At 37.9% G+C, this 144,179-nt stretch overlaps 1 protein-coding gene across 3 annotated transcripts; it reads left to right on the top strand.

Annotated features, from left to right (window-relative positions):
• Positions 1-33,911: 33,911 nt before the first annotated feature.
• Positions 33,912-133,322, top strand: ATG5 (autophagy related 5; the record flags this gene model as incomplete). 3 transcript variants are annotated; one of them, XM_080700204.1, is made up of 7 exons in its annotated part: positions 33,912-34,019; positions 45,386-45,513; positions 58,298-58,376; positions 70,558-70,720; positions 88,066-88,160; positions 117,965-118,082; positions 133,186-133,322. In XM_080700204.1, the coding sequence occupies 7 exons, from the start codon at positions 33,912-33,914 to the stop codon at positions 133,320-133,322; spliced, it is 828 nt and encodes a 275-aa protein (XP_080556330.1). The 3 variants fall into 3 exon arrangements, with proteins under 3 accessions (XP_080556330.1, XP_080556331.1, XP_080556332.1); XM_080700205.1 differs by lacking the exon at positions 133,186-133,322 and having other exon boundaries at positions 88,070-88,160; positions 117,965-118,037; XM_080700206.1 differs by lacking the exons at positions 45,386-45,513; positions 58,298-58,376; positions 70,558-70,720; positions 133,186-133,322 and having other exon boundaries at positions 117,965-118,037.
• Positions 133,323-144,179: the final 10,857 nt, after the last annotated feature.

Raw genomic sequence — 144,179 nt, 5'->3', positions numbered from 1 at the left:
CAAGTGCTAAGCACTTACAGAATGAATGGATAAAGCGTTTCACTTGGCAAAATTCCTCTATTTCCTCCTGCATCTCAAAGAATTGGGCCTTCAATGGAAGTACAATAGGTCCTTGTTGAGTAAAGGGATGTTCAACACCAGAGCTGGAAGTACACTTTCATTGATCCTTCTGCACTTCCCTTAGACATTTAAAAAGCAGAAGAGGGATATAGAGGAGATATGGAAGGGAGAAGAGTGAGGATCGTTGAAGGAATCACTACCATGGCTTTGTGTACATATGTAAAAATACCCCTGTAAGCCGAGCATGGTGGCTCACACTTGTGATCCCAGCATTCGGGAGGATCGCAGTTTGATCGTGGACAGCCTCAGCTACTTAGCGAGGCCCTTTGCAACTCAGTGAGACCCTGTTTCAAAAATAATAAAAAGGACTAAAAAATAGGGCTGGAGGTGTAGCTCAGAGGTACAGTGCCCCTGGGTTCCATCCCCTTTACCACACAAAGAAAAAAAAATACCCATGTAGTCTCTATGGGGAAGGGGGGATGTGGAGGGAGAGAGGCACCAAGTACTGTGTGAATGTATTTTACTATCAACATTATTTACATTATGATGTGAGACTATAATGCACCAATAAAAACAAAAAAACACTGAATTATATAGCATTTAATTAAATTAGTTTTTTTTGTTTGTTTGTTTTGGGGTTTTTTTGGTGGTACTGGGGTTCCTGGAAACCCTTCTCCCTCCGGGTTACACTCCTAGACCTAGGTTTATATTTTTTTTTAATTTGGAAACAGGGTCTTCTCTTAAGTGAGCGCGGCTGGCTTCGAACCTGCGCAATTCTCCTTTCTCCACCTCCCAAACGCGGGCATTACAAGCGTGCTCCACCACACCCAGCTAACTTAGTTTTTTTTTGTGTGTGTGGTACTGGAGGTGGAACCTAGAGGCTTTCTACCTCCGGGCTATACTCCCAGACACAGCACAAAATGTTGAGGAAATATTCTAGTAGTGCCCAGAAACAATTCAGCAAAGAAGTCTCTCATGCCATTGGCAAGAGAGTAAAGATTGTACATGATCATTGTTTAGCCTTTGCCTTATTCATTTAAATAAAAACATCAACATTCAAATTATAACAACATCCTTTGTCAACTGCTACCGTAGATTGGCTATATATTTAAGATTTCAGCAGTGATCTTTGAGAGCATTTAGTGAGAATCATTTAGCTACATGATATTTACAATAAATTGTACTGTGATGGTTATAAAAATAAAAACCTTTTAGCCGGGCATGGTGGCACATGCTTGTAATCCCCGCGCTTGGGAGGCTGAGACAGGAAGATCACACAGGTTTGAAGCCAGCCTCAGATACTGAGTGAGGCTTTCAGCAACTTAGTGAGACCCTGTTTCCAAATAAAGTATAAAAAAGGTCTGGGAGTATAGCCCGGAGGTAGAAAAGCCCCCGGGTTCCACCCCTAGTACCACCAAAAATAAATAAATAAAATAAAAAATAAAAAATAAATAAAAACCTTTTAAAAATAGAGATATTGAATTTGATCTTCAGTCACCAGAATGTTGTAGTTTAGTAATTATGGAAAGAATTATTACTGTGACCAAAGAAGACTTTATTTTTCTTGCTGGGCATGGTGGTACATGCCTATAATCCCAGTAGTTGGGAGGGCTAAGATGCAGGAGGATCGCAGGATGGAGACCAGTCTCAGCAATTTAGTGAAGCCCTCAGCACCCTAGTGAGACCCTGTTTTAAAATAAAAATAGGCTGAATGCTTATTATTTCCATTACTTGAGAGGCTGAGATCGGAGGATAGCAGGTTTGAGGACAGCCCCAGCAGAGCAGTAAGGCCATCAGCAACTTAGTAAGACCAACCAGGTTTCAAAAAAAAAAAAAAAGGACTGGGTGAGGGGGGTGGCTCAGAGGTAGAACGCCCCTAGGTCCAACCCCAGAACCACAAAACAAACAAACAAATAAACGATAAATAAATACATAGGACTATGGGTATAGCTCGGAAGTAGAATGCCCCTGGATTCAGTTCCTAGTAGTAAGAGAGTAAAAAAATGTGTTTTTCTTAATTTATGTAAAGCCATGTAGAACTATCATTTATTGGGCATTTACTAAGTATCAAGCCTTTTTCTAAACACTTCACATGCATTTTAAACTTTATCATTTTACTTTTATTATTTTTATGTATGTACATGTATGGTGCTAGGGGCTGAACACAGGGCCTCTCATGCTAAGCAATCATCCTGTCACTGAGCTACACCCCAGCCCTAGTTTATTATTTTATATATTCATATTTAAAATATAATATTAATTTAAAATACAGTATTTTATTTTAGATTTATTCTAAGTATTTACTATTATTTGAGTACTAGAGATTAAACCCAGGGGCATTCTACCTCCAAGCCATACCCCCAGCCCTGTTTTTATGTGTGTGTGTGTTATTGGGCACTGAGCCCAGGGACATTCTACCTCTGAGCTACATCCCCAGCCCTGTTTTTTGTTTTGTTTTGGGCTTTTTTAGTGGTATTGGAGGTGGAACCCAGGGGCTTTCCTACCTCCACGCTATACTCCCAGACCTATTTTATACTTTATTTGGAAACAAGGTCTCACTAAGTTACCGAGAGCCTCACTCAGGCTGGCTTTGAACTTGTGCGATCCTCTTTCTCAGCCTCCCAAGCACGGGGATTACAAGTGTGCGCCAACACGGCCAGTGCCCTGTTTTTTTATTCTTTATTTTGAAAGAGGGTCTCACTGAGTTGCAAAGGGCCTCACTGAGTAGCTGAGGCTGTCTGCGAACCAAGATCCTCCTGTCTCAGTCCCAAATGCTGGGATTACAAGTGTGCACCACCACTTCACGCCTTATTAAAAATAAAAACCAAACAGGTTTATTGAAGTATACTTCCCTTTCAGTAAAATTCATACATACTTTTCTTTTTTTGGTACTGGGGATTGAACCTAGAGACATTCTATCCTTGAGTTACACCCCAGCTCCTTTTATTTATTTTTAATTTTTGAAACAGGGTCTTGCTGTGTTGCTGAGGATCACTAAGTTGCTGAGGCTAGCCTCAAATCTGTAATCCCCTTGTCTCGGCCTCCCTAGTACTGAGACTACAGAGGCATGTACCACGATGTGTGGCTAAAACTCATACTTTTACAAATACGCAGTTCTGTGTGTTTTGACAAATGCATGTAGTCATGTCATTACCATCGCTGTCATGATACAGAATGTTTCCATCACCCTCTCCCACCAAATTCCTTCGTATCTCTTTGTGCATATCACTAAATTCTCCTAACTACCTTTTTTTGGCATTCCTATTTATTATTTCAAAAGTCTGAAGAAAAAAGAAAAACTAGGGTTAGGAGTGACTGAATAATTTATTGAGGGTCACATAGTCACTGAATGGCAGCTTGGATAATGAGATTTGCTTGACTGGACTCTATATCCCATGACTTAAGTACTTCATTCACCATGCCATTATTATTTTGTAATATTCCATTTTTTCAACATTGAACTTCCCATTTTGTTACACAGTGAAATGGTTCGGGAATTATTACAACAGGAGAAAATTAAAAATGAGCTTCCAAAAATATTAAGAATAGGGCAAATGAATTATAAGATCAATTATTCATCAATTTAAAGGTGTACACTATTTATTAAAGGGTTAAAGTAAAATTTTAATTCATTAACATGATAATAAAAACCCCAATAATATAACAATAATTCCATAATAATAAATATTCTAGATAATAAATATTTCAATGAATTTTGCCTTTACTTCACAATCAAGTAATTTGTTAGTCACTTGAACCTAGAAATGTCCTACGAAAAACTGGACAATTGATGGCTGCCTAACAGGTCAGAGGATCCCAACCCTCGAGCATCTTACCATTGAGTTATTTGTGTGTGTGTGTGTGTGTGTGTGTGTGTGTGTGTGTGTGTGTGTTACTGGGGATTGAATCCAGAGGCATTCTATCTCCAAGCTACATCTCCAGGATTTTTAAAAATTTTCTGAGCTGGGCGTGGTGGCGCACACTTGTAATCCCAGCATTTGGGAAACTGAGAAAGGAGGATCCTGGTTTGCAGACAGCCTCAGTTACTTACTGAGACCCTTTGCAACTCAATGAGACCCTTTTTCAAAAAAAAAAAAAAGAGTAAAAAATAGGGTTGGGTGTAGCTAGGAGGTAGAATGTAACTGGGTTCTATTCCTAGTACTGAAAAAAAATTGTTTTGAGATGGATTTTTGCTAGGTTGCTGCTGGGAGTCTCATTAAGTTGCTGAGGCTAGACATGAACCTGCAATCCTCTGTCCTCACCCTCCAAAATACTGGGATTATAGGCATAAGCTGCTACACCTGGCTTACCATTGAGTTTTGCAAATAAAATAACAATCTGCATTATATTTGTGTTAGCTTTGCACAACTATAAGAATACCTAAGATAATCAATTAAAGAAAGAAAAGCTTCAGTTAGAGCACATTGTGGGGGGGGGAGCACATGGACATGTCATCTCATGTCAACCTAGAAGCAAAGAAAGAGACTGGATCCCACTATTCCCTTCAAGGGCACACCTCCATTGTAATAGACCTCCTATTATATCCCCATCTCTTAAAAGTTTCACCTTCTAATAGTGCCATATGCTGGGGACCAAGCACTTAACACAAAGGCTGGGGTCTTTGGGGGATGCTTATCCAAACCATAGCAATGGTTTAATTTAGAGTTTTGGCATGATGCTAGCCTTATCTGAACCTGAACCTTTGTTCTGGTCTCCCTGACTTCTAAAAAGTTTTCCACCAACTGTAACAAAATTGAAAAATCAGCATAAGCCTGAGAGTCAAACTTACCTTTAACATAACTAACTTTATCACATATGAAGTCAGCTGCTTGCTTTGCTGATTCAAACAGTAGAAAAGAACTAATTATTCTAGTTAGTGTCTTAAAACTACTGTGTTTTAGAAACATATATTATTGAGGATATATATATATATATATTTTTTTTTTTTTTGGTGGTATTGGGGTTCCTGGAAGCCCTTCTACCTCCAGGCTACACTACACTCCCAGACCTATTTTATACTTTTTTATTTTTGGAAACAGGGTCTCTTAAGCCAGCGGGGCTGGCTTCGAACCTGCGCGATCCTCCTGTCTCCGCCTCCCAAGCGCAGGGATTACATGCGTGCGCCACCACGCATGGCTCAAAGGTAATTTTTATTTATTTATTTATTTATTTATTTATTTATTTATTTTTATTTTGTGTGTGTGTGTGTGTGTGTTACTGGGGGTAGAACCCAGGGGCTTTCTGCCTCCGGGTCACACTCCCAGTCCTATTTTCTATTTTATTTGGAAACAGAGTCTCACTAAGTTGCTGAGAGCCTCACTAAGTAGCTGAGGCTGGCTTCGAACTTGCGCAATCCTCCTGTCTCGGCCTCCCAAGCGTGGGGATTACAAGCATGCGCCACCACGCACGGCTCAAAGGTAATTTTTAAACACAGCCAATAATTATATAAGGCCAAGTGAGCTGAGTAAAGTAGATGATCCAACACATATATTTTTTCAAGAAAGGGGGATAATATTTAGCTGAACTTACCAATATGAATGGTCTCTCTTGCTTCTTCTATTTGGGGTACACTGGAGATTGAACTCAGGGGTGCTCTACCACTGAGTCACATCTCAGCTCTTTTTATTTTACTTTGAGACAGGTCTCACTAAACTGCTGAGGGTGACCTTGAACTTGGAATCCTCCTGCCTCAGCCTCCCCAGTAGCTGGAATAACAGGCATGTGCCACCTCACCCAGAATGTTTAACTGACCTGAAAGGCAATTGCAAGCCAGGCATGGTAGTACACACCTCTAATCCCAGTACTCGGGAGGCTGAGACAGGAGGATCACAGGTTCAGGCCATCCTCTGCAACTTAGTGAGATCCTGATTCAAAGATTAAAAAATACTCAGTGAGACCCTGTTTCCAAGTCAAAAGTAAAATAGGGCTGGGGGTGTCGCTCACAGATAGAATGCTCCTGAGTTAAATCCCCAGAACAATAAATAAATAAATAAATAAATAAATAAATAAATAAATAAATAAATAAATAAATAAAATAAGTAGCTAGCATGGTGGTATATGTCTGTAATCCCAGTACTTGGGAAGCTGAGACAGGAGGATCACAAGTTCAAGGCCAACCTTAGCAACTTAGTGAGGGCCTCATCAACTTAGTGAAACCTGACTCAAAAAATAAAATAGGGCCAAAGTGTAGCTTGTTGGTAGAATGCCCCCCAAATCAGTCCCGTGTCTCTCTCTCTCTCTCTCTCTCTCTCTCTCTCTCTCTCTCTCTCTCTCTCTCTCTCTGTCACACACACACACACACACACACACACACACACTACTACTACTACTAAATAAATAAATAAATAAATAAATAAATAAATAAATAAATTTTCAAAGGGGTGATACTGTAGCCCAGAGGTAGAACACCCCTGGGTTCATTCCTTCGTACCAAAAAAGGCAATTGCAAAGAGTTCTGTTGATGCCTGAGCAATTACATTGTTGTTCAGTAAGTATATAGTCTTCTAGAGTTCCAACTCTAAATAAGTATGACATATGTTATGTTCCATTGTGTTTGCTTGAAAATTAGTCACTTATCCGGGCGTGGTGGTGCACCATTGTAATCCCAGCATTGGGGAAGCTGAGACCCGAAGATCGCAGTTCGTGGACAGCCTCAGCTACTTACCCTCCGTAACTTAGTGAGACCCTGTTTCAAAATAAAGAATAAAAAATAGGGCTGGGGATGTAGCTTGGAGGTTGAATGCCCCTGGGTTCCATCCCCAGACCTGCTAATAATAATAATAATAATAATAATAATAAATAATGTCACCTAACTTTAAGTGATACCATGCAGTTAGTGGTATATCATGTATATATATATATATATATATATATATATATATATATATATATATATATTAGTTGTTGCAAATTCATTAACCATTCCATGAATAGTGTCACTATAAACTTAGTTAGTTCACCGGGCGTGGTGGCGCACGTTTGTAATCCTCAGGCTTGGGAGGCAGAGACAGGAGGATCGCACAGGTTTGAAGCCAGCTGTGCTGGCTTAAGAGACCCTGTTTCCAAATAAAAAGTATAAAAAAGGTCCGGGAGTGTAGCCCAGAGGTAGAAGGGCTTCCAGGAACCCCAGTACCACCAAAAATAAATAAATAAATAAATAAATAAATAAATAAATAAATAAATATAAACTTAGTTCAAGGTCTTAATTCAAGAGATTCATTTTAGCTATAAAGAGAATTTACTGGCTATTAAGGGTTAATGCTAGAATATTTAATGAGCACATCTTTTACTCAGTCAACAAGCACTACTCTGGGCACTGCTAAGTGCTGTATGAGACATAAAACATCTTGTAAGAGTTTAAGATCCAGTTGAACATATAAAACTAGTAGTTACTGTCCAGATATTTGAGGACAAAATAAAAAAGGGCTGCTTTGATGTGAATTTTTATCATTAATCACTAGCTTACTAATCTTTTATTATGTGTGTAGTATTGATGGAACCCAGGATCCCAAGGGTTTTCTACCTCTGGGCTACACTCCCAGCTCTATTTTATTCGGGAACAGGGTCTCACTAAAGTGCTGAGGCTGGCTTCGAACCTGTGTAATCCTTCTGGGATTACAAGTGAGCGCCACCACGCCTGGCTCACTAGCTTACTAATATAATACACAAAAAAGCCTCAGCTACTTAGTGAGGCCCTCTGTAACTTAGTGGGATTCTATTTCAAAATAAAGAATAAAAAATAGGGCAGGGGGTGTAGCTCGGAGGTTGAATGCCCCTGGGTTCCATCCCCAGACCCGAAAAAAAAAACTAATTATAAATTATAATTATAAAATTTATACTCGTTACTTAGTCATACTTTGGTCCACTATTACTTTGCTTTTCTTCCCAGCTTGGCCTAAATAGCTACCCAGAACAACACCCATACCTGATTTGCCAAGACATTCAAATTGCTTGGATGAGGTCCTGTCCTGAAACTAAGATATGATACGTATACATCCCACACAGGTCAAGCATTGCCAACTCATAGTAAATTGAGAGGATTATATAATTCCTTCAGATGGATTGAAGGTTTTGTAAGACAGGACCTAATTATTAAGTGAAGAAATGAAAATAACCTTTCTTCTACTTTGCAATGCTTATTTAGTTGTATAAATTATACATTGCCAGATTATTCATTCAGATTTGACTAGTTCTGAAAAGGACCTGAGGCTGGTGAGTTAAAGATAGATAACACATAAGCAATGGGCCGGAAACATGAAATGTAATTTTATATGCTGTCCCAATGGCAAAATAAAGGTAGCTGAAGTGTTTAGCAGTCAGCTTCAAACACTGCTTAACTTGCTAGTTATAGTAACTTGTATCTATTAGACACTATCACCTGTTTTCAAGTTAATTTATTAGTTATCTTAAGTTTTCCTGAAATATTTCTTATTTACCAGATATCATGTATAATGGCTCGTAACTATTTACTAATTAGGGGTAATTTATCTATAGGATAATCCAGTTCGTTAGTTACTATAGTTAGTATCTAGAGTAATCTCTGTCAATGTGGACTAATTGTTCTGACTAAATGGATAGAAATTCAATTCAAAGCTAGTATAACTTATTTTCTTCTATCATGTACTAGGCATGACTAGTTGTCCACTCCATGTACAGCTGAGATCTTGCCAAAATATAAATGGGTAAGACAGGAATTTGACTTAGCCTAGAATAAATGGACACAAAGGGCGACAAAATAGCATTGTCCAAAGAGGACTAGAGGGAGAAAAGAGCTCAGAAACAACATGCCACTTTCTCAATGAAGTGTCAAATTAAACCAATTTGCGATCACCCAGGGTCCATAGTTTACACTGGGATTCACTCTTGGTGTTGTACAAGACTGTGAGTTTGAACAAATGTGTAACGACATGTATCTACCATTCCAGTATCATACAGAGTGGACTCAGTGCCTTTTAAACTCCTTTCTGCTTATTCCTCCCCTCTCCCAAGTCCTGGAACCACTGATCTTTTTACTGTCTCCATAGTTACGCCTTTACTATAATATCATCTTGTTGCAATCATGTAGTATGTGAGCTTTTCATATTGTCTTCTTTCACCTCGTACTATGTATTTAAGTTTCTTCCATGTCTTTTCATGGCTTGATGATCACCTCTTTTTATTTATTTAATTTATTTAATTTTATTTATTTATTTATGGAATACTGGGGATAGAACCCAGGAGCATTCTACCTCTGAGCTACACCCCCAGCCCTATTTTTTATTCTTTATTTTGAAACAGGGTTTCACTGAGTTGCAAAGGGCCTCACTAAGTAGTAGCTGAGGCTGCCTGCGAACCACGATCCTCCTGTCTCAGTTTCCTGAATGCGGATTACAAGCGTGCGCCACCATGCCCAGCTGATCATCTCTTTTTAGCACTGGATAATATTTTATTATCTGACTGTACCACAGTGTGTGTCTCTACCATTTACTGAAAGATATCTCAGTTGCTTCCAAGTTTTGGCAATTTTTTGAACAAAGCTTCTATAAACATCTATGTGCATACTTTGTAGGGACAAAAGTTTTCAACTCTTTTGGATAAATATCAAGAAGCATGATTGCTGGGTCACATGAGAAGATCATGCTTAATTTTGAAAGAAACTGCCAAACTCTGTTTGCAAGTGGCTGTTGTGTTTTGCATCCCCACCATCAACGAGTGAGAGTTCTTATTCTACATCCTCACCAGCATTTGGTGTTGTCAGTGGGGTTTTGCATGCCGTGGTCCTGTGTTAACCACATGAACCCAGTCTAAACATTTCAGCCTCACCCTTGTGCCCCAAACTCTCTCCCTCAATTCAGTTACTACAGTGCACTGATTGTGCTTCTCAGGCATTTTTTTTTCACCCTTCCTCTCCATCCAGCACCACTACCTTTTTTTTTCCTTTATTTCCCAGTCAACGGTAACAGCTTTTCAGTTGCCCTTTTTGCCTCCAGGGACACTGCTGGTCAAACACAGTGTGGTCTATGGAAACTTCCAAAACTACAGGTATGAGCAAATCATATCCTCAACCAACACCTTCAATGGCTTCCTTGTGGTTACAGCAGCAACTTCATGACCCATAGGAAGAAATAAATTCCACATCATGACTCGGTTTCCACATACTCATTCAGGATATGCTTGTGTATGCATAACATATATAACTGAAGTAAACAAGCTCGCCCTTACTACTTTTGACACACATTGATATTTTCTATTCTATTTTACAAAATTCTATTTTGCACAAGAGATTATGCAAACCACTAAATTGATCTTACAACCCAGTAACAGATGATAACCACCAGTTATCTCGCGACCTCGACTCTTCTCTCACCAACCACACGAACCCCGACTCCTGCTAGGGCTGGACCCCGGCAAGGGCTCACTGTGGGCCTAATAAATATTGTAATTTCTTTTTCTTTTTTTCAGTACTGGGGATGGAACCCAGGGGCATTCTACCTCTGAGCGACACGCCCAACCCTATTTTTTTTTTTTATTCTTTATTTTGAAACAGGGTCTCACTGAGTTGCAAAGGGCCTCACTAAGTAGCAAAGGCCAGCTTCAAACCTGCACAATCCTCCTGTCTCAGCCTCCCAAATGCTGGGATTGCAAGTGTGCGCCAACATGCCCGGCTAAAACTGAGGCATTTTAAGCCATTCTGCTTGCCTCCACAGAGGACTTGGAAAGTTCAGAGAGAACTTTTGGAAACATACTATCTCTGCCAATTCTGATAACAAATACATATGGGCAAAATGTCTTCTACAAACGTCCTCAGCATAATAGGTATTGATAAAAGTCTACTGTATTTTATTATTACATTGGAAAGTCAAATGAGAAATTTCTAAATACTCTGTTTAACATAATTAACTGTGAGTTACCAAGTTACTATTTATTCATTTATTTATTTTCAGTACTGGGGATGGAAACCAGGGGCATTCTACCTCCAAGCTACATTCCAGCCCTATTTTTTTTTCTTTTTTTTTTTTTTGTGATACTGGGGGTGGAACCCAGGGGGCTTCTATCACTGAGCTATACCCTCAACCCTATTTTTTTTATTCTTTATTTTGAAACAGGGTCTCACAAAGTTGTGGAGGGCCTCGCTAAGTAGCTAAGGCTGGCCACAAACCTATGACCCTCCTGTTTTAACATTCCAAGTATGGAGATTACAAGCATGCACCATCATACCTGGCTTTTTTGTGTGTGTGGTACTGGGAATGAAACCCAGAGGCGTTCTACCTCCATGTTACACTCCCAGACCTAATTTATATTTTATTTGGAAACAGGGTCTCATTAAGTTGCTGAGAGCCTCGCTAAGTAGCTGAGGCTGGTGTTGAACCTGTGCAATCCTCCTGTCTCAGCTTCCCAAGTATAGGATTACAAGCGTGCGCCACAATGCCCAGCTTCACCTGGCTCTTTTGAATTACCTTTTAAATATTTAATTTGATACTGGGGATTGAACCCAAGTGTGTACCACCTCTGAGCTATATCCCTAGTCATTCTATAATTTTTTTGAGTCAAGTGTGGTGGTGCACGCTTGTAATCCCAGTACTTGGGAGGCTGAGACAGGAAGGTTACAGATTTGCCACCAACCACAGTAACATGAGGATTTCTGAAACTTAGTGAGACCTTTGTTTCAAAATAAGAAAATAAAATAGGACTGGAGGTGTAGCTCAGAAGTCGAATACCTGTGGGTTCCATCCCAATGCCACATACACACAATATATTTTTTATTTTGAAACAGTGTCTCGCTAAACTGCTAAGGCTAGCCTTAAACCTGTGATCCTTTCCTTTCAGCCTCCCAAGTATAAGGATTATAGGCATGTACCACCACACCTGGCTTATTCTTGTAATCCCAGCATTCGAGAGGCAGAGACCAGAGGATTGTGGTTTGCAGACAGCCTCAGCTACTTAGCAAGGTCCTTTGCAACTCAGTGAGACCTGTTCAAAAAAAAAAAATTAAAAACAACTAAAAAATAGGGCTGGGGGTTTAGCTTGGAGGCGGAATGCCCCTGGGTTCCATCCCCAGTACCACCATAAACACACACACACACACACACACACATTGCTGAGCCAGTTCAGTGGTGTGTCCCTCTCAGATACTTGGGAGACTGAGGTGGGAGGATCGTTTGAGCCCAGAAGATCAAGATCCTGAGTAATATAGCAAGACCCCATCTCAAAAGAACAACAACGACAATAACAACAATAACAACCAAAACAGACAAACAAAAAAACACTTTGCTGCTGGGGCTCTAATTCAGTGAGAGAGGGTTTGCCTGGCACACAAAACTCACCAGTACTGCAAAAACAAAACAACCAAACAAGTAAAAAGAAAAAAACCCACACTGTTCTCTGAGAAGACAGGGAGGAAAGGTAAATGAGCATTACTAAGTGAAAGAAGCCAATCTGACAGGTGACAGCGCACACTTTTAGTAGCCTATGTTCTGTGTAATTCTAGAATGGTCGAAACATGCCATTGTGATATCTCTGAGCCCATATGATGTATAACACCATGAGTGAATCATAATATAAGCTCTGGACACGAGGTGATAATTATGTGTCAACGCAGGTTCACCGAATGTAATTAATGTACCAAAGTGGTGCAGGGTGTTTGGGGTGGAGAAAATAGAGGGGATTTGGAGACTGCACTTTCTACTCAATTTTGCTATGAACATAAAGCCACTCTTAAAATAAGGCCTATTATTTTACATACTGACCTTTCTCAAGTTTAGATATAATAACTTTTTTAAAATTTATTTTTATTGGTGCATTGTAATCATATATCACATTGGAATACAAGACTTGAGAGGACATACAAGCACACTTCATCCAATTAGCTCTCATCCAGTCCCCATCCCATTCCCTCCCCCTTAGATATAATAACTTTAAAGTATGGATTCGCCAGGCATGCTGGTGCAGTCCTGTAATTCCAGTATTTGAGAGGCTGAGACAGGAGGATCGAGGATAGCCTAAGCAATTAAGCGAGGCCCTCCGCAACATAGTGAGTAGTAGTGAGACCCTATTTCAAAATAAAAAGTAAAATAGGGATGGGGTATAGCTTAGAGGTAGAATGCTTCTGGGTTCAATCCTCAGTATCAAAAAAATAATAAAGCCAGATGTGGTGGCGCTTTCTTGTAATCCCCACGCTTGGGAGGCGGAGACAGGAGGATCAGCAGGTTTGAGGCCAGCCGCTCTGGCTTAAGAGACCCTGTTTCCAAATAAACAAACAAACAAACAAACAAAAGTATAAAATAGGTCTGAGAGTGTGGCTCGGAGGTAGAAGGGTTTCCAGGAACCTCAGTAACACCAAAAATAAATAAATAAATAAATAAATAAATAAACATGTAATTTCATATTTTTGTTGTTTTGTTTTTATTGCATTGGGGATTAAACACAGGTGCTATTCTACCTCAGTTATGTTCCCAGCGTATTTTATTTTTTATTTTGAAACAGGGTCTCACTAAGTTGCCTAGAGCCTCACTAAGTAGCTGAGGTAGTCCACAAATTTTTAATCCTCCTGTGCCAGTCTCCCAAGTACTGGGATTACAAGTGTGCACCACAACACCCAGCATATTTTATTTTTGAAAACGAATCCATGAAGCTATGAGTTCCCATACATATGCTATATAGTCTCTCTTTCTCACTATATATAGTAATCACTAACGAACTATGAAGTGTTTTTTATTTTAAAAATATCATTTCAGCCAGGCATGGTGGCGCACGCTTGCAATTCCCGCACTTGGGAGACTGAGACAGGAGGATCGCACAGGTTCGAAGCCAGCCTCAGCTACTTAGTGAGACCCTGTTTACAAATAAAATATAAAAAATAGGTCTGGGTGTATAGCCAAGAAGTAGAAAGCCCCTGGGTTCCATCCCCAGTACCACCAAAAAAAAAAAAAAACCCACATCAATAATAATAATAATAATAATAACAATAATAATTTCAGCCAAGACCTCTTCTTCTTTTAAAGCTTTATGACACCTTTTTCTTTGTGTTTTTGCTAAATCTCATTTCTCAGTCTAGATTATAAGCAACTCAAATGCAGAACTGTGACTTGGATTCCTGCAGATTCCTTGCAGCCATGAAGAGAGGGCATTTCCAGCAGAAGAACAGGGCAGCCCAGAGAGAGACGAGAGTCAGGTGTTGGGGCAGGAGCTAGACCACTGCAATAGAGTTAAGTCAAGAGATCTGTCCTTTTTTTCTGAAGGAGTGAGGATTTGGGTTTTGTAAAAGCAGAACAGAGCCATGGTGAGAGCTGTGCTAAAGAAGATTGTTCTGGCAGCAAGTTTCAAATGCGTTCGTGCAGGAGGAGAGGCATGGAGTCTGATGCAAGGCATAACAACAACAGCTTCCATTCGCTGAGAGCTCACTCTGTGCCAAGCACTGTGATAAATGTTTTACGTGCATCATCCCGCTTAATCTTCCCAAGTCCATGCGGCAGGTGCCATCATTATTCTCATTTTTATCTGGAGGAAAAGAGAAAACTGGAGGCTTGGAGGCGTGTTAACCCAAAATTCCAGAGACCAGGAGATCTCTGAAATAAAAGGGTTACGTGAGCTGTTATAGTCTGTAGCCAGAAAAAGGACTAGGTCCTGGAACAAGTTTCTGCAAACTATCAGTAGGAAAGCTAGGTAGCAGTAGACACTGTCTAAGACACCAGAGTAATTTGGGGAAGGAAGATATAGATGTAGATTTTTTTTCTTTTCTTTTTGGTGCTGAAGATTGAATCCAGGGACATTCTACCTCTGAGTTACTATACCCCCAACCCTTTTTATTATATATATATATATATATATATATATATATATATATAATATATAATCACACACATATATTTATATATATGTGTGTGTGTGTGTGTGTGTGTGTGTGTGTGTGTGTGTGTGTGTGTGGTACTGGGGGTTGGAAACCAAGGCCCTTCTACTTCCAGGATATACCTCCAGTTCTAATTAATTAATTTATTTATTTATTTTTGGTACTGAGGATGGAACCCAGGGGAATTCTACCTCTAAGCTACACCCCCAGCCCTATTTTTATTCTTTATTTTGAAACAGGGTTTCACTGAGTTGCAAAGGGCCTCACTAAATAGCTGAGGCTGGCCATGAACAGCGATCTTCCTGTCTCAGCCTTTCAGATGCTGGGATTACAAGCATGCACTGCCATGCCCAGCTCCTATTTTATTTTTTGTTTGGAAATTGGGTCTCACTAAGATGCTGAGGCCATCCTTGAACCTGAAATCCTCTTGTCTCAGCCTCCCAAATACTGGGGATCATAGGCCAGTGCCACCACGCTCAGCTTATTTTATATTTTGAAATAGGGTCGATCTTTCTAGGTTGCTGAGAGTCCTGCTACATTGCTGAGGCTGTCCTTTTTTTTTTTTTCTTTTCTTTATTTTTTGGTGGTACTGGGGATGGAACCCTTCTACCTCTGGGCTACACTCCCAGACCTATTTTATATTTTTTTAAATTTGGAAACAGGGTCTCTTAAGACAGAAAGGCTGGCTTCGAACCTGCTCAATCCTATCTCCGCTTCCTAAGCGCTGGGATAACAAGCGTGCGCCGCCACCACGCCCGGCTGAGGCTGTCCTTTTTGAACCTGAAATTCTCCAATCTCTGCATCCCAAGGACTGGGATTATAAGCCTGCACCACTATGGCTAGTTAGGAAGGCATCATTTGTTTATATTGAATTTATATGGGTTATAGTTAAGAGGGGTGGGACCACTGTAAGTGGAAAGTTTTGGGAGAAAAGGGAAGTCCATGAGGAGAAGTGCTTGTTGCTTCTGGACTGGTTGGGGTTTACTGTGCAAGTCTGTGTATAAACAGGGCCTGGCGGCCTTGGTGGTGGGACCTGAGCTTCCTACATAAACATCCTTTTTGTTGTTTCACTGGCCACTATTAGCTCAGTGTCTTCCCTACCTCTTTCCCTTTCCATCCTCTGAACCTTTTAATTCATTTTGGGACATCTCAGAATTTTTCTTTGATCAGAAGCTACATAAGAGCCAGCTTCTTGGACACGTGACCTGAGGTTGCCTAGGGCCTGCTGCTTACTTTCAGGCTCTGCTCTTGTCATCTAGAGATTCTTACATTTTATTTTATTTTTAATTTTTTATTGGAAGATTCTTAAATTTTAAACATAGGACCTTCAATTTTGTTTTGCACTGACAACCACAAATTATATTGGCAGATTTCCCCTGTGGTCCCACAAGTAATCCCTGTCCACTCTGCTGTGCTGAGCTAGCAAAAAGCCAGTGAGAGAATATGGAGAGGGAGCAGATTTGAAAGAGTATCAAGCCAGGCATGGTGGTGCACATTGTAATCCCAGAATTTGGGAGGCTGAGACAGGAGGAGGATGGTGGTTCGAGGCCAGCCTCGGCTATTAAGTGAGGCCTTTTGCAACTCAGTGAGACCTTGTTTCAAAATAAAGAATAAAAAATAGGGCTGGTATATAGCTTGGAGGTAGAATGCCCCTGGGTTCCATCCCTAGTACTAAAATGAGAGAGAGAGTATCTGTATTGACATTTCCAAAGGGTTTTTACTTTATCAAATTAAAATAATTTTTGGGAGGATTATTATTCCATTATTTTTTGTGTGTATGCATATGTATTGTGTGTGTGTGTGTGTGTGTGTGTGTGTGTGTGTGTGTGTACTCAGTGCTGGGGGTTGAACACAGGGGCATTCTGTTTCTTAACTATACCCGCAGCCTGATTTTATTTTTTATTTTGAAACAAGGTCTTGCTAAGATGCTGAGACTGGCCTCAAACTTGTGATCAATCTGCCAAATACTGGGATTACAGGTGCCACCATGCCCAGCAGGAGAAATTTTAATACACTTTTACTGGTGCGTTGTAATCACACATCATAATGTAGTCGGGAGAACTTTTTTTAGAATGTCACAGATCTCTTAAAACAATCAGATTTCTTACTGGGAAATATGGTCTATTTTATCGATGATGGGGCTGTTGACTGTCCTTGCTGACTGGGCCGACACTGACACCTGGTGGCAGCAATATGTTACTGCAAGGGTTTCTTTTGCTATTTTAGGAATTAGTTTTTTTAAAGATGTGTTTAAGTTTGATATGTCTCATTACTTTTCTTTCCATCTTCACTAGGAAAAAAAACACTGAAAAACTGTCTGAATAATTTTTTCTATTTTTTTGTATATGGTACTGGGGATTGAACCCAGAGGCATTCTCTATCTCTGAGCTACAGCCCCAGTCTTATTTTTTCTTTTAAAACAGGGTCTCATTAAGTTGCTAAAGAGAGTGTTATATTGCTGACCCTGGATTTGAACTTGCAATACTCCTGTCTCAGCCTCCCAAATATGGAGATTACAGGTGCACCACCACATTTGGCTTTTTAAAAAAATTATTTTTGAGATAGTGTCTCACTAAATAACCCAGGCTGGCCTCAATTTGCATTCCTCCTGCTTCAGCTTCCCAAGGCATACAGAAGTGCAGAACCATGTCTGGCTGCCCTAGCTTTTAGTAAGAGCTTTTGATAGGGGGAAAATATGGTAACAGTCAAATAATCTGATTCAAAGATGATTTTTATTTTTTATTTCACTTTTATATTTTGGTACTGGAGATTGAACCCAGGAACATTCTACCTCCAAGCTACACCCCAACTCTATTTTATTTCTATTTTGAAATGGAGTCTCACTGAATTGCTGAAGCTGCCTCCAACCCGTGATCCTCCTGCAGCCTCCCAAGTACAAGGATTACAAGCGTGTGCCACCATGCCCTGCTTAAAGATGATTTTTAGAGTATTAATTCATAGGGCAAAAATTAGAACATAAAGCCAGGCGTGGTGGCAAACATTTTGTAATCCCAGTACTTGGGAGGCTGAGACAGGAGGATCGCACAGGTTTGAAGCCAGCCTCAGCTACTTAGTAAGGCTTTCAGCAACTTAGTGAGACCCTGTTTCCAAATATAAAATAGGTCTGGGAGTAGCCCAGAGATAGAAGGCCCCTGGGTTCCATCCCCAGTACCACAGCCACAAAAATTTAGAATAGAAACTCCTAATAATGGTGAATGTAGTACACTACCCTCTTCCTGTGGGATACAGTCTAAGAGCCCCAGCGGATGCACAAAACTGTGGATTGCATTAAACACCGTATGTACTCTGTTTTTTTCCTTCACACACATACCTATAATAAAGTATAATTTTAAAGTTAATTGCAGTAAGAAATTAACAATAACAATAAAATAGAACAATTATAAAATATACTATAATATTTATATGAACATTCTCTCTCTCTCTCTCTCTCTCTCTCTCTCTCTCTCTCTCTGTCCCATATGACTTCTTTTTGGTATATCTGAATTGCCAGCATCCCTACTCTTGCATTTTGGAGCCACTATATAAATAAGGGTGACATGCTACAGTCGGCCTGACAGTCCAGACAGGTGGGTAGTGTATACAGTGTGAATGCGCTGGACAAGGGATGATTCATTTGTGTCCTGGACAGTATGGAGCAGGATGGCAGGAAATCTCATCATGCTACTCAGCATGACATGAAACACAAAACTCATGAATTGTTTACTTCTGGAATTTTCCATTTGATATCTTTGAACCATGGTTGCTCACAGCTAGCTGAAACCAAGGAAAGTGAAACCATGAATAAGGGAGGACTACTGTGTATATATTTCAAAGATTACTTGATATATTCCTTTCATTCATTCCTATACAATCCATCTGCATGGAGAAGTAGGTACAAGAGTGCTTAGTAATTAGAGTCATATACTTAGAATATTATAACATGCTATATATATTTTTTGGTGGTACTGGGGTTCCTGGAAACTCTTCTACCTCAGGGCTACACTCCCAGACACCTATTTTTTATATTTTTATTTGGAAACAGGGTCTCTTAAGAGAGAGAGGCTGGCTTCAAACCTGTGCCATCCTCCTGTCTCCATCTCCCAAGAGCGGGGATTACAAGCATGCGCCACCATGCCCGGCATAACATGCTATTTTTAACAAAAATCCACATTTTATCTGTAGCAGTGATAGAATTGCATATGGCACTGTATAGTACACATAGTAGTCATAGGAAAAGTGTTTCAAATAGTGATTTTAAAAAATATATATATATATTCAGTTGGGTGCAGTGGCACACACCTGTAATACCAGTACTTGGGAGATAAGATGGGAGGATTTCAGGTTTGAGGCCAGCTCAAGGTTAGTGAGACTGTTGGGAGGCTGAGACAGGAGGATCCCACAGGTTCAAAGTGAGCCTCGGCTATTTAGCGAGGCTCTCAGAAACTTAGTGAGACCCTGTTTCCAAATAAAGTATAAAATAGGTCTGGGCATATATCCCAGAGGTAGAAATGCCCCCTGGGTTCCACCCCAGTACCCCCACCCCACACAAATAAAAAGGGCTAAGGGTATAGCTCAGAGTTAGAATGCCCCTGGGTTTGATTCCCAGTAACCTCCATATATTCCATATATAATATATACATACATAAATATATATACACATACATATATGTATATATATATACACACATATGTGTGGATATGCATATATATTAATGTATATATTTAAATTTGGAAATCCCTTTGCTGTTGCTTAAGAGCTATTTTCATGTAGTAATGGTAACTCAAGAAATGCTTGAATGACTGAGTCAAGACTTGACATAGAGAATGAACGGCCTGTCAGAAAGCTAAAATAATCTGTCTAGTTCCTGGATTAATTGTGGTACACAGAGGTTGAGACAGGAGGATTGCAGGTTCAAAAACAACCTCAGCAAATAGTGAGACTCTCAATAACCTAGCAAGAACCTGTTTCAAAATTAAACATAAAATAGTGTTGGAAGTGTAGATCAGAGGTAGAATGCCCTTGGGTTCAATCTCCAATGACACACACACCAATTAAATACATGCAAAAGGAATTCCTAAGATTGTTTAGCATTAAAGTCTCAAAATAACATTTGAACTCTCTGAATGTTCTCTCACCTGAAAGGAGAAAGACTACAGACAGGCTTTAATCTGACTTGCAAACACGTGCCCTTAGAATTGTGTGAAAACATCTACTCTCAGTGCTGAGAGTTGAACTCAGGACCACAGGCATGCTAAACCAGTGTTCCACCACTAAGCTATACCCATAGTCCTTAAAGGCAAGATCTTAGAAGCATACATATGATCAGAATTACATAACACATTCTGGACTGGTCATTTTAGCCTTTCATTCACCAACATTAATATCTATAAGCAAAGGATTAGGGAGGCTGTGTTTTAAAAATACCAAGTGCTTAGGCCGGGCGTGGCGGGGCACGCTTGTAATCCCCGCGCTTGGGAGGCGGAGACAGGAGGATTGCGCTGGTTCGGAGCCAGCCTCACTGGCTTAAGAGACCCTGTTTCCAAATAAAAAATATAAAATAGGTTTTGGGAGTGTAGCCTGGAGATATAAGGGCTTCCAGAAAAAAAAAAAAAAAAGAAAAAAAAAAAAAACACCAAGTGCCATAGGAGGTTACTAAGCTCTAATACTTCTAGTGTTTTCTAGTGTTCAGGTGGGACCCAAAATAAGCATGAGGACAATGACAAGCTGGGAGATGCGTGCCCAGCCTGAAAGGAGACAGCTGCCATTCTGCTCCAGCTCGTGTCTGCCATGTGGCAATGTGGGCTCAGTGCTGTCAGATTCTAGGATAAGACAGAAATCCATTTTCTTGTGTGAGTGAAATATGGTATCATTTACATGGGGGGGGGATATTTTAAGGGGCCAAGAGAATATATCTACTACTTTTACAATTTTAACATGTGCGACTCTTAGGTCTTTTTCTATAAATAATCATAGACACCAAAGAACTTGAGGTAAGTGAGGGTTAATTCCCCTTCATCTGGATTTGAGGATATAATGGAGGTAAATTTTAGATCAAATTCTAATTCACATGTAGATATTTATTTATTTATTATTATTATTATTATTATTATTAATTATTATTTTGGTGGTACTGGGGGTGGAACCCAGGGGCCTTCTATCTCCGGGCTATACTCCCAGACCTATTTTATATTTTATTTGGAAACAGGGTCTCACTAAGTTGCTGAGAGCCTCACTAAGTAGCTGAGGCTGGCTTCAAACCTGTGCTATCCTCCTGTCTCAGCCTCCCAAGCAGTGGGATTACAAGCGTGCGCCACCACGCCCAGCCCATGTAGACATTTATTAAACAGACCAGTTCATACAACCTGTTCTGTAAGTCTGATAAAACTCAAGCTGTCTGCCTGTTTGGTGGTCTCATAACCTCCTTGCAGAAAGGTTCACCTAGGCTGTGTGTGTGTGTGTGTGTGTGTGTGTGTGTGTGTTGTGTTGCTGGGAATTGAACCCAGGGGCATTCTACTTCCAAGCTATACACCCAGCCTGATTTTTTATTCTTTATTTTGAAACAGGATCTCACTGAGTTGCAAAGAGCCTCACTAAATAGTTGAAACTGGCCTCAAACCTGTGATCCTCCTGTCTCAGCCTCCCAAGTACTTACATTACAAGTGTGTGCCACCACACTCGGCTCACCCTGTGAAATTTTAATAGAAGACACAAGAACACTTAGGGATCATCCGGGTATGGTGATGCACACCTGCACACCTGTAACCCCAGGACTGGGAAGGAAGGCTGAGACAGGAGCAGGTTCTAACCTAGTTTAGTGATACCTTAGCTAGATCCTATTTCAAAATAAAAAATTAAAGCCGAACACAGTGGCACACACTTGTAATCCCAATTCTTGGGAGGCTGAGACTGGAGGATCGCAGGTTTGTGACCAGCTTCAGCTACTTAGTGAGGCCCTTCACAATTTAGTGAGTCCCTATGTCAAAATAAACAATAAAATGGGGCTGGCACATAGCTCAGAGGTAGGATGCTCCTGGGTTAAATCCCTATGCCATAAATAAATAAATGTTTAAAGATAAGAAATTTAAAAGGGCTGGGGGGGTAGTCATTTGGCAGAGCACATTGTGTTCAATCCCAAGTAGCACCCCCCATGAAATAAAAAAGGAAAAGAAACTTTGGGGACTATTTTTTCTTTTTTGGATTGAACCCAAAGACATTCTACTTCCAAGCTACATCCTCAGATCTATTTTATTTTTTATTTTGAAAGAGTCTCAGCCAGCTGTGGTAGCATATACTTATAATCCAGTGCTTGGGAGGCTGAGATGGGAAGACTTAGTAAGGCCATCCGCAACTTAGTGAGATCCTGTTTCAAAATAAAGAATTTTTTTTAAAAAGGCTGGATGTGGTGGCACACCCTGTAATCCCAGCATTCGGGAGGCTAAGGCAGGAGGATCACGGTTTGCGGACAGCCTCAGCTACTTAGTGAGGCCCTCTGCATCTTAGTGAGATCCTGTTTCAAAATAAAGAATAAAAAGTAGGACGGAGGGTGTAGCTCGGAGGTCAAATGCCCATAGGTTCCATCCCCAGTATTGCTGGAGATGTAGCTCAGAGGTAGAATGCCCCTGGGTTCAATTCCTAACACACACACACACACACACACAAAAAAAAAAAAAAAAAAAAAGAAAAGAAAAGAAAAGAAAAGAAAAAAGAAAAAAGGAAAAAAAAAAGGAAAGAAAGGAAAAGAAAAGAAAAAAGGAAACAGGCTCTCACTAAGTTTCTGAGATTGGCTTTGAACCTGTGATCCTACTCACTCAGCCTCCCAAGTACTGGGATGACAAGCATATGCCACCACACCTGGCTTTTTATCATAGTTTTGAACAAGCCACAAATCAAAACACATCTCTGGCATCCCCTATGCTAATGAGCAAAGCATAAGCTATGGATAAAGTGGTGCTAGCAGACACCTTTATGATGTTGCTTCTGGTGTGTGCTCGCTGATGTGCTGCCTCCTGACCCCCGGAAACATGGATTTCTCAGTTTGGGCAACTTGAATTGAAGCTTAAACTAGCACACACATAATACATGGTACATGCCAAAGTAGATTGAAGTATATTATAATGATCATTTGAGTGGTCCAGTTCCAATGTGTGAAACTCTAGTTTTTAGCCTTTGGTATATCAGAATGTGTGTCTGCTTTCTAGAAGTTTTCCTTCTAGCAGAGGTGAGGCATCCTTTGAATAAGGGCTGAAAAAAAGGATAGAGAAACCAAAGTATGATGGTGTTCTGGAACTATGCCGCAGAGTGTGCTGCCAGATGGAAGAACTGCTGACATCTTCCTCCACACAGATCATAAAACTGGCACCAACTGAGAGAAGATATGGTAGCGGCACAGGCCTGAAAGCGCTAGGTGGTCGCTGGCGTGCGGCTCTGCCCATGGCAGCCCATCTCAATTCCTTGCAGCTTCCTTGGTTGATTTCCCCTTGGAAATCTTTGTAGTACTGGGGATTGAATCCAGGGGCACTGTACCTCTGAACTAGACCCCAACCTTATTTTATTGCTTATTTTGAAGAAGGGTCTCACTAAATTGTGGAGGATCTCATTAAGACTGCAATGCTCCAGTCTCAGCCTCCCAAGTACTGGAATTACAAGAATGCATCACCACACCCAGCTGGTGTCTCTCATTTGAACCCAGGATTTTGGAGAATTTATGTATTTGACTTTTTTGGAAAAAATTTTAAACACAGGTTCACATTATGTCAAATGATTGCCTGAGAGTCACCCAAAGAGCTGAGGCTTGTGGGAAATGGTAAGGCCAACAAAAGAGAGCTCTGTTAAGAGTTATCTTCAGCTAGGCAGGGTAGCACATGCTTAGAATCCCAGTATATGGTAGGCTGAACGAGAGGAACATAGGTTTGAGGGTAGCCTCAGCAGCATAGCAAGACTCTCAGAACCTAGCAAGAACCTGTTAAACAAAAATTAAAAAGGGCCAGGGATGTAGCTTGGAGGTAGAATGCCCCTGGGTTCATCTCTAGTACCCAATAAAAGTTATCTTCATAAAGGGGTGAGATGCATTATCACTGATTGGGAGAAGACATATGTCAACAAATGGAAATGACAGAACAAATATACAACTTCTCTTATTTCCAAACATTAAGAGTACAATTATTCCACGGGGACACTGATAACTAGACAATCTCCATAGGAGAGGTATAGCATGTGAAAACTCACCAAGAGACCCAACAGTGTTTATCCCTGAATGCAATGTGGGGCACAGGAGCTACGGTCTGATGTCAGAGATACTGTATTTTATTTTATTTTATTTTATTTTTCAGAAAATTTATTTATTTATTTATTTGCACATATATAGGATATATAAAACACTTTTCCGAGCTTTTAAACATAGCAGAGATACTGTATTTTAGAAGAGGGGTTAGATCTTTCTGTTATAAGGTAGAGATGGGAGAATGAGAAGAAGGAAAAGAGAAAAAGGAAGAATGCAGGCTCAATTGATAAAAGTTACAGGAAACTGGATTTTAGGTCAATGTAATCACCTTTTACTAAATAAGTTTCTTCATACATAGTCTCCCAACATTTGATTAGGAAAATTTTCCAACATGTAGGAGTTGAAAGAGATTAAACCCAAAGATTGAATCTAGCAGCGCATGTTAGGTAAGTGCAAGCATGCTAGGAAAGAAGGCCCTTCCTTCCTTCCGTCCTTCCTTCTTTCCTTCCTTCCTCTTCCCCTCTCCCTTCCTTCCTTCCTTCCTTCCTTCCTTCCTTCCTTCCTTCCTTCCTTCCTTCCTTTTTTCATTAAATCCAGGGACAGTCTATCACTGAGCTATATCCTTCTCTCTCTCTCTCTCTCTCTCTCTCTCTCTCTCTCTCTCTCTCTCTGTCTCTCTGTCTCTGTCTCTCTCTCTGCAGTACTGGGGATGGAACACAGGGGCATTCTACCTCTGAGCTAGACTCCCAGCCCTATTTTTTATTCTTTATTTTGAAACAGGGTCTCACTGAGTTGCAGAGGGCCTCACTAAGTAGCTGAGGCTGTCCAGGAACTTTGATCCTCTTGTCTCAGCCTCCCAAATGCTGGGATTACAAGCGTGTGCCACCACGCTCAGCTTATATTTAATATTCTTACCTAGTGTATACCACATACATACAGAAGTAAAAACTTATTTTTTACATATGTGAAACATGCTGATATTTTGTTTTCGAAGATGCTAGTCATGCTCCACTAACTTGATGACACATCAATGAGTAACCATTTGAAAATTATTGTACTAGTCAACCTCCCCCCAATTATTTTTTCTTTTAAAATGAGTTATAGTGGGGCCTGGTGTTGCATGGCTGTAATTTCTGTAACTTGGGAGGCTGAGACAGGAGGATCACAGGTCAGCCTGCATAATTTAGTAATTTAGTGAGACCCTGTTTAAAAATAGGAGGGGGCTGGGGGTGTAGCTGGAGGTACAATTCTCCTGGGTTCAATCCCTAGTACCATAAAAATAAATTTAAAAAAATAGCCGGGCGTGGTGGCGCACGCTTGTAATCCCAGCATTCGGGAGGCTGAGACTGGAGGATCGTGGTTCGCGGACGGCCTCAGCTACTTAGTGAGGCCCTCCGCAACGTAGTGAGACCCTGTCTCAAAAGAAAGAATAAAAAAATAGGGCAGGGGGTATAGCTTGGAGGTCAAATGCCCCTGGGTTCTACTCCCAGACCCGCAAAAAAAAAAAAAAAAAAAAAAAAGATAAAAACTCATGTAGCTATTTCTAATACTTCCCAGAGAATGTTTTGAGTCTCAGCTAGTATTTAGTTAGCAATCGTGGCATGTGTAATAAGAGAAAAACCTTATACTTCATAAGACTTCTGGATAGATCTAGTTTAAACGCTCTAGTTCATTCATCGCTTGGATAGGTAGGAGGGTTCAGTACTTAACGCAGTCTCTAACAAAATACAACTATTGATGCCTGCCGTTTTGTTTTTTGTATATTCTGGGGATTGAACCCAGAGGAATTCTTCCTCTGAGCTACATATCCAGCCCTATTAAAAAAATTTCTTTATTATGAAACAGTGTCTCACTAAGTTGCACATGGCCTCATACGTAACTGAGGCTGGCCCAGAAACTGGGATCCTCCTGTCTCAGCCTCCCAAGTACTGGGATTACAAGCGTGCAGCGCCACGCCGGCTGCTGCGGTGGTTCTAACAAAGTTAGCATCAAGTGGGAACAGGGATGTGAAAGCACTTTGAAAACGAACGGGTTAGTAATACTAGTTTGTGACTCCAGGAAGAGATTCCTGCCATCAAACTCTGGGGAGACAATGTCAGTATTTTATTTTAAAAATCTCTGTTCTTACAGAACTATCGCGTCAACCTCCCCAAACAGCAAAGAGGCGAGACTCAGCCCGCAGAGCTGAACGCCCGGGGCGGTCTCCCGGGGCTGGCGCGCCCCTCGCTCTGCGCATGCTCAGCAGCGGCGGGGCCCTCGCGCGCGCGGCCGAATCCAGAGGGCGGAGTGCAGGCCACGTGGGGCTCGTGACGTCATCTCCCGGCGCCGGGGGTGACTGGACCGGCGGTGGGCTGCCCGGGCTCCGCGCGCCGCCGGCGTTATTCGCTGGAGACCGGAGGGCGGAAGTGCTGCAGGGCTTCGCCCGACCTCCGCGCCGGTGCTCTCTGCGGCTGCGCGGGCTCTCAGGACTCGGGCTCCCGCGTCCCTGCAGGACACGGTGTCAGGCGGGCAGAGCCCGGACCCAGCGTCTCCGCCGGTGCGGGAAGCCGGCGTTTCGGGTAGGGAATCTGTGTGTGTCCCCCTGGGCGAGAAAATGCCTGGAGCAGGAGGGCCGGGGCGCCGGGCTTGTAGGTGTGGTTGGGAGGAGTGTGAGCGGCTGGCGAGCAGAGTGCGCCCGGGCGGCGATGGCGGGCAGAGCGGGTTCCTCCCGGCAGAGGTGGGGTTGGCCGGACGCCGCCCCCCGAGCCCGGCCGGCCTGGGCGCTCTCTCCGGGACTCTGCTCCTGACCAAGGTAGGAAGCGTAGTGTAGAAAACCAGGGTCAAGACTCAGTTTCGTGAGCACTCAGTTTCAACCATAATGACCTCACAGTGCAGTTCGATTCCATCCGAACTCGGTTTCTCCTCCAGACAATTTATCTTCTCAGTGACATTCCTTAAGTCTTATGTTAATAATAAGCTGTTTTCTGTTGGCGGAGCACTTTCACTTGCTTTATATTCTGGGGTTTTCTCAAATCATACCTGGACTTTAGGAAACTGGATTGCTTCTAGATATTTGTGGGGTGAGGAGACTTAGCATGTCTTCAGTAATCAGAACCCAGAAGCTATCAAACAGCACTTGAACTTCCACCACCTTCCAGAATTTACCCGATACATCTCTTGAGTCCTTGAAACTATGAGTATCTGGATTTGAACCGAATTATTTTTGAGTTCCTTAGCAGGAATTGTTTGGATTTTGAATTTGAAAATAAGGATGTTGGACCCAGGGTAGTAGTTGAGAGACATTTTAGAATTTTGCAGATTTACATGTGTTCTCTGGTCTCCAAAAGTACACTAGTTAAAATTGGAGACGGGATTATGTGGATATGTGTTATTTGTTTGTTTTTGCAGTACTGAGGATTGAACCAGGGCCTCCTGTCTGAGCTTAGCCTTTTTTGTAGAGCTGAGCTCTATCACTAGCTATATCCCTAGCCAATTTTATTTTTTCAAAACATGGTCAAAATTGCCCAAGCTGGCCTTGAACTTGAGATCCTCCTGCTTTAGCCTCCAGAGTAGCTGGGACTTCAGGCATGGGCCACTATGCCCAATATGGATATGGACTTTTAGAACGGTACACACATCAAGCATGGATTCCATTTATTTCAGAAATAATTGAGTATATGCTAGGTACTGGAGGGAACACATAAGACAAAAATTCTGCCGTTGAGTTTACTTTGTGTATGGAGAAGAGAAGACATTAATGCAGAAATTAGTGTCACAGGATGGAAAGTCAAAGAGAAAAAATAAAATAGTGAAAGAGAATGGAGAATGCTAACGGGGCCGGTAGGAGATTGCAAGCCATAGAAAAGAGGATATTTGTGTGAAAACCTAAAAGTGTTAAAGGTGCCATGTTGGAAGTGCCATCAGAACTACCACAGGGTCTCTGAGGCTGGAGCACAGCATCAGGTTTGACTGGAAAAATATGAGCAAGGGAGAAAGTAGTGGATACTCATAAATAGTGCAAGATTATCTAGGACTTTTGTAACAATGTTGGATGAGAAGGGCATTGAATGAGATAATTTTGAGTAAGGAGTAAATGGGCCCAACTTGTATTTTTATTTTTATTTTTTTTTTGGTAATGTGGATTGAACTCAGAAGTATTCTACCTCTGAGATAGAGCCCCAGCCCTTTTTATTTTGAAACAGGGTATGCCACCAGGCCGTCTTTATTTATTTGCACTGGGGATTGAACCCAGGGGCATTCTACCTCGAGCTACACCCCTAAGCCCTACATTTTAATTAATTAATTATTTAATTTTATTTATTTATTTTTGGTGATACTGGGGTTCCTGGAAACCCTTCTGCCTCTGGACTACACTCCCAGACACCTATTTTTTATATTTTTATTTGGAAACAGGGTCTCCTAAGCCAGCACGGTTGGCTTCGAACCTCAGCAATCCTCCTGTCTCCGCCTCCCAAGCGCCGGGATTACAAACATACGCCACCATGCCTGTCCCTACTTTTTATTTTTATCTCTGAAACAGAGTCATACTAGGTTGATGAGAGTCTTATTACTTGCTGAGGCTGCCCTTGAACCTATAATCCTCCTGTCTCAGTCTTACAAGACCTGGGATTACAGGATATTGCCACTACCTCACCCAGTTTGTGTTTTAAAAGGAACTGTCCTAGCCAGGTTGCAATCCCAGTATTTGGGAGGCTGAGAAAGGAGGCTTTCAGGTTCCATCAGCTACTTAGGGAGGCCTCTGCAATTTAGTAAGAACTTGTTTCAAATTAAAGAATAAAAAATAGGGCTGAGGCTGTAGCTCTGAGTTAGAATGCCCCTGGGTTCAATCCCCTGCACCAAAAAAAAAAAAAAAAAAAAAAAGAGAAAAAGGAACTATCCATTGCTATGGTGACTAAGCAGCAGGGTCAAAGACAATTAGAGCTATTCCTAGGCCTTTGAATTTATCTAGGTTAAAGGTGACTTGGGTTGGGCATGTTGCTTGTAATCCAGTATTTGGGAAGTTGAGACAGAAAGATGACAGGTTCAAGACCACTTAGTCTTGCAACCTAGTGAAACCTTGTTTCCAAATTAAGAAAATGAAAAAGGGTTGAGCATATAGCTCAGAGGTAGAATGCTCCTGTATTCAATCCCTACTACCACCAAAAAAAAAGAAAAAAAAAGAAAGAAAAAAGACTTGGGTCTGGAGGCGGTTTGGAATGACCAGATTCTAGACTAGTTTCTAAGCTAGAGCAGTCAAATATGGACCATCAAGGATGACTCCAAGGCTTGTGGCCCGAGCAACTAAAGAATAGAATTACCATTTAGTGAAATAGGGAAGACCACAGAGTAACAGGGGATAAGAGGAAGATCTGAAATCATTTTCATTTTGCACATGTTAAATTTGCAAGTGGAAATGTCAATGTGCAGTGGTGTATGCATGTGAAACAAGTTCAGAAAAGGTTTGGGCTATAGATATAAATGGGACTTGTAAATTTATTATAAATGCTATTTAAAGCCAGAAAAAAGATCTCTGAGGGAGTGGTTCAAGGACTGAGCCCTGGAGCACTTCAACTTTTTTAGAGAGATTTACAAAATCCTCCAGCCAGGGATGGGTGGGGCATTTCAATAAAACCTCTGTTGAGAATCACAGATCCACAGTAATTGGATAAAAGGAAATAAAAAGCAAGGCCATTATCTGTGAGAGAGGATGAGAAAAGAGATTTGGAAATTTGTGGGAGAAGGTATGGAGTGGTAATGTAGGAAAGTAGGGACTAGATGGGCTGGGGAAGTGTAAGAACACTCAGAACTCATGTTTTTTTTTTTTTTTTTTTTTTTTTTTTTTGGTGGTACTGGGGTTCCTGGAAGCCCTTCTACCTCCGGGCTACACTCCCAGACCTATTTTTACATTTTCATTTTGGAAACAGGGTCTCCTAAGCCAGCACGCGAACCTGTGCGATCCTCCTGTCTCCGCCTCCCAAGCGCAGGGATTACAAGTGTGCGCCACCACGCCCGGCTGGAACTCATGTTTGAAGTTTATGTTTCAATTTAAAGAGAGACCATTTAGCATAGATTATTTTTAGTTGTTTGCAAATCTATTCTAATTATTTGGTTTTTAAAGTAATTCTAGGTGGTTGAGGACTTTTCAGCAAAAATAGCTCCATGAAGCCCCATCATTTAAAAAATTGGAAGCCTGATATATGCTAATCATGCTAATTGAGGGTAAGAAGGTAAATATGACTTAACTTTTGTCTTTGCCTTCAAGAAACTCTCAGTTCAGTGTGAGGAGAGACAAAGGACACATAAATAGATACCTGCTATGCTTGATAGTACATGTTGTTAAGTAATTAGACTGGAGATTGCTTAGGGGAAAACTTCCCTAGGAGCAGATATTAAGCTGACTCTTAGTGTTTAAGAGAGGATTAAAGAGTTGGCCAAAAAGGGGGGGGGGCATAGAAACATGAGGAAACCATGTATATGTAAGTAGATATACCATTTGAGTGGGAAACTACATTGTAAGTACATACACCATTTATTGAGCAGTTACCATATGCTCAACACCTATGCCTGTGAAGATTAGAATTTTCATTTTACAGATACAAGGTTCAAAGGGAGGATGGTTTGTTTTCTGACGACATAGGTAGTAGGTAGGAGTCAGAGTTTAAACACATGTTGCTTGATTTCAAAGTCCCTTTACTGTCCCCTGTCCTCTCAATAAATTTTTTTTTAATACTGTACTAGGGATTGAACTCGGCCATTTCACCTCTGAGATACAACCCTAGCCCTATATTTTTATTCTTTATTATTAAAAATTTTTATTCTTATTGTTTGTGGTACTAGGAATAGAGCCCAGTGGCATTCTACCTCTGGGCTATGCCCCCAGCCCTACTTTTTATTCTTTAATTGGAAACAGGGTCTCACTAAGTGACTGAGGTTGGCATGAACCTGCGATCCTGATCCTCCTGGCCCAGACTCCCATGCACTTGGATTACAAGCCTGTGCCACCACGCCCAGCCTCTCAAATCATTTTTTTTTTTTAACCACTGTTTTTCATTGTTCCATGGAAAGACTCATAACTTTCTTATCCCACTGCTACTGCCATTCTAGGTCAAGCAACTCATTTCTTTATGCCTTATTTGCAAGCTAGCCTCTCTCACTAAGGCTCTTTGTGTACTGCTACTGGATACTTGCTTTGATTTCACCATAATAGATTCTGTTGGCCTGGTGGATGAAATTGAGTCCCCCACATTCTTCCATGTGATTTGGTTCATGATCTAGTTCATTTTACATTTAGATTTGACTAATATAAAAAAAATAATTTCTTGGTACTTAAAAATGTGTCCATTAGTATAATATCAAACACCATGTGGTTATTTTTGCCCAGAACAGCCTCTTGTGACTTGGTATTATTCCATTTCATAGATAAAGGAAGTCAAGGCTTAGAGGGTGTGATTTGCCTAGGACCATATATGATAATTCAAACATTATACAGTGTTTCTTCTGACCCAAAATTACATAAAGAGTTGGCACATATGTTGCTCCTGCCCACTTGCTGCCTTTGTTGGTGCTATTTTGCCCTGCTTGGAATATAGGCAGTCCTCTACTTAATGTAGTTCAACTTAAGTTTTTTCGATTTTATGATGGTGAGAAAAGGAAATGGAATGCATTCAGTAGAAATCATTTTTGGAATTTTGAGTTTTGATCTTTTCCCATATTAGCAATACGCAATATGATAACCTCTGGTGATGCCTGGCAGCTAGCTGCAGCTCCCAGTCAGATATGGGATGACTAGGGTAAAACGTCCTCTATAGTATACTGTGTTGCTAAGCTGTGATTTTAGGTTAGGTGTATTAAATGCATTTCTGACCTAGGATATTTCCAGTTTACTGTGTATTTATTGGGGTGTAGCCCCATTGTAAATTGAACATCTGAATTCATTTTCCTCTCTGTCCATACTTTTATTTGCCCCAAAACTTTTAAGTTCCAAAAACTTTAAAATTCTTTGAACTGTAGGATACATTAACATTTAACCTCCTTTCCCCTCCCCTCACATTATAAAAGGTCTTGCAAAGTAAAATTTAATTATACCATGGACATTTGGATATTTTAGGCTTGGAAGGAATGTTGGCAATCAATAGGATATGATGGAAAATTGGAGATTAGGAAATCTCTCTGGGTGTTGGCTCTGCCATTTCTTTTTCTCGTTTTCTTTTCTTTTCTTTTCTTTTTTTTTTTTCCTGTTGTGATGTTGGAAATTGAACTCAGAGGCATTTTACCTTCAAGCTACACTCCCAGATAGATTTTATTTCTCATTTGGAAACAGGATCTTACTAGGTTGCTGAGAACCTAAGTTGCTGAGGCTGACTTTGAACCTGTGATCCTCCTGTCTCAGCCTCCCAAGTACAATGTGCACTACCATGCCTGGCTCATTTCTTTCCTTAATCATTTAAGTGGTCCTGGGGATTGAGCCCAAGGCTGTGTTCATGCTAGGCAAGCCCTTTCTCACTGAGTTATAGTACCAACCCTTTCATTTTATGTTGTCCCGGCTGGCCTGAAATATGTGATTCTCCTACCTCAGCCTCCCAAGTGTCTGGGATTAATTTTTGGCTTTATTTATTTATTTAGTGGTACTGGGGGTAGAACCCAGGAGTTTTCTACCTCTGGGCTATACTCCCAGACCTATTTTATACTTTATTTGGAAACAGGGGCTCACTAAGTAGCTGAGGCTGGCTTCGAACCTTTGTGCTCCTCCTGTCTCAGCCTCCCAAGCGCTGTGATTACAAGTGTGCTCCACCACGCCCGGCTGTGTGTGTGTGTGTGTGTGTGTGTGTGTGTGTGTGTGTGTGTAAATGAACCTAGAGCCTCGTGTATGTTAAGCAGGTGTTCTACCCCTGAGCTATAGCCCCAGCCCCTCTTAAAAGTCTTCACATGGTGATTTTTATATGTTTTCATTCATTTGTTTCTTGTATCTAATATGGTAAGATTCCCCCCTCCCCCGAAAGAATGATGATATCTGGAATAGGAGAGGTTAAATATATTGGATGGGGGGGTAGGTGTGATTGTGAGAATGCTCCTTTGGTTTAGGGCACTTGGTAGGAATTATAGGGCATAGGTGAAGTGTTCTCCTTATATAATTGATAAGACTCTTCTGGACTTGAAAGGACAATGCAAGTACCGTTTCCTCTTGGCTGGTTTATTATTTGAATATGTAATAAACATTACTTGCATATGGATTTTGAATTGGTTACTTCTGTCGATCTTGTAAATAAACAATAGCTCTGCCTTTAGAACTTGTATGTATTTTTTTTTTTTTGCATTAATTCTGAAGAATGCTGATAACATTTTTGGGGTCTAGCCTGGCCCCAAACTCCTGAAGAAGTCCTCTTGCTTCAGTCTCCCGAATAGCTGGGACTAGCGGCATGTGCCAGTATGTCTGGCTTGATCATGCAGTTTTTGAAGTAAATTGTATATCTATTTGGTACTGGGGAATTACCTTCAAGCTATACCCCCAGCCCAATTTTTTTTATTTCTTTATTTGGAAACAGGGACTCACTAGGTTTTTGAGAGCCTCACTATGTTGCTGAGGCTGGCTTTGAACCTGAGATCTCCTGTTTCAGCCTCCCAAGTACTGGGATTACAAGTGTGCACCATCACTCCTGGCTGAAGTAAATGAATTTTTTATGGCATTCATTTTTTCCTATAGCGTTTTGTTTTGTAGCATATTCATTTATCCTGGCAAGGATCTGACTAATGCTCTTCATTTTATCTTCAGTTTGGCTTTGGTTGAAGAAAGAATTTAGCCTATATGTACTACTTTAACCACTGGAAGAATGACAGATGACAAAGATGTGCTTCGAGATGTGTGGTTTGGACGAATTCCAACCTGCTTCACTCTGTATCAGGATGAGATAACTGAGAGGGAAGCAGAACCATACTATGTAAGTATGCTTGTGTTGGCAAAAGGAATATTCACAGTGTCCATTTCTGTAAATGAAGTTCTAAGAACCTGGAGGCTGTTTTCTAACATTGTATATAAACTAGTCCATGCTTTAGAAAAAGTTAGAAAACACAGATAAGTAAAATGAAGGAAATAAAAATCACCTCTAATTCTGCCACCAGAGTACAAAACAACTATTGACATAAATGGTGCCTTCTTGACTTTTTCTTATATATGATACATGATAATGGAATCAGGTTAGGAGTAAACTCAGTGGTAGAGTATGTGCTTTGTATATGCGGGGCCTTGGGTTCAACCCCCCCATATATACCTATATACATATACATACATATACCATAGATATATATATGTATGATAGTGTAATCATGAGCTATGTGCTATTTTTTTAGTAGAGAACTATTAAAAAAATAGGCTCAGGTTGAATTTTTTTGTATTTAAGTGATTCTAAGCAACTAGTTAATAAAGTTTTTTATAGCTCAGCAAACTTATGAATACACATGCATATACACCACACATTGTTTGTTCACTGAACTAATATTTAGCATATATTTGGTCATATTTTGGGACTGGTGATGCAGGAGAGCAGCAAGCATGAGACCCAGAATTCAGTCTCCTGCCATCAGTATTATGTAGAATTGGTTACTGTACCTAGACTTTTAGGCTTGAGTTAATGGATTACTTGTTTTAAAAATGGTTTCAAGCTGGGTGCACACCGATAATGCCAGCTACTTGGGAGGTTGAGATGGGAGGATGTGAATTCAGTGCTGACTTACTAACATAGTGAAAGACTATATTAAAAAAAAGTTTTGGCCGGGCATGGTGGTGCATGCTTGTAATGCCAGTACTTGGGAGGCTGAGAGAGGAGGATTGCACAGGTTCGAGGCCAGCCTCAGCTACTTAGTGAGGCTCTCAGCAGCTTAGTGAGACCCTGTTTCCAAATAAAATATAAAATAGGTCTGGGAGTATAGCCCAGAGGTAGAAAGCCCCTGCGTTCCATCCCCAGTATTACCAAAAATAAAATAAAGTTTCAAGGACTTTGTTTTTCCCCAGGTACCTATTTAATTCACACATATGTCTTCAATTAGAGATGATAGTATCCTGCAGGGCATGGTGATGCACGCTTGTAATCCCAGTACTTGGGAGGCTGAGACGGGAGGATTATAGGTTCTCAGCCAGCCTCAGCAACTTAGTGAGGCCTTTGCAACTTAGACCTTGTTTAAAAAAATAATAAGGCTGGGGTGTAGTTCAGAGGTGGAATGCCTCCTGGGTTCAATTCATAGTATTGCAATAAATAAATAAATGAATAAATAAGCAAGCAAGCTAGTATCCTGCTATAGTTTCTATTGTTGCTCTGTTTTTGTGTGTGCTGTGTCTCAGGTACACATATTGATGTTTACCTGGAGAGGGTGTGGACTAGAGGAAATGTATTTGTGGTGTCCTTTGCTTTCCCTCTGCCTGCCTGAGAGGCAGCACTGTTCTTTGGTGTGCTCCATCGTGGGAAGTCACATTGTTGGAGCCGTCTCCTGGCGTGGCCAGTCAATCACCTTTTAGATATAGGAATGTTTCCCCTCTGCATTCTCAGCCCTGGCATGGGCTGTTTAAGTATCGCTCCTTGAGCAGGGAAAGCCACCGCAGACGCAGCTCATGTCGCATACTAGTTGAAATCGTCTCTTTGGAATTTATTAGTATCTCATTTCTAAAATCCTCATATTTTAGAGAAGTAGGACAATTCTGTTGATGGCACACAAGCTTATATACATTTGAGTAATTTTTGTGTGTGTGTGTATGTGGTACCGGGGATGAAATCAGAGGCATTCTATCTCTGAGCTACACCTCTGGCCAAATTTTACTTTTTATTTAGAAACAGGGTCTTGTTACGTTGCTAAAAGTCTGGCTAGGTTGCTGAGGCTGGTTTTAAACCTGTGAACCTCCTGTCTCAGCCTCCCAAGTACTAGGATTATATGTGTGTGCTACCACACCAGCTACATTTCTAATTTTAGCTTTAGAAAACTAGTTTTCTCTCTTAAGAAAAGTTTTCACAGTAACAAAGGGTGGTTGTAATTTAGGATAATTTTGTTTCATGTATTTTTTTTGTTTCTATGTTATATGTGTTAGGATACCTTTTAAATTGTTTCCAAACAAGTTTTTGCTGAAACAAAAACAGAAATGCCCAGGCGTGGTGGTGCAGGCTTGTAATCCCTGAGTTTGGGAGGCAGAGACAGGAGGATTACGCAGGTTTGAAGTCCTTACTGGCTTAAGAGACCCTGTTTCCAAATAAAAATATAAAATGGGTCTGGGAGTGTAGCCTGGAGGTAGAAGGGTTTCCAGGAACCCCAGTACCACAAAAAAAAAAAAAAAAACAAAAACCCAAAAGAAATGATTAACCTATCCTTACTTTCTAATAGCATCTTAAATATGAATGTACATGTATAGTTGGTCAGAGTGGGGACAATTGAGAAATTATGTTTAAATATTAAATAAATTTAAATATTAAAATATAAAATATTTAAAATTTAAATATTGAGTATTAAATATTGAGAAATTCTGTTTAAATATTAAATAATTTAAGTTATGTTTAAATTATGTTAAATATTTAAATCAATGTTGGCTACATTTTCTACAGTTAAAAATATTCCAAGTAGCTGGGCAGGGTGGTGTTATGTTTGTAATTCCAGTACTTGGGGGGCTGAGATAGGAGGATCACAGGTTCAAGGATGATCTTAGCAAGTAATGAGACTCTTATTAACTTAGTAAAACCCTGTTTCAATATAAAAAACTAAAAGGCAGTGCATAGAATGTCCCTGGGTTCAATCCCTAGTAACACACACACACACACACACACACACACACACACACACACACTCACACACTCTCATTCCCTACCCCCCCCTCTCTCTCCTCCCCTCTCCTTTCTTTCTCTAAGTAACCAGAGTTTTTCTTCTTTATATATGAATCTGTTTAAATATAAATAGACTTTTAGGACTAGGAAGTAAGTTGTTTTCTAGCAGTTTCTAATCCAGTTGAAAGTGGCAAGTGTTGGGGTAATTGTAGGAGAAAGAATTGTTTTTTCTTAGACGGATTTTTTTTTTTTCTGGAGTCCTTCTTAATTCTTTACCCCCCCAAAATTTATACTGTCACAACTTGTTTTGAAGAATATTGGGTGACAGGCATATATGTAATGGTATTAAATGAAAACCTGTATCAGAGGCTTAAAACCATGTATCAGAGCCAGGCATGGTGGCACAATCTTGTAATCCCAGTATTGGGATGCTGAGATAGGAGGATCACAGGTTCTCAGCCAGCCTCAGCTATTAGTGAGGCCTTCTGCAATTTAGTGAGACCCTGTTTCGAAATAAAGAATAAAAATAGGGCTGGGGTTATAGCTCAGAGGTAGAATCCCCCTGGGTTCAATCCCCAGTACTGCAAAAATGAATGAATGAATGAATGAGTGAGTGAGTGAGTGAGTGAGTGAGTGAGTGAGTGAGTGAATAAATAGCCGGGCGTGTTGGCGCACGCTTGTAATCCCTGTGCTTGGGAGGCTGAGACAGGAGGATCGCGCAGGTTCGAAGCCAGCTGAGGCTGGCTTAAGAGAACCTGTTTCCAAATAAAATATAAAATAGGTCTGGGAGTGTAGCCGGGAGGTAGAAGGCCCCTGGGTTCCATCCCCAGTGCCACCAGAATAAATAAATAAATAAAGTAAAATCATGTATCAATCCAGGTTTTACTCTTTAGATATATACTCAGTACCAATTAATACATATGGAAAGAAATACATAAAATATCATTGAAAACTAGTCAGAATTATGGATGAGGATTTTAGTGTCACTATCATTGTATTCAGATACGTTTGAGTTGTAAGTTAAGACGTTTTTATTCTTGTTACTTTGTTGCCCAGGTTCACCTTGAACTCCTGGGCTCTGTCCATTCGGCTTTAGCTGGGACTAGGTGCATGTGCCACCTTGCCCAGCTCAAATTATTTTTAGTGTTAGGTATCTACCTGTTTATTTTTGCATTTCAGTTTGTTGCTCAGAGGCCTACTTCCATTATATACATCATTAAAAATTAACGCTTTATTTTGGAGGGAACTTTAGGAAGAATATTTGTTAGAAAATAGGTAATTTAACTTTCTATTATTTCTGTACCATTTATTTAAACTTGCATTTCATTTAGATTAATATAAAAATAACTAATTTACATTCTTAGTTTGTGACGTGTTAATAGAGGAAATCACATAGACAGTGTAATCAGCCTTGTGGAGTCTAAACATTATCCAGCAGTCTTACATTTCCTTAGTCAGCTGTCTCTCCTCTTCTGTATTGTGACTATTTCTCTGAGCCCCAACCTCATCCTTCATACATAACAGGTGATTTCACTTCCTGTGCTGGAACCTTCTTTAACGTTCACCCACCCAGTCTGGAACCTATCTGTATTCGTGTGTATTTATTCTTTCTTCCCTCTTCCCAGTCTGTTCTAGATCCCATCACCATTCTCAGGAAGCTGGTGGTATCTCAATCTTCTCTTACCTCCACCTTGCTTTGTCTGTTTTACTTTGAACATTTTATCCACTGGCTTCCTCACAGTATTCACAGTTATAAGTCCTACTCGTCCTATGACCCTGTTTCCTTCGCAGTTTTTTTTGCTATTCCTTCACAACTAGACTTCTTGAAAAAATTATTTATACTCAGTGTTTTCTTTCTACCTCCTACCACTGAGTTCACTTAAATTTACATTTTCATACTATTCCAATAAAACTATTCTTTCCAAAGTCACTAATGACTTTTTTTCTTGTTGCCAAACTTGGAGTTTTTTTTTTTTTTTCTCCTTACAGTACTGGGGATAAACCCAGGGGCATTCTCCTTCCGAGCTACATCCCCAACCCTATCTCTTATTCTTTATTTTGAAAGAGAGTCTTACTAAGTTGTGGAGAGCCTCACTAAGTAGTTGAGGCTGACTGCGAGCCTGCAATCATCCTGTCTCAGCCTCCCAAGTATTGGGATTACAAGTGTGTGTCACCACACCTGGCTTTTTAATTTTTTATTTTGAAACAGGGTTTTGCTAAGTAACTGAGAGTCTCTCTGAGTTACTAAGGATTTAAACCTGTGAATCCTCCTATCTCAGCCTCCAAGTACTGAATTAGAGGTATGCACCATCACTACTGGCTTTCTTGTTTCTTGTTCATTTTTATGTCTTTGTCAAGTACTTATTTCTTGATAACTCCTTTAGACCGTGTATCTACCGGATCTTCAATAGATCTGTGTGTGTGTGTGTGTGTGTGTGTGTGTGTGTGTGTGTGTGTTACTAGGGGGATTGAACCCGGGTACATTCTACTTCTGAGCCATACTCCCAGCTCTTATTTTTTTTAATTAATTAATTTATTTATTTATTTTGGTGGTACTGGGGTTCCTGGAAACCCTTTTACCTCCGGGCTACACTCCCAGACCTATTTTACTTATTTTATTGGAAACAGGGTCTCGTAAGCCAGTGAGGCTGGCTTTGAACCTGCGCGATCACCACCACGCCCGGTTATTTATTTTTATTTTTGAAATAGGGTCTCACTAAGTTGCAGAGGGCCTTTCTAAGTAGCTGAGGCTGGTCATGAACCTGCGATCCTCCTGTCTCAACCTCCCAAGTAGTAGAGTTACAGGTATGTGTCACCACATCTAGCTCACATGGATTTCTTGAACTCAGACTAATGTTTTTGAATCTGGACTCATCATCATTACCTCCCGGAAACTTGGTCATCTGCTATTATTCCCTTTCCATTTTGGCAAGTAGCTCTGTCATCCATCTAATTACTGTTGCTAAGAAGCTAGGATTCATCCTTTTATGCTTCTCCAGTGCCCTTCATATGGGTCAGTAACTTAGTCCACTTTATTTTATTTAATTAATTTATTTTTTTGTGGTACTAGATATTGAACCCAGGGGCATTCTGTTGCCAAGCTATACCCCCCCAGCCCTATTTTTAAATTTTTATCTTGAAGTAGATCTTGATAGGTTGATGAGAGTCTCACTGCTTGCTGAGGCTGTCCTTGAACCTGTGATCCTCCTGTCTCAGCCTTCCAAGTACTAGAATTACAGGCATGTGCCATCAACCTGGTCAGTCTGTTTGACTTTACATCTCATCTTCCATACTCATCTGATTTTCTTCAACCTCATGGCTGTATCTTAGTTCAAATCACCACTTAAAAACTGATAGCTTGGTCAGGTGTAGTGGCACATACCTATAATTTCATACTTGGTAGGCTGGGACAGAATCACAGGTTAAAGGCCAGCCTCAGCAACTTAATGAGACTCTATTTCAAAATTAAGAAAAGGCCCAGAGCTGGGTTCAGTCTCCAGTACCAATAGACAAAGCAAAATGAAAAACTGTTAAGATTGCATAGCAGTGAACCCTTTCAATCTTCCCATCTCTCCTTTTTTTTTTAGGTACTGGGGATTGAACTCAGGGGCATTCTATCTCCGAGCTATACCCTAGAACCTTTTTATTTTTGTGGTACTGAGGATTGAGCCCAAGGGCATTCTGCCTGCGAGCTATACTCTCAGCCCTATTTTTGTTTTGAAATCAGGTCTTACTAGGTTGATGAGTCTCACCATTTGCTGAAGTTATCCTTAAACCTGCGACCCTCCTGTCTCAGCCTCCCAAGTACTAGGATTACAAACGTGCAACACCATGCCAAACTTTTTATTTTGAAGCAGGGTCTCACTAAGTTGTGGAGTCTTGCTAAGTTGCTAAAGCTGGTTCTGACTGAGATCCTACTATCTCAGCCTCTCTAGTACTGAGAGTATAGTCATGCACAATACCTGGCCCATCTTTCATTTTTAAGGCTGTGGTAGGAGTGATCTTTTCAGGAACATAGGAACATACTTGATTTTATGAGCTGTTTGTAATAAGTCTTTAGTGGCTTTGGCATCCTTAGTGTAATTTATAAATTTCTTCATAATCTGGTTCCTTGCTTCTTCAGTATTATTACTGAAATGGGCAGATGTATCTTCTCTGTGTTCACACACACACACACACACACACACACACACACACACACACACCATTCTGTTTGGTTCATTCCTGTCAATTGCCTTCCCTGAGTCCTTAGGTTAGAATAAATTTCTTTGCTACCCGCTATCTTTATTGTAACATTCTTTACTTCTTCCTCACATTTATCTCACTTGCACTTTTTTTTGTATCTGTGTTCCTTTTTAGCCTATACAATATACTCAATGAGAAGGACCCTTTTCTGTCTTAATTAATACTTTACCCTGTTGGCTAGTATGTATGGTGCCTTGCCCATTAGAGTGGAATAGAATTTTATTTCTATTTTTATCCTAGATAAATCACAAGTTTCATAATTGAAAAATTGTTGGATGGGATAGAATATGTTATAAAGAAATGGGCCCTATTTCCTGAAATATAATTATTTCATAAAACTATAAAACATATCCTTTTATATAGAAAAGAAAAAAATATGTTATAATCACTGAGTACTTTATACCAGTGTAAATGAGGAATAAGAGAATAGTAGATTTCATGGTATCTAATATTATTTCCCTAAATTTAGTTAATTCTTTTCATACTAAAAGAACTTGAAGAACATTGAAAACATGGTAAATGAAATAAGTCAGACATAAAAAGACAGATAATACTGTATGGTTCCACTTCCACATCATACCTAGAGTAGTTAAATTCATAGAGAAAAAGTAGTATGGTGGTTCTGAGGAGCTGAGGGGAAGGGAGGATGGGACATTACTGGTTAATATCTAGTCTCCCTTTGGGATGATAAGCAAGGTCTGGAGATGGTGGTGATGTACAACAGTGTGAATGTACTTTATGTCACTGAACTGTATACTTACAACTGGTTAAAATGATAACTTTTATAGTAGATATATTTTAAGCCAGTGAGATGTATCTAAAAAACAATGGTCTGGATTTTTTTTTTTTTTCCTATGAGGAGTTGGTGCTGGGAATGTAATCGGGCCTCAGGCATGCTGACTATGAGTTCTACCACTGGGCTACATGCCCAGCCCACCATGAGTAGTAGTCTAGAGAGTCAAGGCAGGGTGATAGCATACCACAGTTATTTTCCTTTCATTTTTACCTATAAATAATTTTTAGATAAACTGTATCTGTAAGTATACTAGTATTGTTATTCTTAAATTATGGATATTTATGTTACAGATTATTCTTACAGGCCAATTGGGAACAGAAGATTGTAACTTTTAATGTGGGTTCTGTCATAAGAATGTATTCTTTTTTTTTCTCCCTTGTGGTTAATGGGGATTGAACCCAGAGGCATTTTACCTCTGAACTACACCCCCAGCCCTATTTTTTTTTTAAATTTTAGAAACAGGATCTTACTAGGTTGATGACAGTCTCACTACTTGCTGAGGCTGGTCTTGAATTTGCGATCCTCTTGTCTCAGTCTACCCAAGTCCCTGGATTACAAGTGAGTACCACCACGCCCAGCTACAGTGTTTTTGTTCTTTTTGTGGCACTGGGGATGGAACCCAGGGACATTCTACCTTCAGGCTACACCCCCAGCCCTATTTTTGATTCTTTGTTTTGAAAGAGGGTCTCAATGAGTTGCTGAGGCTGTCCGCAAACCGTTATCTTCCTCAGCCTCCCAAATGTTAGGATTACAAGCATGTGCCAAGACTCCTGGCTTTACAATGTATTTTTTAACTATCACTTTTGGCTCTTTGCCTCTCTCAACCTTTGGTATCTCTGATAAATTCAGAAGAGATTTATTTTGTGCTTACTATCAAGCAGGCACTGTTTTGGACAATGGGAATGCAGTGTTGAACAAAACAAATAAAAATTTCTGTTTTAATGGAGGCTACATTTTAAAGTTCTTTTTTTTTTTTTTTTTTGGTGGGTCTGGGGATGGAACCCAGAGGCATCTGACCTCTGAGCTACACTCCCTGCCCTATTTTTTAAACAAGATCTCACTAAGTATCTGAGACTGTCTCAGCCTCCCAAATGTTGGGATTACAAGTGTGAGCCACCACGCCCAGCTTAAAGTTCATTTCTTTTTCATTTTCTTTTCTATGCTGCTGGGGATTGAATCTAGGGGCATTCTGCCTCTGAGCTATACCCCCAGCCCCATTTTTAATTTTTATTTTGAAATATGGTCTCATTAAGTTGCTGACAAGTTGCTAAGAGTGGCTTTGAACCTGCAATCCTTCTATTTCAGCCTCCTAAGTACTGGGATTACAAGTGTGTTCTACCATGCCTGGCTTCATTCCTTATTAAGAAGTTTTCAGCCAGGTGTGGTGGTGCTTGCTTATAATCCCAGCATTTGGGAGGCTGACACAGAAGGATCAAGGTTCACAGACAGCCTCAGCTACTTAGGCCCTTTGCAACTCAGTGAGACCCTGTTTCAAAAAATAAAGATTAAAAAATAGGGTTGGGGGTGTAGCTCAGAGGTAGAATGTCTTTCCTAATACTGCAAAAAAAATTTTCATTTCACAAAAATCATTTGTGGCCGGCCGTGGTGACACACGCTTGTAATCCCCGCGCTTGGGAGGTGGAGACAGGAGGATCACACAGGTTTGAAGCCAGCTGTGCTGGCTTAAGAGACCCTGTTTCCAAATAAAGTATAAAAGTAGGTCTGGGAGTGTAGCCTGGAGTTAGAAGGGTTTCCAGGAACCCCAGTACTACCACCAAAAAAAAAAAAAAAAAAAAAAATCATTTGTGAATTCTTTTTACAATCTTGAACCTTGGGCATGTAATGCAGAATCAAGACCTGATATCCAGATTCTGTGTCTTCCTTCTTACCATTTCATAGGTTAATATTATTCTCTGTGAAATAGTTTATTACTTGGTTATGCCCAGTAGTCATTTTTAATTGTAGATCTGGACTTACTAATTTAGACCTTACTAGACATAGAGAATATACTTTTATTTTTAAAATGGCTGATTTAGTGTGGTGGTTTTTTTTTTTTTTTTTTGGTGGTACTGGGGATGGAACCCAGGGACATTCTACCTCTGAGTTACACGTACCCCAGCCTTTTTTTTAAATTTTATTTTATTCTTTATTTTGAAACAGGGTCTCACTAAGTTGCAGAAGTGTTCACTAAGTAGTTGAGGCTGTCCGCGAACGGCGATCCTTCTGTCTCAGCCTCCCAAATGCTTGGATTACAAGTGTGCACCACCATGCTTGGTTTTCTTGATTTCTTAAAAGAGACTTCCATGTCACGTCTATTTCGGTTCTGTCATTTCTGAAAGACTCTAGTGAATCTTTTCTCTGCAAACTTATTTAACAGCATGTGATTTTACCAAGTTGTTTAAGCTCTATGTAAATCAGATGATAATACTTCTGTTTTTTTTTTTAAGAACGTGCCTTTCCTTATATATAGTATTAGTTTTTCTTTTTTTTACTAATAAGGTCTTTATAAAGTAAAAATTTGATGAACTCAATACTACACATCAGCTTGTTCATAATATTAAGTCTTTCCATTTCACATTGGAGCATGCCATCTATCTGCTTCCTAGACTCCTGGACCCACCATCACCACTGTCATGGTCTTCTGCCTGACTGGAGCCTGTTATCTTGGGTTTCATTGATTAAATGTCAGTTCCTTCAACTAGATAGTTCTTTGTATGTATTTGCCAACATAGTAGTTCTACATCTACTGATCAGAAGACATCACCTTGAATAGCCAACATGAAAGATGATGCAGAGTTGAATTCATAAAAGTAGCTAGCAGAACGGTTTTTCCAGCAAAGGAAAGCAGAAGGTTAGGAAAGCAGGAAGTGTTTAGAATCAGTTTTCCAAAACTCTTTCATGCTTTCTTTCTGGGTCCTGTTCCTGTGGGAAAATCATTGACTTCCTGCTGTTCTCAATACAGCACGCTGTTCTCGTACTGAGGATTGAACGTAGGGAACAGGACTGAGTTAATTATCTTCTCAGAACAATTACATTAACACAGGTGAATAATTTTAATTTTAAGTTAAATTTGATAGAACTGTTAGATATCCTAAATAGTATGACATCTGATTGCATCCTATTTTTATGTAAAATGTTAACAGATTGCAGATCGATTTGTATCAGTTATTATAGATGTGTATATGGTAAGCTCTATTTAAATGTAATGACCCCTTAAGAATTATTTAAAGTTCTTAACCCCTCTAGATTGATGAGATTCTCACTACTTGCAGAAGCTGTCCTGGAACCTGTGATCTCCTCCTATCTCAGCCTCACAAGTACTGAGATTACAAGCCTGCGCCACCACCCCTGGTTCATTGTATGGAATATTAAATATAATACATAGATGGGGCTTTTCCTTAATACTAATAAACATACTTAGTTTTAAAAATAATAGTAAATAAGATTTTACAAATTTTCATTTCAGTTGCTTTTGCCAAGAGTAAGTTATTTGACGTTGGTAACAGACAAGGTGAAAAAGCATTTTCAGAAGGTCATGAGACAAGAAGATATTACTGAGATATGGTTTGAATATGAAGGCACACCACTGAAATGGTGAGTGAAATTTTCTGCATTATTAAACATTAAGTATGTGGTAGCTTTAAGAAGGCATAGTGCCCTGAAACAGTTGTAAAACCTTCTATAAAGAAGAAATTACTAGTCTAAATCACAAGTGAAGTTTAAACCATTATTAGACTATATTCTTGAAAATTATTTTTTCTATTTTGATGCATGACTGAACATTTATATATATTAAACGATAGATTTTCATATGTTAAAATAATAATATATTTGGCTATGGGCAGGTTTTTTTTAAAAAAAGATATATTTTAAAATTTCCTATAAATTTCAGGCATGATGGCACATGCTATGATCCCAGTAGTTGGGAGGCTGATACAAGAGGATCACAAGTTTGAGGACAGCTTCAGCAAGTAGTGAGACTCTCATCAACCTAGTGAGGCACTGTTTTAAAATAAAAATAAAATAGGACTGGAAGTGTAGCTCAGAGGTAGAATGCCCCTAAGTTCAATTCTCTGTAGACCCCCCTCCAGAATATTCATAGAAGATATTTACATGTACATGACTAAGGTACCATCGTTAAAATTGACTCATTTAGTTGACACTGTGCCGTAAGCACATCTTGACAAAGTCCTGGCTTAGTGTGTTTAAAATGTATTGAGTTCCTTTTAATGTGAAAATAACTTTGGATAGTCATTTTAGAGAAGACTATTGAACCCAGGTGTGGTACACGCTTGTAATCCCAGTACTTGGGAAGGAGAGACAGGAGGATTGCAGGTTTGAGGCCAGCCTCAGCTACTTAGTGAAGCCCTTTGCAACTTAGTGAGACCCTGTTTCAAAATAAAGAATAAAAAAATAGGACTGAGGGTGTAGCACAGAGGTAGAATGCCCCTGGGTTCAATCCCCAGTTCTGCAGAAAAAAAAAAAGTATTGAAAATAAATTCTAAATGTTTATCCATGTGTAGGCATATTTTTTTCTCTTGGTACTTCCTTTGTTATTGGGGGTTTTATCCATGCTGCCTTCAAAAATGTGTATTAGAACTAGAGATATTTACAGAGAAAAAATATTTTTAAAAAGTTTAAAGTATTTGGGGATTTGGTGTTGAAATGATGCCATGTGCATTCATTTGAATAAAAAAGATAAAGACTAAAACAAGATATAAATAAAATTTGAGAAATACAGATAGGGTAAAAATGGACTTAATCCCAGTATGGGAATATTAAAATGAGTTTTTGACAGACTTAGGAAAAATAAAAGGAAGCTGGTTAGGTGTTAAATAATTGCAGCTGCTGTGAATTCAAGGACTACTTCCTAGCAAGGAGTGAACTTTTGGAACTCATCTTTGTGCTGATGAAAATTTTTTTTTTCCCCCCCCCCAGTACTGGGGATGGAGCCCAGGGGCATTCTTACCTCTGGGCAACACCCTCAGCTCTAGTTTTTATTCCTTATTTTGAAACAGGGTCTCACTGAGTCGCAAAGGGCCTCACTAAATAGTAGCTGAGGCTGTCCACGGACCGCGATCTTCCTGTCTCAGCTTCCCAAATGCTGGGATTACAAGCGTGAGCCACCATGCCCGGCTGTGATGATGAAATTCTAAGTGGGTAGATTTTTCATAAAGGTTTAGAAACATAGGTGGTGTTATTTTGTATTGAGTCTTTGGTCAAGTCTCACTTGTGGTGGTTCTGAGAGGGACAGGCCGAGACAGGAGGATTGGAGATTCATGGACAGCCTCAGCAAGTACAGTCTCATCAATGTAGAAAAGATTGTGGGTAGCTAGCAATAGGACACATCTAGGTATTTGAGAGTTTCATCATTTTGATTAAACATTTAAGTTACATGTCTTTAATATGTGCTATAGATTATAAGAATTTGTGCGACTAACCCTGTTTCTCAACAGGGTCACTGTTGACAATTCTTCATTGTGGGGGTTCCTTGCACATCATAGCATCATTTGCATCTCTGGCCTCTACTCACAAGCATCTGTATACTTCTCTAGGTGTGATAAATATTGCCAAATGTCTTTGGGCAGAGGAAAAGCTGCCCCCAAGTGAGAAACTGTGGAAAATTTGGGGAACCTCAATTTATCTTGTAAACTAAATGATTGCTAAGTCATCATCTTTCAAATGGTGTTTTATTTATTCTATCTTGTATGGTGGTTGTATTGTTCAGTAGTTTATATTTTATAATCTTATGTTCTAGATACTATAGCAATAAATATGTCTTGACACTTTTTTTTTTTTTTGTAATACTGGGGTTTCTGGAAACCCTTCTACCTCCGGGCTGTACTCCTAGACACCTATTTTTATGCTTTTTTATTTGGAAACAGGGTCTCTCAAGCCAGCGCAGCTGGCTTTGAACCTGCACGATCCTCCTGTCTCCTGCCTCCCTAGCGCGGGGATTACAAGCGTGCGTCACCACGCCCGGCCATATTTTTTCTTTTAATGCAGAACAATAAATAGATAATGTTTCTACTTTGTCAGTATTTATCCTAAAAATCTTCAAAGTAAAATACGTTTCCCTTTAGAGAGCTTGTGTAGAAGTAATTATACTTAAGTATTTTTTTTGGAAATGTTTACTTTTTACATATAATATCATTTTCATATTATGGCATGCTCTAAGCTTATTTTTCATGACTTTCTTGTGGTACCAGAAATTGAACCCACGGACATTCTACCTTCGAGCTACACCCCCAGCTCTGTTTTATTTTTACTTTGAAACAGGGTCTTGCTATGTTGATGAAAGTCTCACTACTTGCTGAGGCTGTCTTTGAACCTGCTAGGTTGCTGAGAGTCCTAAAATGAGTTCAGCAATGTCACAGAACACCACACAGGAAAGACAGACCTACTTTAAGAATACTTGGTTTTATCATTACTTATTGCTGCTAATTTAACTTTATGCACTACTTCCCAAAATACCTTTAAAGATGATTGCTTTAAAAATTATGAATACTTTTATTAGTGCATTACAATGATATATTATAGTGAGGTTGCACATGATACAGATATGCACACAGCCCTTGCTCTGTTTCCTTCCACGTCTCACCCTGCTGCCCTCCTTCCTCCCTGTGTCTGTTAGTGAAGTTGATACCGTATTATCGTTTGAAATGTTTCCTTCCTCAATCCTTTTTCCATTCCCCCAAGTCCCCTTCACTGTTTTACAGGTCTCTCTCCACATCAAAGTTTCATATGTTAGTACTCTGACTTTATGTCCTACCCTCAGGAAGATAAAAATTATAAATTTTACAGTTTGAATATGATAAAACTCATGATTTTTCTAAGACTTTGGCTTGTTTTTTATAACAATTGCCACCTTATATGAATTGACAAGATTAATTAAATTGGGTAACCCTTTCAGGGACAAGTTATAAAGGGAGAAGAACTATCAGTTTATGCTCTCCACCTTTGGTACTAGAAATTGAACTAGGGGCATTATACATCCAAACTATACCCCAGTCCTTTTTTTTTTTTTTAATTTTGAAAAAAGAGTCTCACTAAGTTGCTGGGGCTCAAACCTGCAATCCTCTTGCCTCAGCCTTCCAAGCAGCAGTAGGCATGCCCACCAAACCTGGCTTCAGTTCTCCCTTTTATGAACCATCTAAATGAATGTTTGATTTCTTTTTCTACTTGAGTTTAAAGCTCCATAGAATCGGGTAGAGGAAAGACATTACCCTCCTACTCAAATAAAGGCTCCTCTAGCCAGGTGTCGCAGCTCACGCCTGTAATCCCAATACTTGGGAGGCTGAGACAGGAAAATCACAGTTGAGGACAGCTGACATTCTATTTAAAGAAAAAATTCTTCCTGTTCTGTTTTCTTAAGTTCTCTAATTGCATTTGTTCATTTATTCCAATTAGAATACAAAAATACATAAAAAGTGGCATGCATGTAGTGAATAATTTGTAAGTATGTTATTGTTTTCTAGAGAGCTTCCAAGGAGGTTTTATCTTTTTATTATCTTGTAGTGCTGGGGATTGAACCCAGGGACTTGGTGCTAGGCAGGTGTTCTACTACTGAGCCATATTCATAGCCCCAGTTCTTTTAACTAAAAAAATTACATAGACCCAGGATGAGACAGGAGGATTACAGTCTCAAAGGCCAGCCTCAGCAATGTAATGAAATACTGTTTTACAATTAAAAATTAAAAGGGTTAGGGATATAGCTGGAAGGTAGAATGCCCCGGGTTCAATCCCATATACACCCCCTCAAAAATTTTTATGTGGGAAATACAAAGTGTTGATTTAATTCAAAATATACAAATGTCTTTCTTTACATTAATTTGATTAGTCAGCAGAGGGTGCTCTAACATTGCATTTTAAGAGGTAAAGGCTATTGTTACCACAATTTAAGTGTGTAATTTATATTTGTCATTCTTATATTGTAATTTTTTAAGAGAACAATTCTTGGATTTTTCAAAATAGTAGTTTTCAGTAAATCTTTGATGGTTTATATCTTGGATCTTCAAGTACAAAATTTAGAAAAAATATATTTTTGTCAACTATAAAACAAGTAGCTCTAATGGCAAGTTAAAACTAACTTATTTTCAGGATGGGTTCTAAAAGTAAGAAGTTTTTTTTTTTTAATTGAAAAAGCAAATGTTGATTTAATTTTTTTAAAACTGGGGATTGAACCAAGAGTTATTTTGTCACTGAGTTATACCCAGGAATCCCTTTTTAAAATTTTTTGCCTTGAAACAGGGTCTTGTTAAACAGTTGCTGAGAGTATTGCTACTTCCTGCGGCTGTCCTCAAACCTAGGATCCTCTTGTCTCAGCCTTCCAAACACTGGGATTATAGGCATGCACCATCATGTCCAGCTTGATATATTAATCTTAAACATAGATATTGTGGTAAGACTGAACATTGAATATGGTAACTGTTATTTCAAAAGTAAGTTTTACCAAAACGCTCTAGGGAAAGTATTTATAATTTTTCTTTAGAAACTTTAGCACTTAATCATAAATATTGTAGTTTTTTTCTAAAGTCTTTTTCTTGTTTGTCTTCATGTTTTCCAATAATTTTTTGTAAGGCTGTGGATTTCTGGTATTTTATAAATTCTGTAAATTACATTTTTAAAATGTGATTTACAGCCGGGCGTGGTGGCGCATGCTTGTAATCCCCGTGCTTGGGAGGCAGAGACAGGAGGATCGCGCAGGTTCGAAGCCAGGTGCGCACGCTGGCTTAGGAGACCCTGTTTCCAAGTAAAAATGTAAAAATAGGTCTGGGAGTGTAGCCCGGAGATAGAAGGGCTTCCAGGAACCCCAGTACCACCAAAAAAAAAAAAAAAGTGATTTACATAGCCTTTTATACACGTTTACTTTTGTATTTTTTAATACATTATAGGCTTAGAGAGCTATGAAACATTGCTATTGTGTAACCTTTTGTGCTTTGTCTCATACAGAGTAAGGCAAATTGATTGTAATCATTAAATTATTTGAGTGTAGCCAGGCATGGTGGCACCTGCCTATAATCCCAGTAGTTGGAAGGCTGAGACAGGAGGATGGCAGGTTCTTGGCCAGCCTGAGCTAATCTGAGGATATAGCTCAGAGGTAGACTGCCCTGGCTACAGCCCCTAATACCACACACAAACAAAATTGGGTTTGCAATTATAGTTACGGACCTTTTATTATTCAATGAAAACTAAATGTGAACCGGGCATGGAGGCACATGCTTGTAATCCAAGCATTTAGGAGCCTGAGACAGGAGGTTTGTGGACAACCTCAACTACTTAGGTCCTTTGCAACTCAGTGAGATCCTGTCATAAAATAAAGAATTAAAAAATAGGGCTGGGGGGGGGTGTCACCCGGAGTTGGAAGCCCCTGCGTTCCATCCCCAGTACCACAAAACAAACAAATTGTGTTTCCATTGAATCACTATTGTAGCAGTTTTCTTTATTTATTTTGTATTTTTTATTTTTTGCGGGTCTGGGGATGGAACCCAGGAGCATTCAACCTCCGAGCTGCACCCTCTGCCCTATTTTTTATTCTTTATTTTGAAACTGGGTCTCACTGAGTTGCAGAGGGCCTCACTAAGTAGCTGAGGCTGTCCGCGAACCGCAATCCTCCGGTCCCAGCCTCCCGAATGCTGGGATTACAAGCCTGCGCCAAACTCGGCTTGTAGCAGTTTTCTGAATGGAGTACATTTATTTCAGTGAAAGGGATCCAGGCACTAGTTCACTAGTTTAGGGAAGATTGTTTTGGTGCTAATCATAGAAGGCTGGTTTGTTATCTGAATGAGCTCCTTTCCATCATATTTAATGAGCATATCTGTCATTGCTGCAGTATGCCAGTGTGGGGTGTGTCTGTGTAATAAGAATGGAATTATAAGAAAGAACTAGGAAGCAAAGAAACATTTTGATTTATTCATTTTGAGAACTGAATCTGGGAAAGACTAGAGCACTGTAAAGAAGAGGAAGAGGCCAGGTGGTGGAAGAGGCCCAGCAACTCAGGAAGCTGAGGCAGGAGGATCCCAAGTTTGAGAGCGGCCTGAGCAATATAGGGAGACTGTCTCAAAATGCATTAGGAATGTAGTTCCGTGTTAGAGTTCTTGCTTAGCATTTATGAGGCCCTGGGTTCAATCCCCAATAGCCCCCTCCCCCCAAAAGGAATACATTGTGAAAGTAGATTTAACTTTACATATTGTGATAGTGAGCTTTTATAGGGCAATACAATCAAGTTGTTAGCCAGTTGGGTTTTCTTCTGGGATGTAATCCATGTTCAAGTCCCTACCACTTCCTTTCTATTAAGTTTAGGTTAGAGGTTAAGATTAGCAGTATTACAGCAAAATGGCTATATTGTGATTTACTTATGGCTTTTGTGGTTTCTCTGTTGTGGGTTAGGAGCCTCCTGACAGAATTGTATAGAATATCTGTTTAAAGGAGTTGTACAAATTAGTACTTTTGAAATCTTTGCATGAGAAAGTCAATGCCTTTGTTTTTTGTCAGTATTTTTTCTTTTTTAGATTTTATTGAATATTAAGTAAAGCCATCAGAATATTAATATTAAATAGAGCCATCAGGAATAAAAGTCTGAGGTTAATAAAAGATAGTGTCTGAAGTTACTGTACGTTCATCAAAATCATTTCTAACATGCATCAACATATGTTGAAACACCTATGAATTACAGAATTTGACAATAGCCATAAGTAAATGGTTATTTCACTCAGATTTTTCTGGTTTGGATTTATCTTAAAGATCACAGGTGACACTCACTCACCTGTCATACCAGGACTTGGAAGGCTGAGATAGGAGGATCGCAGGTTTGAGGACAGCCTCTGCAAGTAGTGGGACTCTCATCAACCTAATGAGACCCTATTTCAAAATAAAACATAAAAAGTAGGACTAGGAGTGTAGCTTGGAGGTACATTGCCCCTGGGTTTGATCCCAGTAACACACACACACACACACACACACACACACACACACACACACCCACAGGATAATTATTATTATTTTTAAAATGTTTTCATGTTAATCGTTTATATGTATTTAATTTGTGGGGGGGTAACCTGAAGATTGAACCCAGGGATGATCTACCTCTGAGCTATACCCAGTTCTTTTTATTTTTTTAATTTGAAAGTTTCACTAGGTTGTTGTGTCTTAATACATTCCTGAGGCTATCCATAAACCTGCAGTCCTTAACTGGGACCAGTTACTGGGATCCAGTTACTGGAATTACAGGTGTGCACATCACATTTGGCTTACATTTAAATTGAAGAATAATGTTTAATTATTATAATATTTATATTTCTATTATAGTCCTTGGTATGCTAGGAAAATAATAATCATCACCTTCTGGGACCAGTGTACTTTTAAAAACTATATATTTCTTTTTATCATTTTATAAATCATTGAGAGGAGCTAGAATAAAGGAGTAATCTGTAACAATTTTATGAAATTTTGCAATGCATTTAAATTCGGCAAACTCACATTTTTTATTTTGTAATTTTATTTTGAAAGTAACTGAAATGGTTTGCATTTCTGAAATGCAATTAGCTGCTTATTATTTTTCAGTCATTTAAATAGACCTTTAAAAAGCTTTAGGTTATCATTGTTTCTGGCTTTCATTTAACAGCAGTACTTGAAGAAAGTGTGTGTGTGTGTGTGTGTGTGTGTGTGTGTGTGTGTGTGTGTGTGTGTCTGGTGCTGGGGATGGAACCCAGGGGCATTCTACTTCTGAGCTACACCTGCAGCCCTGTTTTTATTCCTTTATTTTGAAACAGGGTCTCACTGAGTTGCAAAGGGCCTCACTAAGTAGCTGAGGCTGTCTGCGAGCTGCTCAGTCTCCCCAATGCTGGGATTACAAGCTTGTACCACCTGGCTTGAGATTTCTCTTAAATGAGCAATTTCACCATTGCCATGAAAGTCTAGAGAACTGATCTCTTTGTATTCATCTTCTGATTTGTATAATAATTGTGAAACATCTGTCAGTTGTCTTTTCATTGCCATTATAGATTGAAAATAAGAAAGTTTAATTTTTATTTGAGTCAGTGATAGACAAAAGCAAACCTCAAAGATGGGTATTGCGTGTGTGTGTGTGTGTGTGTGTGTGTGTGTGTGTGTTACTAGATATGGAACCCAGGGGCATTCTACCTGCAAGCTATACCCCCAGCCCAATTTTTTATTCTTTATCTTGAAACTGGGTCTCACTGAGTTGCAGGGGGTCTCACTAAGTAGCTGAGGCTGGCTGCAAAACTCGATCCTCAGGTCTCAGCCTCCCAATGCTGGGATGACAAGCGTGCGCCACCACACCCGGTCTGGGAACTGCATTCTTGTTTTACACTTCTTGAAAGGTGGTGCAATGTTTTAGGCAAGAGGAGGAAGGGTTCATTATTATATCATCTTTCCAGCATTCATTTCTTTCAAATTCTTACTGTTTCAGCCTTTTAAAAATATAATTGGGAATAATTATTCAATGGCAATGAAATAATTCATAGGATGGTGAAATCACAAATGTTGCAAGAGATCACTAAGATCCTGTACTGTATCATGAATTTATAAAAGGACCCAGTGGGTCTGGGTCCAGTTTCTAGATAGAATAAATTTTTTTATTACTAGCAAATAGAATAAGTGTTATTCTTTCATTACTATTCTAATTTTTTATTTTGTGTATGTGTGGTACCAGGAATTGAACCAAGGGACATTCTGTCATTGAGTTACACCCAAAGCGCTCTTATTTTTTTGTGGTGCTGGGGATCGATCCCAGGAGCATTCTGCCTCTAAGCTACACCCCAGGCCAATTTTTATTTGGAAACAGCGTCTCACTAAGTTACTGAGAGCCTTGCTGAGTTGCTGAAGGTGACTCCAAACCTGCAATCCTCCTATTTCAGCCTCTCCCCAGTCCTAGGAATATAGGCATGCTTCACCATGCTGGCCAGCCCTTTTTATTTTGAAATAGGGTCTCTATAAGTTAACTGCTCACTGGCCTTGAACCTGTGATTCTCTAGTCTCAACCTCCCAAATACTGGAATTATAGGTGTGTGCCATTGTGTTTGGCTTTGCCTTCCCGCCCGCCCGCCCACCCGCCCACCTGCCTGCTTGCCCGCCCGCCTGCCCGCCTGCCTGCCTTCCTCAGTACTGGGGATGGAAGCCAGGGGCATTCTACCTCCGAGTGACACCCCCAGCCCTATTTTTTTATTTTTTGTTTGAAACAGGGTCTCACTAAGTAGGTGAGGCTGTCCCGAGAACCGGGATTCTCCTGTCTCAGCCTCCCAAATGCTGGGATTACAAGCATGAGCTAACATGCATAGCTTATCTATTTATTTTATTTGGTACTGGTACTGGGGATTGAACCAAGGGACACTTCACTTCTAAGATATACCCTGAGTTTATTTTTATTTATTATTTTAAAACAGGTTCTCACTAAGTTACTGTGCACTGCCATTGAACCTGTGATCTTTCGGTCTCATTTTCTCAAGTACTGGGATTACAGGTGTGTGCCACCACACCTATCTTATTTTTTAAATGAGTTTTCTCTGATCTTTGGAAGGCCGTTAAGAAGGAAGAAAAGTCAAAGTATTAATCATTAAATTTTTAGAACTGCTCAAAAAGAAACTTATAACCTAAAGTTGGCTTCATTAGATCTTTATTGGTATTCTGTGGGCTAAGTATTGTGGGTGTTTATTGTTTATACATTTATTAGTTACTTATTGTCTAATTTGTTTTAGAGTCTGTGTACTTAACTGGTGTGTGTGTGGGGGGTATAGAGGATGGAACCCAGCCTCAGCCCTATATTTTTAGTTTTTAATTTTGAAACACTTCACTGAGTTGTGAAGGGCCTCAATAAGTAGTTCAGGCTGTCTACGAACTGCGATCTTCTGGTCTCTGCCTCCCGAATGCTGGGATTACAAGCATGTACTACCATGCCTGGCTTTAACTGTTATTTTCTAAATATCAAGTGTAAAACACAATTGATTATGAATATTGTGCTTAACTAATATTCTAATTCAAATACTTATTTCAAAAATGATTTGATTTTTATGACATAGTTTGCTTTAAGATAAGACATTTGAGTGAAGTTTAGCATTTACTTATTCCTTTGGGAATCTCAGATAATTTGTCAAACAGTGATGAATTCTCAGTCATTTTATGAGATACCAGGTGTATTTTATCTAATAGCTCATCTATGTAATTTACTTAAAGGCATTGTATATTTATAGTGCTATTGAAATTTGGGAAGCAGTATACTGAGTCACTTTTGAAATTTTAAGTCTGTATTATGAATTCCAAGAAAGTCTTAACTTTGTTTATTAAGTATCCGCACTCATTTAACTAGTTGCAGATACCTAAGAGAAACATTCTAAAAAAATAGACTTGTACAATGTATTATTTAAATACTGTACTTTTTTTTTTTTTGCTATAATTGTTGGCAGTGCTGGGGACAGAACCCAGAGCCTCATGTATGTTAGGCAAATTCCCTACCACTGTGCTACATTCCAAGCCCTTATACAGTTTTGATAATTCAGAGAACAATCAGGATTGGGTAGAATCTGTAACTTGTCCATATAGTGCAATATTTTTAATATTTTGATTTCAGCTTTTGACTGAGGCTAGAATTTTTTTCTGATTACAGAATTTCCTATAGTATTCTTATAGTTATGATTAGTATTAAGACTAAAACTACCCACTGTTTTATTTCTAACAGTGCCGTTTATGCCATACTCGTTCTAAATAAGTGCATGATCTCTAGTAACTGCTGACTTTTTTTTTACAATGATATAGAAATAAGCAAATATCAATATTAGCTTCTTGCTTTTGTGTTGTTGCTGAGTTGGGGATAGAGTCCATGGCCTCCCTCTTGCTAGACAAGAACTCTTCCACTGAGATATATCCCCAACCCTTAGTATCATGGTCACAGTTACTCATTTTGAGGGAAATTAAATTAGTTTGTTGATTATAAATCTAGAAGTAACTCACCAGTATATACAGATCAAACCAGAAATGGTTATAATACCAAATAGCCCTTTTTTGCTTTTTAGGGAATATAATTTCATTTTAATTAAGTTAACCTTAGTTTATATTCCTTAAGAGGGTGACATAAGAAATGTTTGTCGGGTGTGGTGGCACATGCTTCTAATCCCAGCATTTGGGAGGCTAAGACAGGAGGATTCAGGTTCTTGGACGGCCTCAGCTCCATAGTGAGGCCCTTTGCAACTCAGTGAGACCCTGTTTCAAAATAAAGAATAAAAAATAGGGCTGGGGTGTAGCTCAGAGGTTAGATGCCCCTGGGTCACATCTCTAGTACCCCCCTAAAAAAGGTTTTTTCATTGAAATCTGCAAGGCTTGTGTTAGTCCTGTTTGTCTGTTGCTGAGTAATTTTTTTCACTGAATGTTAATGTTACGGAATATTCTTTAATGTGGAAGTCCAGATTTTAGTGGGTTTTTTTTTTTGGTGTGTGTGTGGGGGGGGTCCTGGGGATTGAACCCAGGGCATTCTACCTCTGAGCTACACCCCCATCCCTATTTTTTATTCTTTATTTTGAAACAGGGTCTCACAAGTTGCAAAGGACCCCACTAAGTAGCTGAGGCTGTCTGTGAACTTTGATCTTCATATTCAGCCTCCCAAATGCTGGAATTACAAGTGTGTGCCACCATGCCTGGCTCTTTAGTGCACTTTTTAAAGGATATTCTAAATCTATTTTTATTTATTTATTTATTTATTTATTTATTTATTTATTTATTTATGGTGGTACTGGGGATGGAACCCTTCTACCTCCGGGCTACACTCACAGACCTATTTTATATTTTATTTGGAAACAGGGTCTCTTAAGCCAGAGAGGCTGGCTTCCAACCTGTGTAAACCTCCTGTCTCTGCCTCCCAAGTGCGGGGATTACAAGCGTGTGTACCACCACACCCAGCTGAATCTATATTTAGATATGTATACATAGTTAAAAGACTGGAAGTTTAGTATGTTGTAATATTAATGGGAATAGCCATAGAAAAGGTTATTTGCATGCTTTTTTAAATGCTGTATTGGTTCTTAGAATTTCCTAAAATTTTAAATTATTTAAAGCTATTTAAATAAATTTATAGTTGCCCATTATGAATATTGGGATAATAATTTAGCACTATACTTATGTGCCATAACAGTGCAGAGAGTTGATAAAGAATGCCTTCTTATAATCCCATTGTATATGTTGGTTTCTGGGGGGCCTAGAAAGTGTTTCATAATATCCCAGGGATGGATCCATATAAAATACTACCTTACCACAATTGGTAATTAAAGCTCATGGCATTTTTTGGTAAAACAAGTGCTGGAAATTTGTTTTGGAGTCAGAATTATAACTTTACATAGTTTTTCTCTCTTAAAATATACTCTTTCGTTTTTAGGCATTATCCAATTGGTTTGCTCTTTGATCTTCTTGCATCGAGTTCAGCTCTTCCGTGGAACATCACAGTACATTTTAAGGTATAGTTTAAGTAGTGTTTCCCATTTGTCCTACTGGCCATACTTAATAGAGTAGATTTTTTTTAAAAGTGATTTATTGCTTTTCCCTTGACCATCTTAGTTACTAAACTTCTATTAGTGTTCTTCTATAAAATATTTTTTAATTTCTCCCTAACTTTTGGTTGAACCATTTAAACTTTTAATGCATAAGCACCCTTATGTTTTTAAATTAGAATTGAATTCACTATGTTGCAGTTTATAATGGTTTTTAGGTTTTATGTTAATCTTTGAAAGTCAAATCGAAAGAACATAATTCCTGGGTTGAGTGTGGAGTGAATGAAGGTTTAGATGGAAGTTAAAAGATTTGATGGGCCTCTGTTTTGAAAAATGTATATTCTTGTAGTTTTTAAGACTAGAATAATTAGTGTGATTTAATTTTGTTTGTATTATAAAGTGCCAGTCCCCCTTTCCGCTAGCCACCCTGCTTCTGCCCCATCCCTCAGTTCATTCACAAACACCATTGAAGGATTGGAAAACACTTCTTTTAGTTGATTACTTGCAGTGCTTCTCAAATGGGCAATGGGCAGTGGAAGGGGTCACGTACAGTTTGAGAATAGTGTTTGGTTACTTTTCTTTAAAGGTACCTATTCAAAGTCAGTGTGAAAAAGCTTTTCCTTCTGTGTCACTAATTGAGTGTGGGTCATTAGGACTTATTCCCTACATGTGTGCTTTAATGTTCATTGCTCATTACAGTGTTATAGAGCTTAGTTACCACAAAACTTTATGAATCAAGCATGTGATTCTGATAGGCAAGAATTTCATTCCCATGCTATATGCAGAATAAAGACTGCACATATACAGCAATTTAAGTTTAGAAGGGTATGAAGCTAAAATGACTTCAAATATATTAAGAGTATAGGTTCTGTGTTTGCTTAACAATCTTTCCTATTAGTGTTGGAAAAGAAAATAATTCCCATATTTAGGTTATTATTTTTTGTGTGGGGGTGAGAAGTACAGTCTAAAAGACATTGAAATCTGTTAAAATATATTATAGCTATCCAGTAATTCATTAAGAAATACTGAGATTCTTCTCTTAGGTAGCCAGGCACTATTCTAGGTGCTCAGGATACATGAGTGAATGCTACAAAGATCTTCAAACACTTGGATACTTTATGGTACTTAGTTGGTACTACATAGTAAGTTCTCTGTAATTATTGGTTAAATGAGTCATTGGGTTTTAGTGATAGGAAAGACTAAGGCTTGTTTTGATTGGTGTAATACAAGTGTCTCAAAGCCATCCGTGGACCACTGTAGTGTGTGGGAATATCCTAAAAAAAAAAAAAAAAAACAACCCTTTCAAGGGATCTGTCAGGTTATATTTGTTCCCATGATGATATTGAGATATTCTCCCTTTACATTATAGCAACATTTGCATTACTCTATCAAAACTATGATGATTAGAACTGCTGAGGACCTTAGCATAAAGCAAAGTAGTGCACCAAACTACCAATGGTCATTGTATTCTTGGCAATCACGGCTTGCAGTAAAAAGAATACTGGTTCACTTAAGACTGTTCTGGATAAAGCAGTTAAAAACAAAGTGTTTTCAGTGCTAGATTGTGTGTGTGTGTGTGTGTGTGTGTGTGTGTGTGTGTGTGTGTGTGTGGTACTGGAGATTGAACCCGAGGCATTCTGCTTTCAAACTATACCCCCAGCCCTACTTTTTATTCTTTATTTTGAAATAGAGACTCATTGAATTGCAGAGAGCCTCACTTAGTAGCTGAGGATGGCTATGAACCTGTTTTCTTTTTTTGTAGAATGAGAAGTACAATTCATTCACTTTCAAGAAAAAAGCAGATACCCAAGTCTGAGTAACCAAAGCTTGTGTGTTTGATAGTCTTTCAGTGAATAATGCTGTTCTGTGAAAACCCTGTCTGGGTCAACTGGAAACCAAGCAATGGTGGCACAGTGCTTTTCTTCCAGACAACTTTTATGTCATGCAACAGAACTTTTTGTGTATTTCCCACTTTGTCACACAAGATAATAAAAGACATGAACTTAGGAGTCGAGATTAATAATAATTAATGTTTACCTCAGTGGTAGAGCACTTGCGTAGGATGCACAATACCCTGGGTCTGATGCCAGCACTGAGAGCTGGGCGTGGTGGTGCTTGTAATCCCAGTACTTGAGAGGCTGAGGCAGGAGAATCACAGGTTTGCAGCCAGCCTGAGTTACTTAGTGAGGCTCTCCACAACTTAGTGAGACTCTGTTTCAAAATAAAAAAACAGGGCTGGGGGTGTAGCTCAGAGGTAGAATGCTCCTGGGTTCCATTCCCAGTGCCCCCCTCCACACAAAATAATATTTGTTCCAGTGATAAAATTTGAACTTTAAGTGTAAACTGAAATTTTAGAAAACATTTATGTGCCACCATGAGCTTGACAGCTTTATTCCAAAAGAATTTTCTGATATGATTGGTAGTTGTTTTAACATTCAGTGTGTGAAAAGTTTCATAAAGTGAAATGTGCTAACATGTAGGGATCTAGAACTCAGTGAATCAGTGAACAATGTTAAAAATCATACTTGGTGTAAAAGACTCATTATTTGAATTGCAAGGTTAGAATGAAGGTGTTTAAGTATAAAATGTTTGCAGGTATGATTAGAGGTTCCACATTAGTATTGTAATAGATTATACTTTTAAAATTAGGTGTAGTATTGAAGAACTTCCACAATCTGACAAAAGCTATTAAAAGACTCTTGCCAGGGAAGGTGGCACAGAGCTGTAATCTCATTACTTGGGAGGCTGAGACCGTATCATCATAGACTTAAGGCCTTAGCAATTTAGCCAGACCCTGCTTCAAAATAAAAAGTTAAAAGGGCTGGGGGTATAGTTTGGAGGAAGAATGCCTCTGAGTTCTATTCCTATTCCTAAAAAGCAACAAAAGTTTTTCCCAACTACCTATCTTTGTGAGTCTAAAGTTTTTTTTATAATAAAACTTGAACGAAAGCAATAATAATGCAGAATATTGAGCATAATGCTGGCATCTTCCCAGGTATTTTTGTTATTGTTGTTGTTTGTTTGTTTTCTTATTCTTGAAAACAGTTATTTTTAATGAAGATGAGATTTTTCTTTTAACATGTAATGGGATTATTTTTGCTATATTTAATGAATTGATGTTTTAAAACATCTTATTTCTAATTCTTAATATTGTAAATATAATAATGTAATCCACATAGAAACAAGCTCTTTGAGGTTATTAGTAAGTCATACATTTTCTTTCAAATAGGAAAGTTCATTAGCAAAATCAATTTGAGGAATCCTATAACTAATAAGGAAATTATACAGGACATTTTAAAAATTTGCTCAAGATACACTGTATTTCAGGTTTTCTTATAGCTTCTGATTTGCTTGTGTTGGAAGACAGTTACTGTCAGGATTCTCCTCAGATGTCTGCCCTGCTTCCCTATTCTGTACCAAGTTCTCTTTAACATTATGTCAAAACCTATCTTATTGCTAAGATTATCTTCTGGTGTTGAGTCTATAGCTTATACTGGTTTTATAGGCTTGCCTCTTTGGATTGCCGTACTGCTTTTGAGTCATTATAATGAAACGTGGTAAGCATTAATTTGTATATAGAAAACCAATTTTTTTTTTAGTGAGGAAACTAAGTTTCTAGTAAATAGTTTAGTCACTCAACAGATTAAATTTATTGAATAACATTTTTATGCCAGTTAATGGTCCAGCTTTTTTTTGGGGGGGGTGGTACTGGGGCTTCTGGAAACCCTTCTACCTCCAGGCTACACTCCCAGACCTATTTTATATTTTTATTTGGAAACAGTGTCTCTTAAGCCAGCAAGGCTGGCTTTGAACCTGTGTGATCCTCCTGTCTCCACCTCCCAAGTGCAGGGATTACAGGCATGTGCCACCACGCCCAGTCCAGCATTTTAAAAAAATCTTATATTCTGTGGTCTTGAAATATGCCAAATGATGCTTATGCCTTAATCAGACTTCGTGGAATTTGCTTATGGCTTTTTCCAAAGGTTGTGATTTTGATTAGATTTTTGTATAGTGCTAGATCTGCCAAGAGACCTCCTTGCCTCTGCTACACTCATATTTCAATCAGATTGAAGTTCACACTTAATTCTTGAGAAAAAAACTGTTGAAAAATTTTCAGACTATGTTTTCTAATTTTAACTGATGCTTGTGATCTGAATAGATTTAAATGTTCATAGTAAATCTATTTTAATACCTACAGTAATGCTTTTCAAACTTCACTATGCTTTCATACTATCTCAGTATCTTCTTAGAGGCCAGTATACAACTTAAAGACCCTGTTTCAAAATAAAAAGTGCTAAGGATAAAGCTCAGAGGTTGAATCCTCCTGAATTAAATCCCTAGTATCAAGCCTCGCCCCCAGACAAAACTACAACCACCACACAAAAACTGCCACCTTTGCTTTATTACTCTTTTTGTATCCTCTGATAGTTTTTCATTAGTCCTATATGCCTGCTGCTTATGAAGCTGCATTATAATTAAAAGGTTGCTTATAGTGTGTAGAATTATTCAAAAGGGAGCTAGGTTAATTCAGTAATTTAGGGACATTAGATGAAGATAGTGAGCTTAATAGAGTAAGCAAATTGAATAATACTTTGATGCTTTTTGTTTTTTCTTTCCTGGACGCATGGTGCTAATTTAATTTGAGAAGAGCAGACATTTTAATTTTGAATTTTTGTTAAGCAAATATTACTCTATATTACTGGCTATTTTATAGTACTGACCAATAGTATGTTGTATTTGTTATCTATTGCTGTCTCACAGACTACAGGTTGAGAGTCCTGTGTCCAAAATGGTTGGGATCCGAAGTCTTACTGTTATTGGGACTTTTTTTGGAATGTGGAATATTTGTTTAGTCATTATCAATTGAACATCACCAATCCAGGAAATTTTGAAATGTGCAGAAATCTGAAAGGAATAGAATATACATATATACGTATATACGTATGTACATATAGACATATATACATATATTCTTTCATAGCTTCAGTGCACCAGGGGTCTGGGCAAGGTTTACCTGGGCCTTCTCTTCTGAGGCTGCAGTCCAAGTGTTGGTGGGCGGCCTTCTTATTTGAAAGCTGAGGAAGAATCCACTCTCAGGTTTACTCAGGTTAAGGGCCTTGTCAGATTCTGTAGGTTGAGGGCCTGGCTGTTGGCTGTGAGCTGCACTCAACTCCTTTAAGAGAACTCTAGTTTTCTTGTCATGTTGACTTTTCCAACATGGTCATGTACTTCATGTCAACAAAAAGAGTCTAGAGGTAGCAAGACCAATCTTACATAACATGACTTAGTTACAGGAATGACATCCCTTGACCTTGGCATTTCTTCCAATGATTAACATAGACTTATCATGTGACACAGGATTTTCACTCCCAGTAATATACCCAGAAGAGCTGGGCGTGATGATACACATCTGTAATTCTAGTACTTTGGAGGCTGAGACAGGAGGATTGCAGCTTTGAGGCTAGCCTCAGAACTTAATATGACTCTGTTTGAGACAAAGAAGGCTGAGGTTGATCATTGGAGGAGCTACATGGTTAACCTAGACACTTACTGTGGGGGAAGGGGAAATGTGTGTGGGGAGAGCACCAAGCACAGTCTGAATGTATGCCATTTTTAATACAATCCACATAAAAATAAAAGTAAAATAAAATAAAAAATAAAGTAGGGCTGAGGGTATAGCTCAGGAGTAGAATGGCCTGGGTTCGATCTCCACTACCAAAAAATAAATACATGTGTGTACACACATGCATGCACACCCAAGAGAATTGAGAACACATGTCCAGACTAAGACTTGTACGTGAACATTCATGGTTGCATTATTTATAATAGGAAAAAAGTGGGAATAACCCAAATTCATTGATTGATGATTGGATAAACAAAAATGGAATATAATTATTCATGAAAGGAAATGAATTAATTATGCCAGCCACAACCTTGAAAACATGATGTTAAGTGAAAGAAAATTGCATATGGTATAATTCATTGCTATTAAATGTCCAGAACAATCAACTCCATAGAAATAGTACATTAGTGGTTTTAGGGAACTAGGGGGAGGATGGCATAGAAAGTGAGCAGTCATGGGATTTCTTTCCTTCTGGGCTGTTGAAAATGTTACAGAATTGGATAAGTGATGATGGCTGCACGGCCTTTTAAACATAATGGAAGCCACTGAAATTGTACTGTTTTAAGAGGTAAATTTTAAAAGATATAAAATTTGGAGATTTTACATCTTTGGTGTGTGTGTGTGTGTGTGTGTGTGTGTGTGTGTGTGTGTGTGTGTGTGTGTGCAGTAATGTGATTGAACCCAGGGACATTTTACCTCTGAGCTACACCCCCAGCCCTATTTTTTAATCTTTTGGTTTGAAACAGGGTCTCACTAAGTTGCAGAGGGCCTCGTTAAGTAGCTGAGGCTTGCCACGAACCCATGATCCTCCAGTCTCAGCCTCTCCTAGCGGAAGATTTTACATCTTTAAACATGTGCCACCATACCTAGCTGTATCTCAGTTTTTAAAACAAAACAATGGCTAATAATTTGCCAGTATTATTCTCCAATAACATGTCTTAAGAAACTCAGTAAAGCCGAAGACAGATAAATATTTAGAAAGTCACACCAGGCACATTATTATTATTATTATTATTATTATTATTATTATTATTATTATTATTATTATTGTGTTTCTGGGAGTTGAACCCAGGGGCATTCTACCTCCAAGCAACACATCCCTAGCCCTATTTTTTATTCTTTATTTTGAAACAGAGTCTAAGTTGCAGAGAGGCTCACTAAGTATCTGAGGCTGATCTCAAACCCTCCTGTCTCAGCCTTCCAAATGCTGGAATTACAAGCATGCGCCACCACATTCAGCCCATACCAGGCACGTTGTAATCAAACTGCCAAAAACCAGTTATTAGTAAGAAATTTTTTTAAGAGAAAAGTAACATGGCATAAAAGGGAACAGTGATGTAAATGATATCTGGTTTCTTTTCAAAACAGTGAGGTCAAAAGACAGTGGAGAGCTGGGTGTGGTGACTCATGCTTGTAATCTCAGTATTTGGGAGGCTGAGACAGGAGGATCGCAGGTTTTTGGCCAGCATCATTTACTTAGTGAGGCCCTCCACAACTTAGACCCTATTTCAAAATAAAGAATAAAAATAGGGCTGGTGATGTAACTCGGAGGTAGAATGCCCCTGGGTTAATCTCCCAATACCTTGAAAAAAAAAATGGAGTAGCATCGTAAAGTACTGTAAGGAGTTACAGGCAAGAATGGAATGTTGGAAATAGGAAATAAGTAAGTATAAAGGTCATTTGTTTAAAGGAGAAAAAACTGTTTAAAGCAAGAATGATGTAATTATAAGAAGGAGTTCTTAGCGTATGTATAAGTAAATGGCTATAGTCATCCAAAGTGTACCAGTATTAGGAAATGCGTTATAGTTCCCCTAAACCATAACACAGAGGGTAGGGGCACTAAGTCCTCACTCATTCTTGGGCCAAAGAAGGTATCAAAAGGAAAATGTAACACACATATTAAACATTTGTGGGACTCACCTAAATGCCTAGAGGGAATTAAAAACTTTAATTTTCAGCCGGGCGTGGTGGTGCACGCTTGTAATCCCAGCATTCGGGAGGTTGAGACCGGAGGATCGCGGTTTGCAGACAGTCTCAGCTACTTAGTGAGGCCCTCTGCAACTCAGTGAGACCTGGTTTCAAAAAAATAAAGAATAAAAAATAGGGCAGGGGGTGTAGTTCGTAGGTCGAATGCCCCTATGTTCCACCCCCAGACCCGCCCCCCCCAAAAAAAAAAAAATCAAAAACAAAACCAAAAAACAACTTTAGTTTTCTACACTAGAAAAACAATTTTGGGAAAGAAAGATTGACTATAAAATTTAAGTTGATGTTAAATTTTGGTGCATTGATTCAGTTAACTTTTATTAGCTTTTTTATAATATATTACTCTCTCATCCTAAAAATGATACTTTGGAAGAAATGTTTGACAAATCCCCTCCCTTTCCATCCCCATGCATACACACAACACAGAAATCTTGAGGAAAAAAATCAGTGTTGTATTAAAGTAAGCTTTTAAACTATGGCCTGATTCTTGTGTCTAAATGTTGAATCTGTTGTGAGAAATGACTTAATGATAAAGTAATTTGCTATGTGCTTACAACTTCTGCTTGTTTATTCAGGTTTAGTTTCTTCATAGTTGACATGGAAAATACATTTATTGTTTTACTTTATTGTAATAGCAGAGCATCCTAAGTTTGCAATATTACTAATAGATTGAAAGCTTTTTTTCTTTTAATGTTCAGTTATTTCAACAGTCTGGATTAATATTTTCATTAAATAGTACAGTTAAAAATATTGAAGTAAATGGTACTTTTCAAATTGCTTTTTTAAAAGTGAATTTAGATTTGTTTTATCATGTGTCCGACTTGGAAGATTAATGAAAAAGAGTAAACATGGTGTCCAACTTACTTCCTTTATCTAGAAAAATTTGTTTGGACTAAAAAGAAATGCGCTTACATACAATGGGTAGTGCATGTTAGAGAAGATTAGAGATGTAATGAATCAAGAGTCTCTTTCACTGTGGTTTAAAAAGACTCTCTACTCCCACCTCAAGCCAGTCAGGGAAAGAGGAGCATCTCATGAGCAGGAGCCAAGAGCTTAGGTTGAGACTTCTGCCACTTTGTTTTCTACCACAATTAATTCAACTGCTTGGGCTGCCTAAACATCTCTCCCTCCCTCCCTCCCTTTCTTTCTTTCTTTCTTTCTTTCTTTCTTTCTTTCTTTCTTTCTTTCTTTCTTTCTTTCTTTTTTGGTGGTACTGGGGTTTCTGGAAACCCTTCCACCTCCGGGCTACACTCCCAGACACCTATTTTTTATATTTTTTTATTTGGAAACAGCGGGGCCAGCTTCAAACCTGTGCGATCCTCCTGTCTCCACCTCCCAAGCGCAGGGATTACAAGCATGCGCCACCACGCCCGGCTGATCTCTCTTTTTTCTGTTATTGCTCTCTTATGTTTTTCCTGGTTAATATAATTAATGAGCCTGCTGCCTTCCTAGAGAGAGGTAGGCATTCTGTTGATGGGTAATACCTGTGCACATGTGTGCGCTCACTCTCACTTTCTCTCTGTTTTTTGTAGTCCTGGGGATGGAACCCAGGGGCTTTATACCTCCAGTCTACTCTCCCAGACCTGTTTTATATTTGATTTGGGAAGAGGGTCTCACTAAGTTGCTGAGAGCATGAAGTAGGTGAGACTGGCTATGAACCTGCGCTATCCTCCTGTCTCAGCCTCCCAAATACTGGGATTGCAAGTATGTGCCACCACACCCAGCATCTGAACTCTCTTGATAGACTGTTCTTTTTCTACAAAGTTTAGTCATTAGTAATTGTTAGCTTTCAGGTCTAAGTGTTAGACTTTTTTTTTTTTTTTTTTGGTGTGGTACTTGGGGTGGAACCCAGGGGCTTTTCTGCCTCCGGGATATATTCCCAGACCTATTTTATATTTATTTGGAAACCTAGTGAGGCTGGCTTCGAACCTGTGAGATCTTCCTGTCTCAGCCTCCCAAGCACGGGGATTACAAGTGTGCGCCACCACGCCCGGCTAGGTATCAGAAATTTTTTCAGTTCAGAAACCTGCAAAACTGTTAAAGCATGAAAACAGCAAAACTAAGTATATTGTGGTTGTGGGAGCCATTGAGATTAGTAGCCTAGGCTAAGCACATGTTCTTTCACAAACGGTGTTTTTCTTCAGGCTTCTCCAACCACTATTTCAAGAGCCCTCACAGCTTTTATGATAATTGACTTGGGTACAAAATTTTAAGAAATGTGAACAGTACTTAAATAGTAAAAAAAAAAAGTCATAATTCTTGAAAAAATTTATTTGGAATAAGAACATTCCTATTTGCAGATATTCATTTACAACCAAACTCGAAATTATACAATATATGAAAGGCCATTTTAAACTTTGTTCAGGGCTTATATATGCTAGGAAAGCACATTATCACTGAGCTATACTCCCACCTCAAAACTTCTTTTTAATTGACAAAAATTATGTATCTTTATATTTAAAATTCAAAGCCTTTTTACATTTATAGATTAATTTTACTGTCATGAGAATCACGATTTCTGTGGAGTGTCCTGAGTTTTCAGATTCCTTAGGGAAGGGACCTCAGGACCTTGAGGTCGTTTGCTTTCTTTTGTGGCAGAAAAGAATTTCAGCATGTTCCAGTCAGAGACAAAGATGGAGGTTTATTTAGGGAAGTAGGAGATACACATTCAAGGGAGAATTCAGTGAGAGACCCTGTGAAGGGGTGCCAGGGATGAGAGGCTAGCCCTCTTTTTCTTATTCTTTTTCTTTTTTTTTTTTTTTTTTTTTTTTCGTACTGGTGATGGAACCCAGGGGCATTCTACCTCCCTGCCACATCCCCATCCCTTTTTCTCCCCCCCTTTTATTCTTTATTTTGAAACAGGATCTTACTGAGTTGCAAAGGGCCTCACTAAGTAGCTGAGGCTATCCTCAAACTGTAATCCTCCTGTCTCAGCCTCCCAAATGCTGGGATTATAAGTGTGGGCTACCACGCCTGGCTCCTCTTTTTTTGAATTCTCAGGTTCTGGCCATTTAATTGGTGGATGCTAGGTGATGCCTGGGTTTGACCAATGGTCAGATACTTTTGGGGGGATCCTTTGTTAACCAAGCACCTCAAGAATTTCAGGTGGGAAGATAGGCCATTATACCTAAAAATGTGGGCCTACTGAGGATTTTTTGCCTAAGAAAAACCAGACCTGTAGATGAAGATGAATTATGTTTCTAGATTTTAAAACTATAGTTTCCCTTTCCTTTCCAGTTTGTCTTATTTCTACCTGTTTTATTTCTCCTAGCCTACCTCAGTGCCAATGTTAACGCTTTTTAGGAATAGTTAAAAGTTGTGTTCCATTTATAATGCACCTGAAGTTCTTTTTTAATTCAATGTTTAGGTTTTAGAGGTTTATAGACTTAAAATGGAAAACAACTGATCTCTAGAAGTAACCATCACAGTGCTAATTTATTTGAATATAGTGGTTGATATACTTTAATATATTGTAAGTAAAGTCATAGGATTTAGCCATTTGCCTTTAAAAGAACTTTTAACAGCGTTACTAAGGTCTAGTTGATGAGTAGTTAACTATACATACTCCAAAACTACACTTAAAGGTTTATACCATGTTTTATATATTCATTTACCATACTTTGTATAGTTATTGTTCTTAGTTGGCTGTATTTACAACAAGCTGTTGTGAATACTCACGTGTAAGTTGTTGTATGGACATATGCTTACATTTCTTTTACATTTCTTTTAAATACATAGTCATGGAATAGCTGGGACAGATGGTAGGTGTGTGTTTATTCTTTTTAAGAAACTACCAAGCTGTTTACCAAGGTAATTTTGCCATTTTGCATTTCTGTCCTTGGTGTATGATAGTGTCATTACATAATCTTTCAGACTCTTGGTATGATCAGTTTAAAATTTGTTTTAAAAATTACTACTCTTAGCTGGCTGTGGTGGCACATGCCTGTAATCCCAGTACTTAGGAGGTGGAGACAGGAGGATCCCATTTTCAAGATCAGTCTCAGCAACTTAGTGGGACTCAGCAACCTAGCGAGACTCTTTCAAAATTAAAAAGTAAATAGGGTAGGGGTTGTAGTCCAGAAGTAGAATGTCCCTGGGTTCAATCTCCAGTACTACCAAACATAAAAATAAAAAATACCCTCTTCTGTGTTGTTACAAACATATAGAAGTGTTATTTGGGAAAAAAACCAAAATGTGCCAAATAGCTTAAGGCTAGTTTGTGTGTTGCTGGGGATTGAACCCAGGAGCATTCTACCTCCAAGCTACACTCCCAGCCCTGTTTCTTAATTTTTAAATTTGAAACAGGGCCTAAGTTGCTGAGGCTGACCTTAAACCCGCGATACCTGCCTTACCCTTTCAAGTACTAGGATTACAGGTGTGTACCACCATGCCCAGTTACAGATTTTAAAGTTAATTTAAAAATATGCTTGTAGTTATTGTAATGGTTAAAGATAGTTTGCTAAAAACATTTACATCTCTGCTTTAAGAAGGTAATTTTGTTATGTATGTACCTGTGTTATATGTGTATTTTTTCTTTGACAGAGTTTTCCAGAGAAAGATCTTCTGCATTGTCCATCCAAGGATGCAGTTGAAGCTCATTTTATGTCGTGTATGAAAGAAGCTGATGCTTTAAAGCATAAAAGTCAAGTGATCAATGAAATGCAAAAAAAAGATCACAAGCAGCTCTGGATGGGACTACAGAATGGTAACTATAGCAGTTTCTATTTTCAGAGTATTACTTTAAAAATGTAAAACTGAGCCGGGCATGGTGGCGCACGCTTGTCATCCCAGCACTTGGGAGGCTGAGACCGGAGGATCGCGGTTCGCGGACAGCCTCAGCTACTAGTGAGGCCCTGTGCAACTCAGTGAGACCCGGTTTCAAAATAAAGAATAAAAAATTGGGCAGGGGGTGTAGCTCGGAGGTCAAATGCCTCTGGGTTCCATTCTGAGACCCGCAAAAATAAATAAATAAATAAATAAAATAAATAAAAATGTAAAACTGATAACCCTGCGAGTAATTGATATGTTTTAGAATTGGTGGTCCAAGCTAATTCTAGCTTCCACATCCAAGTTTGTACAGTAACTATTTTTAGTCAGCGCTTCCATTGTACCCTTCCAGGGTCCCTCTGTTCATGGATTTCTACCGTTAGACTAATCACTTAGTCCATGACTTAAAACAGCGTACACTTTATGTTTAGCTCTGAAGTAGGTGCCATTATTTGCAGGGTGTGGTCCTCATTTCTCAGGAATTACCCTTCTGGGATCACAACTGAAAACTGTGCATACTTCTACTTAGACAGGGATCCAACTTCACCAGTGCTTTCTTAGTTCAGGAGGCTTCTTTGTGTAGATTCTCTCTCACTGTAATTTAGAAAATACCTCCAAGGGAAAAGATGAGAGGAACTTGGAGCTCATCTCTGTATTCCTGATCTTGTGTAAATCATAGATCCTTAATCTTGCCTACATTAATAAACTCTCTAATCCCTTTATACAGTTGCCTTTAATATATAGTACTTGGCGTTAGCCAGGCGTGGTGGCTCATGCTTATAATCCCAGCATTTGGGAAGCTGAGACCGGAGGATTGCGGTTCGCAGACAGCCTCAGCTACTTAGTGAGGCCCTGTGCAAATCAGTGAGACCCGGTTTCAAAGTAAAGAATTAAAAAATAGGGCAGGGAGCCGGGCGTGGTGGTGCACGCTTGTAATCCCCGCTTGGGAGGCAGAGACAGGAGGATCGCGCAGGTTCAAAGCCAGCCACGCGCGCTGGCTGAGAAGACCCTGTTTCCAAATAAAAATGTAAAAATACGTCTGGGAGTGTAGCCCAGAGGTAGAAGGGCTTCCAGGAACCCCAGTACCACGAAAAAAAAAAAAAAATAGGGCAGGGGGTGTAGCTCGGAGGCCGAATGCCCCTGGGTTCTACCCCCAGACCCGTGCAAAAAAAAAAAAAATATATATATATATATATATATATATGTATATGTATGTATATATATGTATATGTATGTATATATATATATATAGTACTTGCTTTGCATAATTTCTGTATGCCTAAATTTTAGTTTCTTTGGTAAATTAACTATTAATAGTTACATATACAAGTTTTATTGCTCGCTCTTCGGTCCTGGGATCATTGCCTAACAACAATGTGTTCATGAACAGTGACAGATCATAGCACTTCTTACATGGCCTGTCAGTACTAGTCACTGCCTTTGTTATTTATGTCACCTACAGAGGCAGAGCCTGTGGTGGGTTGTTTCTTTGTTTCCAGCAGTAAGCTATATAACACTTTATAAACATGGATAATTGAAAAAGAGAGTTGGCCAAGAAACAACAGCAAGGAAAATACAGCAAAGAAACAGTAATGATGTTGAAAGTGATATTTGAGTAGAAGTTAACTGGTAATATCTATCTTTGGGAACATTTACATAGTTGCCTTTCAGGAGACCAGATATGCAGCCAGAGGAATTTAGTGAAGGCCAACTCATTGATGTATCAATGAGGAAAGTTACTGCAAAAAAAGATGAAGGTATTCCAGAGTAAGGATACTGTTGATGTTCATATAAAACATTAAAAATTGATTAAAATGTAAAAATACTTTAGTTTATCTAGGCATGGGAAAGGTGGGTGCCCACAACATGTTACTTTTTTACAAAGAAATAAGTATTCTAATTATTAATGTTTCTGGTGTTTTAAATTACCTTATGATAAATACTGGTTTTTCTTCTTTATTTCTTACATATATTTATGATAGTAAAGATTTTTAACAAAATTTTTTAAATATCATGGAATAATTATGATTTTTCTTCTATGCATTAAAATTACTCCTCATAGTTTCAGCTTACATGGTCACTTATGCAGTATGAACATCCATGCAGAGTTAGGACATTTTATATCTTACCGTGTGTGTGTGTGTGTGTGTGTGTGTGTGTGTGTGTGTGTGTGTGTGAGAGAGAGAGAGAGAGAGAGAGACATACATACATACATACATACATACATACATACATACATACTGGGAATTTAACCCAGAAGCCGTCTTATTTCTGAGCTCCCTCTTCCCCCAGTTTAGTATTTGTTTCTGTGTTTTTTTTTTTGTTTTTTTGTTTTTGAGGGGGGGCACTAGGGGTTGAACCCAGGGACATTCTACGTCCTAGCTACACCCGCAGCTCTATTTTTTTTTTTTTTTTAATGGTCTCAGTTGTTGAGACTAGCTGTGAATCTGTGATCCCTTTTTATCAGCCTCCCAAGTACTGGAATGGCAAGTATGTGCCACCACACCTATTCTTTTTTTTTTATCTTTTCTAGTCATTTTTACAAGGAAATTAAATAAGTTATTTGATGAATGTGACACCTATATTACCATGTAAAGAGGTGTTTGTAAAATTTATTAAACTTTATGGAAAATACAGAGCATTATTTTAACCTTAAGTAGCATATGAGGCATATATTTTATTATCTACTGTAAATTAAATTTTATTATTTCTGTAAATTTCTTAGATTTGACCTTGGTGACATGGAATATCTCCTTAGTTTCATATTTATAGATCTGGTATTTTTCTTTTCTCATTTTAGCACTGGAGGCTGAATTCAGGAGCATTGTACCTCCAAGCTACACTTCCCCCCAGCTCTATTTTTATTTTTAATTTTGAAACATGGTTGCACAGTTGCAGAGGCCGGTTTCTAACCTATGATCTTTCTGTCTCAGCCTTACAGTTACTGTATTTTAGGTGTGTGCTACCACATCCAGCTAGATCTGGTATTTTTAGTTACATGGCAGACACCAGGCTTTTTACCTCATTCATATTATTAAGTATAAACATTAAATTAAAATAATTTACCAACTTTGTACTTTCTCTTTTTTTCCTGGATATTTGAAAAATAAGTGATATTTTGGAACATTTGTGAATAATAAGATAGCCTAAATGGAATAAGCTGGAGAATCAGATAAAGAGAAGGGATTTGAGAATAATTTGACTTTAGAATTGAAGAATTTGATTAATATTATTTTTAAATTTTATTTTTTGTCATGCTGGTTGTGGAACCCAGGGGCTTTTCTACCTCTGGGCTATACTCTCAGAGCTATTTTTATACTTTATTTGGAAACAGGGTCTCACTGAGTTGCAAAGGGCCTCTCTAAGTAGCTGAGGCTGTCTGCAAACCGTGATCCTCCGGTCTCAGCCTCCCAAGTGCTGGGATTACAAGCGTGTGCCACCACGCCCGGCCTATTTTTTTTATTTTTAAATATGCTTTTATTGGTGCATTGTCATCATACATCATAACGAAGTTCAGAATGCTAGGGACATACATGCACACAATACTTGGTGAGCTTCTCCCAGATCCCGCCCCCTCCCTCCTCTTCCTTGTAAATGATATTGAGGTTGGCATTGATAATTTCTTATATGTACTAGCATCAATTGAAGTGTTCCCTTCATCAATTCCTTCCTCCCACCTGTGTCTCCTAGACCCTCTATTGCTCAACTCGAGTTTCTCCTCCTTTATCTGTATCTGGCGTCACGCGTGTGTCACAATTTTCTCATCCACATATGAGAGAAAACATATGACCAGTTACTTTTTATGGCTGGTTAATTTTATTTAGTATAATATTCTCCATCCATTTTCCTGCATGTGAATTTTTTTTTTTTTTTTTTTTTTTTTTTTTTGGTAGGTAGAACCCAGGGGCTTTTTGCCTCTGGGCTATACTCCCAGACCTATTTTATATTTTATTTGGAAACAGGGTCTCACTAAGTTACTGAGAGCCTCACTAAGTAGCTGAGGCTGGCCTCGAACCTGTGCAATCCTCCTGTCTCAGCCTCCCAAGCACGGGGACTACAAGCCTGAGCTGCCACGCCTGGCTCATAATTTTGTCCTTTATGGGGCTTAGAAGAATTCCATTGTGTGTATATCCCATAATTTAATTATCCACTCATCTGTTGATGGATGACTTAGGCTGGTTCCATAATTTGGCTATTGTGAATTGTAATGCTATAAACATGGGTATGCATGTATCACTATAATATTATGATTTAAATTCCTTTGGAAAAATATTCACAAGAGGTAATAATAATTTAATGGAAGAAGTAAATAATTTAAATGGGCAGAAAAATGTTCTTGAAATCTATTCTGAATATGGAGAGTCTGCCAAGAAGCACTCAAGGACTTATTAGGTATTCTAAAAATCATTGTAACATTTAAAAGTTATCTAAAAGCCAGACATGGTAGCACACACCTGTAATTCCAATACCTGGGAGGCTGAGACAGGATAAAAGAAAGCTTCAGCAAGTAGTAAGACTCATCAACCTAGCAAGATCCTATTTCAAAATAGAACTAAAATAAAGGTTGTGATATAACTTGGAGGTAGAATGCCTCTGGGTTCGATGTCCAGCGCGCACAACACACACATTTAAGACCAAATGTCTGGCTTTTAGTCTAACTCTGTCTTCAGTTTCTTCATCCATAAAACAAGAGAATATTTGCTTCTAGGTATCTGCAGAGGATTATGTGAAAGTACTTGAAAGGATGTAAAGCTCTCTATGAAAAGAATTACTATTATCACCATTATTAGTATTGTTATTATTGGTGCTAGGGGTGAACTCAGGGTTTTCACATGCTAAAACACATGCTCTTAATGCGGTGCTACACCTTAGTCCCTAAATACAAAGATTTGTCAGGCATGTTTTCCCACACTTACAATCCCAGTACTTGGGAGGTTGAAACAGGTAGATCGCAGGTTTGCGGCTGGCCTCAGCTACTTAGTGAGGCCCTCCACAACTTAATGAGACCCTGTTTCAAAATAAAAAAAAAATAGGGCTAGGGGTATAGATTATGGCCCATTTTCACAAACCCCTGGGTTTGATCTCTATCACTGCCAAATAAATAAATAAATAAATAATCAAAGATTACTTAGAAGGTACTTTGAGACCTAAGACAGGTTTGGCATACTACAGACATGTGACCAACACCTGTTTCAAAGATTTTTTTATAAAAAGTAAAGCTATCCTAGAACACAATAGGCATTTGTTTATGTGTTGTAGGTAGCTGCATTTATGCTGTAATTGGAGAACTAAATAGCTGTGAGAGGTTATAGGGCTCCCAAGCTTAACATATTATCTGGCCCTTTAAGGAAATGTTTGTTAAGCAATAGTAGTGTGAGTAAAACTACAGTAAATTCTTATCATTGACCTAAAAATGAATAAAAATGTCACATGGTTGGGATAACTAAATTTAAGACATAGTCTGTCAACTGACTTTGTTGCTACTTATTAGGCATAATATATCTCTTTTTTCCTTAGATCATATTCTCAAGTAGGTGATGGCTATCTTTATTAATTTAATGTGTGTGTGTGTGTGTGTGTGTGTGTGTGTGTGTGTGTGTGTGTGTGTGTGTGTTGCTGGGGATTGAGTCCAGAGGCATTATACCTCCTAGCTACACTGCAGCCTGATTTTTCATTCTTTATTTTCAAACAAAGTCTCACTAAGTTGCAGAGTGCCTCGCTAAGTAGCTGAGGCTAGCTCCGACCCCAGATCATCCTGTCTCAGCCTCCAAGTACTAGGATTACAAGGGTGCGCCACCAAACCTGGCTTATTAAGTTAAATTTTTATTAAGTTCATTTTGAAGTGGAGTTTGGTTATGTCCACTTAATTGTGATAGATGATAATATACTTGGTTTTTTATTGTTTTTGACTGTGAGTGGCTATGTTGCTTCATTGTGATGCTTTGTGATTGAACTTACATAACTCATGGGTACTGAAGTCCTTTATACTTTATTTTCTGTACTTTGAAAAGTAAGATACATTAGCTGGGTAAATGTTGCTTGTACAACATATATTTAAGGTAAAATGCTGAAATTTGGGTGGTATTCATGCTGTTCTTTCTGTCTGGAATGCTCTTTCTCCCTTTTTGTCTCTAACTTCTGTTCATGTTTTACTGCTCAGTCTTTTGTCACTTTCTCTGTGAAGCCTTTTCTTTGTTTAGTTAATTGATAATTATTGAATACCTAACATGTGCCTGACACTATTCCAGGAACTGGTGACAATCCAGCACTAATGGAATAAGCATGGCCCATTTTCACAAAGCTGACAGAAAAGTGGAGGCAGAATTGGCTATGCTTTCATGCGATCATGGCGCTTTATCCATTTTATGTCTTTCTTCCCTTGTATTTTATTATTGTCTGGTATGGTTACATGGTGTAGATATTCTGGTATCATATTTCTCCTTGGAGTACCAGGAATTTTTTTTTATCACCAGCATTTAGTGGGCATGTTTTTTTTTTTATCCCTATTTAGTGTGGTTGTAGAAAGAGTATTGACTAAGTGATTCCATTATATTATTCTTAATGCCACGAGGAAATGTTACATTAGCAGCTTTTCCTACGTAGTTTAATATTAGTGTAAAATAAAGAAGTGTCTTGTTTGTATTTATATGTAGAAATGGAGTTCGTTTAAGAATTTCTTTTCCTCCAAAAGAAGTTTCTATTTGTGAAGGCAAATAGATTTCATCTTTTACTTAGGATAATTGTAAACTTGTTGGAATTGAAACAAAGCAGGTGGTAAATTTATTTCATTCAGAACTGCACCTGTAAAACATAATGACTTAACAAATTTAAACAATTTTTGAATACTTTCAAATGCTAATTTTAATTCCAAACTCTCTGTGAAGGAGAAATAAGAAAGGCTTATGAAACCAAGGAAACTAATGTAATGCATAATATTTCTTTTGGTATTTTTATAAGTTTTCATTTTAGAATTAAAAATATAACAATAAGCTGGCCGTGGTGGCGCACGCTTGTAATCCCTGCACTTGGGAGGCGGAGACAGGAGGATCGCACAGGTTTGAAGACAGCCGCGCTGCCTTAAGAGACCTTGTTTGAAAAATAAATATGTATATATCTGTGTGTGTGTGTGTGTGTGTGTGTGTGTGTGTGTGTGTGTATTGTATAGGTATATATGTATATATATGTAAAAAATAGGTCGGGGAGTGTAGCCCGGAGATAGAAGGGTTTCCAGGAACCACAGAATCACCAAAAAAATTATTTAACCTCTCCATGAAATAGTTAATGATCAATAAAAAGGAAAAGAAAGAATATTTATGAGGTAGTTGTCACAGCACAACTGTTGTTCTTATAAGGTAGAGATTTGAGTAAGTCACTAAAAAGTATTTTTGTGATAATATACCATAATATATGACTTTGTTTCAGTCCTTTTTTTTTTTCTGAGTTTATATTCTTAAAAAAGAATGATGTTCAATTTCATAGACTTGCGAAATAAATGCAAGTTTTTTTTGTTTGTTTGTTTATTGTTTTGTTTTTGGTGGTGCTGGGGTTCCTGGAAGCCCTTCTACCTCCTAGCTAAACTCCCAGACCTATTCTATACTTTTTTATTTTTGGAAACAGGGATCAGCGCTATCCTCCTGTCTCCGCCTCCCAAGCACGGGGATTACAAGCATGTGCCACCACGCCGGGCATAAATGCAAATTTTGACAGATAAATATGTTGTTTCTTTTAAACTCATACTGTTGTTAAAATGTGGCTAATCTTTTCAGTATTTCTTTTTCTTTTTCTTTTTTGGCGGTGGTACTTGAGATTGAATCCAAGTATCATCTTGCATGCACTAGGCAAGCACTTTACCACTGAGCTATATTCCTACCATTTTTTATTTTGTTATTTTTAGATAAGATCTTGCTGAGTGTTGTAGGCTGGCCTAGAACTTGTGATCTTCCTGCCTTAGTCTCCAGGTAGCCAGAGGGCCAACACACAAAATTAGCTTTTTAGAGAAGTTAGTTGGTAGCATATCATTTTAGTTTAAAGCTGATTTCTAAGAAGAAACAGTTGTTACAACGATAGGATACAGTTGTTACATCTATAACAATTTGTATATTTTGAAAATGCATTTGTTTGGTTATCAATGTGAATGATATATACAGTGATTTCAGATCTTTGGAGACTTGTATAATAGACAGTTGTAATTGGGCCCCTTTGTTTTTTATTAGTGGTAAATAATAAAGTGTTGGAACTATATCTCTAGGTCTGAGTTGGAGCACATTGTTGTGTGACCATAGCCAATCTCTTTTCTAAGTTGGAGTGCCCTTGTAAATGTAAAGGTATAGTTGCTCACAGGACTAAAATTCAAAGCCTGTAAAGTAGTAATCATATATTCTCAGTTCTGGTGGTAGATCTGTTTTAGTTGATTTAAGAAGGACTTCCTTGATGAGTAATTATTGTTGATTTCGCTCCCTCTTATTAAGCAGGACTTAGGTCACAGATAATAGATAATTCTCCAGAAATAACTGTAGTATCATAGAAAGATTGCCAAAAACAGATGAGAGTTTTTAAACTTAATGAAGCTATTACCTATTTGTGTATCTTGAAACGTCCATTTCTACAGTTTTGTTATAGTGTTAGGTACTGTTTTAGGTCTAGATGACATAGAAGAAGATTCCCAAGTAGAACTGTCAAGAGGCATAAGTACTCTTCTTGAACCTTTTGTCTCATGAAGAGTAGAGAAGAAAGCCTGGTATAGTGCATACTTGGGAGGCTGAGACAGGAGAATTTGCAGGTTTGAAGCCAGCCTCAACTCAGCAACTTAGGCCCCTTGCAACTTAGTAAGACCCTGTTTCAAAATAAAATAAGGATGAAGGTGTTTCTCAGAGGTAGAATGCCCCTGGGTTCAATCCCCAGTATCTTCACCCCCCCCACACACACACCAAAAAAAAAAAAAAAAAAAAAGCAGAGAAAATGGTATAATGAATCTCTATACCAAAGCAGTAATCAATATATGGCCAGTCTTAATTATATCTATTCTCATCTCTCTTCTGCTCCTTTGCCATATATATTGCTCACAGAATTACACATTTCACAGATGTTTTTTAATGATGTTTAATAAGTCTTGTATAACATTCAGTTATATCACCTTTGAACATCAGTGTGTGAGCTCTTGAGGGGATATTCTATATCCTAAACATAATAGTGAGGTCACAGTCATAGAAATATGTACATAGGTCTTGTGCTTAAAGCCCCATATCTCTATATATCTCTGAGCTCTGGGAACATTGCACTTTGGCTGTGTGTTTTGCCTTTTTCTCTGAGAAAACCATTGTGTTGTTAAAAAATGGATGCTAAAAAAATATATGACACTGTCTTCCTCAGTAGTGTTCTCTACCTTTTCATTTCTTCATTGCCAGACATAATTGTTAAATTTGTTTTGTTTTCCTTATCTCCTCGTCACATGCTCATTATTGGCATGAATATTCAGTACATAACAGGTATGTTTTTAGAAACTGAATGAAGACCAGCATATGTTAGATGTAGTGACCAGGGAAGAAAGGGTGCCTTTAGAGTTTGGAGAGATTAGAAGGAGCCAGATTTTGTAGGGCTTTGGAGGCCAAGGAAAGGAATTTGGATTTTCATTGTACTGGGAAATCTTGGGAGGATTTTAAGCAGGGAGTGATGAGATGCAGAGTATGGTGTAAAAACACCCTGACTGCTGAATGTCGAGTGAAATAGAAAGAGATGAATGGAAATAGAAAGGCTCTCGTATACCTCTAATCCAGGTACAAGAATATGGTGAAGAGCTGGGTGCAGTGTCACACACCTTAACCCCTGTACTTGGGAGGCTGAGACAGGAGGTTTGTAGGTTTGAGGTCATCCTTAGCAACTTAAGAGAGACCCTGTTTAAAAATAAACTCCCCTACCTGTGATGATGATGACAATGATGATGGTGATGGTGGTGGCAGGGTTGGTAGTGATAGGAAGAAAAGTATGATGAGGCCTGGCCTGATGGTACACACTTGTAATCCTAGCTACAGGGGAGGTTGAATTGGGAGATCAGAAGCTTGAGGCCAGCTTGGGCAACTTAAAACGAAATCCTGTCTCAAAAATAAAAAAGGGCTGGGGATGTAGCTCAGTTGTAAAGTGCTTGCCTAGGTTGTGCCATGCTATGGGTTTAAGGTCTAGTTTCACAAAACAAAAACAGCAACAGCAAAAAGAATATGGTGCTATGTAGGGTGGTGATGTTTGATATGGAGAGAAGTCAATATTTGGTGTTTATTTTGAAGGTAGAATTGGTAGAACTATTAGGTTGCATGTAGAGGTTGGGATGAAATAATTATTCCTTGGTTCAGAGTTGAGTCACTACTTATATAATGGTGCTGTGTACATTGAGATATGAAATGTTAGGTAGAGAATAGATATGAGATAGAAAACAGCTCTTGAGACTGTCTTTGAGGCTATACTTTTGAGATGTCTAGAAGACATCTACATGGACATGGCCTAAATTAAATGTTGCTAGAGTTACGTGTGTATCAATAAATGGAAAAGGTTTACTAGACCGTAATCTAATGCTAGTGCTTTTAATTTCATACTGTTTATTTTCATGTTGAGTGCCATCCTTTTGATTTCATCTTGGATATGACAGACTTTGTGCCCCAGTGACAGAGGGCAATGAAATATGGAACAATCCTGTTTATTATAGGTGTTTGGCAGTTTTGTTTCCATTAACCATTGGGAGATATCTTTTTTTTCTACGTAAAGCTGAATTGAGTAGTTTTTTTGTCTGTATTACTTTTGGTTTGCAGGTTGGTAAATTCAGTCTGAAGTATGTGTGTGGCATTCAGGAACCTGCAACTTTGTGAGTTAGTTGCTTAAAGCAATTTGTAATCAGCTTGAGCATTCAATTAAGTTTTACCTTGGAACAAATAGGTATTTTACTATATATGTTTTAAATCAACTTCTCTATGTCTTCCTTTCCATAATCAAAAATAATGGTGGGGATTTTAAAACTATGCATTTGAGTTTTAATATATAGCCATAAACATTATTTGCTTGGCTATTGGGGAAAGATTGCTCTTGAAATTACATGATTTAAATGAATATATACATTTTTTTTTTTTTTAGTGGTACTGGGGTTCCTGGAAGCCCTTCTACCTCCGGGCTACACTCCCAGACCTATATTATATTTTTGAAACAGGGTCTCTAACACCAACGCGGCTGGCTTCGAACCTGCGCGATCCTCCTGTCTCTGCCTCCCAAGCGCGGGGATTACAAGTGTGTGCCACCACGCCCGGCTGAATATATACATTTTGTAATGTTTTGGATCATATACTTTTATAGTGCTTTGGGTAGTTAACAGTGAATATCATGAATGATAAAAACTTGGTGAAAAAATCAAGTTATTTCATGACACACTTATCTAGACAGGTTTGTTGGAAAGAGTCCACTGATAACAGTGAAGGGACATCTATCCCAGAGTTCATTGATGATAGTGAATATATTCTGCATATGAGGTTCTGTTGACCTATGTATAAATCTCTATGGGCAAGTTGATACTTTAGTCTATATTCTTATTAGTAGTTGAGAAAATTTTTAGGGAACATTCAGTTTTACAGGAGGAAGGCCTAAATTTGTAATATCTTTTTTTCATTTCTAGTACTAGAAGTTGAAACCATTGCTTTGCACATTCTAGGGTAAGCACTCTACCATAGCTACATTTCTAGCCCTGTTTTTATTTTTTTATTTTGAGACAGGGTCTTGCTAAGTTGTCCAAGATGGCAACTCCTATTGCCTGACTAGTTCAACTTTTTTTTTTTGCTTTTAAAGCAGTTCAAGATTCTTTAAAAGAGAACAAAAACCCTGGATGTATTTACTTTCCTAGTCCTTTCTTGTTTAGTCCATTAGCTTCTCATGGTCTTTCTTTAGAACAGTGTTTCTCAAAGTATAAACCATGGGCCAGTAGCATCAGCATTAATTGGGAACTGACTAGAAATGTGGCCTAGCCACATTATTTTACCATGTAAATTTCTTGTAAATATAAATATTTGTTTTGAATGATAAATATTTTATTTTTGCTGAGGTGACTGTTAACTGACAAATATATCAGTAGTATACTGTTAACAATGCTGAATACCTTTCCGAAGTAAGACATCTTCTATATATTTTTCTTTTCTTCTTTTCATTTTCCCCCAGACATAACATACTTTTAAACAAAGGTTTAAAACAAAGGTTTAGAAATCACTTATTTTGAGAATTTCATGACTTCAGGCTCCTATTTCCAGCCCTGTGACATTCTCTGTACTCCTCTCTGCCTTTGTAGACCAGTCCTGATTAGTGGCTGAAGCAGTAAGGAATTCTGGCTGTCAGAATTCTGTTTATTAAAGATGTTTCCTCAACCAAGAAAAAGCAGTGCTAGTTTCTAGTTACTCATCGAGTGCCTATTCTTTTACTGTTTTAGAAACTGTAGACGACTCAGAAATTCTGAAAATTACATATCAGTATTATAAAACCATTTATGCCAGTATTTTAATTAGTATTAAAAGATTGCAATATTTTGAAACACTAGAATACTAGAAAAGATAAGCATCCAATTTAAAAGGCGTGTAAAATAAGCTAGTTTGTTAATCTAAAATGCAGCATGTTGAGTCAAATCCTGATCATTATCTCCAAAGTGGCTTTCTGTTTAGGATGTATTTCTTACCACAGCATCCGGTTAATTTTCAGAGTACGCTTAAGATTTTGGAACTCTACGTTTATCTTATTTCTATCTTTCCCATTATTAGAAGAATATCAGAGTATCCCAAATAGTTCTCAGTGGAGCTATTTTCCATAGTTGTAGTTGCAGAATCATTATCACTGTATCATATTCAAAATGTCAGGATTGTATGGGCTTTCTTAAGTTAGCATCTTGTTTTTTTGTTAGTATCCTTAGATTTTTGTCTATGACATATTTACCTACATTTAGTGTTCATGCTATGTTTTGTTTTGGATAGTACTAGGGATTGAACCCAGGGGTACCCTGCTGCTGAGCTTACCCCCAGCCCTATTTTCTTTTTAAGTATAAAATTTAATGCCCATATTTCTATAAACTGTCTTCTCAGTTTATTTTCAGAAACAAGGGACTATGTCAACAATTTTTATGATAAATGTTTTATTGCTCTTTTGATTCACTGAAATCACAAATTCCCCTGAATACAGTCCTACTGCCAAGATGTGTTTATTTACAGGATTAAGGATTAGCTTCCTTTAGGCTTGGCACCCCTCAAATTTGATGGCAGACTCGATGCAGAGGCCAGCCCACTGCTGTTGCATACTGCTATGTTCATGATGAGTATTCAGGGCCCCTGAAGACTTTTCAAAGCCACTTTGCTTTAGTGAGGAGCTCTGCGTCAGACGTATCTGTTACTTTAACCTTGTGCCATAGAGCCAGAGTCCTTTCTGGCTGGTGAGTATGTGGATGTGTGGGTGTATTTCTGTTGAGCAGCATTCAGGGACTGATGGATATATTGCAGGAAGGAGATTGTTCCTTGCCCTGATTCACCCTCACTTGCCCTGTTAGACCTGATTCTCCTAATATGACTTACTCAGAAGTCAAGTTTGAAGAAACACATCAATTAAGTGGTAGCCCCTACTACTTAAATGCTTTTGCAGACTACCAGTAATTACTATTTTTCCCCCTTCTATTTTGCCTTACAAAGATATTTAACATACTACATATGAAGAAATTAAATTCAGACAGGCCTGTATTTGGATATGCTTTCTGATAATCTAATTTGAAAGCCTCTGGTTAAAACACTGTATTACACAGCAACTTGTAGCACTGATTTGAGTAATACTGGTAGTAGAGGCAAAAGCTTATGAAGAGTGGGCTCCATTCAGTAGTGATTTTCAGCCGTATGTTTTTCTTTTCAAAGAACAGTTTTGAGTCTTCCTTTTGTATCCTGTCATGATGGCATTTATTTGGTGTTCCATACCTGTTGTCTTTGACATTGTAGATGTTAAGGACCTGGCAGTGGATAGTATGTAATGTGGGGTCATCTCACCCCTGTCCTATTTATTGCTTGAGGGTCCTAAGCAGCTGAATTGAGCTTTTGTGGCAGTCCCTGAAGTCCTGCTACATGTCCTCCACGTCTCCTGTAGGGAGATTTTAGGCCCATTACTTCTGGCATGCAAATGTTGAAAATTACTTTGCCATGAGTTCTTTCTTCCCATAAAGCTTAAGTTGAAGAATGGGCAGTTTCTTTAAAGTTGCTGCATTTTTCCTCATGCTGTTGTTCCATGGAAAGAACAGAGAATACAAATCCAACAGCATATTTTTGTCTTATTTACATAGAGAAATCTGGAGTTCTTCATTTTTAAAAATTTGGTGTGGAAGATCCAGTCCAAAGCCTGACACGTGTTAGGCAAACACACTACCGCTGAGCTACATCCCAGCCTGAATATTTTTCCTGCATTAAAATTTTTTATTTTTTATTTTTTTTACAAAATGAATGTGAAAGTTTAATTCAGCAGAGTAAATAAAAGTTGGTAGCCACCAGGATTTTTGAAGAGTGTGTGTTTGCACACACATGCACCCTTTTTATTGTGAAACAGGCACCACTAGGTTAATGTGTGCTGATCTTCATCCTGTGAATCAGGAGACTCAGATTCTGGTCTTGGTTCTTAATTAAACATGTAATAACTTGGGCCTCATCATCTGTAAAATGTTACTTGAATTTCTTGTCCTACATTTTCTAGTATATTATAAATAATCTCTAGTTTGAAGATGTCAGGAAGACTAAAAGCCTACCATAGTTTTACAGGACAGGAGAAAAAAAGAAACAACAAAATAGTGTTTTTAAAAATATATAGTTATGAAGTCATAAGCAGTATCAATAGGTTTCTAGTAGATTGGATTTAAACAAGTCTACTACTAATCAAGTCTACTACACACTAAAAAGTGTGTGTTCTAACAGTAAGCTGAACTGAAATTCTGGAGCTATATGCCCATCTTATACAGAATTGATTGTGATAACTTCTGAGTATAAAAATATTTTGTATCGGGTGTGATGGTGAACGATTTTAATCCCAGTACTTAGGAGGCTGAGACAGGAGGATCACAAGTTCAAAGCCAACCCCATCAATTTAGCAAGGCTCTCAGAATCCTAGTGAGACTCTGTTTCCAAATAAGAAATAAAATTGGGCTGGGAGTGTAGCTTGGCGGCAGAATGCCTCTGGGTTCAATCCCCAGTACCAAAAAAAAAAAAAAAAAAAAAAAGGAAAAAAAGAAAAGAAAAGAAAGTCATTGTAACATAAGATTTTGGATAATCTAAAAAGGAGTTGCTTAAAAAGTAATATATAGAATCAGAAAATGTTTCTAATCACATATTAGATGAAGGGCATGTATCTAGAATATATCAAGAACTCTTACAACGCAATAGTAAAAAAGAACTCAATTTAAAGTGGAGTAAAGGATTAGATAGACATTTCTCCACAGAAGATGTGCAAATGGCCAATAAAGCACACAGTGAGATACTTAGCATCATTAGTCATTAGAGAAATGCAAATCAAAACCAGAGTGAGATACTACTTCATACATACTAGGATGACTATAATCAAAAAGATAAAAACCTAGAAAAGCAGCTTCATGGTTGGAGATAAATCAGAACCCTCATGCATTGCTGGTACAAATGTAAAGTGGTCCAGTCATTTTGGAAAACAGGTTGGCAGTTCCTTGAAACATAGCATATAGCAGCTAAACAGAATTGCCATATGACCCAGTAATTCCACTCTAAGGTACCCCCAAAGAATTGAAAACTCATGTCTATACAAAAATTTGCACGTTAATATTCTTATTCTTATTTTATTCTTTTACTTATTTATTTTGGCGGTACTGGGGGTGGAACCCAGGTGCTTTTCCACCTCCGGGCTATACTCCCAGACCTTTTTTTAAAATACTTTTTATGTAGAAACAGAGTCTCACAAAATTGCTGAGAGCTTCACTAATAAGTAACTGAGGCTGGCTTCAAACCTGTGCAATCCTCCTGTCTCAGCCTCCCAAGCGCTGGGATTACAAGCATGCATCACCACGCCCAGCTAATATTCTTAATAATACTTTTTTTTGTGGTACTGTGAATGGAACCCAGGGCCGTTCTACCTCCAAGCTCTATCCCCAGCCCTATTTTTTTATTCTTTATTTTTAAACAGGGTCTCACTGAGTTGCAAAGGGCTTCACTAATTAGCCAAGGCTGCCCTCGAACCATGATCCTCCTGTCTCAACCTTCCAAATGCTGGGATTACAAGCATGTGCCACCATGCCCGGCTCTTTAGTAACACTCTCTAATTGTCAGAAAATGGGAAAAATTTACTTGTTTATTAGGTAATCTTTTAACTCCATATGACAATGCTTATTTGGTCATAATAACAAATGAAGTTCTGATTCTGCCAGTAAGGGGGAAAATCAGATGTAAAGGACCTATGTTGTGTGATTCTATTTATAAAAAGTATTCTGAACTCTGAATTTAATACACACATACACACACACACACACAAACACACACACACGTGTGTGTGTGTGTGTGTGTGTGTGTATGTGTGTGTGTGGTACTGGGGTGGAACCCAGGGGCAGGTTCAAAGCCAGCCTCTGAGCTACACTCCCAGCCCTATTTTTAATTTTTTTATTTTTTATTTTGAAACAGGACCTCACTGAGTTGCAAAGGGCCTCACTAAGTAGCTAAGGCTGTTGTGGAACTGTGATCCTCCTGTCTCAGCCTCCCAAATGCTGGGATTACAACCATGCACTACCATGCCTGGCTGAATATATTTTTTAAAAACACTGAATTGTATAATTGTATACTTTAAAGGATGAATTTTATGGTATGTAAATTATATCATAAAGTTTTAATTGGACCTGAAAATAAAAGATTGTTCAATCTGGGCATAAGCTATAGCCAACAGTTCACAAATGCAAGTTCTACATCTCTTTAAAATCTTGTCTATATTTTGGTGATTAATGATTTCAGTGTTCAGTGTTTTGAGTCAAGGTAACTCTCCCTACCTGGTGTTATTTGCCTTAACACAATCAAGGTCTGTTTAGGGTTTGTTTTTCTTATAAGAAAAAGTGTCTGTTTGAATAGAAAGTTAAACAGTTCTGTAGAAATATTAATTTTATATCTTTATATTTAGTTATAAAGAGATAAAACTAAGAAATTATACCATTTCAAAACTTCTATGAGGATGTTTAAGATTTTCATATTTTCATATAAGGTATTTCATTAGAATGTACATTTTTAATAACATAATTTATCATTTCAGATAGATTTGACCAATTTTGGGCCATCAATCGGAAACTCATGGAATATCCTGCAGAAGAAAATGGATTTCGTTATATCCCTTTTAGAATATATCAGGTAGGAAGTAACACTTTCAAAAATAGTCATTTAAAGACTTCAGATATTTACTTGGAGCACTTTAGTCCAAACACTTATGTTTACATAGTAACTGAACAGTAGTGGGATTTTTTAAAACTGTCTTTTGGTGGCAATCAAATCAGAAATTGTAATGAGATGTTTTTTCATAAATAGTAGCTACTCATTCATATTCTATTGATATAGTTTATTTATAACCCTAAAGTCAATACTTGAAGCATGTTAGCAGTCTTTCACAGATGTGCAGAGCAGTAAAAAATTTGATTTGCCTGATGTACATGTTCCCAGCTAAAGGTGATCAAAGAAAACACTCTGCCTTCTTGTTTCACTTCTCATACTGTAAATAAGTGTTCTTTTCATGGTCTTATTTTTAAATTTTATTTTTTTAAATTTTTATTGTTGCATTATATTGATACATCATATTGGGGTAAAAAAACTTGTGTGTACAGACATGTACACATCACTGATTTAACCCCTACCCAGTTCCCACCCCATTCCCTCCTCGTCCCTCCCTCCCTTGCTCGGCTTAGTGGTTGACTTCAATATGTTTAAGTACATTGTGTGTTTTAGAGATTTTCCTCTTCCCCCCTCCTTTCTCCTCCTTTAGGTTGCCTTGTTTGTTTCTCTATAGGATTTCCTTTTTCATCTAGAGTTCCTCCTATGACCCATTTCTCCCTAACTCTCACATATTAGGGAAAGCATCTGATTTCTTATTTTTTGTGACTGACTAATCTCACTTAGCATAATGTCATCCAGTTCCATCCATTTCCCTGAAAATGATGTAATTGAGGTTTTTTTTTTTATGGCTGAGTGAAATCCCATTGTGTACATATCCCACAGTTTTGTAATCCATTCATCTGTTGATGGACATCTTGGCTAGTTCCATAGTTTGGCTATGGTGAATTGTGCAGCTCATCATCTTATTTTGTGCAGTGCTTTTACATTGTGCTTTTTTTTTTTTTTTTTTTTTTTTTGCTGATGAGTTTTGCAAAATGGACTCCACCCATAATACAGTTGGGGTTTTTTTTGTTTTTTTTTTGTTTTTGGTGGTACTGGGGGTGGAGCTAAGGGCTTTTCTACCTCTGGGCTATACTCCCAAACCCTATTTTATATTTTATTTGGGAACAGGGTCTCACTAAGTTGCTGAGAGCCTCACTAAGTAGCTGAGGCTGGCTTTGAACCTGCACGATCCTCCTTTCTCAGCCTCCCAAGCACGGGGATTACAAGTGTGCGCCACCACGCTCGGCCATAATACATTTTTAAAAAATAAACACATGAAACAAGATTATGTATTGATCTGGGAAGGATCTTGGAAATGTAACTATTTCCTGTAGAATGTTTCAGTATTTGCTAATTCAGTGTTTGAAGTAACTTTATAGACTAACTATTGCAAGTAAGGAGAATTCGCCGCATCTGTGTTAAATGGTTAGTTTTAAGTGTTGTATGACAAAGTAGACAGTAGGCTTGCAGCACAGGTAAAGGAGGTAACAAAATAAACCTCCATGATTCTGTACTTAAAATAAAATTCAATATGCTTGGCATATAATATTAAAATACAACAAATACTAAATACTCACTGAAGCACTGGAGATATAATTCAGTAGTATAGTGCTTGCCCAGTGTGTTTGAAGCCCTGATTTCATTCCCCCCAAAACACACACAGAATGAGAGTGAATATGAATGAATGCAAGAATTAGTTATATTAAATAAGCTATATTAAATAATTACTAAGTAGTCATTAAATAATAATTATATCAAATAAAAGTTTCTAGAATGCAATGCACTCTAGACGACAAGTTCCTATTATAAAAATCATTTAAGAACAGGAATTGAAAACATAATTTCATGTGCATAGAGTCTAATCTAGTAGGATGTTACATAACTTCAAAGAGAAAGACTAATTCTCTAATTGAAAATAAGCAAACAAAAATCTCAATATACTGTAAGAACTAAGTATTCAGTTTAATGTACAGGTATAATTTCCAGGTGTTTAACATTTTTATGAAGGCAGGGTTGTTCTGTTTATTCTCTGGGTCCAGCATCTAGAAAAAGTGCCTAGCATGTGAATTTTTGTTAAATGGATACATCATTTATCATTTATTAATTTTTTTTCTTTTAGTGTGAGCTCTGTAGTAACATACCAATAAGGCATTCCCATAGCCAGTTAAAGTGTCTTACTTGTGGAATTTAGTTGAATGAAATAAGCCACAGATCTTGAAGACATTTCCAAAAGAAACTTGAAGACATTTCCAAAAGAAGAGTTTCAAACTGTTTTGAGATTTATTCTGACAGTAATAATCCCTAATATCAGAATAATAGTACAAGGAGGAGAAGTATTCCTTTGGTATACTTTGTTCTAATAAAAGATTTGTCAGTACATGTCTCTTACCGTGGTGCCATGATACAGACATATGTGGAGCACAGGGATGAGGAGGGAAGGACTATGGGTATGTGTGGCAAAAATGTTTTAGCTGGGCGTGGTGGTGCTCACTTGTAATCATAGTACTTGGGAGGCTGAGACAAGAGGATCCATATTCGTGGCCAGCCTCAGCTACTTAGTAAGGCCCTCTGTTTCAAAATAAAGAATAAAAAATAATAAAAAAAAATTGGATTGGGGTTGTAGCCCATAGGTAGAATGTCCCTGGATTCTATTTCCAGCACCACACACACAAAAAAGAATGTTTTAATTAAATTCTATAATTTGAAAGGGGGAAGGTAGAAAATTCTCAAAAATGCTTGACAGAACCTGGCTGCCAGATGGGAATTCTTTTAAGGTAGAAGCTTCCTGTCTGATCTTTCCTGTGTGAAGGCAGATGGGCAGTTTCTCCTTAAACAGAAAGAGACAAAAGGGCCTGAGTTCTCAGTTGAGCTATTTAACCTTTGTTTTGTATTTATACTCTTTCCAATTTGATTTGTATTTGAATTTGAATAAAATTTTAGAAGCATTGTATGTAAGAAAATATCAAACTTAGGAGCGCTACTTTTTGCTAATTTGTCATTTTCTGACTTTCCCCATTTTCCTATTTTGTATTTTTAAATCTTCATTAATGCCCTGACAAAAGAAAGATAGGTCCTTATTTATATTTTTCCTGATTATAAGATCCAAAGGTAACATCATATTTTTCTTGGTAACTTCTGATTAGTTTATGTATTTGTGATGTTATGTTAAGCTTGGCTTTTATTTATGCAGCATTTTATTGGCAACTTTTATTTAATATAACTAAATATAAGTAATTGTAGTCTGTGAGATCTTAGTAAGATTTTTTTAAACCTGAAAATCCATGTTTATTAATATATAAGTGAAGGGAATCATTTTTACTAAAATACTTATTTTACTCTGCAGAATCCTAATAGAATTCCTGTACAGCCAGGAGGGAGCAAGGGACCCTGAGCATGCTTGAGCGAGGCCCACTTTATCATGTTGAAGCCTCAAAACTATCTTAGGAGGTAGGAATTATTATCTGATTTTTAAAAATGAGGAAACTGAAGGTCTTTTATGTCAGTTGCTCAGTATCATACAATCAAAATTAAAGAAGTAGAATTCAGATGTAGTTCTGATTTATGACTGACGTATTATATTTTTTGTTTTGTTTTAGCAGTCCTGGGGCCAGTTATTTATTTGTTTGTTTGTTTGTTTGTTTACTTAGTGGCACTGGGAAACTGAACCCAGGAGCATCTTATCTCTGAGCTACACCCTCAGGCCTATTTTATTTTTTACTCAGAAACAGGGTTGCACTAAGTTGTTAACACTGGATTTGAACCCACAATCTGCCCTTTACAGAATTTTATTTAGTTTTGGAAGACAGGAGTATTATGCTTAAGAAAGCCTTGTTTCCCATGATCTTGAGGTAGGAAAAAAGGCATGAGAAGAGCTTTGTAGGCAAAGGAACTTGATGAAGTTGAGGACATCCTCTTTGTCTTGAACACCAAGAATTGGGGAGAATCAGGGTACAAAGATAAGGGCTAGACCATATTAAGTTTTCTGCTATGAAGAATTGGACATTTTTAGAGATTTTTTAATAATCTGAATATCCATCCATATTTATTCAACAAGGTCATTTAGTCACTTTGTTCTACGTGTTGTTTTTAAGGCTATAAATACATTTAGAGAACAAACTTACAATGTTACTTTTCATTTTAAGCAAAATCACAAAACTGATGAATAGTGCTTGTTTCCTAATGAAGTTCAGATGGTTCTTTGAAAGAAATTTTTTGTCAGTTACATAATAGTAAAATGAAATAGACTATGAATATAGTTTTGTGTTCTTTCATACTCACCAGAACTCTTCTATTTTCCAGTTTGAAACCATTCATGTATGTTGTTAAATAAAAATCCATTGGTATGTTAATTTGATTGGGAGGTTTACTAGTCATTTATCCTTAAGCAAATCGATTTACCTTCTTTTGTAATGTGCTAAAAATATATAAGAATCTGGATATTTAGAGATGTTAGAAGAGAAAGAATACATTTTTTTTTTTTTTATTTGGTGGTGGTACTGGGGTTCCTGGAAGCCCTTCTACCCTGGGCTACACTCCCAGACCTATTTTTATACTTTTTTAAAATTTGGAAACGGTCTTTTAAGCCAGCGTGGCTGGCTTTGAACCTGTGCGATCCTCCTGTCTCTGCCTCCCAAGCGCAGGGATTACAAGCGTATGCCACCACGCCCAGCAAGAAAGAATACATTTTAAAAAATGAAAATGAAGATGTGTTAGGGATTAACTTGAAGAAGGACCCAAATTTTAGGCTCTGTTTTCCTTCTTTAGAAGGAAAAACTGATTTATAAATATTAAAATGCAAGGACAGTAAAAATCTGTGGCAAATTATGGCAGTTGTATTTAGGATTCCTCCTCCAGTGTTAGAGCAGTGTTGGTAAGAAATTCCTTTTTTTTTTTTTCATGATTTTTCAATTTTAGTTTATCTTGAAATAACATCTAGCAGAAAAGCCAGGGACCAAGAGAAGATAATACATTTTGACTATGCAAAGATATATAATACCTTTAGCAGAAAGGAATGTAAATATTCTGTTTTACAGATCATATGTTGCCTGATTTTTTTTAAAAAATGAAATACTTTTCCATAAGAAAATTTATTTTACTTATTTATTTATTTATTTATTTATTTATTTATTTATTTATTTATACTTTGTAGTACTCAGGGTTAAACCTAGAACCTTATACATGCTAGGCAAGTACTCTACCACTGAGTTACGTTCCTAGCTCTCTTCATTTTGAGACAGGGTCTTGAAAAGTTGTCCAGGCTGGATTTGAACTTACAGTCTTCCTGCCTAAGCCTTCCAAATAGTTGGATAATATATGACTTTTTTTATTTTTGAGGCATGGCTATGTCATCATCAATAGACATGGGCTATAGCCACCACTTATTAAGTTACACATATCATGATGCGCTTGTGTATCTTTGGAGAAATGTCCATTCAGGTCCTTTGTCATTTTTGTGAGGTTTTGATTTTTTTTGTGGTTTTTCTTTTGCAAAATCACTGAGTTATAAAAACTAAATTTATTCTTTGAATGGCTGAAGCATTCACTATGTGGATGTACTATAAAGTGGTCAGTGTTATTATTGATGAATTTTATTTCTAGTTCTCACTATAAAATAGTGCTATAATAAGTGGCATTATATATGTTTTGTTTTATATATGGAATCGATACATTAAAGAGTGGGTTTCTGGGCCAATCATATTGTTGTTGTTGTTGAATTCTAGACTGGATTTTCAATTAGGGAATAATTCATTTTCTACTATTGCTCTAAAATTATAAAGCAAAGCAATATGAGATGTAAAATACTTTTTAAAATCATCTTACATTTTTATGGTTCTGTAAAGTACTTTTACTCCACTTTATCTGATCTGCAGAACAATCCTATGGAATAGACAAGGCAACTGTTTTTTTTTTAAAGGTGATAGTTATCATACAAAAGACAAAAGCTAATGGAAAAGGGACCAGAGTGCAGATCTGTTTCAAAATAGGTTATAAAGAATATACATATTTTAAAGGAATATCTTCTTTGCAAGAAGATGGATATGTTTACTGAAGCTTTAGCAGTAACATGAGATTTCTGTTTTATGACAGAAGTTGGTTCAGTTAATAAAATTTCATTGAGCATTGTGCTTTGAATCTTGAAGGATTGATGATATGGACCTCAGCATTCTTTTATATTCAATTTAGTTTTGGTTTTATTTAAACTTACCCTTTCATGGAATATAGATTGATGTTAACTTATAAATTATTCTTTGAAATTAATTAATTTTAAAAATCAATATGATTTAGAAAAGCAGAACAGCGAGAATAGTTTTTCTCAGTGGTTGTGAAGTGGATAAAGATATATTTGTAATTTTAGAATTCTTAAAACTTAACAGTTCAAGAATTGGTATATATATATATATATATGGCAACTAATAAATATTTATATGTGTGCTTAAGTGTGTATGCATGTGCATGTATGAACATATTTGTAATTTTATTTATTGATTTTTTATTTTTTTGGTTGTGGTACTGGGGGTGGAACCTAGAGGCTTTCTACCTCCAGGCTATACTCCCAGACCTATTTTCTATTTTACATACACACACACACACACACACACACACACACACACACACATACACATATATATTTTTTTTATTTATTTATTTTTGTGGTACTGGGGTTCCTGGAAACCCTTCTACCTCCGGGCTACACTCTCAGACTTATATTTTTTAAATTTGGAAAGAGGGTCTCTAAAGCCAGTAGGGCTGGCATTGAACAAGCGCGATCCTCCTGTCTCCGCCCCCCAAGCGCAGGGATTACAAGCGTGCGCCACCACGCCCGGCTTTTGTTTATATTTCATTTGGAGACAGGGTCTCACTAAGTTGCTGAGAGCCTCACAAAGTAGCTAAGGCTGGCTTCGCACTTGTGCAGTCCTGTCTCAGCCTTCCAAGCGTGGAGATTACAAGTGTGTGCCACCACGCCCGGCTCATATTTGTAATTTTAGAATTCTTAAAACTAACAGCTCAAGAATTGGTACACTTAGATATATGTATCTGACAGCTAATAAATATTTATATGTGTACTTAATTGTGTATGTATGTGCATCTATGTACTATAATGGTTACTTGAAGTTAAGCTAGTGATAATAATTAGTAAAATAGACACTGCTCCATTGGACTTAATAAATTGAGCAAACTATACATACTAAGAGTAAAACAACTTCCATACATACCCACAAAAAAATTACCACCGTGTGTTTTAAGTATTTTATTCCAGGGCTTTATGTTTACTCACTTGAAGGAAAAAGACATACTCTCTGAACCTAGAAAAATACCTTTTGCAGCTACACATTAAATTTAAGATTACAGTGCATAATACTGAAAATGCTATCAAGTAACTTATGTTCTCACACTTTATTAGGTGTATAAAATGATCTAAATTTTGAGGCAAGAGTTTGTCAGTTTCTTACAAATTTGCAATTCCAACATCCCCACCCAAATGAAAATATATGCTTAGGCAACAACACTTCTGCATAATGTTTATAATAGAATTATTAATAGTATTTCATCATAAGCTCAAATGTTTATTAACATGCAAATGTAAAAATGAAATAAGTTGTATTATATTTATGTAACAATTCTATTGAGTAAAAAATAATGTAAAGGCCGGGCGTGGTGGCGCTCGCTTGTAATCTCTGCGCTTGGGAGGCGGAGACAGGAGGATTGCGCAGGTTCGAAGCCAGCCGTGCTGGCTTAAGAGACCCTGTTTCCAAATAAAAAAGTATAAAAAATATGTCTGGGAGTGTAGCCTGGAGGGGTAGAAGGGCTTTCAGGAACCCCAGTACCACCCCCCCAAAAAAAAAAGCAAAAATATATATGCTATGATTCTATTTTTATGAAATTCTAGAATTGACAAGACTAATCTGTAGTAATGAAGAGTCATTTTTGGGCCTAAATGTGGGCCAGATAGAGTGGTTGGAGTAGAGATTGACCAGCAAAGGGGTCAGAAAGGAACTTTGGGAGTTGCAGAAATGTCCTCCTATACCTTGTTAGAATGCTGATCTTCAACTGTAAAACCTCAGTTCTAGCTGAGTGTGGCCTGTAATCCCAGTATTTAGGAGGCTGAGGCAAGAGGATAGCAGGTTCAAGGACAACGTTAGCAATGTAGTGAGGCTCTCAGAATCCTAGGGAAACCATGTTTCAAAAATAAATACATACACTAGGCAGGGTGGCACACACTTGTGATCCCAGTATTTGGGAGGCTGAGACAGGAGGATCACTGTTCAAGGACAGCCTCAGTTACTTAGTGAGACTCATTGCAACTCAGTGAGACCCTATTTCAAAATACAGAATAAAAAATAGGGCTGGGGATGTTACTTGGAGGTAGCATGCCCCTGGGGTTCAATTCCCAGTACTGCAAAAAAAGTAAACATTTAAAAAAAAAAAAAGTAAATAAGGCCAGAGTTGGTGGCGCATGCTTGTAATCCCCGTGCTTGGGAGGCTGAGATAGGAAGATCGCGCAGGTTCAAAGCCAGCCTCAGCTGGCTTAAGAGACCCTGTTTCCAAATAAAATATAAAGTAAGTCTGGGAGTGTAGCCCGGAGGTAGAAGGCTCCTGGGTTCCATCCCCAGTACCACCAAAATAAATAAATAAATAAATATTTTTTTTAAAAAGGGCTAAATAAATAAAAAGGCCTGGGAGTGTAGCTTGTTGGTAGAATATCCCTGAGTTTAATCTCTAGTACCACAAGAATAAACAAACAAAATACTTTGTTCTATTCCATTGATCTTTATGTCTATCTTTATGCCAAATCATACATACTTGATTCTTGTAGCTTTGTAGTTAATTTTGGAACTAAGATATTTGAGTCCTGCATCTTCTTCCTTATTTTTCTTTTGAAAGATTATTTTGATTATCCTGAGTGCCTTGAATTTCAGTTAGAATCTGCTTCTCTCTTTCTGATTAAAGGAAAAATGCAGCTGATATATTGATAGAAATTGTGTTGGCTATGTTGATTAATTTGGGGAACATTATTAAACAAGTAAAAGTTCTTGAACATAGGATATCTTTCCATTAATTTGGGTTTTTAGGTTTTTTTAAAAAAATAATTTTCTTTTAGCTTTCAGTGTACAAGTTTTGTATTTCTATGTACTTTTGACTTTTCACTGCTAGTGTATATAAATAATATTAGTTTTTGTATATTCATCTTGTATCCTGTAACCTTGTTGAACTCAGTAGCTTTAAAACATTGTTTTGCGGATTCTTTATACTTTTCTCTGTAGATCACTTGACTACAAATAGACATTGTTTTGCTTCTTTGTCCCATGTGAGTGCCTTCTTCTTGCCTCATTTCCTAGGTCTGTTGAAATAGAATGGCAGAAGCATACATCCTTGTCATATTCTGAATTTAAGAAAGCTTTTGGTGTTTCATCATTATAATAATAGCTTTTAAGTTTTCCTGGCTGTCTTTGGTCATTTTCTTCTATTCTTAGTTTGTGGTATGTATATGTATTATCATGAAAAGACATAGGAATTTAGCAAATACTTTTTCTTTCTCTATTCAGATGATCCTATGGAATTTTTTCCCTTTGTTTCATTAATATGGCACATTGATTCTTTTTATTTTTTTATTTTTTGAAGAGCCTTGGATTACTGGCATAGGTCCTGTCTAATCATAGTGCATGCTTCCTTTAATGGCGTTGCTGGCATTAATTCCATAGATGATGATGATGTTGTTAATGAGGATATTCATAAGAAATTCTGGATTCTAGTACTCTTGTGTTGAATTTGTCCAGTATTGCTACCAGAATAATAGTAGACTTGGAATTAATTTGAAAGTATTCTTTTAGTTTTTGAAAAAGTTCATAATCAGTCTTTAAATCTTTAATAAACTGTTTGCTAGAAGTCACTAGTGAATTCCTCTGGCCCTGCAAGATTCTTTCTGGGAATTTGGCAAGGGAGGAGGAAGTGCTGGGGTTTGATCCCGGAACTTCTTGGCTAAGCATGTAAGCATGTGCTTTTCCACTGAGCTATACTCGCTAAACTCAAGACTTTCTTTTTTTTCCCCTCCCTTCCTCCTTCCCTCCCTTCCTTCCTTCCTTCCTTCCTTCCTTCCTTCCTTCCTTCCTTCCCTCCTTCCTTTCTTTTGTGGTACTTGGGATTAAGCTCCAGCCCTTTTTTATTCTTTATTTTGAAACAGGGCCTCACTAAGTTTCAGAGGGCCTTCCAAGTTGCTCAGGCTGTCCTCGAACCTATGATCTTCCAAGATTTTCTTTTTTTATACTTACTTTTTAAATTACCAATTCAGTGTATAGGTCTTTCTGGTTTTTTTTCTCTTGATTCATAAATACATCATGTCCTTATTTTAATTTCTGATTTTTGTGCTTTTTTCTGGTCATTCTAATTAATATTTTGTAATTTAGTTGGTATTATTTTCATTTTGTTGCCCCTTCTACATTTTCTTGCCCCCTCCTCATTTTCTTTTATCTATTTCAGTATATTTCCTCTTTGATATTATTTTCTTCTTATTTTGGTGGAAACCTAGTTATTGAATTGATACCTTCTTTTTTGATGTATTTTCCTTTATATATTTCCTATACATACTGGCTTTTGCTTCATTCAGTAAATTTTCATGTGTTGTTTGATTTTTATTCTTCTCAAAGTAGTTTCTCTTTTTTCTTTTGATTTCTACTTTGACTCATTGGTTATTAGGAATATGATATTTTATTTCCATATTACTTGTGATTTTCTTTCTCCTTTTTATTTCTCACTTCATCCCATTAAAGCTAAAGACCATGGTTTTGTGTAATTCAGTACATTTAAATTTACAGAGTCTTGTTTTATGGCATAACATATAAACTCTTCTGGAAAATGTTCTGTGTACACTTTGAAAGAAGAAAGGTATATTCACTTGTTAAATGTCTGATTCTTTCCTTCCTTCCTTCCTTCCTTCCTTCCTTCCTTCCTTCCTTCCTTCCTTTCGTGGTACTGGGGGTGGTACCCAGGGGCTTTCTACCTCGGGGCTATATTCTCAGACCTATTTTATATTTTTATTTGGAAACAAGGTCTCACTAAGTTGCTGAGAGCCTCACTAAGTAGTTGAGGCTGGCTTCGAACCTATGTGATCCTCCTGTCTCAGCCTCCCAAGTGCGGTGATTACAGGTGTGCACCACCACACCTGGCTAAAGGTCTGGTATTTCTAATTGATGTATAGTGTTGAACTTCTATCTAGTTGTTTGTTATTCATTATTGAGAGCAAGGTTTTGAAAATTCTAGTGGTTGTTTAAGACTGTGTATGTTGGGGCATGCTTCCAGTGCACAAGCAATGAACAAGCTTACTTCCTGCCTGCGTAAAGAGATCTCCAACGTTAGACATGGGTGAGAGTTGAGAGTCTTCGTATAGATGTGCTCTGAGTGTAGTTCTCTACATGTATGTAGCTATCTAGATTGCAATGAGCATGTCCAAGATTTCGCTAGCCCCCTTGGATTTCTAGTTTCTTGGGTTTTCCTTTTTAATTATCACCCTCTATCACCTTTAATGATACTTAACCTTCACATGTAGATAAATGGATTTGGTAGAGATTTGGGGAAGAAAACAAAGATTGAATTTTTCTTTAAATTTTAATGTTTTATTCTTATTTTTTATTTGTGTGTGTGTGTGTGTGTGTGTGTGTGTGTGTGTGTGTGTGTTACTTGGGATCGAGCCCAGGGGCATTCTACCTCTGAACTACATCCTAGTTCTTTTTTTTAAAGAAACAAGGTTTCACTAAGTTGAGGCAGGCCTCACCACCTAGGGCTGACAATGACTACAAGCCTGCAATCCTCACATCTCAGCCTCCCAAGTACTAGGATTATAAGTATGTATCACCACATCTGGCTTATTCCAAATTATTTCTAAAATACAAAGTTTTAATTTCTTTCTGTATTGAACCCAGGACTTGCACATGCTAGTCAATTATTTTACCACTGAGCTGCATCCTCAGCCCTTTTATTTTCTGTTGAGACAGGGAATAGCAGGCATTACCATAGCAAGTGGTTAAGTGAAGACCTTTTTATTTTTAGGCAGTTTTAACTTTATATTCTAGCTAGTCGTGTGATTTTGGCATTTGCCTCACATCTCTTGAACTCGTTTTTTCATCTGTAAGATAGGGATTAATAAGTTTTACAGGTTTATTGTGAAGATTAAATGTGATGCTTTTAATACGCTACTGTAGTTGGTTCATATTAAATAATTTGAAATTTATAGCTGGGCTCATTATTAGATATTATCGGTTTAAATCATTACAGTTTTGCTGTGAATTATTTTAACAGTAATAATGGCCTGTCATGTTTTCTGAATTTTATTCTGTGGCCAGTAGAACATATCTGACAAATAGCTCACTCCATCTGTCAGTGCATTTCTGGTCTTAGCATAGTCTGCTGTGCTCAGTCACTTCTAAAACACATAATGTGCTCTTGTTTCAGTTGACTATTTCCACTTTCTTTGCATTTTTTTTCAAGTTACTAAGCTCAATACCTTGGAATGATGACATTTGTTCTCTTTGTTTAAATTTACACATTCTAATGTATCAGGAATACTTACCTTTATCCCCACCTTACTGTTTGTACTCATATCCTCTAGCTAAAAGTAGTCCTTAGTGTATTTCTCTGTCTCATTTTTCTCTCTCCAAGTTATTGATATTTTATAGGATGTTAGTTTGATATTTTATATATATATATAGCTTTACTACAACCAAAAAGACATCACATTTTCTTCCCAAAAATGTCATTTTATTTTCTTACTTTGTTAACTTCTTAGAGAAATGGCCCTTACCCCTAGAGTCAACTTGAAGATACCACTTCCATTACATTCTTCTTGGTCTCTCCACTGTGGATCTCTCTTCATGCTACACCAAAAAATTTCCTCATTTTCTGACTGTTTTAGAACATTTACTTCTACTTTTGCTCCGGCAGATGGAAATTCTATAAAATATTAGAGCCATAAGAGCTGGAGGAATCATACAACTTCCCACTTTTGAAAATAAGACAACTTGGCACAAAACTGACTTGCCCGGTGTTCAGCTCATTATTCAGTACATACATGAACCTGGTGCATGGATGCTCAGTCTAGTTCTTTTTCTGTACCAAGCGTTATAATATAATACAAACATATCAGAAGTCATTTTTCTTTTTTTTTTTTTTTTGTGGTACTGGGGATCGAACCTAGGGACATTCTACCAACAAGTGACACCTGCAGCCCCTCCCCACTTTTGCAGTACTGGGGATAGAACCCAGGGGCATTCTACCTCCAAGCTACACCCCTAGTTCTATTTTTTTATTCTTTATTTTGAAACAGGGTCTCATTGATTTGTGGAGGGCCTCACTAAGTAGCTGTCTGTCCATGAACCAATGCTGGAATTACAAGTGTGCACCACCACACCCGGCTTCCCCAGGCCCATTTTTTATTCTTTATTTTGAAACAGGATCCCACAAAGTTGCAGAGGGCCTCACTAAGTAGCTGAGGCTGGCTGCAAACCTGCGATCCTCTTGTCTCAGTCTCTCAAGTACTGGGATTACAAGTGTGTACCACTACAACCGGCTCATAAGTCATTTTTCAATATTTGACTGTTTCTGTTGGAATATATATAATTTTGATTTAAGCAGTAAACTGAAATTCTCTGAGGACAAGGACTTTCATTTCTCCGTATGTAGATGGATCTCAGAGACTACTTTCTAATAAATTAAATGAATAATAATTGTTATAATGCTAACATTTTTATGTAAAACTTAAGTCATATTCCTTACTTACACTTTTAAAAGAAGTGAATGAAGTTGAGGCCTGTAGGGGGCAGCCCAACACAGCTAGTTTTGAATGCCTTTGTTAAGTAAGCTGCTCTTCTGAGGTTTTTTTTTTTTTTCCTTTCTTTTTTTTCCGGTACTGAGGATAGAACCCAGGGGCAATCTACATCTGAGCTATATCCCCCATCCTATTTTTAATTATTTTGAAACAGGGTTTCACTGAGTTGCATAGGGCCTCACTGAGTAGCTAAGGCTGGCTGTGAACCTGTGATTCTCCTGTCTTGGCCTCCCAAATGCGGGGATTACAAGCGTGTGCCACTACACTGGCTCCTGACATCTTTTTATAAGTTTAAATTGATTCCTATAAGGAATTTTGAAAAATGAAAGCGACTTAATTATAAAATGTGTTTGGTAGGTGTATTTTAAGACAACTGTCATATGAAAGAATGGAAACAATTTGAAAATGATTTGCTGTTTTGTTTTTAGAGCATTGGGTAAATGCAAATATTTTTTACTTTTCAAGCTCTTAAAGAGCTTTATAGAAGCTTGCTTTTCTAATAATTTTGAAATAATTTGATGTGAAATATAATCTAATTTATAGCTGGAAAAATGAAAATATGCAAAGTTATTAGTGTTATTCTGAACTACTAAATTTATTATTAAATGAAGTCAGTATTTTCTCACTACTAACTTTTACAAAGTTAGGTTGTTGAATCATTCAGTATTTGTAAGATTAAGATGTAGTATTAGTAAAAAAAAACAAGCTTTGAATGACTAACAATAATAACCCACATTTATTTTGTATTTTATTGAGCGCCAGAGACTGTTTCAAGTATTTTACATATATTTATTCAATTTACCCATATTATTGTCCACAGGTTTCTGTGCTATTATTGTCCCCTTTAAATAGAGGAGCTAATTATGGTGTATGTTAGTCATTGTAACTTGTCTAGGCTCATTTACCTAGTAATTAGAAGAGCCAAGATTTGAACTCAGGCAGCCTAGTCTGGCTCTGGAGCCTATTCTCTTTCACAAATTGTTGAATTCATTACTTTTGGTTTTTAGCCCTTTTCTATCAAAACTTTCCATTTGAGACTGTTTTCCATTTTTCACACATCTAGCTTCTTGCTACTCTTCCTACCTTCTGTCCATTTTCTTCTAATAGAGAATATGAATGAACAGGAAGTAAAAATGTAACATCTTTACAGTGAAGACATTGAAACACATACCTAAATTATGGGATTTCTTTATTTACAGAAAGTTTTTTCTGTAATTTTCAACTAGGTACTTTATTAATGATCATAAAATCTGAGATTAGAATCAACTTTGTTCCTCTTGCTTATACTTGTAGTATATATGGTCATTTTTAAAGCCAAAATAATATCTTAATTTTTATAAGTGATTATCCATGAGATGTTTTAATTATTTCACAAAGAATGAGGTGTCTTAACCTTTTCAAAAAAATTTTTTTGGTCATAATAAAAAACTTAGTATTTTAATTATGTTTTCCAACATATGTAAAAATAAGCCTCACTACTGGTTATTGCTTTGTATATTCATGCACTATCATGCCCAGCTTTTTCTCTTCTACCTTTGTTTATTTTTTTGCAATGGAAGTGATGAAACCCAGGGCCTTGTACACGATAAGCAAGTTCTCTACCACTGAGTTACACCTCCAGAGCCCTCTTTCTTACCTTATAATTTTGTCCCTCCTTAATACCACTTTAAAAATATGAGTTAGATACTATATAAAAACAAGACTCCAGTTGGTCAGTTTTCAAATATGGAAAAACATATGGATGGCTTAAAATGTTATGACATTTAAGGGAGCTATTCCTAAGTAATTATTTAGTAGTATGTCTATGGTAAATAAAAATTAATGTGTTGTTCCTATAAAAATATTTCAAAGTGGGTGTGGTGGTGCACGCTTGTAATCCCAGCATTCAGGAGGCTGAGACAGGAGGATCACGGTTCACGGACAGCGACAGCTCAGGTATTTAGTGAGGCCCTTTGCAGTCAGTGAGACCATGTTTCAAAATAAAGAATAAAAAAATAGGGTTGGGGGTGTACCTTAGAGGTACAATGCCTCTAAGTTTCATCCCTAGTACCAAAAAAAAAATTAAAAGTCTATTAACTTTTTTAAAGCACATAAGATTAAAGTTATGATCAGAGTTTTCGGTGAATTTTCAACCCTGGTAATAAATGCTAGAGACAACATACACCTTAGGACACTTGGTCAGTCTTGCTGCTACTTTGACCTCAGTGCTTCTACTTTTCACGGACATTGGTGATGTTCTTAGGTACGCTCAACCTGTAGAAAGTTTCATGGTGCCAGAAATCTGCTTGCTCACTTACCTATTTCAATAGTGAAAATTACCTTCTAATTTTTTCCTGTTCTTCTCATAAATGATTTTCTTATAACATACCAGAACATACAACACCTGTCTGTTAAGAACAGAATTACTAGGCTTTGATTCTTAGTAGTGGTTCCTTCTTTTGGGTAAATATGAGAATTGCTTTTGGTCTAATTACTCATCTTTAAAAGTAACTACTTCATGCTGGGCGTGGTGGTGTATGCTTGTAATCCCTGCACTTGGGAGGCGGAGACAGGAGGATCACGCAGGTTCGAAGCCGGCCGCACTGGCTTAAGAGACCCTGTTTCCAAATAAAAATATAAAAAATAGGTATCTGGGAGTGTAGCCCAAGGGTAAAAGGGTTTCCAGGAACCCCAGTACCACCAATAAATAAATAAATAAATAAATAAATAAATAAATAAATAAATACTTCCTAATAATTTCAAGTAGGTTATATCTATGGTGATCATTTATCTCACACTCTGTGAGGTATATGCCAGAATTGTTTAATCATACCAGTTATTTATGCTTTATTTGTTTTTAATTTTCAAGTTTTTGTGGGCTTTGATAAGATACTTTGTTTTGTGGTTCATGTAGATTCTTTATAATACTAAGCACTGATGAGATAATAAAAGTACAGATACATGTATAGGTGTACTGGTGTGTGCATAGGTGTTGACATTACATATAGATAAAGATGTTGACTATATACTTGGAAGCCTCTTAAGTCATTAACTGTCCAGGTTGCTTCTTCACACATTGATTATGATAGCCAATTTAACACTAAAATGTTCTCCATTAATTAAAGTCTAATTTAGACATTCAGTTATATTATCTATCGTTTTTTGGGAGCTTTATTTTGGGAGGTGATGGGTATTGAACCTAGGAGCATTCTAACTCTGACCTACACCCTCAGCCTTATTTTTAATTGGGGAACAGGGTCTCACTAAGTTGCTGAGAGCCTCAAAATGCTGAGGCAGTATTCCTGTGATTTTCCTATCTCAGCTAAGTATTGGAATTACATACATGTACCGCCACACCTGGCGTTGGGAATATTTTATAAAATATATTCTGTCTTGAATAAGATATATATCTCAATTGTTTGCTTAAACAAAAGCTATCAGTTTAAAAAAGCATCAATGCTGATCAGAGTCCAACTCTTTTAAAAGTATTGCTTAAGGGAGTTAGAGGGCTAGGAAGAAGTCTCAGTCATTGAAATAATGAATCTTATTATAACTATGTTCAACAGGATTGGATACATATTTCAGAAATATTTGAATAGACCATATGTCTGCCTTGGGTGTGATGCTTTCATTAAAGTCACTTATCCGCATACATAAATGTGACACAATTATGTGCACATGCAAATTGATTTAAATTGAACTAGTTGTGAAATTAAGTTTTTGCTTTGTTTTTGTTTTGTACTGGGGATTGAACCCAGAGGCATTCTACCTTTGAGCTGTACCCCTAGCCCTTTTGTATTTTTCATAATAATTATTATTAATTTTTTTTGCAGTACTGAGGATTCAACCCAGGGGCATTCTACCTTTGAGCTCTACCCCTAGCCCTATTTTTTATTCTTTATTTTTGAAACAGTATTTCACTAAGTTGCAGAATGGCCTCACTAAGTAGCTGAGGCTGGCTGTGAACCTGTGATACTCTTGTCTTGGCTTCCCAAATACTGAGATTACAAGTGTGTGCTACCACATTTGGCTTTAGTTTTTTTTGTTTGTTTGTTTTTTTCAAAATGGTCCTGCTAAGTTTCTGGGCATGCTAACCTTGAACCCATGATTTTCCTGTTTTATCCTCCCAAGTACTGAGATTGCAGGAGTTTGCCACCATATCTGGCTGTAGCTGTGAAATTATATAAATTAGGTTTTCAAATTATTGTTGAATTCACTGTTAAAATGATTGAAAATTGAGAAATGAAACTGATGCCTGTTACTTATTCAATTCAGTCATCTTTTATATCATTAAATTTGTCTTCCTCCGCTGGGTATGGTGGTGCACACTTGTAATCCCCACACTTGGGAGATGAGACAGGAGGATCCCACAGGTTCGCTGCCAGCCTCAGCTACTTAGTGAGGCTCTCAGCAACTTAGTGAGACCCTGTTTCCAAATAAAAATATAAACTAGGTCTGGGAGTATAGCTCAGAGGTAGAAAGCTCCCGGGTTCCACTCCCAGTACCACCAAAAAAAGAAAAAAAGTCTTTTTCCTAACATTGCAAACAAAAATTATATTTGAAGCCAGGCCTGGTAGAATACTAGTACTTGGGAGGCTGAGACAGGAGGATTGAAAGTTCTAGGCTAGCCTGTGGTAACTTAGTGAGACTCAAAATAAAAAGTGGAAAAGGGTTGGGGGTATAGCACAGAGGTTGAGCTCCCCTGAGTTCAGTCCCTAGTACCAGAAAAAAAATTACATTCAAAATATAGAAAATTACTATATGCTAGGAAATAGCGTGTTTCAAAAATTTAAAGATCTAGATATTTGTTGTTTAGCTTAATTTTAAAACTTTGTAGATTTAAAAAGCTTTTTTTTTTTTTTTTGCGGGGTCTGGGTATGGAACCCAGGGGCATTTGACCTCCGAGCTATACTCTCTCCCCTATTTTTTATTCTTTATTTTGAAACCGGGTCTCATTGAGTTGCAAAGGGCCTCACTAAGTAGCTGAGGCTTGTCGGCGAACCATGATCCTCTGGTCTCAGCCTCTTGAATGCTGCAATTACAAGTGCATGCCACCATGCCTGGCTCAAAGCATACACACACACACACACACACACACACACACACACACACACTCTTTTTTTTTGGTGATACTGGGGTTCCTAGAATGCCCTTCTACCTCCGGGCTACACTCCCAGATCTATTTTTATATTTTTTTTATTTGGAAACAGAGTCTATCTTAAGCCAACACGGCTGGTTTAGAACATGCGCGATCCGCCTGTCTCCGCCTCCCAAGCACGGGGATTACAAGTGTGCGCCACCACGCCCGGCAAAGCATATATATTTTTTAAAAGGCTATTTCACTTACACTAAAGGAAAGAATTTTTTCTAGTTTAGATGATGTAACCTTTTGGTCTTTTTTTTCCTCTCTTTTTCTTTCCCTCCTCTTTCTTTTTCCAATTTTCTGTTCTATTTTTTTTACCTCATGGAATCCTTTTTTGTCTTACTAACCTGAAAAGTGTTTTTACTGCATAGTGAAGCATTTCCTATTTTAATTAAAGTCTTGAAGTTTACTTTTAAAAGCAGAGCTCTACAAAAGGAAAAATACCTCTATTAGCTTACATTTAAAATCCTTTTCATCATGATGAGGGTAATTATCTGTTACTTCTAAGAAGTAAGCCATAGCTAATTTCTGACTCTGTGTACATGTTTAAAGTAACTCAGCATCAGCCTGGGACAGTTCTGACGTCTGCTTATGTAATGCAGCACCCGACATCTTCAGTAGGTGTTCATTTTAGCTGCAGATGCTTCACATAAAACAGGGGAGAGCAGCTTTCAAAAGGCTCTACACATCAAAGGGTAACTTGAACTCTTCTTTTTACATTGCTTGAAGAATGCTTAATGGAATAGAACTACCAAATTTGTTTTTGCCCTGGTTGCATTATCATTTTACAGTTTTTTACACTCTTCCATGTCTTTCTGTGTCATATCACGTGTAATTGAATGGCTTTACTGCTTTGAAATGTTTTAACAATGTTCACATTACATATAATTGTAATTCCTGTTTTGGCAATAAGAATTTCACTTAACTGTAGTTAAGTGACGCCACCACTTTTGGAGCCTAAGTAATTTTTTTTAAAATAAAGCATAATGATTTACATGTAATACTACTAAGTTCTTCCATTCATTACTGTAGTTTGGTTGATATTTATTCATGAGACCAAGTTTGTCATATTTAATACATGGCTCCTGAGAAGGATTTCAAATAAGTGCTGTGATTATAGCTTTTAGCCACAATGCATCCTCTTTTGCTAGTGAATTCTTTGATGCAGAATGCCTCTTATTCAACTCCTCTCCACCATCTCTCTTCCATTTCTTAGATGGATAAATTGTTATTTAAACTACACAAGAATTACATTAATCTTTGATGTATGTGATCCTCATGGATCCCTATTTAAAAGTCACCACTTCAGTGTACTAAATAACAAAATGTTTATACTATTTAAAACTTGCATTATGGAAAGGAAACCTGTAATTTGTTTTGAGTTGCTGAACTGATGGTTTAGGGTTATTTTCTGGAAATAAAATATCATTGGGATAAATCAGCTTAGTTTGGATTCTCTGTATGGTTTCTTCATCATATATATGTTGTACTCCAAAAATCTGAATTATTTGTGAAGGTAAAAGCTTATATTGTAAAGAATAGTTAAGTTCCTAGAATAGGCCATACAAGTGGTAGTGACATTGCACTGGGATATCAGTTCTATAAATGCTAATCTACACTCCTAGCATTGTTTCTCTATCTATAAAATTTCCCATATCAGATCCAGAGGCTCTAAGCTTATAAGGAAAGAAGGAAAACGAAGCTTTCTGTGGCACCATTACTGGTGGAGAGGGTTCTGGGAAAGTTAAGAAATAGTAGACATAGTAGTCTACAATCAGTGCAGCAGTTTATCAGTAAGCACTTTTTTTTTTTTTTTTGCAGGTATAGGGATAGAACCCAGGGGCATTCAACACCCTGCCCTAGTTTTTATTCTTTATTTTGAAACAGGGTCTCACTAAGTTGCAGAGGGCCTCACTAAGTAGCTGAGGCTGTCCAGGAACCGTGATCCTCTGGTCTCAGCCTCCCGAATGCTGGGATCACAAGCATGCACCACCATGCCCGGCTAGTAAGCACATCTTTAACAATCCACTGTATTTGGTACTTCTATTTATAATACCCCTTATCATGAAATTACATATTTTAGTAAACTTTTCATTTAACTAGCATTTCATAGTTTATAAGTTTTGAGCTTCATGTTAATTATCAGAATATGACTATTAGGTGAGTTTTAGTGAGCAGTTAGGGCAAGGTTACTTAATTCTCACATATAGCTTGATGATAACTTTTTTTTTTTTTGAGATACTAGGAATTGAATCCAGGGGCATTCTACTTCTGAGCTGTACCCCCAGCCCTATTTTTATTCTTTTTTTTTTTTTTTAACTGTCTCACTAAGTTGCTGAGGGCCTCACTAAGTAGCTGAGGCTGATCTCGAACCTGTAATCCACCTGTCTCAGCCTCCCAAGTACTATGATTACAAGAATGCACCACCTGGCTGGCTTGATGAGAACTTTTGAGGAAAAGCCTGATACTTTTTTGAACTGATAAGGATAGGAATGTTTCTCTGATCTTTGTTGTTTAAGAGATATTCTCCTCCTATAAAATATCTTTTTGAAAAATGATGTTTTTAAAGGATTCACACATAAAACACGATAAATATTTGTAAATCAAATATAAAACTTGAGCCAGGCGTGGTGGCGCACGCTTGTAATCCCCGTGCTTGGGAGGCGGAGACAGGAGGATCGCGCTGGTTCGGATATACAAAATGATATACCAAAATGTATTGGTATATCATTCCTTTTTGTGACCCAGTAATATTTAACTTAATAGTGATTTTCCACTTTGTTTATCTGTTAATCAGCTGATAGGCATTTGTACTGCATCTACTTTGTTACTATTAATATATGCTGCAATAAACATTTCATGTATATGTTTTTGGTAAATATATTTTCAGTAGATATTTAACAGTAGAATTACTAAGTTATTGGTAATTTTTTTGACCTTTTGGAAGTATTGTCAAGTCTGTTTTGCAAGGCATCTGTACCATTTTGCATTCTTACTAGTAATGAATGAAGGTTCCAACCTCATTTTTAATTTTAGAGATCATAGTGGGTTCAAGAGGGTATATAATTTTGGTTTTGATTTGCATTTCTCTAATGAAACTAAGCTTCCTTTCATGTGTTTAACTGGTCATATGTGTATCTACTTATGAGAAATATCTTCAAATTCTTTGCTCATTTTTAAGTTGGGTTGTCTATATGTCAAGACATATATTTTGGACACTGGTCTCTTATCAGATACTTATTTTACAAATATATTCTCATTCTTTTTTTTTTTTTTTTTGGTGGTGGTACTGGGGTTTATGGAAACCCTTCTACCTCTGGGGTACACTCCCAGGCACCTATTTTTTATATTTTATTTGGAAACAGGGTCTCTTAAGCTATTGAGGCTGGCTTCAAACCTGAGCGATCCTCCTGTCTCCGCCTCCCAAGTGCGGGGATTACAAGCGTGCACCACCACGCCCAGCTACATTCTCTCATTCTAATGGGTTTTCTTTTCATTTTCTTGAAGATGCCCCATTAAAAGCTTAAATTTTGATTAAGTTTATATTACATTTTTATGTTGCTTGTGCTTTTAGGTTGTCATAGCTGAGAAAACCATTAATTTATCCAAGGCCACAAAGATTTCCTCATTAATTTTTTTCTAAGAGTTTTATAGTTCTTCTCTAGTCCTTTTTCATTTATTATCATAATAGTCCAGTGCTATACTTTTTAAATTAATTCATCTGTAGATTATATCAACAATAAAATCTGTAAAATATTTACCACTTACTTTTGCTACTTTAAAAATTATTTGTGTCAGAAACAAAGGAATAGATATTTCCATAGCATAAAGTAGCATATACTATAAAACCCTTGGAAAAGGTGCAGTGGGTGAGGGTGAGTTCTGTGCAGAACCTCTGGAGTTCCTAGACACTCTCCTCTGAGGGAAGATGCCACTTAACCAGGCATCAGAACAGAGTTCCTGAAGTCAGCATGGCTGCCTTTATGCAGACATTTACTCTCACTGCTTTGATATCTTTATTTCTATAGATTAAAAGTGCTTCCTAAATATTTTATGTAATTGTACCATAAAGACAAAAACTCACATTCAAAAAAGTGCCCTTTGACTCTTTAGAAGAAAGTCTCTTAATTATATTCCAAGTTTTTAGTGTGCCTTTCGATAAAATTAGCAAAGATTTTAAAGCTGTTATATAAAATGAAATTTCAACTGTGGTTTTTTTGGTATGACTTTGAAATCTTTTGGGACAAATCTTTGAAGAATTAACATAATTATAACTCAGAAACCACCAATTCTAGCAACTTTCTGTGGATCTTCTGCTTTGACCACTCTACTGATAATTTCGTGTTAAAAACTTAAAAGCAAAATAACTTTTTCTGTAAATGAGCTCATTGAGCAGTACCAAGTTGATCCCAACCCTAAGGTAGATCAATGGTGCTTCCTAGTGGCAATAAATTATTCAGTGAAAAAGCATAAGGAGGCCAGGTGTGGTGGCGCACACTTGTGATCCCAGTACTTGGGAAGCTGGGACAGGAGGATCACAGGCCAATCCCAGCTACTTAGTGAGGCCCTCTACAACTTGGTGAGACTCTGTTTTAAAATAATGAATAAAATGGGGGCTGGGGGTGTAGCTCCGAAGTCGAATGCCCCTGGGTTTAATCCCTACTTCTGAAAAAATAAAAAAGACTCTAATTGTTGCCTGTATTTGCTTTAAGAACTTTTATGATATAACATGTTTGGCATTTAGACCGAATTATAATAAATATAATAATTTAAATAAGGTAAAACAAACTTTAGACCAAGTGTGTTGCTTTAAGTTGAGTGCATGCTTTTCATTTAATCAGTCTCAATTAAAATGCTGCTGCTTTGGAGTGTAAATAGTAAATGTCTCTCTACAGTAATAATGACAGCCTTTCAGATCTTAGTTTCTATTTTATTAGTGTCAAATATTAGAAATGGGCTTGACTGCTAGCATAACTCCAAAAAGCACTAATTTTCAAATCTTCTAGCTCCCTCCATAAAGGATAAACATGGTCTGTGTGGCACAGATAACCCTTTGGCGCCCATTTTCTCACTTCCTATATTACCAAAAGTCTTTACGGTAAAGGTCTAGAAATACTCATTTCAAATAATCTGTTCTCTTTATTTAATGAGGTATTGTAATTGTCTATTTTCCTTAGCTGATTTAAATGTATATTTATTTATATTTATATATACATATTTATTTGTTTGTTTGTTTTTGCAGTACTGAGGATTGAGCCCAGGGGCATTCTGCCTCCGAGCTCTACCCCAACTCTATTTTTATTTATTTTGAAACAGGGTCTCACTGAGTTGCAAAGAACTTCACTAAGTAGCTGAGGCTGTGCTTGAACTGCGATCCTCCTGTCTCAGCCTCACAAATTCTTGAATTATAAGCGTGCAAGGTTAATGAGAGTGTGGCTCCTTGCTGAGGTGGTCCTGGAACTTGAAATCTTCCTGTCTCAACTTTCCAAGTACTGGGATTAGGAGTATGTGCTACCACACCCAGCTTAAGAAAGGCTGTGGTTGTTTGTTTGTTTGTTTGTTTGGGGGGGGGGCTCTGGGGAAAAACCTAGTACCTCCTACATACCAGGCAAACACTTTACCATTGAACTATTTCCCCAGTCACTAGCCTTAAACTTTGTACTCTTACTCTGTAATATTCTCTAATAGCACTTGGTTCTTATTTCTGTTATCAGTTATAATTATTTGTTTATGTGTGGGCTAGTCACATTTAATGAATGCTGATTTTTTTAATATACTTTGTCCCTGTTCTCAGGTCAGTAGTCAGAGATCCTGGACTTGGCTGCTGTTGTACTACTAGCATAATTCTGTTAGTAGTTTTTTGTTGTTGTTATACCTTTGCTTCTGTTAGAAGCAACTAAAGCTATTTATAAACATAGAAAACGAATGCAATGTTCTTTGTTTCTCTTTTACTGTGTGTTGATGGGGTTCAAACCCAGGTTCTACTACTGAGCTATGCCCCCAGTCCTACAAATACGGCATTTTTAATTGTAATTTATTTATGTGTATCTTTGCAATACCTCTTACCACTCACTATTAATAGAGTGCCAGCAACTATGTGATTCACTGAAGTAACTCACTATTAGGTTGTGGGGGGTTGGTTTGGGGTGTGTGTGTTAACTGGGGATTGAGCCCAGGACATTCTACCTCTAAGCTACACTCTCAGTTTTATTTATTTATTTTTATCCTTTATTTTGAGACTGGGTCTAGCGCCAGGTATGGTGGCACACACTTGTGATCCCTGTACTTGGGAGGCTGAGACAGGAGAATCGTAGGTTTGCAGCAAGCCTCAGCTACTTAGTGAGGCCCCCTGCAACTTAGACCCTGTTTCAAAATAAACAATAAAAGTAGGGCTGGGGGTATAGTTTGGAGGTAGAATGCCTCTGGGTTCAATCCCCAGTATCGCAAAAAAAAAGAAGAAATTGGTCTCACTATATAGCAGGGGGCCTCACTAAGTTGAGGCTGACTTTGAACCTGTGATCCTCCTGTCTCAGCCTCCCAAGTACTTGGATTACAAATGTGCACCACCACCCCTGGATAGGTTGTGTTTGTTGTTGTTTTTACTAAAGACTTATAAAAAAAATTTTACTGGTGCTTATCCTGGTCACATTTGGGCACTGATTCTTTTGTTATTATGTAAATCTTTAAAAAGTAGTAAATTTGGTTTGTTATTTTATTTTTTTGTGGTAAATTGGATTTGTTACGGTACCGGGGATTGAATTCAGGGACATTCTGCCTCCAAGCTATACCCCCAGCCCTGTTTTATATTGTTTATTTTGAAACAGGGCTTCTCTAAGTTGCAGAGGCCTGCACTAAGTAGCTGAGGCTGGCTGCAAACCTGCAGTTCTCCTGTCTCGGCATTCCAAGTACAAACGTGCTCCTCCACACCCGGTTTAGTTTGTTATTTTAAAATAACGTGTCAAGTGAATATATATTGATTTGATGGCCCTAGTGATTGACAGGTTGTCACTTTTGGAAGTTAGCTTTGTATATGGATAAACATGTTTATACTTGTATTCTGTTAGAGCTTTTAAATTATGAATCCTAGTTTTTCTCATTTTCCCACTGAGTTTATGTCAATAGTCATAAATATAGTAATTTTTATGTAAAAATAACAGCATGCCTTTTTACTTTCTAGTATTTCTTTAACCTATCTCTAGATTTAATTCTTACCACATAGTCTTACTTACATAACAAACTTAATTTCCTTCTTAATTAACCAATAAGTGTTGCTGATTATAACTGTAGTTAAGTAATTGTGAATCTTGACAAATGAAATCCTTTGATACACTAAAATAATCCTTCTAAGCCGAGTTGGGAGGAGACAGGAGGATGCCAAGTTGCAGCCAATAACAGAGTATACATGAAGTACATGTGTGCTGTCATATATATGCAGTTGGTGCTGTCAAAATGTGTTGCTATACCAGGGAATCAACAGCTACATCCCCAGTCCTTTTTATTTCATTTTGAGACAGGGTCTCGCTAAGTTACCCATGATGTCCTTAAACTCACAGCCCTCATCCTGCCTTAGTCCCCTGAGTAATTGGGATTTGGGGCATGTGCCATCATTTCCATCCCATTCCCACCTTTTAACTTAAACTGCTTCTAAGTTTTACTGCCCTGTGTATAATATATCTACTAGGCATCGGTTAAATTTTGCCATATCTGATTTTTTTATGTTTTTCTCTTTTTTTTGTAACTTCTTAGCACTTTGCTACAGTCAATAGAATCTCCTGTTACTCTCTAATGGGAGTCTTCCTTCTCCCTCTCTCTCTTTTTTTTTTTTTTGGAAGGAAGGGGTTACTAGGGATTGAACCCAGGGACATTTCTACCTCCAAGCTATACTTTCAGCTCTTTTTATTTTTTATTTTGTAACAAGTCTCACTTGACAAGGGTTTTACTAAAGAGTTGAGGCTCTTCTTGAACTTACCATCCTGCTGTTGCAGGCTTCCAAGTACTGGGATTACAGGCCATGTGGATTACATGTGCAACTACACTTGCCTTCTTCCTCCTCTTTATGGTCACCAACTCCTTAGTTAGCGATCTAGTTCCATACCCTTATGTGAATTGTCGTGTTTTAACAAACCAACATTCCTAATTCATACCATATTGATAAAACATCATTTTATTTCATATTGATAAAATATATATGACCAAAACAAAATTAGCAGAAATGCTAACATAGTGGCAGAGTTGACTAAATATTGACTAGATGTTATTATAGCTGGAGTGGTGGTGCATGCTTGTGATCCTTGTGGGAGGCTGAGAGAGGAGGATGTGAAGTTCAGCAATTTAGCAAGGCTTTCAGCATCTTAGTGAGACCTTGTTTCCAAATAAATAAAATTGGTCTGGAAGGTAGAATTAGTCTCAGAGGCAGAATGCCTCTGGGTTCAGTTCCCAGTAACTAACACACACACACACACACACACACACAAATATATACACACATATTTAAGATAATATATTATTTAAAATAATATTTATTATGTTATATATTTAAGACTTTTCACCACAGGAAGTGACGTGAAAGAGGCTAATGGAAAGCAGTGCTGTGTGTGAGCTGGAAAGAGGTAAAGTCGGCCTCTCACTTGTCATCCTGACTTTACCTCTTACCAGCTCACACACAGCACTGTTTTCCAAAAGCCTCTTCATGGCCTGAAAGAAAGCCGTAAGTGGGTGGTGGCCACTTTAAATTATTACTGCACAAGTCTTTTATCCCATTAAGATGTATGACTACAATGCACCAGTAAAAAAAATTTTATTATTTTTTTTTGGTGGTACTGGGGTTCCTGGAAGCTCTTCTACCTCCGGGCTACTTTATATTTTATTTGGAAACAGGGTCTCTTAAGCCAGCACGGCTGGCTTCGAACCTGTGCGATCCTCCTGTCTCTGCCTCCCAAGCGCGGGTATTACAAGCATGCACCACCAAGCCCGGCAAAAAAATTTTTTAAAGAAATAAATTATTACTGCAGTCCCTATTCATGGCTCTCCTCTCAACTCCCCCATAACCCTTATTATCTCTCTATAGTCAGTCACTTGACTGGGCTTGATAGTCTTTTTGTGTGTTGTGTTTTTGTGTGGTACTGGGCGTGGAACCCAGGGACCTTCTACCTCTGGGGTATCCTTCCAGACCTATTTTATACTTTATTTGGAAACAGGGTCTCACTAAGTTGCTGAGAGCCTCACTAAGTAGCTGAGGCTGGTTTTGAACCTGTTTGATCCTCCTGTCTTAGCTTCCCAAGCTCAGGGATTACAAGTGTGCGCCACCACGCCTGACTTGGGCTCAACTTGTGTGAAGAACTATGGCCATCTTAAACTGAAGAGATCAAGCTGTTTTTTTTTTTAATTCCTAAAGAATTCAATTAATGAAGTTAATTGAAGTATATTCAATGCATATTATTAAAAATTTAGTTATATTTATAGTTTATTTTTATCCCTGCTAGAAGTACTCATTTATATTATTAAAATATTATTTTAAGATTTATTAGATATCAGTTCAGTGTACAGATAGGAAAGGTTGCATACATGTTTACACATTTATTTTTCTTTTATTTTACTTTGTCAGCACTTAAAACTAGAGTGTGTGTGTGTGTGTGTGTGTGTGTGTGTGTGTGTGTGTGTTGGGATTGAGCCCAAAGGTATTTTACTTCGAGATACATCCCATCTCTATTTTATTTTTTGTTTTGAAACAAGTCTCACTAGGTTTCTAAGAGTACCACTAAGTTGCTAAGGCTGGTCTTGAACCTGTGATCTTACTCTCTCAGACTCCCAAGTACTAGGATTATGAGTATGCACTACCATGCTCAACTTAAAACTAGTTTTAAAAAGCCAAATCTATTATAACTGCTATTTCAAAGACATTGAGATATACCTTTGTAATTAAGACAACAGACCCCTGTCTTTTTAATGGCTTGGTGGGTTTTTTTCATACCTCCAAGCTGTACGCCCAGCCCTATTTTTATTAATTGATTGATTGATTGATTCATTCATTCATTCATTCATTGATTCATTCTTTCATTCATTTATTTTGCAGTACTGGGGATGGAAACCAGAATCATTCTACCTCCAAGCTACACCCCCAGTCCTATTTTTTTATTCTTTATTTTGAAACAGGGTCTCAATGAGTTGCAAAGGGCCTCATTAAGTAGCTCAGGCTGTCCGCGAATCTTCCTGTCTCAGCCTCCCAAATGCTGAGATTACAAGTGTGCACCACCAACCTCGGCTTATGGCTTGGTATTTGAAATCATATTTTTATGTAAGGCATTGCTTTATAATTGTTCATGATATTTTACTTCAGTAAGCATAAAATTAAAACTTACTATCTCTAGAAATAACAGTTGAAAAGGAAGAGTGGATGTTTTATTCTTTTTTTTTTTTTTTTCCGAGCTATACCCCTAGCCCTTTTTTTTTTATTCCTTATTTTGAAGAAAGAGCTCACTAAGTTGCGGAGGGCCTCACCAAGTAGTTAAGGCTGGCCTTGAACCTGTAATCCTCCTGTCCCAGCCTCTCAGGTACTGGGATTGCTAGAGTGCACCACCACACCTGGCTCTGACTGTATCTTTTTGTTTTGTATTATCTTGGTTTTTAATGCCTTGATTTTGTAAAGAATTGCTTGTTTCCTGAGGATTATGTTTACATGACTTTTAAATGTTAAATATGTTTCCCAGATACCACATCTGTGATGTTGTTTACTTCTGATTACACCATATCAGAAGATACCTAATGGCAACATAAAATTTATGATCTATTAATCTGTAATTAATAGCAAAAAGACTTAATTTCTTTGATTTTTTTTTAAATTTCAAATAGACAACGACTGAACGACCCTTCATTCAGAAGCTCTTTCGTCCTGTGGCTGCAGATGGACAGCTGCGTACACTAGGAGATCTCCTCAAAGAAGTGTGTCCTTCTGCAATTGCTCCCGAAGGTAATGTCATCGGCTGTATTTAAAAACGTTCATAGCCGGGCGTGGTGGCGTACGCTCGTAATCCCAGCACTTGGGAGGCTGAGATGGGTTCAAAGCCAGCCTCAGTTACTTAGTGAGGCTCTCAGCAACTTAGTGAAACCCTGTTTCCAAATAAAGTATAAAATAGGTCTGGGAGTATAGCCTGGGATAGAAAGCCCCTGGGTTCTATCCCCAGTACCACAAAATAAATAAATTAATTAATTAAAAACATTTCTTTTGTTTTTGTTTTAACGCCTTTTTTTACTAAAGTATAATAAGCCTTTTGCCTTTATACATAACACTGGTTATCTTTAGTAAGATATTTGATCATCTTGTAGTGGAAAGTAGCTTCTGCAGAAGCACCTATAACAGATCCGTTCTCTTTGGCAAAATAAAATAGTGTTTTAAAATTGCCTTCTTACCACATTTCTGGTGCTGTGGGTTTTTAATCTATAAATCTGTTTCTAGTAAGTGGTGAAAATGTAGAGAGAATTGTATGTCCCTTAACTGAAATGTTTGGGACTAAAAATGTTTAGATTTCAGACCTTTTTTTTTTTAATGTTAGAGTATTTGCGTAAATGTAATGAGATTTTTAGGGATAGGTCCCAAGATTAAACACAGAATTCATTTATGTTTCATACACCTATCTGCACAGCCTGGAGGTAATATTAATATGATTTTTTTTTTAGTTTGTGTGCATTTTGATTGTGAGCTATCAACATGCAGTTTGGTGTGGAATTTTCTATTTGTACTGTTATGTTGATGCTAAACATTTTAGGTTTAGGAGCATTTTGGATTTTCACATTAGGGTTCTTCAACTTACATAAGATATGCTACGGCTCTTTTCACCGAATCATTGCCTGGTTACTGAAAGACTTGTGATTGCAGCCTTATATTTGTTTGATTGTCATTCTGTTGTTGTTGTTGTTGTTGTTTTAAGGAGAAATTTTCAGTTTTAGCAAGTTCCATTAATGAGTTACATAGACTTATTTTTATATATAGATAAATACTTTTAAACTTGTTACTTTGTTCAGTGTGTGTGGTGGGGGGGTACTGTGGATTGAACTCAGTACATTCTACCTCTGAGTACACCCGCAACCCTATTTTATTTTTTATTTTGAAACCATCTAAGTTATGGAAGGACTCACTAAGTTGCTGAAGCTGGCTACAAACCTGTGACCCTCCTGTCTCATCCTCCCACTTCTGGGATTATAGGCATGTACCACCACACCCGTGTGCTTGCCTGTCCTGTCATTTCTGTGTATGTTCAGCACTTTTTTGTTTGTGTGTGTGTGGGGGGGTATGGAGATGGAACCTAGGGGCATTCAATCTCTGAGCTACATCCCTAGCCCTTTTTTATTCTTTATTTTGAAACAGGGTCTCACTAAGTTGTGGAGGGCCTCACTACATAGCTGAGGCTGTCCACAAACTGCTGTCCTCTGGTCTCAGCCTCCCAAATGCTGGGATTATAACTTAGTGGGACCCTGTTTCAAAAGAAAGAATAAAAAGTAAGTCTGGGGGTGTAGCTCAGAGGTAGAATGGCCCTGGTTTCAATTCCCAGTACCACAAAAAAAAAAAAAGAAAGAAAGAAAGAAAGAAAAAAGAAACAAAGAAAAAGAAAGCAACCTGCTAAACTTTTCTGAAGGAATTGTACCATTTTACAGCCTCACCAGCAATGTATGAGGATTCTAGTTTTCTCACACCTTCACCAACACATACTGCTTTTGTTGTTGTTTTTATTATAGCCGTCCTAGTAGTTGTATAGTGGTATCTCAGTGGTTTAAATTTTTATTTTTCTGTTCACTAATTGTGTTCTGTGTTTTTTAATGTGCTTATAATAATTTGTGGATACTCCATTTAAATCCTTTTTTTTCTTTTGGTATGGCAGTTGAACCCAGAGCATTCTACCTCTGAAATGACTCCTGAAACAGGGTCTTTCTGAGTTGCTGAGGCTGACTTTGAATCTGTGATCCTTCTGTCTCTGCCTCCCTGGTACTGGGATTACAGGTGTGCACCACCACACTTGGCCTGACCTTTTTTTTCTTTAATTACTGAGTTTTGAGGCTTATTTACATAGACTGGATAAAAGTTCTTTATCAGGCGTGTGTGTGTGTGTGTGTGTGTGTGTGTGTGTGTGTGTGTGTGTGTGTGTGTTACTGGGGATTGAACCCATGAGCATTCTACTTCTAAGCTACAACTCAGCCCTATTTTTAATTGTTATTTTTGAAATAGGGTCTCCCTAAGGTTGATGAGTCTCAGTACTTGGTAAGGCTGCCCTCCAACCTGCAACCTTCCTGTCAGCCTCCCAATTAGAGGTATTGCAGGCTTGTGCCTCCACATCCAGCTTGCTTGCTTTGTAGGTTTTTTCCAAATCTGTGACTTGTATTTGTATTTTCTTTTTATTTAATGACAGTGATCTGATTTACCAAGTTTTTAAAAAGGTTGTTTATTTTTTTAAAAAAATTATAATAGATAATATAATTTCAAAATAAAAAATGCATATATATCAAGGAATTTAGTGAAAAATTTCTATACCAGATTTTAGCAGAGCCCCTCCCAGAAACCATCAGTATTGCCATTTTCCTGCTTAGGTTTATTTTTTAATTCAGATAAAATAAATTTGGGGAAACTTACATTGATTCAGAAATAATCTTACTGCTCTAGTTTATTTTCTTTGTTGCAAGGGGGTTTGTTTTAATCTGCTTTATGTCTATTTTGCCATATTATCAAGGATTTTGAAATATAAACCAGTTTTTCCCATTTGAAGTATGGTTAAGAGATTAATCATTGTTACCCCTGATGGAGATGACACCCATAATTCTGACCTGTCCACAGCAGCATTGGCTTTCAGTTACTTAGGCCTTTTCTTTTTTAACTACTTTATAGTGATATTTTAAAGAACTTTAGGGAAAAATGCTTTTAGTAAGAGTAGTTAAAGTTTGAGCTAAAGTTTAATATTTCAGTGCTACCTTGTTATATTTTCTGGTAATCTGTTTTCATACATGGGTCATTTTAAACTTATTTCTGTATAAAAGCCTTGATGATTGAATGAGAAGGTCAGAGTGAAATTCAAAACGTTGGAAGAAAAATGTTCTGTATCCTTGACTAGCAATACAGTTGTGAGCATACATAGAATGATCTGTATTTTGATAATGTGGGTAGAAGGGGTTCTTTCTTGGTTTGTTTCTGTTGTATTTGTAAAAAGAAAATTATTATTATTATTATTATTTTTTTTACGCCTGGCTATTCATTTTTTTTAATCTAGGAAATAAGACTTAACTTGAAATTTTATTTTTTAAGCACAAATCTATTATTTCAATTCATTTTCTATTTCACAGTTGCCAATTCCTAGATGTTAACTTTGGTTGAGAAGAGGAAACTTAACAGAGAAGAGTGGGAAGAAATTATTAGTTAAATGTTAATTTTGTATTTTATATCCTTAAAGAGTCATATACCTGTAGAACCTTCAAGTTAATTTAGTTCAGTCTCCTAATTTTTTAGACCATTGGCCATCTTAATTGAAGAACTATGTTTAAAACCCAGAGCTTGACCTTCTTGACTATTGGTTTTACACTATGTGGTTGTCATTTGTGTGTGTGTATATATATATATAATCTTTTAATTTAGTTTAAAATATTCTGGAATGTTTGCTCTTTCTTCTTTGTATGATTTTATTGAATACCTAATTTTTTACATACTATCTTTTCTTGGGATGACCTTAGGAACCTAAACTTCTACTGTGTTTGTTCTGATAGCTTGTCTTTGTCGTAGGGATTGAGCCCAGGGCACTCTTCCTCTAAGCTACACCCTCAGCTTTGTTTGTTTGTTTGTTTGTTTGTTTGTTTGTTTGTTTTGCAACAAGGTCTTACTAGGTTGCTGAGTCTGGTCTCCAGCTAGCAGTCCTCCTGTGCCATCCTCCAGGCCCTGGGGCTGTCTGTAGTGTGCCCCTGTGCCTAGCTGCCTTGAATTATTTAAAGAGGGGCAGCGAGATGGACAGCTTTAATCTACAACCTGCCATTTAGACTATGTAAGATACTTTCAATGGGTATCTTTATATAGCAGAATTCTCCCCACTCGGTGTAAAATGCTTAATCCTGAAGCATTCATACTTCATTGAAATGACATAAATCTTACACCTTTGAGGTGTTTTGATGATATATTTTATACCAATGCAACATATCTCTTATACTTATTTCTTTAGACAAACCTTTTTTTGCTTCTTCCTTTTGTCACAGTTTTTGTTTTGAGGTATTTGTTTGTTATTGAGGATTGAATACTGAGAATTAAGCCCAGGGGAGTCTACCTTTGAGTTATACTGCATTCCTTCTTTATATTTTATTCTGAAACAGGATCTCATGAGTTGCTGAAGCTGGCCTTGAATCTGTGGTCCTCCTTGAGACAGGAGGATCCTGTCTTTTTTTTTTTTTTTTAAACTGGGATTCCAGATGTGTGCCACACACCTATTTGTGTAGTTTATTTTTTGTAAAATAATTGACAATTAAAAATCTGTGGAAGCCAGGTGTGGTGGCACACACTTGTAATCCCAGCATTTGGGAGAATGAGACAGGAAGATTGCGGTTCGCGGACAACCTCAGCTACTTAGTGAGGCCCTTTGCAACTCAGTGAGACCCTGTTTCAAAGTAAAGAATAAAAAATAGGGCTGGAGGTGTAGCTCAGAGGTAAAATATCCCTGGGTTCTATACCCAGTACCACAAAAATAAAAATAAATAAATAAATTGTGGTGGATACCAAAAGTACCAAAGTCACTGTTTCAGTTAAGAACTGTTTGCTATCGTTCAGTACACCTGTATTATTGTCAAGCAAGTATGAAGCACTTTGCATACCTGCAGCCTACCTGAAAGCGAAAGACTTTAAAAACTAGACATGTATGGATAAGAACTGGCAATCATTACAAGATAAAAGAGAAAGTACTCATAAAAGTTATGTGGCACCATTGTCTACTTCTGCCTACAAGAAATGATTCAAGCATGAAGGAATTTTTTCTTATTTCATCACATGAAAGTAGAATGTACTCATATTTATGAAGACGTGCTTTAGGTCATTGCTTTTATGGAGTAACTCATGATGAGCTGCCTTCTGTGTTTCTTTCTTTTGATTCGTAAGTGGCTAGGTGAGTTAGCCAAGTTAGAGGTAACAGGAAATAACCAAAGGTGAGCTCAGGTAAACTGTTTTTGTGGTTTCAGCTGTAGTTAAAATGACCCAGAGACATAAGCCTCTGTCACAGACCTGAGGCAAAATATTTCTTTTGTTCATTAAGAAAAAACATACATAACAAAAATTAAAAATCATCGTACCTAGTTTTTACTTTAGAGAACACAAAAAGGTCTGTAAGCTTTGCCCAGTCATACTTCCTTTCCCAGACTTTTTTAATATAAAGTATAAAAGTCTGGTAAGCTAGGGTTACAATACAAATGTTTGTTTTCACTTTTTGAATTTATTTCACAGTTCCACTGGTCAGTTCTCTGAATGTTGGGCTGTTTTTAATGTATGATATTGTATACAAGTGGAGCACCTGTAGAAAGAGCTTGCATTCCACTGCAAGCTAGTAAAGATGCTTTGCCTTTCTCCCACCAAGAAATACACTCCTGTAGCCACTTAGCTTTCTCTTTTCCCTATTTGCTTTGCTTCCTGAGAATTTATTCATACCTTGATACTTTCCCATTTACCTTTTTTTTTTTTTATGGTAGTGGGGGTGGAACCCAGAGACTTTCTACCTCCAGGCTATACTCCCGGACCTATTTTATATTTTATTTGGAAACAGGGTCTCACTAAGTAGCTGAGGCTGGCTTCAAACTGTGCGATCCTCCTGCCTCAGCCTCCAGGTGTGAGATGACAAATGTGCGCCACCACGCCCGGCTCCCATTTACCTTTATCTTTTGGTTTTCATTCAGTACTCTAGATTTTGTTTATGTATCAGTCATTTATCTTTGTATTGTATATATTAGGTAATGTCCCTGGGGACACAAGGATGTGTAAGATATAGTATAGTCTCTGCTCTTAAGCTTTTGTTTTGGTCTAGTTGGAGTAGACAAAGCATATTAGGAATCACCAAGAAATTCCCTTTTATCAATTCTGAGGGACAAACACTGGCTTATGTCCTAAACAGAAGACAAGCAGAATTTGACCAATGAAAGGAGGAGGGGGAATGAAACACATATGCTCCAGTTCTCTGAGGAATCCCTCACCAGCTCCCAGCTGCTGGTTGCTGTGGGTGATACATGATCTAATGCGCTGTTTGCTGAAGGAGTGATGCTTTCCTGCCTTTTTCCCATTTGTGTGTATGAAGGTTTTGGTAAGATCAGAAACAATCAAAAGGCACCGAGGAACTAAGTGAAATTGAGGCTGGGAAATTAGAATATCCATTTAGGCAGTTTAACTTAAAATTTATATTACTGTATTTTTAGTATGCTTTTATGAGAAACCACAAAATTATTGTTACAAGTAAAGTATAGCATATTCTTGTTTTATCCTTTGCTCTATATGATTGGATTGTTAACATAATCCAATTAGCTTTTGTGATGCTTTTTTCACATACAAGTGGGATAAAACATCTAAGTCTCATAATGACTATAGAAGGTAGATCTTTCAAGTGTTTGGACAAAATTAAAGCTGGTTGGTTGAATAATTTGAGGTTGAAACCTGCAGTAGTCACAGTGAAATCCATAATGACATTGCCCACAGAAAAATGGGCATTTCAGTTTGCAAACTCAAGCTGCAGTCCCCAGACCTGTTCAGATAGAAGGTTTAAGAGTAAGATAATGATGTTGTGTAATTTCAGTAATTCTTTCTGTACACACCTTTGCAATTTGAGTTAGAACAAACTACTGTTTTCCTATACATTTCATATAGTTTGAATTGGGAAATCAGTTTTTTTATGGATTCAGAATTCTTATTTTGTAAAATAATGTTTCCTTTTACCATCTCACAGGTTGGTATTAGAGTTTAAATGAACCAAGAGTATTTTTGCCATTAGTCTTCACAGTCTTGTATTTTTCCAGGGTTTCACAAATGATCTATATATTTTTGTTTGTTTCTTATAGCTTAGTTAATTTTTTTACAAATAAAAGAATTTTACTTGTGAAATTTACAAAGTCAGGTTATAAAGAAGTCCTTCTGTTTTTGTTTGTTCATAATTCCATTATGCAGACGAGTGCAAGTTAATGTTTTGCCTGTAGTCAGAAGATATGAATATATGATGAACTCCTAATGTAAGCAAGTATTTCAGCTGCTTCTAAAGATAGAATGTATAAGAACTCTATGCTACTGATTTAATTTTTTAGATTAACTTCTGAACATGGCTTAAATACCATAACTCTGGTAAGGAAGAAAGAAGCTTATTTGGTAAAGCATCTCCAGTGTCACTACCTCTCCTTCAGCCAGCTTAATTATCATCATATAACTTGTTAAATTTTATTAAAAACTCTTTAAGCCAAGCAAGAAGCCCATACATAGATTATAACATGCTGTTGGTGCTAAGGGAAGTTTTTCATGAGGAAGACTATAGATAGCTGGTCACTCACTTTTTCAGTGTTGGAGCTATTCACAAATAACCCTGAAAGGTCCATTTATGACTTCACTAGATAATGTGGGCCTAACACTTAGAACTAGATCACTCGGCTATAGTGAGCTCTTCCTAGCTCTTATCATTCTCCTTTCCTCGTTGCTAGACCTATTTTATTAAGGAAATGGTATTCTTGTGAATTCTTAAGTTTGCAACTATAGCCCTTTATAAGAAAGGGTCCACTAAAGTCATGTTTCAGTCTTTTAGTTTAGCTTATACTTGTCATTATATTTTCTCTTATTAAAATTACCACAAATTCTGCATTTAAATGAGTCAAGTTCTTTGCCTTGGTCACTTCATTCACCCTCTACCTCTGTGCTTTGTACGCACTGGCACCATTAACTAATGTTGGTGATACTGAATCTTTTATGTCAAAGTCCATTTACATATATCTTTTCTAAATCAAAGAAATAGAACTGATTATTTTCATTCTCCATTAGTAGAGATAAGATTGCCAGACCCAACAAAAGAGTCCTCTGATTTCCCCTCAATTACTGTTTCCTATCTTAATTTCAAAAAGCTAAATGAATTAACTTGACTTTCCCAAAAGCAGGAAATAGACCTTTACACAAGTATTTCATTTTTAGCACTAGAAAAAACAAAATTCCCTTGCCAAAATAACAACATATGTAGACAAAAGCAAGTCATGAGCCAGGTGCAGTGATGCCCACCTGTAAACACATTACTTTAGAGGCTGAAAGGAGGATTGCAGGTTTAGTAACTTAGCAAGACCCTTTTCAAATTTTTAAATAAATAAAAAATGTCAGCTTTGTAGCTCCGGTAGTGATTCAGTCCCCAGTACAAAATAAAGTAAAAGGCTAACTGTGCCTTTCTTAAAACGAATATGTGCGACTTCAGTCTGGCCACGTGTAAACAGTGCAGTGGCCAGGCATGGTGCCCATGCCTGTAGTCCCAGCTACTTGTGAAGCTGAAGCAGGGGATAACAAGTTTATGTCCAGCCTAGGAAACTTAGTGAGACCCTGTCTGAAAAATAAGAAAAGGGCTGGGATCTAGCTTGGTAGTAGACAGCTTGCCTGGCCTGTGCCAGAAAAGTAAAACAAAGCAAAAACACAAAATAAAATTACTGCAAATAAAAAAGTCAGCATTGTGCTATTGTACAATTAAAGTTTGTCAAATAGTAATGGTCTCTATCACCCCTCAACTAGGATTACTAGGGCATTTTATGAAAGCAAAAAAAAATTGAGCTTGTTTTTTTGAAGTTTTATTCATTTATTTTAGTGAACAACACTTTGCATCTAACTTTATTTTTGCATTGTCGGGAAGCTTAATGGTTTTTATAAAACCACTAAAATGGTTTTATAATCACTTAATTTAACTTCTTTCCATAATAGCTAATTCTATGGGCTTAAAACCTGGGGGGGTGGGGGTTATGTCCTTCTTACTAAGAAATACAGTGATTATTAGCAAAAGTCAATGAAATAATTAGCGGGACATGTTTAGAAATTGTTTTTTGAAGTGTTGAGAGCCAAGACTGGAAATATTTTGGGGAGAAATAAAATTTTATACAGGAAGAAGGGTATGTGGAATATATTTACTAGGATACATGTTCATTAAGACCCGCTGGACTGCTGAGTGAGTGTAGATCCGGAAGAGGTTAATGTAAGTATTTTTAAATGGGTTGTAGCTCTCGATAAGCAGCCCTCTCCTTCTGTCTGTGATCATGGGATAAAAGCTATGAGCTTGTAGATGTTCATTTTTACTGCTACATCATGTAGTGTGCTCTTAAGATTGAGATCTCATTCCCCAGGAAGCATTTCTGTCTAAGATTAATTGCCCTTTTAAATTCAGTGTTTGATGTATTCCTTTGGCTATATCCTGGCTGGGTTTAACCCCCTTTGACCTGACCTCTCTGACTATTACCGCCGTGGCTGAGTCAGACCCTTCAGCATGATGTATGCACTTCAGATTTCAGCCTGTGGTTTTTCATGTTGATGGATTCAATTAGTTGGCATTTTACTAATGAACATATCAGAGGTCGAAGAATTTGTCAGAACAGAATTGTTTAGGCTGTTGTAATAAAAAAAAAGTTTGTCTCTTTGTTTAGAACTTTTTTAAAGTATTAAGTATTTTTCTGAAGTTTTCTAGTTTTCTTCTAAATTATAAAATAAGAATCTGATGCCACATGCTAAACACAGTGGTTCACACCATTTGACTAGATTTCTGGTTTTCCATATTTACAGGTATGAACTTTAAGAGAAATTATTAAACTGAAATTGTTATTAAAAAAGCTTTTACTCCTTGAAGATATATTAATTTCTTTAGCTTCATTTAAGTTTAAAGTATTTGTTAATATATTTATTAATAAGAAGGAAATTCAAGCATGTCACCGGAATCTCAAGTAACTTGTTTTTAAAGACCTTTAGGTTATTGTTTTGTTGAAATTGGCTTAGAAATTAGGGTGGGATGAGGAAGCTTATGAGCCATTTGTAGTGGAGATCTCTGACAGGTAGATCACCACATTATGTAAGTTCTTAAATAATAATGTATGTAAAAATGTATGTCATAAAGAGTTTGAAAGGGTTTTTTTCTTTCTTGAATATTTTCATTCTTTTTTAAGCCAAACTTAAAGCATAACCACACAACATTAGGGCTCATATGACTTAAAGGTAATGTGTTGTGCTGAATTTATATGTTGAGAGCACTATTAAATTAATCCAGGGATTTTACATTGCTTTTAAGATGTTTCAAATGTATTTAATTTGTATAATAATTGAGTCAGGGTTTTTGTTATCTTTTGTTTAATGGGACTGAATAATTCAGAGTATATATTGTCTGGAGGCCAAATTCTTATAGCGCTTTACATGCCAATCACATAATTGAATGTATGGTTTTATGCATTGTTTGATATATCTAGTGCTAAAAGAAGTTAGTCATATAACTTTGAGTATTGAAAGAAAATCATAGACTGCTTTTTTTTTTAACTAAACCATGACCTTTTACAAATTTGTCTTCTGTCTTCATTTCCTTTATAAGTAATATTTTTCACCCCCTGGAATGGATGGAGAAGAGAGTCACGCACTTTATTGAATAGCTGCTATGCCTAAGCCCTGTCTAGCTTCCCCTGGGTGTTTTGCTAAAATACCCCTGCAGCCAGGAAGATTAGAATTCTTTATCTGTACTATACAATGAGGAACTGGAGACTCAGGTTTAAGTGAGTTGCCCAAGAGCTCAAAACTGGTAAATTTTGATGACTAGAAGTCTGTAACAAATATTTTTCATTTATACAATATTCTCATATATATTATATCATATATATGTATATATATTTTATGTAATTATAAAAGAGTCAGATACCAATAACTGGGAGACCTGTAAGTGATCTGCTACCTGAAACCAGAGGTTTACACTCTGATCCAATGGATTATATCAGAAGGGACATAAATTCTAAACCAGCAAAGGGGACTTGGGAAATAATCTCAATCCCATATCATCCAAAATCTTCAGAGTTTCTACATAAAATTTTGAAGAACAATTCTACCCAGTATTATCATAAAATTGATTCTAGAGAATATTTAAAACCACTTTAAGCCAGGTGTGAATATTTAAAACCACTTTAAGCCAGGTGTGGCGTCACATGCTTATCATCCCAGTACTTGGAAGGAGGATTACAGATTCATGGTCAGCTTCAGCAATTTAGTGAGGCCCTATTGCAAAATAAAAGAATAAAATAGGGCTGGGGGTGTAGCTCAGAGTTAGAATGTCCCGGGGTTCCATTTTCAGTGCCACCAAAAAACACAGATACACTTTATTCCAGAGATTGATTCAGAAGGTCTGAAGAGGCTCCTCCCACTTATATAAGATGTTGCCATTGTTTAGAGTTCATGATTGTCTTAATGACATGCTTAACCAGTGTGATATACTTCCTGTGAGTTAATTTCCTGACTTTTATTTTTTACATATGTAATTCTAGCGCTCTTATAAAACCAAGGTATATCTAAGTCTACTCTTTATAATATGAAAGACAATTCTAAAATAGTTTAAAGTAAATGCTGGTTTTAAAAAGTACTATGGTGAAGTTCTATAAAATAATTTATACTCAAAATTGTCAAGACATACAAATTAAAGAAGTTGCAAATTAAAGAAGTGTAGTGACATAAAATTTAATGCAGTGTATGAATGTGTGAATTGCCCCCAAATTCCTATTATGGGAATAATTTTTCATAAATTAGTCTCATATTCAGCTCAAGCAGCCTATACAGACCAAGACCGTATTGAGCTAGATCTTAGACTAAAGAAAAATATATCATTGGGATAGTAGATGGATTTGAATATGTACTACCTAATTATATCACTTCTTAATTTTGATAACTTTGGTTATATAAAAGAATGTCTATTAAAGCAGGGCATGGTGGCTCACCCTTGTAATCCCTGCGCTTGGGAGGCGGAGACAGGAGGATCACGCAGGTTTGAAGCCAGCTGCGCTGGCTTAAGAGACCCTGTTTCCAAAAATAAAATAGGTCTGGAAGTGTAGCCTGGAGGCAGAAGGGCTTCCAGGAACACCAGTAGCACCAAAAAAAAAAAAAAAGTCTATTAGAAAATATCCTATACATTTAAAATTATACCAAAACCAGTTACCCCTAAAAAGTGACATATATGAATGTTAATATGCAGTTAGTTCACTTAATCAGTGTTTAAAATGCTTCCTTAATTTAAAGCTTTAAGTTAACTTTTTAAAAAATTTGAGTGGGGCATGTCTGTATTCCCAGAACTTTAGGAGGCTGAGGCAGTAAGATTGCAAGCTCAAGGCCAGCCTGGGCAGCTTTGTGAGAACCTGTCTCAAAGTAAAAAGGGCTATGGGATGTAACAAAGGGTGGTAAAGCACCCAGGGTTCAACCTCCAGTGCTGCAAACAAAAAGTACAATGAGTGCTTGGGACATAGCTTGGTGGTAGCACTTGCCTAGCTGATATAACCTCTGGGTTAGATTCCTGCACCTTCTAGCACAGTATTTTGGATATTGAGTTGTGACTTTTCTCTTCTGCTGTTTCAGAGGACCCAAAGGTGACTCTGGCTAAAGAAGAAACTTTACACATAAAGAACTTTTACTCTTACACCACTACTCTTTCATCATTTGACTCAGTGCTAAGTAGGAGGAAGATTCTGAGAATTTTAAAATAGTTCAAAGAAATATAATATGAATATGAAGATAACTATACCGGAAAAGTTTTCAAATATTCTAGGAAAGATTTAATACTGTAAAACTTTGGCAACCTACAAAGAACGCATCGTTCCAGATAACTAAGGGCTTATCCATGTGAATACCAACATTTAAAAAGTCTTCCCTGAGCCAGGTGTGGCACACACTTATAATCCCAGCGCTTGGGAGGCTGAGACAGGAGGATTGCACCGGTTCAAAGCCAGCCTCAGCTACTTAGTGAGGCTCTCAGCAATTTAGTGAGACTCTGTTTCTAAATAAAATATAAGATAGGTCGGGGATGTAGCCCAAAGGTAGAAGACCCCTGTTGGGATTACAAGTGTACATCATCACGCCTGGCTCCAAAACAATTTTTTAGACTAGCTACATTAAAAGGTGAGATCTTTTTATAAAATTATATTAAACTATGACAGTGTTTGGGGTTTGTTTGGGTTTTTTTTACTTGGTTATCTTTAGAATTGGTAGTATATTTGTCAGTTCATTTTTTTGTCAAGTCAACTCTGTTGTGTTTTTGTACACTCTTATCTGTCACCTCCCAGGGCTGTGCTGTCTCTAATAGGAAGTCTAAATATTTCCTTAAAAGGATATTGATTTAGGTGCCAGCCAAGCAATTATCAGACATCATCAGCCTATTTTGCCCAGATCTAAGAGCACTTGGGATTGGAAAGTCATTTTGCAAAGAGCAGAAGTAGAAAGTAGGGTATTCCCTTGCTACAGTCCCATGGATTGCTCCTTAGTTGTTGTCACCTAGCTCCATGAAGCTGAGAGGTTTGAGTTGTGTTTTGAAGAGACCTTCAGGGAGACCTATCAAGAGTCAATCAAAGGAATAATTCATGTGAAGGTTCTTAGTCTTTTTTTTTTCTTCATTAAAGAAGGCTGGTTTTTGCTTTCTTTATTATGCTGTAACTGAGAGGGAGTGCTTCTGTGTACTCTACAGGTTGTCAATAGGTCATACCAAACTCAGGAAAAACAAGTTAATCTTAAATCTAAGTGGGGACAAAATTTGAATTTAAAAGTGTGAATTGGCCAGGCGTGGTGGCGCACGCTTTTAATCCCAGCGCTTGGGAGGCTGAGACAGGAGGATCGCCCAGGTTCGAAGCCAGCCTCAGCTACTGAGTGAGGCTCTCAGCAACCTAGTGAGACCCTGTTTCCAAATAAAGTATAAAAAAGGTCTAGGAGTATAGCCTGGCAGTAAAAAGCCTCTGGGTTTCACCCCTAGTACCACCAAAAAATAATAAATAAAATAAAAGAATAAACTGCAGCATTTTTTAGTTAGTGAATGTATATTAATAAAAATTGGGTTTTATAACTCTTAAAACAGGAATCTCCAATTCAGACTCTTAGATCCTACTGATTAACACTTTAAATGTTTTTCCAGTATTTTCTCTAACACTTTTGAGATATACTCGGACACTTTACTGAAAATCAACCCAAACTTCCATCTGTTTTATTAAATATGTACTCAAATACTGATCTGATTCTTATTGGCCCCACACACTCCCAGTTCTGTTTTCTTTTTTTATTTTGAAACAGGGTTTTGCTTAGTTAATGAGAGTCTCACTGCTTGTTGAGGCTGTCCTCAAAACTGTGGTCCTCCTGTCTCAGCCTCCCAGGTACTGGTATTACAGGTGAGCACCATCACACCCAGCTCTTGATGATTTCTAATCACATTTTTGTTTTATATTTTTAAAATATGTGTGAGCTGGGCATGGTGGCTCATGCTTGTAATCCCAGTACTGGGGAGGCTGACACAGGACGGTTGCAAGTTGGATGCAGCCTCAGCAACTTAATGAGGCCATCTACAACTTAGTGAGACCCTGTTTTAAACTTGAAGAATCGGAGGTAGAATGCTCCTGGGTTCTATTCCTTGGGTTCTATTCCCAGTACCCCCCCCCCACAAACCAAATAAATAAATAAAAATACATGTGGGCTTATTCCATGTATTTGTCATTTTTAGTAGCCATATAGTATAGTTTTTAATGTGTAACTGCAATGATTTTGGTCAATTGGTATATTGGGCTGTTTTTGCCACTGTAGTTTCATTAACATCAATCTTAGGTAAGCACAGTAATTAAGAAAGAATAAATACTTTCACATATAGCAACAGAATTTTTATCAGAATTCATTGTAGACCTCAGGTTTCTGTTTTGGATGATACATATTGCGACATTTGAACTTTCTCCATGTCTGCATTTTCTGTTCAGGGGACAAAACAGGTTTTAAAAATCCCTTTAATTCACTAAGGATTCTGAAAAGGCAGCAGATTTTTTTTTTTTCTTTAGCAGTTTTGACTCCTATTAATTATTGTTGAATTTCTTTCTTGGAATAGATGGGGAGAAAAAGAATCAAGTGATGATTCATGGAATTGAGCCGATGTTGGAAACACCTCTGCAGTGGCTAAGTGAACATCTGAGCTATCCAGATAACTTTCTTCATATTAGCATCATCCCCCAACCAACAGATTGAAGGACCACCTCCTGGGCTGGATGGAATTACCCTGAAACAGGATTTATCAGAGCATGCCACCTTTTGCTTCAGTTCAGTTTGGTGGAGGCAACCTGACCAGAAACACTTTGCTTCTGCAAGCCAAGCAGGAGAAGATCCCTTGCCAGATAAGGCCATTGGGCTGGTCTTGCTTTGTATCACCACAGCTTTCCTCCACTGCCGTCATTGAGCCTCAGCCTCGACGTGAAAGGCTTGGAGGACCGCGGCAAGTCTTCTGTTTTCTTGTAAAATAGAATGAAGCTGAAACCTCTGGCCTAAGAAGACAATGGAAATATGTGCCACTCAGTTTGTGTTTCTGCTTAACAATAAACAGGGGTATTTCCTAAGGTGACCGTGGTTGAACTTTAGCTCGAGAGAGTGGAAACATTGGTTGAATTTTCAAGAGAATTAGACTTAAGAAAGTAAAAGAGAAATTCTGTTATCAATAACTTGCAGTAACTTTTTTTGTAAAAGATCAAATTACAGTAAACCCATCTTTCCTTAATGAAAATTTCCTATGTTTACAGTCTGTCTATTGGTATGCAAACAATCTTGTACTTTGATAATGAACAGTGAGAGATTTTTAAATAAAGCCTCTAAATATGTTTGTCATTTAATAACATACAGTTTTGCCACTTTTCAAGAACTTTCTGACTCACAGTAGATCATTTTTATTCTGTGTTACCAATTATCATTGGCATGGGTGGATATAGGGCATAGGATAATTTGTCTCAGGAGCTACCATAGAATTTATTGCCTATTTTTAAATCTATGTTCTCTATACACTAAAGCTATAATGTTAACTGTTTATCACTGTAAACCTGTCAAATCATAGTATGCTAAGCATCTATATATGATAATTTCCAAGCTCATGTTTTTCATTGGCTCCAGGACGAATATTTCACTGTGGTCCCCTGGCAGCCAGTCTTTGAAGTCTGAAGATTGCCTATCTCCAAACTTCAGTAGCTTTTCCTTAACTTTACCAAAAATATCCAGAGGTTACTGGAGTTCTTATCCACTATAAGGAAGGTATGCTGCACTTTATTATAGGCTGCTGGAATTCTACCGGCTGAACGTATCTGTGCATTACAGTCGACTTCTTGTGAGTTATCTTGCTCTCCATACTGAATGTCAGCCCATCTGAGTGTGCTACAAGACTGGTAGTATCATACAGTAATGGTTTTAGATTCCACAATAAAAATGAATGCTTTTCTTATAAAAAAATTATTTGAATGTTTAAGTGAGATCCTGCTAGTGCTCGTTGCTTTTTTCTTTTTCCTTTTGTGATTTTCACTGACTTAGAGCAAATCTATTCACAGAATGAGATAAAGTTGGCCAAAGATCAAGTGTCATAGAGTAGAAATAATAAGGGACAGTGAAAAAGAATAACGGTACCAATCACAGAAATGCAGAAGTAGAAAAAAATGGCCAAGATAAATAAAAAGCGCCATTTTAATAGAGGTAGGAAAAAATAGCAATGTTTTGAGTTACATAAGGAAAAAAATCCACTGATTTGTATTTTTGCAAAGGAGGTTGGCCTGAATATGATTGTTCACGTTAAAAGGTGTTTATCTCTTCGGTGTGGGGATTTTCCCCCTCTATGTTTTGGCAGGCTGAAGTGAGCTTCACAGCAGAGGAATCACAGTGTCAGGGAGCGCCCAGCTGTGGTGAGGTGTGGCAAGAATGGAAAGCCACAGGAGTTTTCCACACCTGAGGCCGGCGTGAGGAGTCTGCAGTGCACACAAGAGCTGCCAGCCTCACATCCACATTTGAAAGTGAATTTCCTCTAGCCGTTGCCCATTTTTCTTTACTCGTTTGTTATGACACCAACATCCTAGCATTACTCTTCTTTTGTAATCCCAGGTAAGTCCAGCCTCCAGTGCCCTAGAGGAAGAATAAAATCAGAAATGAGTGCTGGCCTAAATAATCTATTTTCCTTTTTATTTAAATATTTAAATTTTATGGTTTATTAAAAAAATAATTGAATGTTGTGTCTGTATTTCTTGAAGTTACAAGTGAATTTTGTATAAAATAAGTTAACCATTGGGCAATAATTAAAGTTTCTGTAATCTTAAACCTGTCATTAAAGTTTCTCAGGGATATAAGAAGGATGAGGGATAAAGAGACATCTAAAAGAATAGAAGAGGACCACAGATCTCAATAAGCTTGCTTCAGTAATCCTGGGGAAGAGTGACCTTGACCCCCTTTGGAAAAATGTTTATTATAATTATGATATTGTTAACTAGGAAGGAATAGAATTAAGCTAAGTAATTTATTGCTTATTCTTCATAATGTTAATTTTTTTTAGATGATCTCAGTTCTGACCATAGATAGGAGTTGGATTAAATTGATAAGCACCCTCATTTCTTTTCTTTCTTTCTTTTGTTTTTTTCAGTACTGGACATTGAAATCAGGGGCATTCTGCCTCCGAGCTACAACCCCAGCCCTTTTTTTTTTCTTTTTCTTTTTGAAGTTTCACTAAGTGGCTGAGGTTGGCCACGAACCTGAGATCCTTCTGTCTCAGCCTCCCAAGTACTGGGTCTTTTGTATCTTAGATACTTGCAGTAAACCTGTTTATAGTTCAACAAAGTTGACCTAACAATCTGAGTATGAGAAGAATCAATCCATCTATTAAATAAATATGTTAGTCTATGTTTATTATCTCAGAACCTAAATTGATCATTTTCCAAGATAACAATATACAAGATTTAACATTAAGTGATAGTAACTTTTGTGGGGGGGCGTACTGGGCATTGAACCCAGGGGAACTCTACCTCTGAGCTACTACATCCCAGCCCTATTTAATTTTTATTTTGAAACAGGGTCTCTCTAGGTTGATGAGTCTGTCTCACTACTTGCTGGGGCTGTCCTTAAACCTGGGATCTTCCTGTCTCAGCTTCCCAAGTACTGTGATTACAATTGTGTACCACTATGCCTGGCTCTAACAATTTTAATGGTTATCTTTCTGTTTGTCTTATTTCTAAATATTAATTCAAGTAATTCAGTTTTCAGAAATTTGGTTCATGTGAACCATGCCAGAGAATGATAGTCCTCCTTTTTACTATCAATATTTAGGTCTGAAGTAAATTAGGTTCCTGTTAACATATGCCAGCATGGTTCAGATACAATTCCCATCTTAAGATATGGTTAGAAGAAAATTAAATTGACCATATTTAGGCATATTTGGACCATTCATAGATAAGCAGTGGGACTCCATCTGTCCGGAGACCTGCTTGTCTCTCAGTTCCGTCATCCTCCAAGAGTTCACTAAACATATTCATCTGGCTCTGACAGTATTAAAAAGTTGCCTGGTGGTAGAGGGAAGAGAGGAGAAACATCCCTCTTCAGATCGTTTGAAACGAAATGGTACTTTGTAATTACAGAAGGTACCTGGCATTCAGTAGGATGTGATAGGTACTCAGTAATAACTATACTTCTTGGCTTCATTTTTATCCTTTGCAGATGAGTGATCAGTGGTAGGGTGCTCTCTCGAGCTGGGCAGTAGCAGAGCCAAGGCTCCCAATCAACCACAAAATCTTGAGGGCAAACAGCCCATGTTCTGTAAGATACTTTGTTGGGAAGCTATGATGTTCATTAGGTTAGGTGTATTCAATGCATGTTTCAACTTAGCCATCTAAGTTAAGAAACATGTAAATTCACTTTCCACTTTTTATAACAAAGGGATCTTTCAAATCATCTCAGGTTATAAGTTTAATTGTCTAAGCTTATTAACAAATATAGTGGTACTAACAAATCTAGTAGGCATAATAGTATCTGTTGAGTGAAAGACTCAATTTTTAGACTTTTTTAGTTCATGAAGTCCTTAGGTTTTTAAATACTGAACACTTTTGTTAACTCAGTGTGTCAGGATAGTATACAGTGAGATGAAGACAAATCTTAGAGATGTAGGCATGTCAGTGCTTTAACATGCCAGTTGTTTGCTATGAAAGTGACTAGACTTTTCTGTAGCTTCCCCACCCCCAAGTCAAAAGGATACAACCAGGTCTTTTCCTTTCTCACACTTCTTAGTGGTGTGTCTAGCACACAGTTGGTGCTTGGGAAGTATATACAAAAAGGAAAAAAATGTAGTGATCAATGGCATTTAAAAATTGGTCTTATGTTTTCCCGTTAAAATTACCAATTATAAAAATAGCATGGACTTTGTCATTTAGAAATCAATATACAAAGTTCAGTTAGTTGGGGTTGGCATCGCTGATGAAGACATGCTTACTCAGATCAGCCACTTTCAGTAGGAACCACTGTGGACCAGATCCTTGCGTCAGTCCACATTCATTTTAGCTGTAGTGTAGACCACAGCACGTATCTTCTGTTTCAACATCACTCTAATTTAAGCAGCCCTTCAAGTTGGAGCTATTCTCACCAAGCATCTGGAGGCATTTATTAATTCTGGCCTTTTCATAAATGAGTGGTTATGTCTTGCTTTTGCTTCTAAGACTTGACTTCTGAAAATTGAGAGTTGTTTAATCCTGCATTTCCCAGTCTCTATGGACTATAGAATCTTTTCCCCTGGCATCTCATTCTGTTGAAGGTAGCTTGGGAAGTGCTGCATTGAATCATTAGGTTTTAGTGACTTATTTTCGCATGAATCTTATTCCTCCCTTTCTATCAACTCTTCAGCCCTTTGAAAGAAGCTCTTGCTCTGACTCATCTCCATACATAATAGTTCTAGTCGCCACCCATTCCTTCATCCAGAAGTGTACCATTTTGTGTCACTCTAGAAATCCATTTACCAAGAGTGTACTGAATAATCCCTGCCAAGTAATCAATGGATTGGACAAAGCCCCGTCTTAAACTTTTAGGTGTAAGAGAAAGTAGGAATCACCTGTACTTACTCTCAGGGAGTCACCAAGCACAGAAGGAGAAGGTACATATGTTTCTTCTAATATGCCCTAACTAGGAAACACAGAGGATACCAGTGGGACTCCAGATAATGGAGGGGAAATACCAGCAAAGTTTGAATGGAAAGATAGGAGAGGAGGAAGGCTGATCTTGATTAATGGGGGTCTACATCTGAACATGTGTAAAATTATGAATAAGACATGGTTAACTTAGACAACCATTGGTGGGAGGGGGGAAGGGAAATGGGGGTGGGGGGAGAGGGCACCAAATATAGTTTAAATGTATACTATTTATGTTCAATAATAAAAATTGTTAAAAAAATATAAAATAGGTCTGGGAGTGTAGCCTGGAGGTAGAAGGGCTTCCAGGAACCCCAGTACCACCAAAAAATTTAAAAATTAAAAAGTCAAAAAAAAGGGATGGAGGTATAACTGAGCAGTAGAACATCCCCAGTATTGCAAATAAATAATTTAAAAGATATTAAAAAAAAATCTAGCCAAAAGAGCCACTGAGCTGAAACCTGACTTTCTGTGAATAGTGTCATCAAGAGCCTAAGGTCAGGCAGTCCTTAGATCTGCTAAAACCAAGCCGAGAAGGGTGGGCTTTCGTAGCACCGGCATGTGCAATAGGGTCTTCTGATCTCTAGCTGGATACTGGACATAATCGGGATGTGATGATTTTGATTTTTGTGTCTAGTTTATAATTTCCAAATTATGTTGCTGAAATCTACTTGTAAGTTGGATTTCGAGGTTTGTGTTACTCAGCTGTTGGGTTTTAGGTTTCTTTTACAGAGGTGATAACTCATTGACCTTGGAACTATATTGATCCCCATAATTTTGTGCAGGCCTGGGGAAAATTTCATCCCCTGCCTACCAGTCATTTTCTGAGTATGTCAACATGACCACATCTCCCTTAAAAATTTGGTTATTCCTAGTGCCTATATTTTTCTATAGCTCCTTTTGTCATTGTTGTACATTCATTCTGATATAATATGAAATGTCAACTATTCCGATATTTCTGATGTACTGCATAGATGGTGGTATTCAAGTGGAATAGAAATTGTGGCTGATGACAAGTATCACCTGATCCCTGAGCAAACCTTAAAAGGCAAGGGAGCAAATCATCTTGGATCAAAAGCCAAGTGATGTTTGGACTGGACAGTGCATGAGACGTTAGAGTAAGGGAAAACGTTAGAAATGCAGTAGTCCAACTCAGAGGTATGATGAAGATCCCTCATTCTAGGTAGAACAAAACTCATTATTCTTAAAGGAGAACATTTTGAGCATCTTGGTAAAACCAACCCTAATTGCAAATTGTGTGTCAGACATATTCTAGACTTTGCAGAATTTCCTGTGGTGCATTTATTCAAGCATGTATTGGGCTAATAGGGTGATGGGTCTTCTGGGGGAACAGGCCATAACTTCTGACCTTAAGGAACCTTAATAAGAGGAGAGAAGACCAAAATAAGTGCAGTGTAATGCTTGGAAATTTTAGTGAGAATGGTACAAGTAAAACACTGAGAAAATAGGGTTGAGAGAAACAATTTAGCTTGAGCTAACTTAGATGATACCTTCCTTGCATGACCCTTCAGCAGCATTTGATAAGTTGATCACACACTGTTCCAAACTTGAGACACTTTCTTCACTGGACACCACACCCTCCTGCTTTTCCTCAAAGCCCTTTTCTCAGTTTCCTTTAACTCTTCTTGATTTCTCTATTTTGAAATGTCCCAGGGCTCAGGCTGTAGCCCTATTTCTCTGGCTACACTTGAACTCATCCCTTGACTTCTTTCTTTCTCTCTTTCTTTCTTTCTTCCTTTCTTCCTTTCCTTCTTTCCTTCTTTCCTTCTTTCCTTCTGTACTGGTGATGGAATCCAGGGGCATTCTACCTTCTAGCTACACCCCCAGCCCTATTTTTTATTCTTTATTTTGAAACAGGGTCTCACTGAGTTACAGAGGGCCTCGGTAAGTAGCTGAGGCTGTCCACAAGCCGCAATCCCCCAGTCTCCACCTCCCGAACGCTGGGATTACAAACGTGTGCCACATGCCCAGCTCCTTGGCTTGTAACACCATGCACGTGTTATCTCCAACATTAATCTCTTCTGAGCTCCAAACCTAACACCCAATCACTTGATGTTTTTGTCAGATGTGTCATGATTCGAACTTGGGGTGGGTCAAAACAGAACTCTTGTCTCTTTCCCCCAAAACCAGTACCTCTCTCATTTTCTTTCTTGATGCCACTAAGATCTAAAACCTAGGAATCAACTTGCATGTCTTGCTTTGCTTCTCACCCATAACATATTTCATAAATCCTGATGAGTCTACCTGGAAACATCCGCAAGTGTACGTGCTTCTTACCACATTCACTGCTGCCACACACCACTAAGCAACCAGCCGTCATCTCTCACCCAGATTACCACAGCTGGCGAGGGTAAGTGGCGTTTGAACTGGAGCTTGAAGAAGGGAGAAACGTGAGTGTGCAACATTGAGCCACAGGAACGAAAGCTCAGTACAAGTTGTCCAATTGTGCTGGCACCTGTGTTGCTTGTAGTAGAGAAGGGGAAATTGAGAGGAAAGAGTTATTCTGACAAGATACTAGAAAGTCTTGAATCACTGGCTAAGGAGATGAGACCCTAGTCTGCAGTCAGAGCCCCTGAGTGTTGTTGGTCGTCAGATTATGTGCTCTGAGCAACCACTGAACACGCTGACTGGTGGAGGTACATACAGAGGTTTGGAACAGGGCTTCGTCTGGGAAGCCAATGAAAGAAAGCCTCTATAATTGGCTGAGCAATTACTCAAGCATCTAGGAATATAGGCTGAAGAGGGCCCCTCTCTGATTGGAACTCCAGCCCTCCCTGCCTGCTGCACCAGCCACTCGGGACCCAGCCTGGGAATTCCATGCTCCTCAGACAGCTGAACATCTCTTGCTTGGGTCTGTTGCAAGTCAGGTCAGATGAGCTTCCAACCCAAAGCAATGTAGTGTTGAGAGTGGAAAAGGACATAGGAGAGAAAGTAAAGGAAGAATCGAACAATTTTTTGTTGTTGTTATTCTTTGGGATTGAACCCAGAGATTTTCTACCTCTGAGCTACACTCTTATTTATTTATTTATTTATTTATTTATTTATTTATTTGAAACAGTCCTGCTAGGTTCTGAGGCTGGCCTCTAACCTGTGATCCTCCTGTCTCAGTCTTCCAAACACTGAATTCCCACCATGCCCAGCTTCAATTGAAAACCATGTTGGGAGACCTGGGAGAAAGAAATCTAAAAGTGAGGAAAATCTATAAAAATGAAGTTAGGAACTGAGTGACCCAGAAAAGAATGTGGTTGGAGAAACCAGATGTGATGGCACATACCTTTAATCCCAGTACTTGAGAGGCTGAAATTGGAGGATCCCAGGTTTGAGACCAGCCTAACCACTTAGTGAGCCTCTAAGCAACCGAGTGAGATCTTGTTTCAAAATAAAAAGGGTTGGGGTATAGCTTTAAGATAGAACGCCCCTGGATTCAATCCTCAGTACCAGGCACATATACACATGAAAAAAACATAGTTGGGGAAGGCCGCTGATGTGATGTGTCTGGTTTCAAAGCAGGACTCAGTACACAGCTCAAGATGTTAAGACAGACCCTGGTTCCCAGTGGTGCCTGCGAATCCTGAAGCTACTTGCAAAACTAGGACCCGCCCCTTCCTGGCAATTGGTTCAGTCCACTTGGGTAGGGACCAGGTATCTAGATTTGTTAACCACTCAACAAGTGGTTCTGACTTGCATCCCCATGTGAAGACTCACTACTAAAATGCTTGGTCAGAATTCTCTGTTGAGCATTGTAAACGAGGCTCGTTATAATAAGAGAGGTGGAGGCTAGAAATAGGTGTGGCAGTCACCCTGGAAGTGTGAGTGGGAACAAACCAGGAGTTTGGCATGGAACTGAATCAGTCGCACAGCCCAGTGGCTCTTGCACCTGCCCCCCTCAGGTGCCCACTGACATGGCTGCCTCAGCCAGACGCGGTGCTCTCCCTGTGTAACTCCAGCTCCTTAGGAGGCTGTGGTCGGAGGATCTCAAATCAGCAAGGCCCTGTCTCTAGTTAAAAGGGTTGGGGATATAGCTCAGTGGTAGAGTGCCACTGAGCACTCTATCCCCAGCAACCCCTACACACTCACACACGCACACACATACATGCATACACACATGCACACGCACATAAATGCACACTCACACATGCACAACACTGTTCTTAGATTTCACAGTTCTTTCTGGAATGTGTCTCATACCACTCCCTTTTTCCTGATAATTCCACTCATCCTTTCAATTCCTCAGAACTTTCCTCTCTAACTGGCCAATCCCTTCCTGGTATGGTTGCCAGATGTAACCGATAAAAACAAGGCACCCAGTTAAAGCTGAATTTCAGCTAAATAACTTTTCAGTGTAAATATACCCCCTACAATATTTGGGGTATATGCATACTAAAAAGAATTTGTCATCTAAAATTTCTTTTTATCTTTTTTCTTTTTTAGGTACTGGGAATTGAAGCCAGGGGGCATTTTACCTCCAAGTGAAACCTCCAACCCTTTTTATTATTTATTTTGAAATAGGGTTTTGTTTAGTAAGTTACTGAGGGTCTTGCTAAGTTGCTGAGGCTGGCCTCAAACCTGCAATCCTGTCTCAGCCTCCTAAGTATTAGCATCACAGGTGTGTGCCGCCATACCCAGCTTGAAATTCACTTTAACTGGAAATCCAGTGTTTTATCTGGAAAGCTTCCAGAACTAGATCTGATTATTCACTCCCTTTGCTCACTTCCACTTGTATGAAATGCTCCAGAACTGTGTTTCCTGGTGGGCCGGATGCTCTGTGAAAGCAGGAACTGGGCTGGCTTTGTTCACCAATGCCTACCACATGCGAGGGCACATCACAGACCTTCAATAAGGATGTAAAGAAGGCCATATGAGGCCAGTGGAGTTCTAGAGAAAGGCCACTGCCCAGAATACTGTCCGAGAAGGAGGTGACCTTTGTGGGGTTGGGGCAGGTCAGAGAGTAAAGACATAGAATAAAATAAAGAAGCGAAGTCCTTGGCTAGCTGTGGGGACTGCCCAGGCTTGGGTGGCAGAGAGAGGAAGAAGGACAGAGGCTGGACACAATAGTGCCAAAGAAAGAATTCGCAAACTTACACAGGAATCCAGGGAGGTCACAGGGACCAGGACTTTGAATTTGGCATTGAAATATTTTGGGATCTCCAAGAGAGCCGTTTTGAGTCTGATAGTTGTCGGGTTGCTGAGGCCCTTGAGAAATTTAGTGATAAAAGAGAAAGAGAAGTATTTGGGAAGCTGAGACAGGAGGATCGCGGTTCGAGGCCAGCCTCAGCTATTAAGTGAGACCCTTTGCAACTCAGTGAGACCCTGTTTCAAAATAAAGAATAAAAAATAGAGCTGGGGGTCTAGCTCGGAGGTAGAATGCCCTTGGGTTCCATCCCCAGTACCACAAGAGAGGGAGGGAGGAGGGAGGGAGGGAGAGTTAGTTCAGATTGTAGCTGAGCTTTAGCATTGTGGAGAGAAAGCATGTGCATATTTACTTGTCTGGGAGACTTACCTCCATGGTGAAAGGAAAGGAACCAATGAGAATTGAAGGTGATTATCCCTAGGAGAAGGGATAATAGATGGTTTGGGAAGAAGTGAAAGGGAAGGATTAAGAAAAGAGGAAGAATGTTTCACAAGTAAGGAGGATATGAACCATGGTTACTGCAGTCATTTCTAGTAAGTGTGACTCTGGTTGGTCTAAAAAAGAAAAAGAAAATCACATTATGCTTATTACTAAAGATTATAGCTGGAGGTGGTGGTACATGCCTGTGATCCCAGTACTTGGGAGTCTGATACAGGATGATCGCAGGTATGAGAAAGGCCTCCACTTAGACCCTCAGCAGTTTAGAAAGACCATGTTTTGTTGTTGTTTGTTTGTTTTGCAGTGCTGAAGATGGAACCCACGGACATT

Source organism: Muscardinus avellanarius (assembly GCF_963383645.1).
Source record: "Muscardinus avellanarius genome assembly, chromosome: 8".
NCBI lineage: Eukaryota > Metazoa > Chordata > Mammalia > Rodentia > Gliridae > Muscardinus > Muscardinus avellanarius.
This window is presented reverse-complemented; position numbering and strand designations above follow the sequence as displayed.